The following is a 141,064-nucleotide window of genomic DNA, read 5'->3' on the forward strand; positions in this document are numbered from 1 at the left end:
CACACATCAGCTGCCCTCTCTCTCGCCAAGCTAGCACCACGCGTCGTCCATCTCGTCACCGAACCACCACACTCCAAACACCCACAGCACCCCAAACTCACCAAATCAGTCACCAAAAACAGCACCACCTCCAACAACCAACGAAAGCAGCTGTAGTAACGAAAAAGAAGACAGCAGAACCAAAAGGCCCTGATCTCTCTCGTCAGTTGTTGGTGAATAACGCCACTATCACGGACAGGTAGAATAGAACGAGAAGGCCAGGTTCTGCTCATCACGCGCCACCAGTCATCGGCTTGTGGCTTCACGTGCCCCAGCTTCTGCACGCTTCAACTCTGTCCCAGCAGCTTCCTGAAGGTAAATTCTGATCTCGCCTTATCTATGACATTAATAAGTTCATGCATATTGTGCAATATTTGAAGTTGAAGGGTTGGAGTCATGACGGAAGTATTCTGGGGGAGAATTTTATTTTATTACAAAAATAAATCATGATCACAATCCTGGTTGGAGTCATGTAACTGTTCTAATTTTTCTAATTGTCAAATGTACATGTGATCACTATCTTTCTTGAACTCTCACACCACTAACCTGACTTCGTGCTTTAATCCTCCTACTCATTTTCTCATCCCATTTGATTATAACTAGAAATGGAGGTAATGAGCAAAATACTCTCCGAGAGCGATGCAAAAAATAAACGAACGGAATTTCCGGCTAAGAGTTTCTCGGTCTTCCCCCTGCTTGATGGTGTCAACTCGGTGGAATTTGTGGCATTTGACATGCTAGAACAACAATGGAGACTTGAGGTCTCCTTCTGCAATGAAGGTAAGTATCCGAAACGTTGGCTAAAGGGCGAATGGGATGACTATGTTCGTCAGAAAGGGCTGGAGAAAGGAGATAAGGTTATCTTGACTGTGCATGAGCAAGAGAATGGCGAAAGAATTTATCGTATTAGAGCTGAAAGAAAGCATTTCGGTTTCTGGTATTCAATGGATGATAAATCGAAGCATGAGGCTGGGTTCAACCCCAATGTTTAGTGTGACAGGCAGTCAGAAACTATCTTTTGGAGCAGTCCCAATTAGGTCAGAATGCAATATGTGTCTGTCTAGAAGAAGTGAAGTCCTAAATAGTCGTGAGAATAACTGTCCCTAGGGATTTGTTGCCTGCTGTTTGCGTGGGTGTTGTGTCCTTTGTCTTTTCCCTCTCTTTTTTTGTTCTTTTTCTTATTTTTTTGTTCCTTTTCTTTTCCCTCTTATTGTTATGCTTAGACATGTGCTTTGTGTCTGTTGAAGATGTTACCAGTTCCTACATCTCTGGTCAGGCTTGTTCTACTGCCTTTGTGGACATCCCCATGAAGGATGATTCTTGTATCTTCTAATTTTTATTTATAAGAAAAAAATCACTTCCCCCAACTCTTAGGGTCCGTTTATTCGGCATATATTTAATGATATTTTCTCATTGCTTATCAAAATTTATAAAAATAAAAATAAAATTAAGTAACATTTTATGTAACCCACAGTTATAAACTTAGGTTAAAATTCACGTGAATGTGATTTGATATAAAATCTAACTGGCTTTTGGCTTTTGGCTTCTTATAAAAAAGAACAAGAAAAGGAGAGAAAAGAGAGTACAACCGAAGAGAGAGAGGAATAAACATCTCAAATGGAATAAAATCTAGCATTGACTTGGTCCACCATGATTCACAGGTTATGCTCCTTTGACAAGTGAAAGAGACATGCATGTCAATTACATGCCAAAGCAAATGAAATGTTCAGAACATTAATAAACAGATATGTTCTTTCTTTTTTCTCGCAGGTAAAGAACATGAATTTGATGTAAATTGTGAGTTTTGATGCATGTTTTACTGCGATGGAATTATTGAAATTAGATTGATGCCTTGTCAAAACTACTAATCTCAAATTAGATAAATAAGTAATCATTAAAAGATCAGTAGTCTATAAGTTGAATTAAACATAATTTCAGCTATTAAATTTAATAATACCATACAAACTTGAAAGTCTGGATGGCTAAATATTAACATGTCATAGGAAAGCTAAATCTGTCAGAAGAAGGTTCTCTTTAGCACAGCCATTCGTGGGCAAGATCCAGTACCAAAGAATAGAAATGGAAGAGGAAAGCAGATTGTGCGCATCCTTCGAGGTCTGGGATGTGGATTCTATTCATTGCCGTTCAAGTTTGCTTTAATTTGGAATTATTATATCAAAGTTTAGCTTAATGTCTTGGTCTATTAGAGCTTCTCTTATAATTTTTAACAGTCTTCCAGTGCTTATAATAAGAAACTGAAAAAAAAAACCAAAATATTTTATACAAAGATGGAATTACAAGCTAAACAACTAATGGTAGCATATGCCCTTTTCATATAAAAGAAAAAACGGATATGAAAACACAAGAACCCACCGTATACTGGTAAATCAACACTATAAGCACAGGAACTAGTGATTGATGGTGCAAACAACTACAGAGGATACAAGGTGCAAAGCCACTAGGCTTTTTTTACTTAATACCAAGACTAAACACCAAGAAAGAACGGGGAAACATTTCTAGAAGCATTTTTTTATTAGAAATTAACCACACATTTAGCTCACCTTAGGTACGTATTTCCATCTCTATCTTGCAAACTCTTCAACCGGTATCCAGATGCGCATCGTCAGGTTTCTTTCAGCCATGATATGATAACTCCTGACAGCATTTCCCTCCACATGCATTGTCAACTTAACTCTATCTCCTTTCTTCAACCCTTTCTCTCGAGCAAACCTCCTCCATTGTCCAGACATCCAAGGTTTCTTATATCTTCCCACGTTGCGAATGGAGACCTTGAATCCCCATCGCCGGCCTAGCGTGTCCAGTGCAACAAAATTGAAATAATTTTGACCAGCAGGGATGGGGAAGTTCCCTAGGCTTTTCATCGGAAGTTCCATTCGATTATTTGTTGCATCACTCTTGGACACTGATTTTTCCATTGCCACCGCCTCCATTTCTAGTAAATTAAAAGGGCTGAGAAAAAGGTATAAAAGAAGATAAGAAGTGTATTTGCCTAATTATTTGGATTTTTTTAGCAGGGATGGTGGTAATGAAAGTAGAAGAGTTTATGGTCCGTTTATACCACATTTTTTCTTTGCTTTGCTCTGTTAATTTTTTTTTTTTTCTTCAATTGGATAATACTACGTCATCCATGGTACGGACGGGGGACCCACATTAAAGCAGATGAAGATAAGAGTTTCTGGCGAAGAAAATAGAAAAGTAATTATATAATAGAGAGACAAATTATCAAAATAAAAAATCCTGCCTTTTATTTAACTTTTTAAGTAAGAAAGGCTTACGCGGTGCTAAATAAGAAAGAAGCCAGTCGCACGGACTCGCTTCAACTTTTTAAGTTTGTGTTCATTCATTAATATGGAGTTTGGTATTTAAAATATATTAAAATAATAGTTTTTATATTTTATTTTTAATATTAATATATCAAAACTATTAAAAAAATATTAATAGCATTAAGTTGTTAAACTAAACTACAAACAGCTTAAAAAATAATTTGAAAAGTTAATTAAACTCATTGTATGAGAAGGTGTTTGAGATATTTATAAAGGTTATTTTTAAAAATATTTTTTATATAAAATATATTAAAATAATATTTTTATTATTTTTAATATCAATATATTAAATTAAATAAGACAAAATAATAAAAAAATTCTTCCAAGAAAAACAAGAAGCAATCAGTGCCAAGAAAAAAAAAAGTCTTTAATAATTGGGAATTGCGTGTGCCTCAGCAAGTTGCAGAAGCCCACAAAATCTGATGGCGAAAACTACCATGATAATATCATGTACCAATCAAAAGCCAAAAAAGAAGAAGAAGAAACCTCATCTCCACCGCACTCTAGTGCCCTGGAAAGATATCCATGGTGATAGAAGGCAAGCATCTGTTTGGAAGATCCGAGTGTACGATATTCGATCCCTAATAATCCACGCCCCCTCGGGTTCGGTGATAAAGACAAAAGCAAGGTTGAAGATTATGCTCTCACCTGTGTAGAGGTAGTTTGGAATTTTATTTTTATTTTTTTAAAATTATTTTTAATATTAGAAAATTATAATGATTTAAAAACATAAAAAAAAATTTAAAAAATTTTAATTTTCAACTACATTCTCCAACACTATCACAATCTTTATATTTACCGATGAAATTTTTTGTCGATATTTGTACTATTATCTTGTTGGTAATTAATTTACCAACAAAATTACCGGCAAAAATACTCCTTCGATGAATTCTTCATCGGAAATTTTTTATTCGTTGGTAAGCCCGATGGTAATAAAAAAATTATTTTACTAATAAATTTACAGATGAAAAAGACGTGCAAAAAAAATTATACGTTTTTTCCTTCAGTATTTCTCTCGGTAGGTCCGTATGTAATTCTATCGGTAATTATTTAAAAAAATATATTTTACAAAACTATAAAATAATTAAATTAATATAAATTAACACTCTATAATACTCAAAATATTTGTTTTAAAAAAAAACCAACTCAAATAAATTTACAACAAATAAATAACAAGAAAAAATAAATTCTGTATCTATCTCGCAGGTTCATTTGCGAGTGGGGGAAACGGGAGAGAGCCATGTTGATGGGAACTAGCTTTGATGGTTTTGGTCCATTTATACCACATTATTTCGTCGCTTTGCTCTGTTAAATTTTTTTCTTCTTCAGGTATTGGATACCGCGTCATCCATGTAGTGGCGTGGGGGACACACATTAAACTGTTAAAGTAGAAGACAATAGTTTCTGTCGGAGAAAAGGTGAGAATACAACATGATTAAACGGTCCTATTCCTTTTCAATTGATTCCGATTCTAAGGCGTGGTTAACTTCTCCTCTTAGATAAAAAGTAATTATATAATAGAGAGACAAATTATCAAAATTAATATTACCATCAAAACTTATTTATGTGACCTCTACAATTCTTTTTTTAGGATAACAATACAGTTATATTAGAGAGTTGAAACAAATAAAATTAGGGACAGCCTCACCAAAGTCATCAATCCCCAATCTATATATAACCCCTTTCTCCATTGGATACTTTTTAGCAACTGTCTCTAAAAAGCTTTAATTCAATCCTTCTCATCAACAAATATGGTTAATATATTTTAAGGGCAAAAGGAGCCGACAATTCTAAGGGTAATATTCAGTGAACCTCGAAAAAGGGTACGGTTTAAAGCAACTTCAGCACAAATTAATATTTTTGTTTGGCCGGGTTTATTTTGGTGGTTTTAAAATATTTAAAAATTTTAATTTTAATTTTTAAATTAATATTGTTTTAGTATTTACAGAATTAGATAGAGATCGCTTGATGATATAGCATTTACAGAATTTGATCGCAATTCCAATTTTATTCATAATTATATTTTACCTGATATTATTGTAGATAGTTTAATGAAACACTAAAAAATATTTCATATGTGATGGAATTGTAGATAGTTTAATGGAACACTAAAAAATATTTTATATAAAATATTATTTATTTTATGATGTAATAAAAATAGTTAAATCTACAATATTTAAATTAAAAACCATCAATATTAATATATATTTTTAAAAATTATTTTATAACCTCAATTTCAAAAGTATTATTTAACCAAATACATAAAACTACTTTTTGTTCAACCCCAATTTCAACCACAGTTTTAACCAAATATATATTTTTTCAAACCAACCTCAACTAAAAGTACTTTTTATAAAATAATTTTTTTTAAACTACAATCACAATAGAAACCGCAATATCAAACACACCCGTGCTATGTGTCAACATAAAAAAACATTTAAGTGCAAAACAAAATATCTAGACTTTGGTAACATATCTTCTAAAATTTTAATTATAACCATGAATTGATATTTTTATTTAATATTAAGATGGAAAAAAACTGGATCTACCTGGGTTAAACTAATTTGGTAGGAAATACTCGCAGGGATAATCTTGAAAAAAATAAATTGATAAAATAGGTGACGACTTTAAAATTTATTTTAGACGCCCCCAATCTTTTTTAACTATTAAATAACTAGTCCCTTTAATTTTTAAAAATTTAATTTTAGTACTAAACTTCATTTTCTTCATGTTTCCTGGCGGCCATGGGAATAAACAAACTATTATAGTGTATTGTTTTGTTTTTCATTGTGATCCTTATTCTTTTGATTTTTATTTTTTTTGTTAGTTTTTTTATTCTTATCACTTTAACTCTCATATTGAAAATTTGTTATTGCCTTTTAATTTATTTTTTATTTTAATTTTAACCGTCATTCTTTTAATTGGTTTTTATTTTTGGATTTTTTATGTATTTTTTTTATTTCATCCTTCAACATTTTATTTTTCAGGGATAGGCTTCATGATGTTTTCATGTATAATGCTTCCGATTTAATGATTTGGATCACGGTTTGAAAAATTAACAGAGATTGATATTTTTTTGTCTTATTTTTTTCTGATATAATCATTCGATATTTTTTTTTAAATAAATACTTCGTTTTGCATGTTAACCCAACTTTGTCTGAAACAATATTTAAAAAAAATATTTGTTATTATTGCTTGATGTTTTATAAAAAATAGCAAAATAACTTAGAACACCAAACAAACTTTTACTTTTAATCTTGATCATGAGTATACAAATAATTAATTAATTGATTCGTTCATCAAATAAATTGAAAAGAGAAACATTGGTCATATAAAATGTTTTAGGTTTTTAACCATCTAATTAATTATTAGGCTGCAAATTTAGCTAAATTAGGCTTTTAATCCACAATTTGTGTTTACACATTCTCTATTCTTCTCACACTTTCTCCACCAAACTAAAAGAATTCGGTGCCCATTTCAAATAACGCCATCAAGTAAATAAAAGCAACCGGGCATACAAGCTAAAGAGCCATTAATTTCTAGCCATAGAAGTCTCAGTCATGTCTTTTGAGATCATAAGAAGCTAGTCAAAGACCGTAAAAATCAGGTCAAACCAGACTACGCTATATAATTTCTAGTCAACACGCACTCCCTAACCTTCACATTATTTTTTATCTAGCAAAGTGGTACGAATGGAGTTGGTGTGATATCATTTTCGAACTTTCGGTGATTAACAGACCACAACATCGTATTGATCCAGCAAAGCTTCTCGTCGGCTTGGCAACGTCTAGAAGGACCCACCCTTTATTTATAATTCTTGAAATATAATATCTTTAAACGGACCTTTACTCCTGTTAATGAATTTGAATCATGTCCATCTTGTTTTTCTAATTAATTAAATTGAAATTTTTTAGCATAAGATTTTTTTTAATTAATATGAGTGTTCGTGTCAGCTTGTGCGTGCCTTAACTAATCTCACGGACCCTAAAGTTAATAATTATGTAAGCTTTCAATGGCCTTGAAGTTTGTGAAACTCGAACTAATGCCTTTTAGAAAGCAAACTCAAGACCTGATCAATTGAGTTATATCCCTCCAAGTTTTTTAGCATAAGATTATTGTGAGTATATATGAGTTCCAATTTCAAAAACAAAATTTGTTAACTTTAAATAATATTTTAATCTTTTGATTTGAGATAATTATTTAAGAGTATTGAAAAAAATTCATAGAAGAAAATTTAATCTCAATTGACTGCACCTATTGCAATCCAAATAATTTTTTTTTATGTTCATAACTATTTCTTGGAGAATTTTTATTTTTAATTCAATTCTATTTGTCTTTGGATTTTGTTCTATAAAATTAATTGTTAAAGGAACAAATTCATAATCAAAATATGTTGCAGATATTCTTGAGTGGGTTAGACTTACTGATAACAAGACTGTAGATACTCCCGTTGAAGTTAACGTAACTTACTGATAACAAGACTGTAGATAATCTTGTTGAAGTTAACGTCTGATAGTTTGCCTTTGACATATCCTACTTTATATCGTACTATTGTTGGGAGTTTGGTATATCTCACAATTACTCGTTCAGGTATTGCATATGTTGTTCATGTTGTTAGTCAGTTTGTTGATTCTTCTACTACTCTGTTCATTGGGCAGCTATTCTTCGTATTTTACAATATCTTCAGGGTACGGTCTTTCAGAGTCTCTTACTTTTATCAATTTTTTTCTTGGAGTTGCGTGTATACTCCAATACTGATCATGTTAGTGATCCCACAGATCGCAAATCAGTTACTAGTTTCTGCATCTTTTTAGGCGAATCTCTTATCTCTTGGAAGAGCAAGAAACAATCTATTGTTTCTCAATCCTTAACCGAAGCAAAATATCATGCTATGACATCTACTACTAAAAAGATTATTTGGTTAGGCTGGTTACTTGCGGATATGAGAGTTTCACTTTCTCATCCTACTCGTATGTATTGTGATAACCGAAGTTCTATTCAAATTGCTCATTAGTTTTTCATGAACGAATTAAACATATTGAAATTGATTGTCATCTTACTCATCATCATCTCAAGCATGACACAATTACTTTGCTTTTTTTTTTCTTCTTACTTGCAGATTGTAGATTTCTTTACCAAGTCACATTTTATTTCTCGTTTTTGTTTTCTAATTGACAAACTCTCAATGCTTGTAGCTACCGCATCGTGAGTTTAAGGAGGGATGTTAATAATATATTTATCTTGTTTTTTTTATTAAGGGTAGAATAGTATTTTTAGCTTAATCTATTTATAAACTCTTTGTATTTAGGTTAAGGTAAGAACTTTAATACAAATCAATTGAGAAGAATTCTAACCTCCTTCTCTTTTATATTCGTATTTATATTTGTATTAATTGAATTACTTTAACAGAAAATATTGTTATTAAATTTGGTTTGATTTGGCAAATTGATTAAGTAACATACTGACTTAAAGTATAGCCCAGCTCAAGTCAGGTTTATTTAAAAACTGTTTTGAATATTAACCTTTTTAAATTTAACTAGCTGGTAGATTAATCCATGACTTGATTGACTAGTGAAACTCAAATAAAATCTGAATGAATGTTTTTATTTTAATTTTTTAAATAATATTTTTTTAAATTATTTTTTAAATATTATTGTAAAATTAATTCATATCATCAGAATCAATCCAATCCAATCCAAACTCTCAATTAGTTCAGGTACCGAACCGGGAATGAAAAATGTGGACGTGGAAAAAATAGCATATGGCATATAGAATGCATAATTGATGGGATTTGTTTAATCATAACTACAAATTACACTCGCGATGATTTGTTCTTTTCTTTGTGGTGTGAAAAAGAAATGATCATTAGAGAAAAAATCTACATGCTAACACTGAGCCTAGTTGAACATGCTTCGTATCATTAAACAGGACTTCGTCTTTTTTCAGCATATTGTTTAACTTTCCAAGTTTAGTGGGCTACAAAATATAGCTAATAGGTTATTCTTGATTAGACAGATGATAATATAAAATCCTTCCTACTTTTGACTCTTCTTCCCTGATTCATTTATGGTTGTCATCAACTGTCCAAGTCAACAATGGTGCGCATCAATTGATGCCTCTTGTTTTTCTGTTTTTTTACAAGACAAAGGTATGGAGTGCATCCAAACCTAAATATGCATCATACAAGAAATAATATAAAAAATGAAAAAGAGAGCAGAGAAAAGTTGTGAGGCATTTGAGGCATTTATAAAAGAATAAATAAGGTATTTTTTTTCTATTAATAAAGAAATTTCTAGTTGTTTTATTAATTAATAAAGAAAGGATTACTTATTAAAATCTTTTTATACTTGCATAATTCTTGTGTTTATCATTTCTCATTTTGTTCTTTGTTTTGTCGGGTTTGCAGACAAGATCCTAACATCTCGCCAGCAGCGCTGCCTACTACCTTCAACGCCAGCCTCCATCTCCACTTTCCACCATCACCAAACCCTCCCTTCAAACCAATCCCTACGGTAGCCCAGCCGCCACTACCCACTGCTCAGCACCCACACACAAACCACCGTCGCCAACCAGCAGCAGACCCGAACAATTGCATCGCCATTTTCGTCCAAACCCCCATCACCACAGCCCCCATCACCGATCGTAATCATCACGCCGGCAAGAAAACCACAGCCCCCATCGCCATACTCCAAACCTCCACGCTACTCACATCGACTGCCCTCTCTCTCGCCAAGCAATCACAACGAGTCGTCCATCTCATCACCAAACCACCACACACCACTACACAGCAAACACCCACAGCACCCCAAACTCACCAAATCAGTCACCGAAAACAACACCACCTCCAACAACCAAAGACAGCAGCGGTAGTCACGAAAGAGGGAAAGACAGCAGAACCAAAAGGCCCTGATCTCCCTCGTCAGTTGTTGGTGGATAACGCCACTATCACGGACAGGTAGAATAGAACCACCAGTCATCAGCTTGTGGCTTCACGTGCCCCAGCTTCTGCACGCTTCAACGCTGTCCCAGTAGCTTCCTGAAGGTAAATTCTGATCTCGCCTTATCTATGAAGTTTATGCATATTGTGCAATATTTGAAGTTGAAGGGCTGGAGTCATGACGGAAGTATGCTGGGGGAGAATTTTATTTTATTACAAAAATAGATCATGATCACAATCCTGAAATGTTGCGCGATATATGATTAACGAAACACTACATGTAACTGTTCTAATTTTTCTAATTCTCAAATTTACATGTGATCACTATCTTTCTTGAACTCTCACAGCACTAACTTGACTTCCTGCTTTAATCCTCCTACTCATTTGCTCATCCCATTTGATTATAACTAGAAATGGAGGTGATGAACAAAATACTCTCCAGGAGCGATGTAAGCAATAAACGAATGGAATTTCCGGCTAGGAGTCTCTCGGCCTTCCCCATGCCAGATGGTCAGAACTCGGTCCAATTTGTGGCATTTGACATGAACGAACAGCAATGGAGATTTGAGGTCTCCATCCGCAATGAAGGTAGGTATCGGAAACCTTGGCTACAGGGCGAATGGCATGGCTATGTTCCTCAGAAAGGGCTTAGGAAAGGAGATAAGGTTATCTTTACTATGCATGAGGAAGCGAATGGCGAAAGAATTTATCGTATCAGAGCTGAAAGAAAACATTTCGGTTTCTGGTATTCAATTGATGATCAGCAGTAATAGCTCTCCATAAATCGAAGCATGAGACTGGGCTCATGTTAAGTGTGACAGGCAAGGAGAAACTATCATTTGGAGGTGTCCGCAGTTCACTCTGGTTGTGTAATGAGTTAAGTCAAAATACAATATGTATCTGTCTTGAAGAAGGTAAGTCCTAGCTAGTCGTAAGAACTATTGTCCCTATGAATTTGTTGCCTGCAGTCTGCCTTGGTATTCTGTCCTTGTTGTATTTTATTTTATTGTATTGTATTATGCTTAGATAGGTGCTATGAGCTTTGTGTCTTTTAGGGTTGTTACTAGTTCCTCCATCTTTTGTTAGGCTTGTTCTACTGCCTCTGTAGACAGCTCGAACAGGGATGATTCTTGTATCTTTACTTCTAATTATATATATATATATATATATATATATATATATATATATATATATATATATATTAAAAAAAAGGGTCTTGTATATATGCATGCTTTTTAGTTCCCTGGCAATTTCTCATATTTTTGGGTAAAAAAAAAAAGATTTGCTGCTGCTAAATCTATTTTCTTTCCAGTTTTATCTTGTCAAGTATTGGCTTCCGTGTAAGATTTAATCCATCGCAACTTTTAATACCTATATGTTAGAACCATCAATTAATCCTATATGCAATGACTACATAATATGAGAGTAACATATAAAATAGATAATATACTTCTATACGACTCGATCAATATTAAATTTATTTTTATTTATTTATTATTTTTTTCAAGGTTTACATATAACCATCACCCATCATAAGTCTTAAGCCTTTTGATATAATCCAACTCAAATACCAAATTAAATACTCTAAGATTCATGTTTCAATGCTATACACTTAAATCAATAGTAGATATAAAAAGTTAGAAGTAAAGGGTTACCCTAAACACTTTGGCCTTATATCCTTGAAATTATAATATCATGTGCTGTGGCCAAAAAGAGTTTCCTACACTTTTTTGTCAAAGGAACAAAGATTTATGATTTTTTTGTCAATCAACTATTGTATTTGCTTTCTAGCTACTTGTGGTATCGATGGACACATTGGGCATAAGAAAAAGTTGAGCTTCCTCTACTTTCTTTTGTCAGGGAACAAAGATTTGGGGCTGGTTGGACATGTGTTTATGCACCTTTTTTGTGGTTGAAAAAATAAAAAAATTATTAAATCTCACAAATCTTATGGTCATTGAAAATTTATATAATCGTTAATTTTAAAACTTGTAAATTTAGTCGAGATATACACAATCTGATTCGGACAGCCATCCATATATATTAATAAAAAAAATAAAAAATATTCCTGAGAATTTTAATTTATATTAACCATTGATATCTATCATTGTATTGGGAGAGCATGACAGATCATATATGATCAGTTTAGTTTCAGGTTAGTTTTCAGTTTGTCTTTGTGAAACTTTATGAGTCCAAGAGAAAGAAAACATAGATAATTCCCAAACCACTTCCAACACCTTGAATTATTGGGAGAGCATGGCAGATATATGATCACTTTTGGTAAGCAAAAGTCAGCTGTAGCATACTATTGTTATTAAACTTTCCATAAAATGAGTATACAAGAGGAAAGTATTGATATTAAACTTGGTTTTATTTAGCAAATTGATTAAGTAACATCATGTCTCAAAGAATAGCCTAGTTCAAGTTGAATTTATTTAAGAACTGTTTCGAATATTAACCTTTTTTAAAAAATTTATATACTAACATTGAGCCTAATTGAACATGCTTTTGTATTAGTAAAAAATCCTAAGATTTTTTTAAAATAATCTCATTTTATAGTTTTTAAAACAAGTATAGGTAAATTTTATTGACCAAGATCATTTTTGGAGTTGACCCGGATTTGGTTTTATATCTAATGAAAAAATTAAATCGCAAAGATATTAAAATATTTGCAATGAATGTTGTGTTTTTAGTCCTCAAACAAATAGGATACTCCCATGAAGCGTGCAGCTTTGCCAATGCAAATAAATACCCTTTCTTTGTGAAGGATTTTCCAAATTGCCAACGATTTAATTATTTCCTTAATTTCGCATTAAAAATGATTGAAAGGTGAAATCATGCATCGAACGTCAGATTATGAAATCATGCATAAAACGTCAGATTATGAAATCATGCATAGAACGTCAGATTATGAAATCAGCTGACGTACCTTCTGTCTCCCTTGAGTGGTGGCTGTAATAAGATAACAAAAACTGCTTTAATGATTCTTTTGATTTTTCAACATGCTATTGCCACTACTCTTTTGCTTCAGCAGTTCCTGGCTGGCCTGACATTATTGACTTATCGTTTCTCGAAGATTTTATCTCAATTTTATTCACTTAATTCTGCTCTTTTACATTTCTTGGTTCTTGGGTATTTTTCACAAAAATATATAAAAAATATTATTTTATATATTTTTAAATAAAAATAACTTTAAAAAATAATAATTACCGTCATGCCAAATATGATCTAAATCTGCATTTGATGCTCGGAAACATTATTGGCTCGAAATTGGTCGCGTCAATTTTGAAATTGCTAGCTCTATGTAATTTCATGAGAAGATCCCTGGCAATAGTTTGGATTGTCCATGAAAATCTTTATTATCTACATAAAATCAATTCTTTTTATGAACTAGATTTAGCAGCAGAAAATCATTTCTTTTTATACCAAAAAAAATATGAGAAATTGGCAGGAAGCTATTAACCTTTCTTTTCATACGGTTCCTAAGAAACGCCCTCATCCTACGGTTCTAAGGCCATCCAATGAATCCTTCTAAGCCACTAGTTCCGCTACTTCAAATCCCAGTGATTCTTGTGAAGACAGTTTACATGAAGCAACAATAGACCTTCATTAATCGTGAGCATCCTACGTGTATAAATTGAAATAAGGCGTTGTATAGCTTATAGAAAACGGCGCACACACTTGATATCCTCATCTGCATTAGTGAAGGGTCAGCAACTACACCGCGAGCCTCGACACCTTGGTAGTTGTTCTCATTCCAGTAGCAGCCACAATTATACGAACTTAGCAATAGCATCAAGTTCTCCTTTCCTCTGCACCAACTCCAGACCAAGAGCAACACCATTCATCAATAGTTGCATATATCCTTTCCATTACTCTAGAAGTTTCTCTACAGCAGCAATGGTCGTGGAAGGCAATAGCTCTAGCAGAAGCAGCATCCACCAACAACTTCCAGCACAACAAACTCGAAGTCCAGCAGTAGGAACCACCACACTCAATGGCAGCAGAGCCATTCACAGCCTCCACCGTGATCCTCCAATTCCAGCACTTCGTCTTCTCCTATTCCAGCTAAACACAACAACGGCAGCAGCTCCAAGACCAGCAACGACGACAGCTCCAGCAACTACAAGCATCTCCACCGTGAGTCGTCATCCTCACTACAGGGCCACCGGCTAAGCAACACCCCTCGGCCAGGTAATCTTCCTCTCCCTTCCCTATCATGTGTTAATTATTTACTTGCATGCACAACGTGAATTAAAGAATTAACATGGTCATTGAGCCTAACCAGTGAACATGTAATACTGGGGTTGAATCATTTCAGCCCAGCCCATATAGCTGGGCTGGTCTAGCCCACATATATATGTGTGTCTGTATATATATATATATATAAAAGAAGATGCTGTTAGGCCTTCAAAGAGCACAACTTAACAGGTTTGGAATTTGGTTTCTACCCAACTAGCTCAACCCTTAAGATAATCTCGTTTCTTTTCTTTTAGTTTTATACTTGATTTTATTTTAATATCTAACTAAATAAATTTTTAAAAAAAATATTAAAAAATTTAAAAAAATTTAGGGAATATTTTTAAATTTATTTGTGGGTCCACATATATTATTTCCAATCATTTTACTTAATATCAGGATTATAAATTTATACTATAAGATATTGATCTAATATTAAAAATACCTAATTTTCACCAAAATTTCAAAAATTCCAAAAACTTTTAAAAAATTTCTTATTTTAAAAATATATAAAATATATTTTTATTTTATATGCATACGGTCAAGTACCTAAAAAATACAAAAAAATCATATCTCATTAAAAAAATAAAATGTATGGTATGTTTTATTTTTTAGTATGCATTTTGGATTTAGTAACCAGTTTATTGAATCTATGAGAATTTAACCAATATTTCAATAACTTGTATAATTTTAATTCATGATAATTAATGGTCAATATTCTAGTATAAATATTGGATCTACAAGTAGGTTGGTATTTAAATATTAGGAGTTAACCAAAAAATTTTCACTAATTTAATTGAGAGTATTTTTCACCACAATATTTAAATTGTAGAAAACCCTTTCACCTTTCAAAATAGGTAAAACTTGTTATGGTATCTATATAGATTCTCCTTCTAAAAATTTATTTGGACACACAAGCCCATAATAAATTAAAAAAACTAAATTTATTAATTAGAAACCTATCAAAATCTTTAAATTATATTCAAACTACAGTTTATCTTAAAATTAGTGTTTTAACAAATTTATGATAAAATTAGTATACTTTTCTAGCCAACCAAAACTAAATAATTATATGCACGCTTCCACGACCCCTAATGCTATGCACCCACGCGCGACAATCATGTCCATGGCTTTCATGAGATAGAGTGTATTGAGACTAGAAATAGTGAAAAGCGAAGAAAAACATGTGCCATCACTGGTCTAAGTCTAAAGCATGCATCAAAAACAATGTAGAAAGAAATTCTGTTGGTGCCCCCAAATTCCAATATCCGTATAAGCCGAACATGCTTGAACATTTCAAAACCTTAAGACAATTAACTGTTCGTTCTATGTGGCCATTCTTGCATCATCACGCACGTATATGACTGCTTACGCTCTGTTTCATCTTCTCTTCCTTTCGGCCAGTAAGCAAAGGGGGGCCAGGAACTATAAAGAAAAAGAGGGCACCGAAATTAGATCTTCCCGTGCTGAAAAAGTTCCTGCGGATGCAGTGTACGAGGGAGATGCAGTGCTGTGTCATTAAGAAATAATTGGTGTAGAGGAATCCAAGAAAAGCAATGGTTTTTATTGGATATTTTGTGGCTTTACCCCAATCCCAATTTATTCGTGTAACAATTGTAGTTTCTTTGTGCATCTATTCATTGTGGTAATTAATTCATCATTCGAATTCATATTTTCAATCATTGCTTATCGCAATCAGCTAGCAGGAGAAGGCAACACGGATTAAAGTCAGCTCCTCCATCACCCACAAATTCCTTTCCAAAACCGTATTTAGATGATATCACTATTCCCATCATTATTATAAAACAATATATGAAAATTTTTATCGAGATAATAAATTTGTTTTTTTGTTTTTTGTTTTTATCTATGTCAATAAATCAGGATTTTCGTGAAGAATAGTAAGATACATAACGTTCAAATTATAGCTGGTTCATAGCCCATATACTGAAATTCAAACGGCTTCATGATGGCGACATGTCCTCCAGAATACTGCTGCCCCTCCTCCAAATTGAATTGATAATCAAGGGTGTGTTCTGTCAGGCCCTTGCCCTCCCTCCAGCTGCTGCTTCAAGACCCTTTTTACCTCATCGGTATAGAATTTCCTCCTCTCTTTTTTTCCCGAGTTCTCGATCAAAATTTAAGCATCACCAATCAAGCTTTGCTGCTCTCTAAGGAATTAATTAAAACCATCCAATTAAGAGGACCGCCTGCAGGACCGGTACTCGATAAATATGGAGATGATTGACACAAACCATTGGATCGATATGGATGCTGTTTTTTCTTTCTTTCTTTCTTTTTTGGTTTTTTTTTAAGGGAATGATAGTTTCAAAGACACGAGACACTAAGGCTGGCATAACAAGAAAGTCAAGGGCTCGGTATGCTTCCCAAAGCTACAGAGGAAATCAAGAAAGAAGGTCTAAACTTTCGAGAAAGCTTCTTCTAATTTTCCAGAGAGGATTGCATCAACAAAGCCATAATTAGAATACACCACAAATTCACACACACACACAAAAAAAACATAGATAGAGATTTGAGACGGGTAGCAGCAACCTCTAGCTAGAACTTGTAGTATCACAACATAATAAAAAGACTAAAACAGGAGGCAGGATCCACAGCATCACCAGAACCAACATTGCACCAACTGAGCCTCATAATTCACATTGATAAATTAAGTATTGCAACATGACAATGGAATGATGAAGATAACAAGCGAGTTGATGCTGAAACCATATATGCAGATTACCTTTAAAGTCACAAGCACTGATGGACCAGCGTAGGGCTTAAACCAACAGCTCAGAAACGAAATCTATTAGCTACAAAAGTAGAATATTCAACAAGAGGCAGGGCTTTCATTTATCCATACTTACCAGCAGGTTTCTCAAGCATTTTGAATCAACAAAACTCCCTTCATAAGAAAAGGCAACAATATCTGATGCATGTTTGCAACTTGGAGAGGCCCAAATCATAGGCCCTACGTACAGTGTAGAAGCACAGGCACCTTTCTATTACTCCTAACCTCAACATCGCTTGGCCCTTTCGGGACAGTAATTGTAACCTTCCATCACATGGGCTAAGCTGACCATGTTCTTCCTGAAAAGGCACCCGTAGAAATCTCACTTGGCCTCCATTTTAACCTTGAAAATAGTAAGACAGAAAATTGACAGAGTACAGCGAAAGAGATTAGGGTTTCACAAATTCTTAAATTATTGTTAAAATGCAAAGAGAATTTGCATTTGATAGATTATAAATATCAATAATCCTCATACCAATAGAATAGAAAAAGAAAGCTGTTTGAATAATAAATTAAAGTAAATTGGAGAATTAAAAATTTTAAAATAAGAAATTTCTGAAACAACATTTTAATTTCAAACTTAATTTAAGCATAAAAACGATCTGGTTGGAACTTGGACTTATCTATATGGTTCTAGACAGTCTCAGGTAAAAACTTATGTGTCATCAATATCACTCCATTGACAAACGCCGAAGAAGCTCCTGCTCCAGTTTGCAAGGAGCATTCCCAGCTCTTCTCCACATCTTATCAGACCCAAAGCAGTAAACCTCCACCTCCATTGGTCCATATTCATGAACGCGAGACATCCTACCAGAACGTATTGTGCAAAGCCAAGATTTGCACACGCATCTACAAATAGATAAGAGTCTTGGCAGAGAGCCTCAACATGTCAGCAACAATGTTGTTAGGAAGCCGGTAGAAACATGAACCTACAATGGAGTTTTGTGAAAGATCTAGGATTTGATTTGTTCTTCTCTTGTTTTTCATATTCAAATTACTTGTTTGAGAAGATGCAGCTAACATTACAATTACAAATTACACAAAAACAAAAACAGAAGGCTGGTTTACTATTCGAATCTACAATGCCCAGATTTTTGTTTTATTTTAATCCACACACTTTTTTTTTTCAATTCATTCTTATATGACCAAATTAATGAGGTATAATTCAAATTTATAGTAGAAAAAAGAATTTAAATATAGATTATCAAAGTGAAAAACAAGGAATAACCAAGTGGCCAATTACAAATTGGCTCGAAAAAGTTCTTTTTTGTTCCTTATTTTCCTTTGAATTCCTTTTTTAGTCCTTTTGGTGTTTGATATTTTTTTTTTTATCTAAAACTTTATTTTATTAATATTTTTAGTCTCTGAATTTAAGAAATAAAAGATAGAGTTGCTAGAAAACAAGAGAAGAGAGTGTAAGTTATTAGATAATAATGAGAAAAAAATAATAAAAATAAAAATATTTGTGTTAACAAGTTCCTTTCAATGAGAGAAGTTTTTTTAAAGTGTTTTTTTACTTATTTTTCTAGGAAAAATGATTGGGGTTTAGAAAGGTTTTTGTATTTAGGTTTATTTTTTTAATTGATTTGTTTTGCTAATTTAAAGTAAAAATAGATTTATCAAGGTCTTTAGAATATTTCATAAGTACATGAACTTAAATTCTTTTTTATGCATTAATAACAAAATAAGCTGTGTTTGCTTTTGATTTTCAAATAAATACTAAATATCGACACAATTACTTTCAAAGGACTCTAATATTGATGAAGGCAGATTACTTGAATTTGCTTATTATCGATTTTTCCACCATTCTTAATGCAAACAGGATATATGTACTCTTTTAGTAGGTTTAATTAAATCTTTGAGTTGGTTCGGATCATTATATTTTATTTCTTAGCTAAGCAACATGCATGGAGTTGATCTATTTCGTTCGTTGAACGACATCACCAACCGAATCATAGTGCATGCATGCAACTCTCCCCTCTATGCCTTCGAGGTAATAGCAAATCTTTGTTCTCACTTTTAAGAATCAAGTCATATTTTTTCTTTAAAGTCAATGATCATATATATATATATATATATATATATATATATATATATATATATAAACAATCTTTTCCCCTGTTTTTACAACTTTTACTAGGAAATCCTAGCACTATATTTAATGCCCGAAAAAGAAAATTAAGAAAACTTTTCTCATAATACCCTATCCATTCTGCAGTATGTATTAATTTCTTGGTGTGGAAAAAAAAAGCTTGTTTAGTGTGAAAAAAATATTTTTTAAAATATTTTTGAATTGAAAATATATTAAAATTTTTTTTTTAAAAAAATATTTTTACCATCAATATATTAAAACAATTTTAAAATAAAAATAATAATTTAAATATAAAAAAATTCAAAAATGAAATTGTACAGCAATGCCCAACGCCTCAATGCCAAAAAAAAAATAATAATAATAATGGTAATTATTCAATCGTGTGATCCAGGCAGGAAAAATGAAGTCCCCTAGGATTCCAGTTGAGAATAATTCTGGGAATCTTATGTCTCTTTGAATGGCGTGGAGCATATGTCCTTTCTTCGCCAGTGATAAAATTAAACAAGTACTTGGCTTGGTTGATAATGAATGAACACTATATTATTATGTATTGTGCACTGCCTGAATTGCTGATGCATGCTGGGCTCTTTTTTATTTCCATGCCTGGACTTTTAGGTCTGAGAAGATTTGCCTTTATATCATGCAGTTGAGCAACCCTTCTCGTTCTGGTAGTTGAACAGCAACTTAAATATTGAAAAGCAAGCATATATATACGATCTAAAAATTAAAAATTTTATATTATTAAGTTGTCGAGTCAACTCGTGAATCATTAGATTTGACAAAATTAATAGTTTCTGGAGTTCAAATTGAAACCTTACCCCAGATTAATAACCATTTATTTATCTTCTGTAACCACCCAACCTGGTAAACATTAGGATCACTCATGTGAAAATATTTACGGGACGGAGATGACAGTCCAAATAAATAAGCCACCATCTATTTTCAAAAGCAAAGCTGATGAAATTTAATCGAGGGCTTTGGCAATTGAGAGAGTCAATTTCCATAAATGGATTAAAAGAGGAAAAAGTTTTTTTTTTTTTTTCTAAAAAAAGAGGGTTGCTTGTACGAGTGGAGACCTACATGTGAACATGACGCAGATGTTCTCTTCTGTTCTATTATACCCGTGAATGACACAGTGCTGAGAATGGTACTATGGAAGGAGCCACTGTCTATTTTTGTCTGATACACTGCAGCAAGCAGTGTTCTCTGCCTAGTTCTTTTAAGCCATTCTTCTGGCTGCCACTATCTTTGTACTCCAATGGCCTCTAGATCATTTACTTGCCCACTCGTAATTTGTAATTCATCTAAAACAAAATATATTTTTTTCACTAATATTATTGTAATTGATGAATATATGAGCGAGTATCCGTTGAATAAAACAAAATTTTCCAGTAAAATTTAATCCTAAAACCCGGTAAAATTTGTTTTCATTCTATTATTAAATTTGGAGGAGGGTATCCATCATTAAATTTTGCATCATGCATTATTTTATTCCTCTACTTTAATATATAGATTTCATCAAATTAAACATCTTATTCTAAATTTAGTTATTTAAAGATTTGATTATTTACAAGGTAAGACAAAAAATATATTTATAAACACATTTCATAAACAAACACACTCTTCAAGCAACAAGTTTATTGGTTACTGAATTTTAAAAGAGAAAAAAAAGAACTCAGATTGTCTTTTAACAACAAGTAGAGTGGTAGATTATACCAATAAATCTAAACAAAAGCTTTGATTTGATGAAAATGTAAAGGAAGCGCACATGCTTTATAGCAAGTTGCACAGTTGTATTTGAAGAACACAGATATAAACCTAAGATTTGCTCAGAAAGTACACTCGCCTAATGGCCAAATGATTTTGCCCAAAAAATATGAGATAAATTGGACAAAAGAAATCATATTCCAATCAAGATGATGCAAGTGAGAAGGGCTAACTCTAGAGAACGACACTTTGGCAGGAAGCAGATGGTGCTGTTCTGGTGGGCTAGTTCTCCAACGTCTCTCTCTGAAAATGCCAGCCTGTGAGTGGCTTTCATCACTTCAAGAACTCGCCATGTCAACCTAGGTGAAGTTACCATAAGGCTCCTCCTCTTGTTTCATCCTTCCCCCTTTTGCATCGAAGAGAACTTGGAAAAGATACAAAAGAACTTGTCGGTCCCAAGGCCAGTTTAGGGAATTCATATAGATCAACAAGCCATTTTAGGGTAAACTTCAAATGTGCCCCCCAAACTATTAGAATAGTATCGTTCTCATCCTCAGGCAATTTCTTATATCAATATTATCACTAAATAGTAAATAGTGATTCTAATGTGTAGGAGAAAGTTATTATCCTTATTGTATAATTTCTGAGCGAAGTTTTTTTTACAAAGCTTGAAGGATGAGATTGATATAAGAAAATTATTTAGGGTTAAATTGTTACTAGCTACATAGTTGGGGGTTATTATTAAGCTTTGGCCAGCAATATCATTCACTCTTGTCAGAAGCAGAGTTCTTTGGAATTCTTTCTTCGTTCTTGAGGCCAGCAAGCAAACTCCAAAGACAAATCAGAACCTACCTAAAAACTTCACTTAAAAGAGAACCACAAGACCCTACAAGATAATGCAAGAATCTTTAGCTGAACCAGAACCAGGGGATGAAGTAGTGAAACTCAAGCTCTTCCTCAGTTATGGCACTCTCTAAGCTTCCTCTCTCCACTATCTTCTTCTTGTTGTACACTTCGCTTTTTACAATATCACAAGGTAATTGACAGAAACCGCACTTGTTTATCTGCTTTTTCAAGAAACTAAGAACAACCCTTTTGTGGTTCTGATGTTTTTGTGTCAAATTTGCAGCTTTATCATCGAAAATAGCAGTGGCGCAAATCAAGGACCAACAAGATAATGAGCCGTTTGTGGGAATCAACATAGGAGTAGATGTGTCCAATCTAATGTCAGCAACAGAGCTTGTTTCGCTTCTACAATTTCAAAAGGTTACACATATCAGGCTTTTTGATGCCGACCCTGACATGCTCAAGGCCTTGGCTAAAACCAAGATCCGGGTCATTATTAGTGTCCCAAATAATCAGCTTCTTGCTATTGGCTCCTCTAATGCAACAGCAGCTTCTTGGATTGGTAAAAATGTTGTTGCTTATTATCCACAAACTGTAATTTCTGCAATTGCTGTTGGTGATGAAGTTTTTACTACTGTACCCTCTTCAGCCCCTTTGCTTGTGCCAGCTATTGAGTCTCTTTATAGTGCTTTAGTGGCTGCAAACTTGCATAATCTGATCAAGATTTCAACTCCACATTCTGCTTCAATAATTCTTGATCCATTTCCACCTTCCCAGGCTTTTTTTAATCAGAGTTGGAGCTCCGTTATGCAACCTTTGCTTCAGTTTTTATCAAAAACTGGCTCTCCTTTGATGATGAATCTTTATCCTTACTATGTGTTTATGCAAAATAAAGGAGTGGTGCCGCTTGAAAATTCTTTGTTTAAGCCCTTGACGCCGTCTAAAGAAATGGTTGATCCTAATACTTTGTTGCATTACACTAATGTTCTTGATGCTATGGTTGATGCTGCTTATTATTCGATGAAGAATTTTAATTTTACTGATGTTGCGGTTCTTGTTACTGAGAGTGGTTGGCCTTCAAAGGGTGATTCGAAGGAGCCTTATGCTACAATCGACAACGCAGATACTTATAATTCTAATATGATTAAGCATGTTCTTGATCGAAGCGGGACTCCTTTGCACCCAGAAATCACTTCTAGTGTGTACTTATATGAGTTGTTCAATGAGGACTTGAGGTCACCACCGGTATCAGAAGCAAATTGGGGATTGTTTTATGCAAATGCGACGCCAGTTTATTTGCTTCATGTATCTGGAAGTGGGACTTTTTTGGCTAATGATACCACCAACCAAACATATTGTATTGTTATGGATGGTGTTGATTCAAAGACATTGCAAGCAGCATTGGATTGGGCATGTGGACCAGGACAGGCTAATTGCAGTGAGATTCAGCCAGGGGAGAATTGCTACCAGCCTAATAATGTGAAGAACCATGCCTCTTATGCATTTGATAGTTATTACCAGAAGGAAGGAAGGGCTGCTGGGTCCTGTGATTTCAAGGGTGTAGCCATGATCACCACTACTGATCCAAGTGAGTGTTTTATGCTCTTCTTCGCCTTAAACAATCACAGGTCTTTTATGTTGCATTAGATTTTAACAGAATACAGGGTATGATCTTGAATTTTTTCTGTCAATAGTGAGTCATTGAACTGTTGTTCCATATTCAAAATAGAATGTGTGGGTAATGCTTAGACAAACAATGTGGCGGTGGCCTAGTTCAAATCCAGAGCATTTACACGAGGGAGAAGGGAATGCTGTTAATTCAAATAGTATATGTGCAGTCATTTATTAAGTGCCTTAGGGTAATTGAGTGGTCAAAAAGGTCACCTTAAGCTCAAGTATTTAGGATTAAAAGTTCAAAAAGTGCTAATTGCCTGATGCCACACCACTGAAGGAAAGTAAATAGTAGCACCCGCGCCCTCCAATGATAATACTGATGGCAACTAATGAGAACAAATATGACTCCAAGGATAGATGCTGTGTGATTCCAGCCTGACAGAGTCACATGGGTTCTTGAGTGATTGGAGTGTGGAAAGGGCATGGAATAACATTTTGTGCTGAAGCAGCCAAGTCAAAAACAATTTATGATTTCAACTTGCAAACTATACCAAGTGAGCCCCATAGAGTCAGGACAATAACAAAATCTCAAGGCCATGTATAACAAGATTGCTTTTCAAAATAGTTCATCTTTCTTTCATAAATTCTTGCGAAATGAGTCCTGTTTGCGCTATTTTTTTCACCTGTTGGTTTTGAGTGACAGATTATTTTCTCCAAATCTAAGATCCATTTTCTTCCTTGTTGGTAAATGTTGGCAGGTCATGGAAGCTGTATATTTCCTGGAAGGTAACAAACTTCTCCCTTTTACATGGTGGCCTAATTGTTTCACCAGTATATCACACTTTAGTTCCTTTTCTGCATCTTTGCATTCCCTTTATGGTTGTCAAGAGATGGAAAATGCAAAAAGCAAAAAGCAAAACCATTACTTAATTAGAACACCTTGCAGCAATGCCTTACCGATCATCTAACTTTGGATGCAGCAAGAAAATAACGAATAAGACGAGGACGGTGGTGAATACAACCACGCCAAGCAATGCAGCAGGTGGTTCAAGATTAATCAGCTTCAGAAGCAGTAGAATTAGTGCAATGGACAAGGCATTGCAAGCTTTCTTGACTATAATTTTCTCTATTTTGTTACACATTCCTTTTGTGGTGTCTTGAGGTGTAAAAGAAAACAATTTTTTGTAACCTAATAGTGTTTGATTCGTTGATGCTGATTGACTCTTGCTGTGCTAGGCTGTGTTTAGTCCAAGAATCGTTCAAGCAAAGACTCACTTGAGTTGACGGATCAGGTAGGATCCTCTTCGTGAGAAAGTAATGACAATTTTTTGTGGGCTCTTCTATGTAATCAATAAAGGGAGCTAAAAAGTTGATTAGTACAGTATAATTTCTTTAAGCAAGAGAATACAACAGCAAACATGGAGGCCTAAAGAGAGGGCTTGTTTGGGGCCATGATTATGAGCAAGAGAATGAGGGGATCTTCAAGAGATATTCCATGTTTTGAAAATTTAAGCCATTCTTGTCATAAACAGCAACGAAGGATGCTACGCAGAGGATTCTTGAAAATTTACCTCAACACACCAGCCAGATTGCTGGCCCCATCATGTGAAATCCAAGATGCCCAAATGACACAAGAGCAGAGCCTAAAGCACATCATCAGCTCATGAATGCCTTGAGGGTCCCACCTAAGCCCCTTTGTCCCATAGGTCCCACTTGTGTCGTGTGATTTTTTAGCGGTTCCTCCAATGTTTTGTCCACAGAGTTGGACTTTGTTCCAAACTCGAAAGTGCTAACAACTTTCAAAACTTGTAAAAATGCAATTTGTTGCACAAAATCAGATTAAATGAGCTTTTATTAATTTAAAATAATATCCTTTTAATTTTATTTTTTTTAAAAAAATTATTTTGAAAAAAAAAAGAATTTTGATCGGACAATAAGTTAACATGTTAGATAAATTAGGTCATCATTCATTAAAAATTCAATTTCAATTAAGTTTGATCAAGTTTAATAATTATAAAAAAATAATCAATTCCGGATTAACCCAGTAAATACTTTAAAGATTTTGTATGTAACTTTTCATATTAAGATGATATTTTTTTATGTTAATTAAGTTATCTATCCATGTCATCCCCAATATCAATTTATGGATTGTCCAGAATCTACTGATTTAGATAGCTCCGATAGGTGGCTGAGTTTTTCAAGTTGTGAAGAATTTCTATGCTTCAAAATGGCTGCAGTAGTTTTTAGTTTTCTGGTGCAATTGTGTATGAAATGTAGCGAATGATCATCACCATTAGAAAGCATGATCGTCAAACTGAAATAGGTTAAACATGAGAGTCAAACAGAAATGATTCTAGTTCTTCCCGCTGCTTTGAATTTGCTGGAGATGCAGGAGCTTCTAGCCTTAAATAATCATAGAAAATTCCACAAAGTGCATCTCCACCTCTGGCCTGTACTAGAAACATGGAGTTATCTCCATTTAATAATAAAGATGAGGGAATATCAATGCTAAATAGCCGATATAATCCATGAATTCCATGCCGACAAACTGCATTCTCTGCTCCCAAATTCATCACTTGAAAGACCATGTGTTCTTTATCCATATCATTGAGATACACCTGCAAGAATGCTGGAGTTAACATTTTCGAAAATATTTAAGTGTTTTGTGTTTTTTTTTTCCAGTTAACTTCGCAATCTTCACCTGGAGGTCAGAACGGTTTGCTGAGGCGATGGCCAATCTCAGCTTGTAAATCCCATTTTTTATTGAGTTGAGAAGAAATTTAATTGTCCATGTTGATGGAATATACTTATCTGCTACCCTTCTGTCAATGAACAAACATCAGAAAATGCTATTTACTATAAGCTGCAGAGTTTGAAGAGTGGATGTCATTAGTTTTAGAGGTGCAATTGTGAGTTGAACAATGGCCACCAAACCACCATGAAAAAGCATTTTCTTTTATGGTTTATAGAGATAAAAAGAGTCAAGCCTTGTGTCTATTTGTAAAATCTACACTGAATCATGCTGCTGTCAGGAATCATGATTTGAGGTACAATGTTGAAAAGAAGACTCATTCTTCAAGAACTACCATAACATGACTGTGATGATAGGTTTAATAAGAGAAGGAAAAAAACCTGTCTACATGAGCGAAGAACCAATCTTTTTTTGGATCACTGATGCCTATTGTGAAAGTCTGGTCAGATTCAGGATGCACATCTGTGTATCTGTCCCACAATCCATATTGCCTGAACCTGATTTATAGGAGAAAGGATATTGAAAAAGATAAGGTCAGCACAATTCCAAAATGCAAGACCATTTTCAATGTATGTTGACAGATTATCATGACCATAGGGCTTTCTCAGAGATTTAGATCATCAGGTTGAGATAAACGAACTGCTTACTTTTCAGGGCTGTTGACAAATAGCTTGTTCACATACATGGGATTGACATCAGGAACATAGAAACCGATAACTGTACGATCAGGGAAGCCAATTTCCCATATTGTTGGCCCGTCTCTGAGGGGAACATATGTCAAATTTCCAAGTTGTGTTTCTGATCCTGAGGAATTTAGTTATCATAAAACAAGAAAATTGTGCCATCAGGAATTGAGATGCTTTCTTCATATGAGATTTTCTTGTGGTTGAAGTTCTATAATCGACGAATAGGAGTCAAATGAGACTACCTTCAGAGATGGTAACAAGTGTATTGTCTAGGAAGTCACCGATGAAACCAGGAACCCAGCCATGGAATCCATACACCCCAGGAATAACATTCTTGATGGTGAAATTTCCATTTGAATCTGTTTGAACCCAGAATTGATAGTCCTACACGCACATCAATTTGTTCATTTTTCCAGTCTTGAAAGTACTAGAAACTAATGAAATGTGAATCTAAGAAAATAAATTAGAGCTAACCTTGCTTTCTGTTTGCCAGGCTCCTTGAGCTCTTGCAGTTGATAGACCAGCATGTGCATTTTTAGCTGGTATCAGAGACTCGGAAACAAACCTGAGCTTGCATTTTCACGATGATATTAATTGAAGTTCATCCTTTCTGTCTAAAATAAGCTATGCATGCAGCAAATTACCGTACTACTTCATCGAAATTGTAGTCATCATCGTAAAATCCTTACTTTGTTCTGAATGCAAAAACATGCTTCATAAATGGTAGTACACAGCCTCAGTCTCATGTAAATTTACCTTTCTTGGACAAAGAGTCTTCCTGTAGCAGAACCGCGTTCTTTAGCATTAAGGTAGTAAGGCGATGACACAAATTCATATGGCCATGTTGCCTCCTCAAGCAGCCTCTAGAAATGAAAAGAAGATAATAAGCAGATCCTTCAATATGCTTTTGCTATAGAATAGCTACTAAAATTCCACAAGAGGTACAGGGATATTAATCTATTAATTATTGTTTAGGATGAATTGGATTGGTGGTTAATAAAATCCAACCATATGTCGAGTTGTGCACCTGTTTTTTAGCATCAATCCATAAATTGTACGCATCTGAAACATTCGAGGTTGAATTAAGGTACACAAAGAAGGGGCCAAAAACCTTCCTCCATGCCTCACCCTCTTCAAATTGAGCTACTATATCATCTCCGATATAGTGAGTTCCATGAAACATCTGTTGCAGCAAAAGTCCATCAGATTTAAGTTAGCAGTTCAGCAATTGCCAGGTTTGATCTACTTTTCTTGCACATTTTGGCTTCCAAGATGGAAATTATTAATCATTGGGAACTCTCCCACTAACATTCATTACATTGTTTAGCAAAGCTGCATGGTTGTGTAAATATGAGATGTGTTAAGCTGTGATTTCAGAAGGAGAACATACAGCTAGGCAAGTTGGACCAGTATGCACAGTAAGATTTTGCTTAGTAGGACCACCATTTCGAAATTCATGACTAGGGAAGATGACCCAGAATCCAATAACGGGGCCAGAACCAATCCATCCATGGACTCCACCATCTTTATTGTCCATTGAATACTGGTACTTGTCATCAACCTGCATTTTATCACACATTTTGGCAGCTTGATATCAACATAATATCTTGCTGGTGAGGAACGAATAGTCATTCGATCCTAGGGTGTCCTACTTACCTCTCCTTTAAGATCAGGATTAATGGGATTCACCAAAAGAACAGACTCAGGCACAATTAGCTGCTTTCCACTACCTGGAAGTAGATCTTCAGGCATCGGCATTACCCTTTGCTTTTCATCACTGATTGCCATGTAATGAAACCTATTCCAATTTCATAAGAGAGCAAATCAATGCAACAAATACGAAACAATAATTTCAGATTAAAGCCAACAAACCTGCACAAAAATAGGCATTAGCCAGTGAAAAGCATAGGGAACATAGTTTACTTATCGCGTCGCAACTTAAAGACCATCCTTGTCTGAACAAGATCAAAAGCAGGAGATCCTGCCGGACGCTCGTAGATTGCATAGCAGTGGAATCCTGAAACACCACTACTCAATATGTATCTAAAGAATCAAAAAGAAAATTATATTAAAACCAATCCAAGTTCAAGAAAATTAATCTTGAAAGATAAAAAAGAATGCTTAGATGGATAAAAAGACCTTATGTCAATACTGAGAGGCAGTTTGGTGCCTTTATTTGAAGGATCGTAAGTACTCCTAAATGAAATCTCTAACTTGTCATTACTATTATAAATCACACTATATTCAGCTCCATTTACCCTGAAATATACAAGGTGATAAGGATTTTGAATCATTTCAGAGAAAGTATAATTAACAAGAAAATATCATAGCTATTGTTAATTTCCAAGTGATTGTCATACGATTGATATCTGTCCTTTCCTCCTGGCAAGTTCCAGTTCATGTCCCAATATCTGCAAATCATATACTGACAATGTCAAATCTTTAGTTGACTTATCAAGTTACGTTCAAGATTACTGAAACGAGGTCTAGAAGCACTACTTTATGTTCTTCACCTGTGCAAGACTATTAAAAAATGAATTGAAGTGTGAATAACAATGGGAAATTTTTTGAAGGCTACCCTCTATTAGATTCATTTGATTGAAGATCAAGAATGTTATCCATTCCTCCATACTTAATCCCTGTTAAATACCCTTGAGGTTTCAATAGTGTGAGCCTCACCAAATCATTGTCTAGCATCACCTGCACCAAATTAAACACCAATACAATTAGCACCATCAGAGAAAGATGAAGGTGAGTTAAGATTTATGTAACAGTATACTTACGTATGGACCTTGGTTGATCAACCTCACGTTCCCCTTTCCCATTAACCTTCTACTTTCTTTTTGTGACGATCCTTGCTTCTTACGAGTTAGACTGATAATAAACCTAGCTTTGATGATTAATTAAAGTATTAGATTCGTTATTTACTATGATAATTAGTGTATTTCACAATAAAATCAATGTTTATGCTCCTTTATGTCTTGTTAGATTGTCTATGTCTTGAACTATGCAAACTAAGGTTAGCCTTGTTATTATCAGCAAGTTGATTGTTCTTTTATCTTGAAGTCCAATATTAGCTGTATGCTGTTGCTTGACTTCAAGATACATTGTAATATTAGATGGGAACGCCATGCAGTTGTTTCTTGCTTGTTGCAGGGACCGATTGAAGAGAGGATAGGCTGCCTGCTGGCTACTGCCAGACATTTTGTTACATCTAAAGACATGCGCGACGCGGCATGCCAGCATTGACAAGGAAGCAAAGGTTATCAGCCTCATCCGATGCCATCCTCAATGTTGTCGAATTGAGAATTGTTATTTTTTCTTTTGCGCGGAAAATACCGCAATTTAACCCTCTCTGTGTGTTTGTGTCAACTCGAGAAATGAATCTTAAAAAATAAAACCATCAATTAAATTTACTCTCGACATGAGATGTGTATAGATAATTTTAAATTTAAGAAAAAAGTTAGATGAGTCAAACAAGAAATCTAACAAAAAAAAATTATAATTTTTTATCTGATGATCATTATTAGATTAAAAACTGAAATATTTAATCAAAGTGTTCTATAAGCCATGTTTCTTATAAACTTGGTTCCTTAGATCTGGCTAGCTGAGACAGATTCATGTTCAAATTAGGCATAAAATATATTGGTTTAAAATTTTCAAGTTATTTTTAGATTATTTTCTTAATTAAGTTTTGAAATTCTATTTGGTTTGATTTAACTAAATAAAAAGAGATTAACATGATTATTATTATTATTATTATTATTATTATTATTATTATTATTATTTTGTGTTACACACAATATAGTTTTTGAAATATTTTCTTCTAGTCTCAAATATATACATACAGTTAATGATTTCCATACTTTCTGTTCTCAGTTACCTTACATAGCCACTAACCAGAGCTGCCATCAAAGAGAAGGGACTGAACACAGAAGAGAAATAGCTACACAATCATTAGAGAGAGACCCCTTTAGTTTCCTCACAAAGCAGCCTTAAATCCTTGCTTAACAGATCTAACAAACACTTGTCGTCCAAGATTTTTTGCTATAGAGTGTAGAACAAGAGAAAGTTTGCAAGAAACGAGGGAGTGCAGGGCTTCGTGTGCTTCCCTCATTGTCTTCTTCTTTTTTTTTTCGATTATCGTGGGTGTCCAGGCCAGCTTGCGCGTACCTCGACTAATCCCACGGGCCCTGAAGTTAACGACTATGTAAGCCTCCAGTGGCCATCATATGAACAGCTACAGGGTTTGAATCTGAGACCTAAAAGGAAACAAACCCCTTAATCCCAAGCTTTTACCACTAGGCCACCATTTAGATGGTTTCATTGCCTTCTTCTTGTTTCTTGGTAATGATGTCAACTGTGAAGACCCTTATAGATACTTCACTTGGAGAATCACTTATGGTGATATCTACCCTCTGGGTGTTTAGCAACAGGTAAAGTACTGTACTACTAGTTTCTCGTTCTGTTTCCTTTGTAATCTTTTAGTTTCTTTGCTGCTTATTGGATCGGAAAGAACTGTTCTTGATTTTGGGAATGGAAGAGTTTCTCTACCAAGTTTATGAAGTGATGTGGTTAATTTTGTTGAGCTTAATGCTGCAGGGGATCTTGATAAACGGGCAGTTCCCAATTGTTAGTGTTTACAATTACTTAAACATCCATTCCTCATTTCTTGGTGAATTTACTTAGCCAGCAACGTTTATCTCTTTCTTTCCTTTTTTTTTTTTCCATTTTGTTTCTTGATGTTTTCATGGTTCATACTTGAATAAAAAATGTATTAGGTCAAAAATAGATTCAAATCATTTCAAAAAAAAAAAATACGAACTTTCCAAAATATAATTTGGAAACAAATGTGATTTAAAGAATAAAAAAGATTCGGGTCAAAGAATTTTTTAAAAAAAACCTAATTGGTCATTTTTAATCTGAACTACCCAAAAACCCGTAAAAAATTCAGGGAGTCGTCTCTCCAGACCAATTCGCCTAGAAACTAAAAAAGGAGCACAGGATGTGAAGCCTAATAGCCCATCCCAGAGCCCATCTTGACCACAGGTGCAAGTCATGGAAACCGAACCCGGGCAACAGATATAGCCCATCCTGGAGCATAAGGGAAGTAATTGCTGTTTGATATTATATATCTTATGGTAGGATTTTTGGATACTCTTAATTATAAAATTATATATTTTTGTGTGTTTTTATTGGAAAAATATAGATACCATTGCGTGTTACCAAATCTATATTTATTTTATAGTTTGATTAGAAATCTAATAGAGGTAATTTTTTAAAATAATTTTTATTTATAAATTAAAAAATAATAATTTATTTTTAATATCAGCACATAAAAAAATTAAATCCAAACTAAAAACATTTAAAAATATAGTTATGATGAAAAGCTAAATACATCACCTTAGGTCATATTTGACATTGCGTTTCAAAAGTATTTTTGAAAAAAATTAAATTTTTTTTATTTTTTATTTCATTTTAAATTAATATATTTTTAGATTATTTTAATGTATTGATATTAAAAATAATTTTTTAAAAAATAAAAAATATTATTTTAATATATTTTAAAATAAATTAAAGTCAATTTTAATTACACAGCGAAACACGCTCAGTCTAACACTGTCTTTGTTTCTTTTGATGGCTGCTACTCCTTGAAAAACCAACATTTGTTCAGCAGCTTTGATAATGATGGTGTTGATTGAAAAGAAGCTTGATTATTTGTCATAGTCCGCCTATTAATAATAATTAGTTGTCACAATCATTAACATTCAATAAAACATGGAATCCAAGAAGGGATCTATGACACCAAACATTCCTTAAACTCCTTTGTGAAAAGGAAAGGGAACTTTTTTAATATTTTTTTCAAATTAGCATTGCTCTTTCCCCAACTCTCATGAATATATATATATATATATATATATATATATATATATATATATATATATATATTGGCTCTATGACTAGTAGCTAGGTCAATAAACACTTAAGCTCAGTACGTACAATTCCTCTTCCATAATTTGACAATAGGAATACTGATCATGTTTATTCTAGGGGATTAAATATTCTAATTTTTTATTACTTTTAGGTTAGCTCCTTTAATATTTTAATATATCGATTTCTTCACAAAAAAATAATTATACAGGGCTCAATTTTACAAGAATAAAATTTAAGCTTGTTTGGTATTTCTTAGGAGATGAATTGTCTGTTTTTTATTATTCTTTTAAGGAAAATTATTAGCATGGAGGGTAAAATTTACCCTCCAAGCTATATTATTATTATTATTATTATTATTATTATTATTATTATTATTATTATTATTATTATTTTCTCGAGATACAAACCAAATTAATTAAGTTCTTTATTGTTTCTCATGATCATTGTTAAATTATTTTTTCCTTTTCTTTTGCTATTAATATATAATCCTTTAATCTATAAATAGATCAATCATCCTTAAAAATCACCAACTTTTACAGTCTTAAAAATTAGTGCTATAATAATAACTCACTTCATCTTATTTTTTTAAAAAAAATAATGTAAAAACCCCACCAAATTGTTATTTCCTTTGAAAAGATGAAACTGAAAGAAAGGTTTGGCACAAAATCTAGACAAGAATTCTCCAAAATCTTTTTCTATTTTATCATTAATTATGCTTACGAAATCATAAAACACCTGTCCATGCTTGTGGCATCCATCCAAAGAATATTTCCCAATTTGAAACCGTCTTCTGAATTATCCAACCTCTTGTCAGCTTAGTCACATCCCAACATTCATAATTTGTTTCACCATTTGTGTAACAATGAAAAAGAAAAAAAAAAGAAAAAGAAAAAGAAAAACCATTAATTTATGCTTCCCATCATGCCCTCTCTCCACCTCGAGAGAGAAAAAAATATCCCACCATCAATGGTGAAGTTTAAAACCCTATCAAGCTACTATTCTATAAATTAATTCTTGGTATGTGTTTCCTTGAGTTCATGCAAGGCTTAGGTCATGTGCCCATGTTCTTTCACTTTCAAACGTCTGGGTTTTCTAGCTTTGTTTTGTTGTGAAATTTCTTGATGTAACGTTTGGTTTAGGTTATTGGGCGTGGGAATTTGCTCTGGGAATGGTTGCTTGCATGTTTAGTTTGCTATTTTGAGAGGGTTACCTTTTGTTTTATTTGAACGAATATTAAGAAATGATCTCATCAAGAATATTTTTGATTTGCAACTGTACAACCTGCAGCAATAAGAGTGGGAGCTGAGAATAGAGGAGAAAGGGAAGGCGGTAAAAAAAGTTAAGATTTTCAATTAATTACCTTTTGGATACAAGTGTTTTCTCAACTTTTTTTTTCACCCGATGATCATGGAGGCATTCCTTGAACAAAATTATTAACCCAAGTCTCTGAAATTCCTTGCCCAGTTTTTCCTTTCTGTAATCGAAACCCCAGGATGACTAAAATGGCCTAATAAGAAAAAAGCTGCACATAGTGACAAAATTATGCAAATAGTCTCCCTGGTATTTATTCTCTTTTGTATTGCATAGACCAAGCCACTTTTCTCTATCTTTCTTTTTGATGAATCCCAGAGACAATGAAGGTTGAGAGCTCTCCAAATAAAGGGTCTCCATCATCTTCTCTTGACACGGGTGATCATGAGAAACACTGATCAGAGACGATCAGTTGGAGTTAATTTTCGAGAAATAGGCTTGAGATCATCAGCCATAGTTAGGCCTTACGTTCGATCAAAAATGCCTAGGCTTCGCTGGACACCTGATCTTCATCACTGCTTTGTGCATGCAGTTGAAAGGCTCGGTGGAGAGGATCGTAAGTTAGCTCTTAGATTTTGTATATACAAGCACTTCACTTTATTTTATTTTTAATTTATAAATATGATCTTTAGTTTTTTCATGTTTTTTTTTTTATTATGGGGGTTTTGTATAATATTAATCATCATAGGGGCAACTCCAAAGATGGTTCTGCAAATCATGGATGTGGAGGACCTTACCATATCTCACGTAAAGAGCCACCTTCAGGTTGGTTATGATCAAATTTGCTTAGTTTTTTTTTTTTTAAAAAAAAAAACTTTGTTATAACTCTTAATTAAGAGCTTTTAGTAAAAGCTTCGGTATGTTTGTGGCCAGATGTACAGGAGCATGAAGCATGAGCGGATGATCCAAGGTACATAATAAATGTATTAACTATATATTAATGGATCATATTTATGCTTATTTATTCTTTGTAGAGGAGAAAAATTCAAAAGAAATGGCAGTGTTTATCAATGGTATTAATGAGTTTATGTGAAGCTAATGAATATTCATCTTAATTAATTATTTTTCCTAGTTCTGAGAATAATTATATGTACTTTAAATATGTCAGAATGTTATCATCTAAAAGAAGAATTACATTAAAGCTGCAACAGTACGTGATAGACGTTATTCAGTTCCATGCCCAAACACACACTACGTTATTCAGTTCACACACACACCCACTGAAAATAAAATATTTATTTATTGGAGAAATTAGAATCTTCATTGAGTTGAATAGAAGTAGTTGATGATCAATTAGATTTTTATTGTTATTCACTTAATGCAAAAAAAAATTAATTTTAATAAGTTTCTTTAACAATATTATATTATTTATGTGCATTTCTAAATAAAATTCAACAAACTTAAATGAACTCAAATATTTCTTTGTAAAGACATATCCTAAGCGAGTTATCTTTTATAACCTGCCGTAAAATCATAATTAAACCTAATAATTTTAGGCTTATTTCTAATGTTTTTAAGCTGAAAAAACTATTCAAGTTTGAAGCAACTATTTTGAAAAAATACTGATTAAATTTTGATATTTATGGACTGAATAAAATAATAGGCTAATAAAAATAATTTTTTATAGGGGAAAGAATTATGAATACAAACCTAAGCCCAAAATAAATCATCAAAAAATAATTCATTATAACTTAAAAAATTATTTTATAACAAATTCAAATCCAACATGAATCCCAAGAACAATTAGGTGTCTTTTGAGTATAAATTTTATCTTCTCATTTTTTTTAATCCAAGTCGAATAGAGTTTTAAAAAGCTTTTGGGTTTCTCAAAATATTTCAATTAAAAATTATTTTAGATCAAATATTTATTTACCCATAATTTATTTAAATTATACTAATATTCCATGTTAAAAAGCGTATACTATATTGAAGAATAAATTTCAATAAAATTTTAACTTTAAGATGAAGTAGATTTTACTTTTAATTTGAACTCAAATACATCCATTAAAATACCAAATTTTCCCAACATGATTTCCTTGGTGCAGAAGCTGCTATGGAAGCAAAGAAGAATGATAAGGAGCCTAGGATGCATCATTCAAATTATTTCTCACCTACAATGTGCTGCCAGCAGAAACGTTTAAATGGCAAGGGACTGATCAATAACAAGGCACTTCTCTATCAAGGTTGTGGAGCTGTTCATAATCCTGCTAATGGGCTTGCCCTAAAAAATGCTAGCTTGACATCTCAAAGGTTCGTCAATTTCAATCTTTTTCTCCCCAACGTAGTTCTAATAATTATATCAATTAATAATGGTAGTACATTTATTTACAGTCAGGGATCCGAGAATCATGAACACAAAAATTAGATTAATTTGAAGTATGAAATAATAGTAGTAGTCAAAAATCTCACTCATGAGACGTGTTATTCTCTTGCTTTTCTACTCATTACATCTTTTTCTCTGCTATCATGTTGTTTTGTAATGATTTTTTCCTTTTGGTCAGACTTATTGAGAATCAAATACCCATATATATATATATGAGTACTATTTGGGGTATATTTGCAGGAGACAGAAGAAAGGGCAGTGGATTGGAAAGAGAGTGAAAGAACCATTCTTACATGAAGAAATAGCAAGCGAGGAGTGCGAACAGAAACCTGATACTTACATTATCTTCAATGATCTACTCAAGAGCTGCGTTAGAAAAGTAATCTCCCAACTCCTTGTCAAGTATTTATTAATATTTTGTGATATGTTCCAAGCCCTCTCCTAAGAAACTCAATATACATATTGAAATCAATTTCGTAGTACTGAATACGTGCAGTTTATGCTATTTGATATTTCAGGAGACGAATGACCAAGATAAGATGTCAGCAGGAGCCACAGGTTGCAAGAAAAGCCATCAGAGTTTAGAAGAACTGGCTGAGATTGCACAGAGAATAGATGGTGACAGAACGTCTTCATCCCTAAACTCAAATGTTTCCAAGCCCCTTTTGAAGCTTAGCAAAGCAAAGAATAGCTCAGATGTTTCTCTTGAGCTCACTCTTGCTTAAAGTAAGCACATTATGAAGCGCTAATCAACATTTTGGAACCTCTTGAGAAGTCTCTCGACCTGATCATTTTTGTAAGTCCCAGCAGGAACTTGAGGAAATTAATCACCCCAACTTTGTAATTCAAATAGACCCCTGAGAAGTTAGTATATTTGCTAAATAGAGAACAAAAGGAAGGCTGGGGACCTAAAATGTTAAGTCTCTGCATTTGAATGTTCTTCAATGCCAAGTGCTGACGAGCAAATAGCCTGGATGATTAAGTGTTTTTTTTTTTTCCAAATATTAATTACAAGTATGATGGCCATCCCTCTTTAGATTGAATCTTACACATTCGACTACAAACCTCGAGAATTAACTGATAATATTTTTAAGGTGTTTTAATTCGAAATGCTTTTTGAAGTGTGTTAATACTGATAAAACATCAAATTAATTATGTTTTATTTTGTTATATTTTTTTTCTTATAGTTCTAAAATAATTAAGAAAATATTAAAATTTATATATTATCATTTCAAATAAAAAACATTTTAAAAAATACTTTCAATCGTATTATTAAATACATACTTAAATTTCCAGATGTATATGCAATAAATTTAGCAGACAATAAATGGAAAAAGTCAAGAGGTCTTAAATATTTTGTCATGTTATAGAAACGTGGAAAGGAATTATAACTTTTCCTATGCCACACCCAAATTGTCGGCAGTAAAATACTGAACCTATTTATCGGCGATTTATTGCGAATGGGTCATTTTTTGTTCCTATATATAACCACCTCATTCCCTGTACCGAAAAAGATTCTACTGATTGAAAAAAAAAATACTTGGCAATTCTCAAATTAGCCAGCTGGTCATTCCAGTTTTATTTCATTAACAGTTATGCCTACTAGCTGGTCCTGTGCATTAATTAATCAATTAATATTGCTCATCTTTCATTTTATATATATATGGATAATATATTCTTGAAGATTTGCTGATAACTTAACATAAATTCTATGTTAAGATGATTCTCTTACGTTATATTAGAGTTATAAGATAATATATTCATGCAAGTTTCACGTAAAAGCTTCAAAATCAATCGACGAAGTTAAATTGTTTTAGCTCGATCATGGGGCATGATCATTCCGGATGTAAATGATTTCTTCTAATATTATTATCTTCAAAATGATACTTCAGGGAATGTTTTTATTAAACAAATTTCTGGAGAATGCATCAATACGAACGAACATGATGTGATCAATGCATGTGGAAATATGTTTTTCTATAACTTTGGTTCGTCTCTCTTCCTGGTTAGAAGCTGACAAAAAGCATTTCACTTGTGCAGATTATGATTTAGAGATAAGTTCACTTTATATTAGTTTGTGGTCTAATAATATTATTTTGTTTTTTTTGTTTTTGTTTTGTTTTGTTTCTTCTGTAATAACTCAAACGAAATGAATGAATGTTAGTGGTGAATTCTATTGAAAGCTAGCTAGCTAGGTTAATCAATCAAGGATTGATATGGAGAGGTGGCATAGTGTGGGGGCAGTTTTTCACTGAAGGCAGATGGCTCTATTAACTTTATAAGCACGGCGTGTAGATGATTGGATGTGTAGAATTTGCAACATTAATTCTCAACTACACCCTTAATTTCATCAACTAATCATCTCGAAGTTCTACTTCTATATAAATTCTCTACTGGTTTGGTCATTGCATAAGAAAACATCGTCTCAAGCTAGTTAAGCTGTTTCTCCTAATGATGGCTACAAGGCTTATTTTGTCTTTGCTTTTTGCACTTGTTCTTGTCACAGATGCTAGGAAGCTAGCAACGAGCAAGATGGGTGCACTTCATGGGGAAAAGACATCCTACTCTGATTATCTCCCTGGTTATGACTTTGGATCTGGATCTGGTTTTGGTGGTGGAGCTGGTTTGGGTGGTGGAGCTGGAAAGGGAAGGCTTGGTGGTGGGGGAGGGGGTGGGGGAGGAGGAGGGGGAGGAGGGGGAGGTGGTGGAGGTGGTAAAAAAGGTGGAGGGTCTGGCTTCGGCTTTGGAAGTGGATTTGGGTCTGGAAGTGGAGGTGGAGGTGGAGGTGGAGGTGGCGGGGGCGGTGGGGGCGGTGATTCTCAAGGTGGTGGGAAAGGTGGTGGTTACGGTGGTGGATACGGTGGTGGGTTTGGAGGTGCACGGCCTTGACTAACACTCAAATATTATCATCTTGTGTGTGTGCTGCTTATTGACGGGGTCTTGTACGTAGGTTATGGTTTTAATAATAATATGCTAGGGAATGAGCAAAATCTCTCCAACTTAAATAAGGTGATTTCTATTGGGATTTCTTTATCCTACATGATTGATCCTTGAAACCATTGCTTTCCAATGAAATCACTTCAAATGTTGTGGGAATCATCATTTGTGTTTTAATTAATTTATGTTATATTTGTGATTGTATTTTTTTCATTTTCATCGATTATTCATATATGCCGGTTGGTTGATCCCATCTTAGATTACTCTTTATTATATTTTAAATTCTTAATCCATCCATTTTAAAATGCATTTTAAATTTATTAATATATATTATTTTTAGATCTAATTATGAAATTTTGACTTCATTAATATTATCCATAATGTTTTTTCATTAATTTTTTTATCAAATAATTCACTTCTTAACATTTTTTATACCATTCAAAAATCATGATACTTTAACATTTTTTCTTTAACCTTTTCGCACTAGACCAAATACAACCTTAATATATATAAATAACCTGGCTAAAAATATAATAACATTTCATGTGTCACCTTATTAAAATAGAACTTTGAATTTATTATATAATATAAGTTCAAGAAAAAGTTATCATGAGTGAAATGAGTTTTTTAATAAAAATATATAAATATAATTTTTTATTCAATAGTTAAATTGGATTATATATTTTATTAGTTAGATCAATATTTTTAACCATTATTTAGGGTCTATTTGGGAATGCAGTGCAAACTACGTTTCTTTAAATTAAAAAAAATATTTTTTTAAATATTTTTTTAAATATTTTTAGATCATTTGGATGTCCTGATATCAAAATCATTTTTAAAAAATAAAAAAATATTATTTTTATATATTTTTAAATAAAAAATACTTTAAACCGCAACTATTATCACAATCTTAAATACACTCTAATTAAAAAAAAACCTCAAATGAAAATTACTTTAATTAATCATCAATCATTTACTATATATCCATGATACAGTTAAATGTTTGTACAAGTCTTAATTAAAATAAGTCGCAAGAATTTGTACGATGACATGGTGTGGTAAGCAGACTGAAACCCAACTTCTAGATTCGCCATTAACTTCTGGAACCGTGTTCTTACATTTGGCTTTGCACCATCGTGATCAAAAGCAATATTGCATTCATGACTTTTGTTTTCAACTTTTATTTTTCTAAATTTACCAGTTTAATTCTATAGGATCTTCATCCTAGATGGATACTGCCTAGCATCATTCCATCATGAACTTAATTTCTAGTGAATTTATATGAAATTTACGTACAAGCTTGGTGAAAAGTGCAAATTGTGCAATGGATATTGCTTCCTCTGAGAGAGTTGGTGTCACAAAAAACGAATACTATCATGCCACCATGAGTTGTGAAAGCAATATTGTTTCTAGCTAGCTTCTTCTTTTAAAAAAAAAAAAACTAACACAAGCTTGCTTAAAGAAATGGAACATTTATTGAGGAGATGAATTGTAGCAGATGCCTACAGGACACATGAAAGCAATGAACATTTTATAACCATTATTAGCATTTTAAATTACTGATAAAAATATAGCTTAAACATTTACAAAATATTTTATTAGTATTTATCAATTTTTTAGTAATAATTAACATTTTATATCCATTAAAACCGTTGTTGTAAAAAATTATAATAATTCTACTGCTTTTCATTAGAAAATCTATTGGTAATTTAAATGCCAATAAAAATATATATAGTTTAAATTCTAATAAAATATTTTTTTAGTATTTATCAATTTTATAGAATTTTAAGTTGAAGCAAACCATTTTATTATTATTATTATTATTATTATTATTATTATTATTATATAGGTGATTATGATTTTGTATGATACAATAAATCAAGGAAAGTCGAGATGTATATAGGCCGGGGTTTTTTCACTAAACATATCTCATAATATTTAGTTCATCTTAAAACTATTCATTTCAAAATTTTCATAAAATACATATCATTACATCAAATGTGTCTTTTACAAGAATATTTTCTTATCCACATATTACCAATCTGAATACAATAAGTTCACCTTAATAAAAAAAAATGAAAATATTTAGGCATTATTAATTTTAATATTATAGTAAAATAGTTATTCTTTTCTCAATAAACACTTTATTCGATCATAGGCCCAATTCATCCCAGCCCAGCCCATAATAATACCACACCAGCTTCAAACCCCCATCTCTCCTTAGACCCAAGAAGCTAAATTAGATAAAACTGTTGAGTCAAATTTAATTTCTGAATTTTAATTTCTTTGATTTAAGTAATTGCAACTATTTTTTATTAAAAGAAATAGGCCTCTTCCTCTAGGTTTTTTTTTTCTCTCGGTTAATGTTTTTTCAAATCATGTGTTTTCACAATATGTCTTGTTTTTAGAAGATCACATGTGATAAAAAAAACTATTAAAATATCTATTTTTAATTAAAAAATAGTTTGAGTTACTCAAATAAAAAAAATTAAAATTCAAGAGCTAAGTTCATTATTGTTCAAACTTATGATTTAGTTTGTGTTATATAGAAGTGATTTTCAATTGAAAATACATTAAAATTATATTTTTTATATATTTTATTTATTTTTATATCAATATATCAGATTTATCTAAAAACAGGTAAAAACTATTAATTTAATGTTTTTTCAAGAGAAAAGTAGTTTGAGTATATTCTAAAAAACAGGTTTAACTGCAAAATCAAATACACCATTAATCGACTCAAAACACACATCGAGTGAGTCAACATGACTCACCCAGAACGGGCCATGGTAGACACAGTAAAATACAAGCCGGAACGCATGTTGGGCGAGCTAGATGAACTAGCTAGAACGATAAATGTTGTACACCTAGAAATTCAGTTCTTTGTTAGTGACCCTCTTGGACCCTTATGGCCTGGATCAATGCACGAGGGACTGGCTTCACTGGCTCTGTTATTGTAGCTAGTATCAACATCTTCATGCTGCACTTCCACTATCTTATTTGAATGCATCGGTTGAAAGCATCGGAAATGGCTAATGCAGTTTATTGGCGTGCAAGGAAGTCAGAAAACGACTCTGCTGCTAGCTGCGATAATTCAAATGCATGCTTGTTCCTTCCTGTTTCAAAATTTATCCTCCTCGCGTATTCTGTATTCAGTTGGATTGAAGGAGAACGAGGAACGAAGGTGTAGAATGGCAAGTACAGACTTGTAAAATAAAATTGGGTTACTGGGAGTTGCACACTTGTTGAATGTTAATTGGTTGCGCTACTGGGAGTTGCGTAACCAGTTAAAGTATTATATTTCCCCAATTGTGCTACCTTGCAAGAAAGTTTTTCCACGTGCTATTTTGAGTAAGGACCAAGGCAGAGTAACTGCATGTACATAACCTGCAGGTTCTTACTCCCTGATCTTTTAGCAGTGTCCCTGATAAAGCATGGGAGCTCTGTAATGTACACAGCTCCAGTCCACAACTTTTTTCTACTCGAAAATTTGCCAGACGGTAAGAATGGCATAATTCAAACTTTCTAGCCCGTGTTTATAAAACTTCTTCATGTCATTGACCATACAACCTCACAGATATCAGACTGCAGATGAAAACCACCTTGGAATCGCCTAAAATAAACCTCATAGTGCTGAAATTCCATACCCTTGTTTATAATGAACATTTGGAAACAAAAATTATCTCCACAGAACCATAAAGTGGTGGAATTCACACTGGACAAGAAGAACCATGGTGTGATTGCTAGCCAAATTATTTTCAGGTGTTGATTAACAATCACTTGAAACAATATTTGAATATTTCTGGCTGAATCCTTGCAAATTTACATGCCATCGATTATACATCAAACATGCTATGACTCGTTTATTATTATATGGGCATTTCTGCTTAAAAATCATTAAGAAATTGCTAAAATGTAAAGCTGCACTAACATATAATGAGTAACTGGAACCGGAAGCTTCATCGAGATCAAGGGAAAAGAAGAATCTCTGCACTGAAGCTCTTGTATTAGACTCTTGGCCATTGTGGACTTACTACCTGCACAAGCCAAATCAATGTTCCAAATGGTATAATGAGAAAACAATAGCAAAATACAACATATTCAAGGACGTGATTTCTCTGAACCCAACACTCCCTGCTCTCACTTACAGAGCATTCCTTCAACCAATCATCGGTATTTTAACAAAGAGATTAGGCAATGCATCATTACTTGGAATGAATTTGGGGTAGTAATTCTCAAGAAATGTAACTTTGACAGACTAATAACTAAGACATGACTTACAAAAAAATTCATGACTTAAGGTCTATATGTTTCTCCAGGAAGTGAAATTTGTCAAAAACAGGCAGCAGGTTCTGTATGGTGTTCATCAAGAAGGTTTTGTATTAGATCTCTGTTCATTAACTGAAAAATGAAGGCAAAGTATGCTAACCTCAAGTGTGCTGAAAACAAGTCGCATTCGGCTGGCAACAACTGATGGCTCCTCAGCACGTCCTGAAACTGCCATTTGTTCTAGCTGAAGCGTCTTAACTGGAAGCCTTTGGCAAAAAAGAAAGAGAAGGTTGATGTCCAGTCATGCAAAAAAGAAAGAGAAGGTTGAGTCCAGTCATGCAATCTTAAATGCAATTGTTTTTTTAGATGTAGAAATGAAGTGCCAGGTGAAGTAAAGAAGGCATGTCCTTTCCAAACACATGAAACTGAGAAATGACCAGGACTCCAATGTTGAGAGCAAACAATTTGAAACAATAGTGAAAGAAAATTATGTAACTGAAATTGGAAAATTTTGCGGTGAGGTCTTACTCATTCCACACAAACAACCAATAGGGAAACCTCTATATGGGTTAAACCAACAAAAAAAACTAGTTATAACCCAAATTTTACTGGTACTTTGATTGGACTGTCAAGGAAGCACACCAACCATGTAACAAGTTCATGTAAGCTTGATATCAATGAGTCTTAGACAAAATACTAGCAAAACAGATGTGATCAAAGCAGCTCACCATGCCATTCCTCTCATGTAGTAAGCATTTGCTATGACCGCACAAAACCCTTTCCACTGAAGCCGTATGTCATCTGACACTGGAGGCGTAGATGACCATCGAACTATAGTTGGTTGTGGTGTACACAAGATTGTGATAAATATAATGCTCAACCACAGAATACACTCATCAACCTGCAGTTTGAAAAAAAGAAATTGTGATGCCACAAGTTAGCCCATCATCCATTTCCTTATAACTTGTAATCCTAGTAATAGATTTATCTGATCAACAGTAAAACTATCATTGCAAATCACAATAGTCATAGAAATGCAGGTTGCAAAAAGTTTTGTTGGGAACATAAAGATCGTAAACAAAAAATGCAAATAATTCTTCTGGCATCCATTGGTATCTCATAACAACAGAAAGATAGGGCGTGGATTCCTTTTATTAGCAGTCTGTCTTCTTCCTTACAGTATATATTATAAATTCAAACAAATAATTCTTCTGGCATCCATTGGTATCTCATAACAACAGAAAGATAGGGCGTGGATTCCTTTTATTAGCAGTCTGTCTTCTTCCTTACAGTATCTATTATAAATTCAAACAAATGCTGCAACATAAAGACAGCAACGATAAAAACCGCCATATATAATATTGACAGTGCATGTCAAGGATCCTTACTGTGGTGAGAGAAGCATTAACTAAAAAATAGTTCAAAACCTATAATATCCCAGCTAGAAAGAAAGATGCAACACTGAAGCGTATTAGATTCCATGGTGTTGATTCATCCTTAATTTTAAGTATATATTGTCATACATTGAACAGGCCAACAAGGCAGGATTAACTTACCTCCTCAGCAAATATCTTGGACTTCACACTGGTGCTCCCACCATAATTCTGCAATGCTTCGATTTCATCACCAGATTCTCTAATAGCAGTAAGTTCCTTACGTAATCCTTCTTCAGTGCAGCCAACAGCATATGCATTCACTCCAGCACTGATAAATTCCTGACAGGCAGCATCACTCAAACATGTAATTTGGGAATGACAGCAAAAAGAGACCCACATAATGATGGATAAAGATTAAATTGCTGAATATACTTTTAAGTTGTCACCTCCTCCACGGTCAATAACATTCCTGTATCGCCTAAACAAACTGATTGCTATGTTTCGAGAAGAACGATACTCATCATCAGGTGAATTAGAATCATGTGATCGGCACTGTAGCATGTAATGTAACCATTACTGAACGCCCAATCAAACTCAAATCAAAAGAAACCTTCAACCCTGAAGCTTCAATGATACTTACCAGCCACCTATTTGAAGCCAGTCGCTGTAATACATGATGGGTTCTGAATTGGCTGCACCCCTTCCAAGAAATTGTGGAATCATTCGCTACATTACTGCAAGGACCACATACAATTCTAGGAGAAAAGGCAGTCCTCAAAGTATTGACATGGGTAATCTTGCAAAAAGAAGCATCATGATGTGTGTTAACACCCAGATATGCGCTGCACTTGCTAATAATTCCTGATGGATAGATGGTTACCATGGCTAAACCATCATAAATTCACTACCTTCAAAACAGAAGACAAACACTCATATTGTTTAAGACGACAATGAAATTCAGATATAATCATAATCCTTGCTTAGATGATATTAAATCAACACTTAGTCTTTGTGTCCCAAAATTGGTTTCAGGATACTATTTAGCTGAAACACACTGAAAACAATACTATCTCACCCCCCCCCCCCCCCCAAACAAAAAGTCTGGTAAAAACATTCAAGTTTTAACCCTGTTGTTGAAGTTTGAGTTCTCATTTAGACAAAAGAAGCTTCTAATTGATTTCCATAATCCTCTGTGCTTCATCAACTATAAGAGAATTGAAGCTATAGACTTCATGCTTATGCTTAGTAGTTTTTCATTAGCTAATAACTATAAACAAATTCTCATTATGAACATTCATAACCTACAAACACATCAAGTGCCACTTCCATATCACTTTCCTTCTCTAGTACCCTCATGTTTCTAGGCAACCAACCAGAAGTTTAGCAAACAAAAACATGGGTTTCAGTTCCAATAAGATTACAACCATAAAAATCAAGCAAACAAAGACATGGGTTTCAGTTCCAATAAGATTACAACCATAAAAATCAAGCAAACAAAGACATGGGTTTCAGTTCCAATAAGATTACAACCATAAAAATCAAGCAAACAAAGACATGGGTTTTCCTTCTCTAAGGATTATGGCCATAAAAATCCAATCTTTGAACTCCAACGCCATTAAAACACAACAAACTTTAAAAATATAAATAAAGAAGCAACATATCAAAAGAAATGAACTTTACCTTATCTAGATTCAGATAAGCTCATTAGCAGCAATATAGCAAAGAGGGTAATGATGCAATCGACAATTTGATGAAAACTCAAGTGTGGACAGTTGGTTGGTTAATAAAGAGTGAAAGAAAGAAAGAATCTCTTTGAATGATATGGGGAAGTACTTAAGCCACCAATTTATTGAATGGCTATGACAGATTCCAATGATAGCTTGATTCCACCATAATTTTTTTCTGGTTATTGTTGTTAAAATCGCTATATTGGTGACTCTGACTTTTAAAGCTTTGTCCTTTGCTGGGATTTTGCGTGGCAAAGATCGATATTTAAGAACCCGTTTTCTTTTTCTTTATTTTTTAATAATTTTAATATATTAATATTAAAAATAAATTTTAAAAAATAAAAAAATATCATTTCAATATATTTTTAAATAAAAACTATTTAAAAAAAATGATGCTAACAAATTACAAATGAAAAACTACATCATTACTCCTACAATCATCTAACAAAATCATACTCAAATTAGTACTAATAATTTAACTTTGAATATGATAGATATCAACTTAAATGATTTTATTATTAAATAATAAATAATTTAAATATTTAAATAAATATATATAACTCGATGAATAAAAATTTATTATCATATAAATAATAAATAAAATATAAACTATATCCGAAAATATTCATCAAATAAAGTAGTTCTAAAATATATATATCCTACATGGTAAAGCCTCAAAATTGATATTATCCCATATGATCACAAACCGCGTCTAATGCAACATAATTTGTAGAAACTCTCATTCTAGTTTTTCAATGTACAAAACAGGTTGGCTACTAACAAAATCAAGACATTAATCTAATTTCTTGATGTGGAAAACTTGCCTAATTACCCTTGTGATTTTACATCCTAGTTCATGAACACTCTTAGATGTTTTTGCAAATAATACCGAAGGGTTACATATCTATATATATTGATTGGTTAATATTTAGTTTTAGTTCATCTAGTTTCCACAGTAGTTCAATTGCTAGCAAACATGGAAGCTAGAGCTTTAAGAATGTCCATATCTCCTAATAATAATTTTCCTTGTAAGGTTGATTAGCCAATTATAATGCAACATGGAAATGATTTTTTACACGAGTCCCACTCTATTCTGAAATCTTAGTTAAGAATAAGATATAATTTCTAGTTTTTCATAAGCATATTTTTTAAAGCAGCGATTGCAAATGCTAGAAAACATGAACCAATGCTTGTGATTATCAAATTGTAATGCAACATGAAAATGATTTTTATGGTAATTATCAAGGGTGAGACACTGAGACTCAGATTTGGATCCTGTTTTCTTCTCTGTTTCACCGAACACTTGTTGGTATTATGGTTAGGAGTAAAAGAACAAGTTATTCTCTTTTTTCTGGTTTAGTTTCGAAGAGTTTGATCATCTTTCAATATGTCTATCTTAAGCATGAGATACAATACTGAAATTATAGGGAAAATCTTGGAGAACTGACGGATGGGGTTGCCTTGTTCTTGACAACAAATTTCTTGCCACTTGTTTTCAGATTTTGACAGGATTGTGGAGCGTTCGTATATAGAAAGAAGAAATAGAGAATTCTTCTGTAGTCCTAATTGTGTAAAATAAATACCCACAGAACTTGATCTGCAAAGGATATGGCAGATACAAACTTAATTCTACCTGTCAGCATAGCCAGATCCATTTACAAAAACTACACGATCATCCTTAGCCTCCTGCTAAATGCATGCAACTCGACAAGGTCTCACCTTGACTCTTGTTGAAAATGGAAATCAAGCTGGCCTGAGAAATTGAACAAGATACAGCAGCCAAATTTGAACTGTCAATTGGCTTTCCCTGACTTGGTGGAATCCTCTCAAATCTCACCTACCACCCTTATTCCTCTTCTCTTTTCCTCTATATACTGTTAATGATACTAAGTTCTAATAGGTACACATGAATCTGTGGCAACAGGTGCAATGAGTAACAGTTTAACAAACAAAAGATAGTGACAAAACTGAAAACCGTAGCGTATCGTTGGTAATGAAAATTCTTTGAATTTATTTTAAAATTGTTTTGTAAACAGATTTATTTTTTTTCTGTTTTTTAAATCAAGTATGTTCTGTTTCTGTTTCTGTTTCTTTTATTTTTTTTCCAAAAAAATAATTAAACACTATTATTTTATATTTAATTTATTTTTTAGGGTTAAATATGTATTCTCAAATTAATATATATAACTAATTTAAGTTTGATTTTTGAACCTCCTCGAAAATAGACTATTTATACTTATATTAATAAGTTTACAAGAATTTCATTTTTCTTAATCCAAGATTAAATGCTAATAACTATAGGAAAACATTAAAAAACTAACTTCAAATTTAGAAGGAACAAATGAGAGAAATTTATTGTCAAGATATCTAAATAATACAATTTTATTATAAGATAGCTGATATGAAAATATTCTAACCTTAAAAACAAGAAAAAAAACAAAAATAAGATGGGGCTGCTAAGTCGATAGTCCTAAGCACCACTCACTAGCGATGGGGTTGTAGAGATGGCTGTATCTTGATTTGGCAGAGACACCCTCCTCCACCCACTACTACACACACCAGCCAAACATTCTTGCTACAAAAAACATAGTATAATGTCCAACACATATAAGAGTGGCCATATTTTATCTCTCTATCCATCTAGACTCCACTGCATGAGATGCTCTTTTGAGCTCTCCAAGATTTGCTTTCCTTTGAACAACACTCACCACCACCAAGAACAACCATGTAAGCTTCTCTATTTATTGTTCTGTTTTCATGTTCATGACATTTGCTATGCAATTATGCTGTAAAGATTGCATCTTCTCTTTTTATATGTGATTTATTTACAAGGGTTTGAGATTGAATGATGGTGCGTCTTGTGAGTAATGAGTATTTTAATGAGATCTAGAAAACCCATTTTCAATTTTGCATTTGGCTTCTTTTTAGATTGTTGATTGTGTTTTGAGATATTGTTTGGAAATGGGAAGTGAAAGATTTGTCATTTTTGTTTTGATTGCTAGTGTGTTGCCTGGATTGCATGTTTTGGTTTGTTTTGTGTAGGTAATGTCAGTGGCTTGTAAATCATGTCCTAGTTTCCTTGTGTTCTCCTTTCTCAGACACTAACATATTTGTGATCCCTTTTGCTTTGGTTTTAAGTTGCTGGCATCGTTTGTCTCTTTATGTTTATACACATGATAAAAATCCAATCTTTATGATTATACACATGATAAAAATCCAGTCTTTATGTTTATACACATGATAAAAATCCAACCTTTATTCTGTATTTGGCCTGCGCTGATTATGTTCATTTCGGTGTCACCAGTTGTATCAAAAAGTTCATATGATTGTTGTTTTGATTAGATTTACTCTGTTAAGAAGATGAGGGGAGCAGGTTTGTGGCAACTTGGCCTATCAATAACCCGCCGACTTGCTCAGGCTGATAAGAAGGCTGTGGGACGTCGATACTTTGCCTCAGAAGCTGAGCTGAAAAAGACTGTCCTTTATGACTTCCATGTTGCTAATGGTGGCAAGATGGTGCCATTTGCTGGGTGGAGCATGCCCATTCAGTACAAGGACTCCATCATGGAATCGACGGTGAATTGTAGACAGAATGGTAGCCTTTTTGATGTCTCACATATGTGTGGGTTTAGCCTGAAGGGAAAGGACTGTGTTCCTTTCCTAGAGAAACTTGTTATTGCTGATGTTGCTGCGCTTGCACCTGGAACTGGGACTCTAACTGTCTTTACTAATGAGAAAGGAGGAGCAATTGATGATTCAGTGATCACCAAGGTGACGGATGATCACATGTACATAGTTGTGAATGCAGGGTGTAGAGATAAGGATCTTGCTCACATCGAGGCACATATGAAGTCATTCAAGGCAAAGGGTGGAGATGTCTCATGGCACATCCATGATGAGAGATCTCTTCTTGCCCTCCAGGTCAATTTTGTGTTCTTATCTTTGTCTCTCCTTTTGTTTTCTTTTTTTTTCCTCGTTGGATCTTTTATTGTGTCTTGATATTCATGAATTATTGCAAAATTAATTATTTGAATCCAGCTCTCAAGTAATTCGTGACTTTAGTATACAACTAAAGCATGTCTGGCAGGTTGTTGAAATGTGTACCATCCCGCATTATAATAATACCTTTGTGCTTTGGACTACTCTTTCTTCTTCTATTGTTTGCCACTGCCAAACCTTTCCAGGAGCAACAGTGTCCTAATATCATGGCCTTACAGAGTTTCCTCTTTTTTTGTGGTGCAGGGTCCTCTTGCTGCCCCTGTTCTCCAACACCTGACAAAAGAGGATTTGAGCAAGGTATACTTTGGGGAGTTCCGTATTACAGACATCAATGGAGCGCGCTGCTTTATTACTAGGACAGGGTACACTTCGTTTTGGTTTCTCTTACTTTATATGTCCTCAAATATGGAATGCACATCTATGACCATTTATATGTAGCTTTAAGAGCTTAAGAATAGCTCTCTTGTTGACGTTGTGTTTTGAGCGTGCTTAATTTCCCCTATTCTTTATTTTGCAACAAAATGAGTGGAACATGGTAATTGTCTATAACTGTACCCCTTTATTTTGACATCTCGAAGAAGAAATTAGTAAATAATGTCATTTAAACCATGTCTTTCCATGTTTACGTTTTTCTTACTGGACATGATGGATTTCTCCTGCCTCTTTGCTGACATTTTCAGGTACACTGGTGAAGATGGATTTGAAATTTCTGTTCCTTCAGAGAATGCAGTGGATCTTGCCAAAGCAATCCTAGAAAAATCTGAAGGAAAAGTAAGGTTGACAGGGCTTGGTGCTCGGGACAGTCTCCGACTTGAAGCTGGGCTGTGCTTATATGGTAATGACATGGAACAGCACATAACACCAGTAGAGGCAGGACTGAATTGGGCGATAGGGAAGAGAAGGAAGGCAGAAGGCGGCTTTCTGGGTGCTGAAGTAATACTCAAACAACTTGCAGAAGGTCCAAAAGTCAGGCTTGTAGGATTTAGCTCTACTGGTCCACCTCCTAGATCCCACAGTGAGATTCAGGATGAGAAAGGGACTAACATTGGAGAAATTACTAGTGGAGGATTTAGCCCATGCCTCAAGAAAAATATAGCCATGGGGTACGTGAAATCTGGTTTCCACAAGGCAGGCACCAAAGCGAAAATACTGGTACGTGGGAAGGCCTATGATGGAGTTGTCACAAAAAAGCCATTTGTACCAACTAAATATTACAAGCCATCTTAACTCAGGTTTCGTCCTTCAGTTCCTGCATTTTCTAATTGGTTCCTGTTTTGACCTGTTTTCGATGAACTCGATCCACGAAATCTCCCCTATTTCTGTCTCGAAGTTGTTCTCTGTATCTTGTTCATATTTTCATTATTAGTTGACAGGAATGATTGTGTTACATCGTTCCAAATGAGAACAAATTTCATGATAATAAATGAAAACCACATCTACTTTCTTTGTATGTTGCTCATTTCAAGCACCCGTCGCCCCTTTACACTGCTTGGCAAAGAATTTTGTGAGCCTTTCCTGTATATAGGAGGTAGTGGTTTTAGTATGGTGGCTTATAAGCTCTTAGAAAAGCTGTGTCAACTGTCATGTCTTGGTATGTTACTATACACGAGGACCTGCACTGGATAGCTAAAACTAGCTATGCGAATATTTTATCCCCGTGTCTAAGCTGCTGCTGAACACAGCTCCCAAGACATGAAAATCAGCTGTGCAAGCTCATTGCCTCTCGGCTGGTTTCTTCAACTATTTTTAAGCCGATGGCTTGTTTTTCCAAGCATCTCTAAACCTTCAGAAAATCCAAAGCCTTTCTAAGCCTTAACGAAAAGCAAAGTGGCTTTCAAAAGTTGTGAGAATCAACTGTGCGAGTCCAAGGCCATTGTCTCTTGATCAACAAAGCATATATAATAGAATTCCAACGTATTTTAGAGTTTCTGTAATAGACCTTTTCTGGTAAAAGACCTTTGGAATGCCGAAGATCTGCTGACCGATACACATCTGCAGCTACCATGCTTTGGAAAAGATGAGATGGGCGACGGAGTCAGCCCATAATATAAGAAAAGCAAAGCACAGAGCGCTTGCCCCCCAAGATGGTCAAACATATCTGCGGCTACTGTTCAAGAGCTTGATTAAATCCTCAAATTTATTTTTAACCCATGACCATGAACAATTTGTTTATCCACTATTGGTGTTTCCAATAACAACCCCAGGAGGACTTGGCACATCTCATCCTTACAATTTTTATGACGAAAGGTGATACTCATAATCTCAACTAAAGTTTGGTAATGCGGAAAGAGGCTTATTAATTGTATTAAAATGATGATTTTTTATATAATTTTTAAAAAATATTACATAATAAAAATATTAATTTAATATTTTATTTTCAAGTTAAAAATAATTTAAAAAACAATTTGAAATCAACCAATTTTGACTGATTTTCTGTTTGGGCCATATTGGACTGGTTCTTTAAGCCCTGTAAATGGCTTGAAATTAAATTCAAGTCCATTCATTTTAAGTTCCACTGTTCACATCTCATTAAAATAAAAAAGCTGTGACATCTGATTATTCAAAACTTTATACTTTGACATTTCTCTTCTTGGAATGTATAAAAATATTACAGCTTTGAATCAAAGCACACAAAGACCAACCTCTCAATCAACTCGGATATTTCTCCAAATCTTTGGAACTATATTATTCAATTACTTGAGTGCTTGAGAAACATATATTTAACTAGCCGTAAGCATCAGGGACAAGAATATATGAAACTTGTAATCTTTGACAATGCTCTCTTCGAAGTTCGAACTATAGCCACTTGGAACAAATGTAAAATTTAAGAATATCGATTCCCTTTACATTTTAGATATCAAATCTCATGAATTTAGTGGTAATTGTCATCCTTGCGAAGTAAAAGAGAAGTTTCTCATACATAACATCTTGATGAAAAAAATTTAATATCATTTACAAAAGAAATTAAGGGTTAATCTGTACATGTTACTTTGATGTACAGAAAGAATTTTTAAAACAATGTGAATTAGTTATGGACAGAGAGGTCTAATACTATCAAAAAAGTTTGCTAGCAAACTCATCTATGGTGCTTCCATGTACATGAGAAGTAGATGATTTTCTAGCAAGATCTCTAAGTTGTGACAAGCTCCTTCCAAGCTTCAATGCAACAGTCATTTCAAACATTTCTCCATCTTCCCTTTTCTCCGAATCTTTTCCTGGAATTGTGGATTCAATTGATTCCTCCAAAAGTTTAAAGAATCCAGCAGAGTTCCTGTACATCTCAACCACCATACCAACTTGCCATCCATGCTCGAATGTATTGACTGTGCTAGCTAAAGCACCTGCTGTCACTGCCACTATTGCTGCCCATGATCCATGGCCTACAAAGGCAGACCCAGCAGCTGCAATGCCTGTAAGTAATGGGCCTGAGATGGCCATAATTTTGTTTACCTTCAATGCCAAGTTTCCTAGTCTCATATAATCTTCACTATCTTTTCTCTTTATCACTTCAATCACCTCCCCCATTTCCTTTTCAAGATCTTCACTCCACCCGTTCTTCGCTTTTGTTTTGTGCTGCTTCCTTGGGGATTCATGTGGTTTAGGCCACCAGACAGCAGGCTCAAAATTTTCAGGAAACTTTTCAATCATTTTCCCTAATAAAGGAAGAGGGTAAGCTTTATCAAGAGCCAATGTTCTCTCCATTGCGTCCTTCACATCTAATTCGGTAGGATCGCGAAGAGCAAGTGTAGTTTGAATTTGGCAATAAAGTTGCTTGAACAATCTTGTTGCATTTCTTTGCTCTTCTGCGAGCTGTGAAGGTTGGATTTTGTTCATGATGATTAACATCCCTGTAGCTGCTGAAAATAAAAGAGTTGATGATAACTTCAAAGCCAAAAGAGGAGCTCCTGCTGCACCACCTGCCGCAACACCAACCATAGTTGCAGCTGTGAGAGTGATCATATTAATGGAATTCAAGAGAAGTTTGTTCCAATTGTCACGTTGCTCGCCGATGTTTTTGTGCATCTCAACTCTATCAGCAACAGCTTCTAGGATTGCATAAAGCTTGGCTGATGCTGTAGTACTAGTTGTAGACTTGATTGGCTCATACTGATCTAGTCCTGTGTTTTCTGATGGGATTGTACTTGTTAACCCATTTCTTAAATTCAGTTCCTCCACTAACTTTAATGGAGTTTTTGTAGCTGGGAAACGAATCCTTGGAAGTTTAGGGACAGAAATGGCAGCATTGATTCCCTTTGAACAGCTACAAGAAGATGAAGAGAATAGCAAGCCTGAAGCTCTTAAAGAGGCCATATTGTAATATGGGGTTTCTTTGATTTCTTTTGTTCTTTGGTTTCTTTGTATGTAGGAGGAGAGAGTTGATGATGGATGAAAATGGAGGGAGGCCATGGAAGGTATTTATAGCGACCACCATAAGTGGAAAGAAAATGTCATACGGGTTGAATTGACTGTATTATAGCTAGAGTTGACAAACCACCACGTTGGCTGCTGACTGGATCAATTCACCCCTTTAGAATTGTCCTTCTTTGGTCTCAGGTCTGACATTGTAAAACTTCATCTGCAGCGGTTGTATCCTACCTTAGCTTCCTCCGACACCATCACTCATGCAAGATTTTCTTAAGACTTGACTTCCACGAGTAGGGGACCTCTTGTTTCTTAAATCCCATCCATGGAAATATCATTAATTCTTCCGAATTATATAAAGGCAAAATTTATATGGAAGCTGACCGATAACTTTCCAACTCTCGGCTCTGGATATTTCACGAGATGTAATTGTCATGGAAGCACAAGAACACCTGCACGTCCTTGTTGTCCCGGTGGAAAGCCACTGCCCTTCCCTTGTACGTATATGCCCTTAAAAATCACTGAAGCCAAAGACTCATGCGAGATCATACTCTTGAAGGAAATATTAGGTATTGATGAACTTCAAATGGATTTGATCCTTCTCAGCTAGTAGTGGATTGGTTGTTGGGTTAGGTAACTAGCTATATATCACCTACAAAACAGACTCTTTAATACTTAATATAATAAAAGTATTACAGAAGCAAGAAACTTGAGAGTGTAAGCATGGATTTTTAGTACAAGTATATCTGTTGTCATAAGAGTCCTATGCCTTCATACCTGATCATCCTCGCCATTTATAAATATTTTAAAATATTTCATTCATAGTTTTCCTCAAGATTTTCATTAGCATTAAGCCGGCTGTAATGGTACAATGGTTATGTCTCTAGAGATTAGGGTGATCGCTAGCACTAGAAAAGGATATCTTGTGTAGCTGGTGAAAGTGGTGGCCTGAGAGAGTTAAAGAAGATGGTTTATGGGCTAGACAGGATGGTGTGATATGTGTTCGATCCTGACATGGATTCTAAAAATATGTGGGTAGCCAAGCCAAAGAAAGAAAAGATAGGAGAGAAAATTATGTGTGATATTTTAAGCAATTATCTTTATTGTATTTAGTGACATCTATATAACTTTCAAAGTCAATTATATCAATATTACTTGTAATTATGATAAGATTTTATTGATATTTGATCATAAGTCATTTGTTTTAAGTACCATTAAACTTTAATGGTATTTGAAAATGAGTATAGATACATACAATTGTCACTTAAATTAAAAAAAAAAAGAAGAAGAATATCATAAAAAATATAATACTGACAATTATGAAATATTGTATAATGTATATCTATAGTTTAATTTAGTAAGTTTTATAAAGAAATGTATTTAAAAGTTAATTTTGTTATACGAGTTGTAATGTAATTGATTACTTCATATTAATCTAGGAGAAGAGGTTGATAATGCAAGAGAAGAGACCAAATGGAAGTTATTTATAATATTTAATTAAAAAAAATTAATTTTTGTTTTGTTATCAAATAAAATTATTAAGATATTTTAAAAATATTTGAGAGTATTTTTTTAAAATATTAGCAAGTATTCATTTTTTTTTAGTCATCATTAATTTTTTTTGTCATTAATTTTTTGTTTATAATTATACTATTAAATTAACTGAACTGAACTGAGCTTATTGTATCTTCTTGAATTAATGATTTTAGATTTTTCTTGTTAGATTAAAAATGCTATCATTGTTTATATTAAAAAAAAATTAAGACGTAACGCAAGTAACTATTTAATAATAACCTAAAAAACCCATCTGAAAAGTGAAGGTCATGTCTTTTGAATCGAATTCAAAAAATTGACTGCCAGGAAGAGTGGACAATGGCTGCTGACAGGACCGGTTCACCCCTTAATAACATGTATGCTTAAAATTTCTACCATGGCATGGCCAACCCCTAATTTCCACAGCTAGAAATAACATCATATCGCACTCCATTTGATCTCATGATAGAACAACAAAACAGATTTTGTTAGCTTAATTCAACAATTCAATGGAGGTGTTGACAATTTAAAATTTTTTAATGCAAAAATAAAATAAAAAAATATTGGATTAGCAAACAAGTTTTCACTTTGTAGTTTGTACAAAGGAATTGGTATTAGAACGTAATGAAGGATGTGGATTAGCTAGTAATGTAGAAAAAATCTACTTTCAAAATAGTTTGCTAGCAAACTCATCTATGGTGCTTCCATCTATATGAGAAGAAGTTGATTTTCTGGCAAGATCTCTAAGCTGTGACAAGCTTCTTCCAAGCTTCAACGCAACACTCATTTCAGACATTTCTCCATCTTCCCTTTCCTCGAAATCTTTCTCTTGAATTGTGGATTCAATTGATTCCTCCAAAAGAGTAAAGAATCCAGCACTGTTTCTATACATTTCAACCACCATACCAACTTGGCCACCGTGCTCAAATGTATTTACTGTGCTAGCCAATGCACCTGCTGTGACTGCCACGATTGCTGCCCATGATCCATGGCCTACAAAGGCAGACCCAGCAGCTGCAATGCCAGTTAGCAATGGACCTGAGACGGCTAAAATCTTGTTCACCTTCAATGCCAAGTTCCCAAGTCTCATATAATCTTCACTGTCTTTTCTCTTAATCACTTCAATCACCACCCTCATTTCCTCTTCAAGATCCCCACTCCATCCATTCTTTCCTTGTGCTTTCACATGTTTTCTACTGTGAGACTTGTTTGACTTAGGCCACCAAATAGCAGGCTCAAATTTGTCAGGAAACTTTTCAATCATTTTCCCTAGCAAAGGAAGAGGATAAGCTTCATCAAGAGCCAAAACCCTGTCCATTGTATCCTTCACATCTGTATCAGTAGGATCATGAAGAGCTAGTGTGTTTTGTATTTGGCTATAAAGTTGCTTGAACAATCTTGTGGCATTTCTTTGCTCTTCTGCGAGCTGTGAAGGTTGGATTTTGTTCATGATGATTAACATTCCTGTAGCAGCAGAAAATAAAAGAGTTGATGATAACTTCAAAGCCAAAAGTGGAGCTCCTGCTGCGCCACCTGCTGCTACACCAGCCATAGTTGCAGCTGTGAGAGTGATCATATTAATTGAGTTCAAAAGAAGTTTGTTCCAGTTGTCACGTTGCTCGCCAATATTTCCATGCATCTCTACTCGATCACCGACAGCTTCCAAGATCGCATAAAGCTTGGCTGTTGCTGTAGTACTGGTTGTAGAAACGATTGGCTCATATTGATCAAGTCTTGTGTTATTTGCAACATTATTGTTTTCTAACAGGATTGAACCTTTGAACCCATCTTGTAAATTCAAATCCTCAACCGGTTTCAAAGGATTTTTTGGAGCTGAAAAAGGAATTCTTGGAAGTTTAGGGATTGAAATGGCTGCGTGGGTTCTTGTTGAGCAACTACAAGTAGAAGAGAAAAGAAAGCTTGAAGCTTGCAAAGATGACATATTGTATATGGGATTTCTTTGATTTTCTTTGGTTTCTTTAATGTGTTTGTACGTATGAGGAGAGGTCGATGATGAAAATGGAGGAAGACAATGGAAGGTATATATAGCAACCAACAGTGAAGGTCATCTGTGTTGAATTGACTGCATAATAGAGCTGACAACGTCCACCGCAACATTGGCTTGTGGCTGCTGACCGGACCCGTTCACCGCATGGAATATTTGTCTACTTCAAGATTCTTACTCCAGCCTCTGCCTCTGCCTCTGCCTCTGCCTCTACCGGGCCTTAGACTGCAACTTAAATTGATCAATTCTGCTGTTATAATTTATGTTTTCTCAGCTTCTTGTGGCATCATTGCTCATGCAAAATTTTCTTGATTTGGACTAAATATATTAGCTCTTGCTTCAAGTTCTTATTGCCCCTTCCACAAGTTAGTCTCACGATATAAAGAACTACAGAAAACTAGAATATTTTGACCAATGTTTAACAAATTGACCAATGTCTTCTCATTGATTACATCATTTACTTGTTAATTGGGATTAGGATAAAATTAAGAATAAGGGAAATAAAGGAAAAGTTGGGTTACTTTTGAGGTTATGAAGAAAAAAATTGAAATTTTATTTTTTAATCACCGATTTTGCTTAGATGATACTAGCTTTAGACTCAGGCCAGACTATTTTTCAAAATAAAAATAATACTGTAATTAAAGAATAAAATTAAAAAAAATAACTTTTACAAAAATAAAAAAGCCAAGAAAGAAATAAGATATCAAAATTGTAAGACTTATATTCTTAATCCATCAGACCCAAAGTTGGCTAAAAACTAATCTTCCCAGTCTCCCAGACCTTCGCTCTCATTTTTGCATCTAAGCTTTGATGAGAAGGTGAGAAACGATTACAGTGCGAACAAAATCTATAGGTGGAATTAAGGAGTATCGAGGTTTTGAATTTATTTTTTAGAAATTATTATTTTAAGTTTTATAAATATAAGAGTCATTAAAAATTTATATAATTATTAATTTTAAAACTTGTAAAATTAATTAAAATAAGTACAAACTATTCAAATATCCATACTAATTTTTTTAAAAAATGCATAGGTTCGAAAGTAACTCCTTCGGTAACCTTCTTTTTTCGAGTTGTGTTCCATCCACGAAGCAAGAAAAATGCGAACGAAAAAGCAAGCGAAAAAGGAGCTTATGGTTATCCTTAAACCAAGTGAAAAAAGAATGTAGTAACTATGAACAATAAAAAAAAAATGCCTAATTAGATCGGAACTAGTACTTTGGACGAAAGGAAAAATACTGCAATTTAATTAATCTTGTTATTATCAACTTGAATTTGGAAGGTGTTGTGTTATTAATCTTTAAAACTTTTATTTTTTTATATATATTTGACAAGTGGGGTTTTTGATAAATTTCATTTCATACTTGAAATAATTTTATTAAATAGAAATAATTTTCATTTTATAAAATATAATTAATAAATATATATTATTTATTCTTGAAATATTTCATTAAATGGAGATTTGTTTCATTGCGCAAATAACCTTAAGTTAAACCGGCTCCGTGTCCTATCCCTTGCCATCACCAACTTCCAACATTACAGGCTAATTCCACGGTGGTAACCAATAATGGAGACAACCTGTTAGAAATCATGAAAATAATTATGGAGTTGGTTTAGAAACATAAATATATTATTTTAAAGTATTTATTTATTCTATATAGAGATAATAATTTTAGAATACAATTAAGCCTTTTAAATCTTTAAAAAATAAAAAGATAAGATCAAAAAAAAAATAAATGTTTTTTTATGTGTTGTGTTTTTTTGTGTAATAACATGTTTTTATAGACTTGAAACATAATGATAAAACAATATAATTGTTAAGTTTAAGTGTAAGTATTATCTTTTGATGTTATAAATATCCATATAATGGTATTAGAAAACTCACTAAAAGAATCATTTTACCATAACTTAATTTACTATACAATAAAAATCTATATTTATAAACATTAAAAGAAAATATTTCTTACGGACATGAAATATATATATTTTTTAATTATTTATTTACAAACTACACCACCAACACAACCCACTAAAACAAACAAGTTTACCGATTCAGTACTCTTGCAATTTCTTGTAACCTCGCCTCTGTTATCTTTTTCAATCTAAAATGTTTATAAATGATCAGGTATGAAGGCATAGGACTCTTATGACAACAGATATACTAAAAATCGAAGCTTACACTCCAAGTTTCTGGCTTCGGTAATACTTTTATTAAATTAAGTGTTAAAGAGTCTGTTTTGTAGGTGATATATAGCTAGTTACCTAACCCAACAACCAATCCACTACTAGCTGTGAAGGATCAAATCCATTTGAAGTTCATCAATACCTAATATTTCCTTCAAGAGTATGATCTCGCATGAGTCTTTGGCTTCAGTGATTTTTAAGGGCATATACGTACAAGGGAAGGGCAGTGGCTTTCCACCGGGACAACAAGGACGTGGTGTGCTTGTGCTTCCATGACAATTACATCTCGTGAAATATCCAGATCTGCCGAGAGCTGGAAAGTTATCGGTCAGCTTCCATATAAATTTTGCCTTTATATAATTCGGAAGAATTAATGATATTTCCATGGATGGGATTTAAGAAACAAGAGGTCCCCTACTCGTGGAAGTCAAGTCTTAAGAAAATCTTGCATGAGTGATGGTGTTGGAGGAAGCTAAGGTAGGATACAACCGCTGCAGATGAAGTTTTACAATGTCAGACCTGAGACCAAAGAAGGACAATTCTAAAGGGGTGAATTGATCCAGTCAGCAGCCAACGTGGTGGTTTGTCAACTCTATAATACAGTCAATTCACCCGTATGACATTTTCTTTCCACTTATGGTGATTGCTATAAATACCTTCCATGGCCTCCCTCCATTTTCATCCATCATCAACCCTCTCCTCATACATACAAAGAAACCAAAGAACAAAAGAAATCAAAGAAACCCCATATTACAATATGGCCTCTTTAAGAGCTTCAGGCTTGCTATTCTCTTCATCTTCTTGTAGCTGTTCAAAGGGAATCAATGCTGCCATTTCTGTCCCTAAACTTCCAAGGATTCGTTTCCCAGCTACAAAAACTCCATTAAAGTTAGTGGAGGAACTGAATTTAAGAAATGGGTTCACAAGTACAATCCCATCAGAAAACACAGGACTAGATCAGTATGAGCCAATCAAGTCTACAACTAGTACTACAGCATCAGCCAAGCTTTATGCAATCCTAGAAGCTGTTGCTGATAGAGTTGAGATGCACAAAAACATCGGCGAGCAACGTGACAATTGGAACAAACTTCTCTTGAATTCCATTAATATGATCACTCTCACAGCTGCAACTATGGTTGGTGTTGCGGCAGGTGGTGCAGCAGGAGCTCCTCTTTTGGCTTTGAAGTTATCATCAACTCTTTTATTTTCAGCAGCTACAGGGATGTTAATCATCATGAACAAAATCCAACCTTCACAGCTCGCTGAAGAGCAAAGAAATGCAACAAGATTGTTCAAGCAACTTTATTGCCAAATTCAAACTACACTTGCTCTTCGCGATCCTACCGAATTAGATGTGAAGGACGCAATGGAGAGAACATTGGCTCTTGATAAAGCTTACCCTCTTCCTTTGTTAGGGAAAATGATTGAAAAGTTTCCTGAAAATTTTGAGCCTGCTGTCTGGTGGCCTAAACCACATGAATCTCCAAGGAAGCAGCACAAAAAACAAGCGAAGAACGGGTGGAGTGAAGATCTTGAAAAGGAAATGGGGGAGGTGATTGAAGTGATAAAGAGAAAAGATAGTGAAGATTATATGAGACTAGGAAACTTGGCATTGAAGGTAAACAAAATTATGGCCATCTCAGGCCCATTACTTACAGGCATTGCAGCTGCTGGGTCTGCGTTTGTAGGCCATGGATCATGGGCAGCAATAGTGGCAGTGACAGCAGGTGCTTTAGCTAGCACAGTCAATACATTCGAGCATGGATGGCAAGTTGGTATGGTGGTTGAGATGTACAGAAACTCTGCTGGATTCTTTAAACTTTTGGAGGAATCAATTGACTCCACAATTCCAGGAAAAGCTTGGGAGAAAAGGGAAGATGGAGAAATGTTTGAAATGAGTGTTGCATTGAAGCTTGGAAGAAGCTTGTCACAACTTAGAGATCTTGCTAGAAAATCATCTACTTCTCATGTACATGGAAGCACCATAGATGAGTTTGCTAGCAAACTTTTTTGATAGTATTAGACCTCTCTGTCCATAACTAATTCACATTTTTTTAAAAATTCTTTCTGTACATCAAAGTAACATGTACAGATTAACCCTTAATTTCTTTTGTAAATGATATTAAATTTTTTTCATCAAGATGTTATGTATGAGAAACTTCTCTTTTACTTCGCAAGGATGACAATTACCACTAAATTCATGAGATTTGATATCTAAAATGTAAAGGGAATCGATGTTCTTAAATTTTACATTTGTTCCAAGTGGCTGTAGTTCGAAGAGAGTATTGTCAAAGATTACAAGTTTCATATATTATTGTCCCTGATGCTTACGGCTAGTTAAATATATGTTTCTCAAGCACTCAAGTAATTGAATAATATAGTTCCAAAGATTTGGAGAAATATCCGAGTTGATTGAGAGGTTGGTCTTTGTGTGCTTTGATTCAAAGCTGTAATATTTTTATACATTCCAAGAAGAGAAATGTCAAAGTATAAAGTTTTGAATAATCAGATGTCACAGCTTTTTTATTTTAATGAGATGTGAACAGTGGAACTTAAAATGAATGGACTTGAATTTAATTTCAAGCCATTTACAGGGCTTAAAGAACCAGTCCAATATGGCCCAAACAGAAAATCAGTCAAAATTGGTTGATTTCAAATTGTTTTTTAAATTATTTTTAACTTGAAAATAAAATATTAAATTAATATTTTTATTATGTAATATTTTTTTAAAATGATATAAAAAATCATCATTTTAATACAATTAAAAAGCCTCTTTCCACATTACCAAACTTTAGTTGAGATTATGAGTATCACCTTTCGTCATAAAAATTGTAAGGATGAGATGTGCCAAGTCCTCCTGGCGTTGTTATTGGAAACACCAATAGTGGATAAACAAATTGTTCATGGTCATGGGTTAAAAATAAATTTGAGGATTTAATCAAGCTCTTGAACAGTAGCCGCAGATATGTTTGAACATCCTGGGGGGCAGGCGCTCTGTGCTTTGCTTTTCTTATATAATGGGCTGACTCCGTCGCCCATCTCATCTTTCCAAAGCATGGTAGCTGCAGATGTGTATCGGTCAGCAGATCTTCGGCATTCCAAAGGTCTTTTACCAGAAAAGGTCTATTACAGAAACTCTAAAATACGTTGGAATTCTATTATATATGCTTTGTTGATCAAGAGACAATGGCCTTGGACTCGCACAGTTGATTCTCACAACTTTTGAAAGCCACTTTGCTTTTCGTTAAGGCTTAGAAAGGCTTTGGATTTTCTGAAGGTTTAGAGATGCTTGGAAAAACAAGCCATCGGCTTAAAAATAGTTGAAGAAACAAGCCGAGAGGCAATGAGCTTGCACAGCTGATTTTAACGTCTTGGGAGCTGTGTTCAGCAGCAGCTTAGACACGGGGATAAAATATTCGCATAGCTAGTTTTAGCTATCCAGTGCAGGTCCTCGTGTATAGTAACATACCAAGACATGACAGTTGACACAGCTTTTTTAAGAGCTTATAAGCCACCATACTAAAACCACTACCTCCTATATACAGGAAAGGCTCAAAAAATTCTTTGCCAAGCAGTGTAAAGGGGCGACGGGTGCTTGAAATGAGCAACATACAAAGAAAGTAGATGTGGTTTTCATTTATTATCATGAAATTTGTTCTCATTTGGAACGATGTAACACAATCATTCCTGTCAACTAATAATGAAAATATGAACAAGATACAGAGAACAACTTGGAGACAGGAATAGGGGAGATTTCGTGGATCGAGTTCATCGAAAACAGGTCAAAACAGGAACCAATTAGAAAATGCAGGAACTGAAGGACGAAACCTGAGTTAAGATGGCTTGTAATATTTAGTTGGTACAAATGGCTTTTTTGTGACAACTCCATCATAGGCCTTCCCACGTACCAGTATTTTCGCTTTGGTGCCTGCCTTGTGGAAACCAGATTTCACGTACCCCATGGCTATATTTTTCTTGAGGCATGCATGGGCTAAATCCTTCACTAGTAATTTCTCCAATGTTAGTCCCTTTCTCATCCTGAATCTCACTGTGGGATCTAGGAGGTGGACCAGTAGAGCTAAATCCAACAAGATAATTCACATCTTAATAGTTTAATTCAAATAAATTATTTTTATTAAGACATTATTATTTCATTTTTTAAAATAATTCCTAATTATTACAATTCTGATCAGGTAAACTTAACTAGATAATTAAATCATATTTCATTTAGTAATTTTTTTTTGGTTTAAATCAAGTGGATTTATTAGATTAACCTAATTGAGTTTTAACAATTATGATTTCAAATTTTAAGCTTTGAATTCAAATTTATTTAAAAATATATTAAAATATTTATTTAAAAAAAATACTTCAATTTATATATAAATGATTTATCAAAATTTAATATCTTAATCTAATCAAGTCAACACCAATAACTTTTTTAAAAAAAATTTATTTAAAATAATATTATTTTAGGTTTGATTTAGACTGACGTAATTAACCAATAACCTAGATTCTAAACCGAATCATACCCCAAGCTTGGTCTTAAATGGTCATTAAAATTGGTAAAGAAGCTCCACTGTTATAATTTTAACTTGGTCAAAATAGATTTAGTGTGTATAAGAAGAACTCTTCTCATGGATGAGTTCCATCTAGCTTACTTTGTGCTTGCCATTAGAGTAGTGCTATCCCATTTGATGCTTAGATAATTAATTAGTTATAGGTGACTTAAAGAAAAAAAAATTAAAATATTTTTACCCTTAAACTAATAAAAATTTTCTTTATTATGGATACCTAATTTTGATGTAGATAGCTTATTTATTTAAATAATTCCAAAACTACGACCTTCTTCCTAAACCAAATAATCTATCATTTTCGTACAAAGGTGTAACGCAAATTAAATTATGATTCCATCAAAGAATATTTTCTTGATTATTTATTATTCTCTAGAAATCGTCAACTTGATACCCTAATCGGAAAAAAAAAACACACAAAAATTAAATTTTAACATCAAGATGCTGGTAGAGAGACAGACATATGGTTTATCAAAAGAAAAGTCAAATCACAATAATTTTACAATTTCGAGTTAGTGTCCATAAACAAATAGAAGGGTTAGCAAATCATTTTCTTGACCACCTAAAAAGTTTATCATTCAATCCATAATTGATATTGATCTGGTATGATTCAATTAATTTAATTAAAATCTTGTTTTAGTTTTTTTTAAATAGTAATATTGTTTTGACTTAAAAAAAATTATTGAACCAAATTACAAATCATAAATTATGATAACGAAGTTGTGACTCGAACGTTGCACCACCGGTTAATCACCTACTTAGCTTAATAACTATGGTTGTGAATATAGTCAACTCATGTAACTCATGTTGCTATTGGCTTACATATAGACAGAACTGATACTCCAAAACTTAAGTACCACTTGTCACTTTTTTATGTCTTGTTAGATATTTTAGAGCGAGCAGCTGGGCAGGTTAGCAAGAGTGGAGACGAGAGGGAGTTAGGTGAGATTGATTATTAGTATAAAAAGTTGAGTCTTCCTTGCTCAATCTGAGAGGAGAAAGGAAAAACAAAAATGGGGTCAGTAGCAAAGAAGGGACTGCAACAGTATATGTTACAGCTTCAACAACACCCCTTAAGAACTAAGGTCTGTATTTGAAAACAATCTCTCCGTTTTTTTTATGTGTATTCTTGTTTGTTTTGGATTTGGTTTCGATGGGTTGCTTTGATTGAGGAAGAAATCGATGAAAGTTTGAATCTTTTCTAGTTTTTTCTTTTTTCTTGGCTTGATTTTTTATGGGTTACTATGGTTGAGGGAAGAATGTGATGAAAGTTTGGGTCTTTCCAGTTTTCTGAATTTTTAAAAAATGGGAAATTGAGGTCAACTGCCCTCTTTATAATTGCAATTGACCCCTTAAGAACTAAGGTCTGTATTTGAAAACAATCTCTCCGTTTTTTTTATGTGTATTCTTGTTTGTTTTGGATTTGGTTTCGATGGGTTACTTTGATTGAGGAAGAAATCGATGAAAGTTTGAATCTTTTCTAGTTTTTTCTTTTTTCTTGGCTTGATTTTTTATGGGTTACTATGGTTGAGGGAAGAATGTGATGAAAGTTTGGGTCTTTCCAGTTTTCTGAATTTTTAAAAAATGGGAAATTGAGGTCAACTGCCCTCTTTATAATTGCAATTGTTTTGAGTTTGGAAGTGAAAAATTGAGATCTAAATTATTAAATTGTTGACCTTGGTGAATTAGTAATGCGATCTGATGTTGTAAGAAAATTTGTGTAATGCAGGCAATTACAGCAGGGGTGCTGTCAGCTCTCAGTGACATAGTATCACAGAAACTCTCTGGCATTCAGAAACTTCAAATTAAAAGGATTTTGCTCAAAGTGGTACAAGCTAGTTTCTTTCTCATATCATTACCTTCAATATTTTTCCAATGAAACTGATTGAGCCGTGTGAGTTTTATACCATTCAGTTTATTTTTCCCTTTTGATTTTATTATAGAATACATTAACTTCATTGATCGGCAGAACCAGAATCCTTAGCAATTTATGCGTTAGGACTCTGGAGTAAGCAAAATTCTAATTGATAGGAAATAGTAGGAAAGCTGAGAGATTTTGTGGGAAGCTTGGATTATCAGCTTTAGCTCAATGAAGTCAACTTATCTCAGTGTAGTTCAGTTAGTTGTAGACTGGTATACTGTGATAGAGAAATTGCAACTTTGCATTGGTTTCTAAATTGTTTCATCTGTTTCAAAATTGAACCATTTTGACGTTGCTTGGTGAATGTGTATCAAGCTTGATATCAAATAGTCAAGGGCTATTGAAAGCAAAGAAAGGAAATCGTGATTGAAAAATGATGCAGGATGATTTTTAGGGAAAATTATTTGTTTCCTTTGTTACTTTTATTCTTGTTTATTTTAGGAAAATATTTTTCTTCATAGTGTTTTTATCTTTTTCTATTTAGTTTAGGAAATCAAATATTTTGCTTGGTAATTTTATTTTTCCTATTTAGTTTAGGAATACCAAATATATTGTAGCTCTATAATTATTTATTAGGATTTTTTCTACTTCAAGATAGACCTAGGATTGGTATAAATCAAGTTCTTTAGCTTGTATTTCAGCAAACTACTTGAAGAGAAAATATTCAGCAATAAAATTTTGAATGAGTGTTTTTGTGTGGTGATCCTATTCGGCAGGATTAAATTAACTTATTTAACCACTGGTCTACCTTTGGTCACTTTCTGGTATTTATCAGGCATTAGATGCAAATGACAAGCATTTGTGCACAAAGATGATCAAATCTACCTATATTTCAATTGTAGTTGAATTGACCATAACAAAACACAATAGTGATCCTAAGTTACAGCAAATTAATTTGAATCTTTAAATGCTATAAAAAGTTGTAGATATTCCAAGTTGCATGCATGTCAACTTCTGAAATGTTAATTAAAATATGTGTATTTACTGTCCTACCTTTCCTGTTCTCTTACAATCATTCATCTTAACGTGGCTAAATGCAGCTTTTTGGGTTTGGATATCTTGGACCATTCGGCCATTACCTACATATACTACTGGATAAACTTTTCAAGGGAAAGAAGGATACAACAACAGTTGCCAAGAAGGTATACTAACTTGTGACTCCACCTGTAAAATTCCAGATTCTCAGTTTGTCTATTATAAATTAGAACTTTTTGATCATATAACTAGTGTCGTGTTCAAATTTGTTCAACCGTGATTACGTTCTATATACTACTGCAACACCTGATGCCTACATAAATAGTGATGATCATTCAATCAATCACATGCATTTTTCTAGCCTATTAAATTAAAAGCCATTCTAAAACGCTGAATCATTATATCAGGTGGCAGTGGAGCAGTTGACAGCTTCTCCTTGGAACAACTTGGTTTTCATGGTTTATTATGGGATGGTTATTGATGGTAAGTCCGCTGCAATCCTATCTGATGGTTGGCTTTTCTAAGCTTCACTTCCATAAAATCTGTTAAGACATAAAAAAACTACGTTGGTGAAGTTATAAGTCTAGATGCATGGAAAAGAATCTTTAGCAGCAACAAAGGGATTAAAAAATAAATAAATTCCTTGCACTACTACTCCCCAATTACGATCCCAATGTAAGATTTCTTCCATTTCTTCATTTGAAGTACTCTTGCATGACTTTAAAGTCAAAGAACTGTCGAAATTTAAAACGAAGTTAGCTTGGAAGAAGCATGTGTGGGCTCGGTATGAGAAAATTTCACACAGACATTAGGAAATGATGTGCTGATTGATTTGTTTGTTGCATGAGAGAGAACATTATTGATGCTTATCATCTAACAAGAAACATGAAATGCAGGAAGACCCTGGTTGCAGGTGAAAACTAAACTAAAGAAGGAATACCCAGCAGTGCAGTTCACATCATGGACGGTATTGCTCCTTTATGATTACAGTTAAATCAGTTCGGTACATTAAATAACTAGTCTATTAATTGTCATAAAACTTTGATAAATGAAAAAAATGCAGTTCTGGCCTGTTGTTGGGTGGGTAAATCACCAGTACATACCACAGCAATTCCGTGTCATCTTCCACAGCCTTATCGCAGTTGGCTGGTATTCCCTTCATCTCCAACCTACTCATCGCTTAATTTACTTTACTAGATTTTGCGGCAAATGAAATCGGCCTTATCTTTTCCTTCATTTTCAGGGGAATATTTCTGAATCTCCGAGCAAGGTCCATGGCCTTGACCAAAGGCTAACAGAAGAAGAACATCAGAAAACATCAGAAATCACGATATGTCATCATTGATGATATGTCACCATTGATGAATAATGCTTCCAATTGCACGGATATATTATGTCGTGAGCACATTGTTTTCAGCAACCATAAACTCAGCAACATTAGTTCTTATTTATATGCGTGTAACGTGTGATGAATGTTGATTGAAATTTTTATTGGAAATGTTTTCTATTGCTCATGTGTTTTTACTTTACTTGTATTTTATTTTTTGAGTCTCTTTTCTAATAATTTGGTGCATGAGCTTGCACGCCTGTGTGTACTGTGTTTATATTATGATGAGATTTAAAGGATTGTTATTCTCCAAGGGTATTGACCATGCTAATGAAACCTGGCCGGGGCAGGACTTGATTTAAGTCATCTGCAAGAGCAACAGACATCTGCAAGAGCAACAGCAACAGACAAGTTCGAATGAATTTTAAAATTAAACACCTGCATGTGCTTCAGCAATGAAAAATCAAAAGACATCTGCAAGAGCAACAGACAAGTTCGAATGAATTTGAGTTACAAAGAAAAGGGAAGATCAGTAGGCCAGCCAAAGGAATAAAAGAGTCGAGGAAAAGGGACCGATTTTAAATTATGTTTGGTTAGTGTCTCAGAATAAAAGACGAATAAAAGAAACCGATAATAAAAGATATAAATCTATTTGATTAAAGAAAAAAATAAAAACAGAAAAATAAATGTTTTAAAAATAATTTTAGAATGAGTTTCTATTATTTTAAAACAAAAAGAATATGGAAAGTGTCTCTTTGTCTTTAATTGTCTCTATTTTTTTCCTGTTTTAAAATAGTAACCAAACGTTACTTAGCTAGTGAATATCCCAGATGAATCACGGTAGCAACATCACCACCAGCATAAAAAGTTGTTCCGTCTTCGCTGAAAATTTCTATCATTTGGGGTAATTTTTAGAACATAATATTTATCTTTTGTCACCTATTTTATAGTTTATTTAGCTTCTTCTTTTTTGTTATAATAATTGTATTAAATAGAGGAGATTGAATAGAGTACGAGGGCATATCCTAAGTTGGGAGTGGTTGTGTTTTTGTGGGTTGTGGTGGTATTTCGTGTGGGTAGTTTGGTTTTTTTGGGTTATTCAGGGTTAGTCTAGATGTTTTATTATGACTTATAAGTGATTTTGCTTATAGTTGTGGTGTTTGCGATGTTTATAGGGAGGTTAAAGGGTTTTTTTGATAACTATGGCTGAGTTAGTAATAAGTTATGTGATGAGTCGATGTACCAATTTCTAGATGATTTGTATTCATGTTTGGATAATAATCTCTAAATAGCAGCACACATAATAGAAATAAAAGTAGTTAAAATCTAATGGTCTAGTTCAAGATAAACATGAATAATATAACATATCAAAGAACCAAAGTGATCCAATAATTAAATCAAATGCAATTTACAAAGAGGTGATCAAATCTAAAAATTGGCCGGAAGTACTTCGATGAGTAAAAAACTTTCCAAGAATATTGGAATCTAATCTCCACCGTTCAGATTTCTGGGTGAACCTCTATACAAAAATAAATCTAATCCAATGATAAAACTAGATAAACCGAACCGAAAACTATGGCAGCTCGGAATTCTGTTTCCCCTGAAAACTTACAATGACTATATCTCTTAAGTAACACTAAATAAACCAAATCCATTTAGTGAGCTTATAGAGTAGGGTAAGGCTCATAACATATTCAAATTTAAGCAAAGATTTAATGGTGGCTGGAGTATTAATGTTTCCGACAATCCATTCTTTTTTTTTCAGATCTTTTTTATCTTCTTTTGTTTTACGCTACAATTTATTCAGCAAAGTCACGAAAAATAAATACAAGAAAGGTTTTTTTTTTTAAAAAAAAAGAACTAGCTTCTTGTTGTATTCATTTCTTTCCTTAATAACTCGAAATTAGAAGCTATAAAACATTCTTAAAAAAAAATAAAGCCAGAACAAGAACAACTAGGCTACTCCGATGGCTCATTGTTTTTGCTTGTCTCATATCTTTGATTTTAGGCACAGTGGTAGATGTCTATGTCAACTTTCACTTTCCCACTTTCTTTTTCTAACACTTGCAAACAAAATTGAAAAGTATTCTTGAGACAGAAATGGAGTTCCGGTATTGATCATTATCAGCAGCAACATCAACTAATTTTAGCATACAAGGGATCGATTAGGTTGAAGCTTTGTTAACAAATAAATTATAATAAGTTCGATCGTAGGTATTTCATCAATTCATTGACAAAAGTCCCACAAAATCTTATGATTTGTATTTCATTTTTCCTTCTTATAAATACATAAACATTACTTTCTGCATAAAAAAGAGTTGGGGTGCCAACTCAATTCCTTCACCGTGAAGGAAGTGGTTCCTTTTTCTTGCATTAAGCATTTATTTTTGTAATTGTATAATTAAGCAAGAAATAATTTAAAAAGATAAAGTTATTACATTCAATAGAATTCATAACCTGAATCGTGAATTTGTTAGATTAAACCATGAAGCTGGTATATCTAATATGTCATTGTCTTAATATTTTAAAAAATAAAGTTATTAAACTCAGTAGAGTTTATAACTTCAATAGTAAATTTGCTAGGTTAAGCTATGAAGTTGGTATATCTAATATGTTATTGTTTTAATATTTTAAAAAATATTCATCTTGATTTTTTTAAAAAATTAAATCATATTTTTATTAGTTTTTCAAGTTATTTTTAGGTCTGTCAAATCAACTTAATGATATTATAATAATTTTTATGTAATTTAATTTTAATCCGATCAAAACAATAAGTTGAGCCTACAGATTTTAAAACTAAACTAATATGCTAGGCTAAGTTGAAAAACAAATATCAAACAATTCTCTAACAAAAAAATATTTAATTTGCAGCTTAGCGTTATGGTATAAAGTAGTGATCAAACTTAAAAAAAAAAAAGAAAAAGAATTCTTAGATTACAAGTTAAATGCAAGAAACGTTCAAGAAGTATAGTGGGGTGCAAAGAAGAAAAGGAAGGAAACCATTGTAGTGAAGGAAAAAGGACACTCGTTTTTTCATGTTCCAACGGGGAATTCTTACGAGTAAAAAACATGTAATTAAATTGTTTAGTACAAAAATCGCAGGGAGTCCATCACATTTTAACATTTAGTCAAATCACATATCTAAACTATTTTATTCAATTTGATCCTCTTACTTTAAGTTTACACTTTATATTAAATTGATCTATTAATGCTCGTCTATCAGAATTGACCTAGAGCTTGAATCTTTAAGGTGCCCATTCATTGGCTAGCTGATTCAACCAGCAATTCAATTGGATTCAGTTCAACATCATCTATAAATATTTTGTTTTTTTGTTTTTTTTATCAAGAAACATATGATAAGTTGACTTTACTTGGTTTAACCTGGTTCAATACAATTCTTGATTACTTTGATTAGATTTTTTAACCAATCCATCCGTTTCAAGTATTTTTTATTGAGTCAATTGCACAAATAATTCATAACTTTGTCTTAGATCAATTCAAAATAATTTTTTTATTGATTTAATCAATTAATTCAATTCAATTTTAATAACTATAACTCTCTCTCTCTCTCTCTCTCTCTCTATATATATATATATATATATATATATATATATATATATATATATATATAGCACTTAGCCATCAATATGCAAATATTGTGCATGTAGATTTTATATTGAGATTTTCTATTAATGATAAATAAAAATAAATAATTTAATTTGATCTAGAAATAAAAAGTTGATTTAACTAAATATTATTCAAAAGACTTTACTATGAAGTGTTAATGGCTTGAATTTATAATTTTACTTGTGATATTTGCGTAATGTTTTCATCATAGAAATATTATACCTTAAATCTAATAATAAGAAGTAGAAGCCCTAAAATGAAACACTCTCATATTGGAAGGATTTATGTGTCTCGATTCAGAGTAAAGGATTAATTTGACTAAATTTAAAAGATACAAGGACTATATAAATTTCTACCTTCACATATCAAAAAAAAGAAAAGGCATTTCAAAGGAGACTTCAAAATTATTCTCATTAATACTAAGAAATAGAAAACCCACCATCTCTTTCTCCATTCCATTCAATAAAAACCTCTTCTTTTACGTGATCTCTGTAACCTTTCTTTGATCATCATCTTCATTGCTATAAATACCTCGAACCCAAAAAATTCTTGATCCTGGACACCCAAAGATTCGATCTTTTTAAAATTTTACACAAAATACTCAACCTTTGCTAGAAAAGAACTCTAAAAAATGATTCAGCTTTTGTTTACAGTGATATTTTCAGAGATGGCAATGATATTGTTATTTGTTTTCAAGACCCCATTAAGGAAGTTGTTGATAATGAGCTTGGATCGAGTCAAGAGAGGGCGGGGACCAGTCATGGTTAAGACAGTTGCAGGGACAGTGTTTGTGGTTTTAATGTCAAGTGTTTATAGTATGGTGAAGATCCAGAAACGTTGGATCGATGATGGTGGTGCTTTTAATCCTACAGACCAGGTTCTTCTGGCTAAACATCTGCTGGAGGCTACTCTTATGGGTAACAATTCTTGGTTTCTTGAGTTATTTTTGCTTTTATTTTTTTTTGTTTTGTTAAAGCTTTCAGCTTTGTGGGGTTAATGTAATGTGATTGGATTGTGTGCTGAAGATTTGATTTCGTTGATATGTTTGTGATTGGTTTGGTGGGGCTGATAATTTATCTGATTTGATGAGAAAAATTGCTATTTCATTTTGGATTGGAGATATCTTAGATCCATTGTTAGCGCTGAAGAATGATATAACGCTGAAGAATGATACCTAAATTAGAGATTTGTTTTTGAGTTTTGCTTGTGAAATTGAGGTTTCTTTCTTTCTTTCTTCAAATCATGAATGTTGAATGATGTGATGAATGAGGCATTTGATTTGACCATCTTTATTATTAGCTAGGTTTTTTAGAATTTAGAAAGATAGCATTGTATCCTCCATCATTATGGAAGATAAATCATCAAGCAATTAGTGCCGCGGAAGAAAAGAATATCTTGAGTTGCATAACTCCAATGTCTGAATTTTGATTGACCTTTAGCAAATGGAGTCCAAATATTATGTTTTTCCTTGTTAGATCAAGGGAGGACTTTGGATTTGGACCTCTTTGCTCATGATTTTAGGAGAGTGTCCATTAAGTGATTCTTTCTTTATTGTTGTGATCAAGCTCTTAAAGACAGCGTGTGACACTTATTTGATGGAGGAAAATCATTTTGAATGGCATCGATGCCTTTCCATTAAGTGATTCTTTCTTTACTGCTGTGATCAAGCTCTTAAAGACAGCATGTGACACTTATTTGATGAGGAAAATCATTTTGAATGGCATTGATGTCTTCACGTGTTCCTCTGCTTTTTAAGTTATAGATGGTTGAACTCTGCCTTGATGCTATAGTAATGCCATAAGGTGGAAAAAATGTGCTTTTCCTTTACAAGAAAAAAGAAGAAAAGAATGCCGTCACTAGGAAACTTTAAATAAAGAGCAATACATGGTGATTTTTTTCTCATTATAGCACTTCTATATAGTGAAGCAATGATATTGTCGTTAACTTCAGTGCCCGTGGGATTAGTCGAGGTGCAAGCAAGTTGGTCCGGACACCCATGTTAATAAAAAAAAAATGATATCGTACCTTTCTATGCATGTGTCATGCCCTGCAGACCTATGGTTCCCTTGAGATGTCAAACTTAGAACATCCTTAATCATATACCTGTAAAAGTACTTCCAAATATGGCATCTTTTAATACCAATGGAGTTCTCTTCCGCTGTACGAACTTTTTCCCCATTATACGTGCTCTGGTCTATGCATGTGTCATGCCTTGCATACCTATGGTTCCCTTGGGATGTCAAACTTAGAACATCCTGAATCATATATATGCAAAAGTACTTTCAAATATTGCATCTTCTTACACCAATGGAGTTCTCTTCAGCTGTACTAATTTGTTTCCCCATTATACATGCTCTGGTCTATTGTACACTGATTATGGTTATAAATGCAAATAACTATAAGCTGAAGGTGGGTTATATAACTTCCAATATCTATTCATTTCAAAATGCTGTCCCTCAGTTATAATAAAATTCAACATGCTGTTTTTCAACCATAAGTTTTTCATTTCAGAATGCTGTGCTTCAGATGCTTTGCAACACCTTGGTCATAATCCAATTTTGTAACTTCAAGTATCTGTTTTCATTTCTGAACATTTGCTGTTATCAAGCTTTTACACTTGGCGGTTGGCATCATCCCTCTTCTGATTCTTCTCTCTCGCCATTTACTGGCAGTAAATTGTGCGAAGGAAACCTTGTTACGCAAGATGTAATATTCAACATGCTATGAACTTCTGCACAGTCCCAGAATGACTATTACCTTAATTTAAAATGACTGTTATGCCATGCGATCTCTTTCTTGTATTTTTAGAATAGCTTTCCAGTGAACTTGTTCAAGAATCTTCTAGAATGTAGTGTTGGAAACCGTATTTCTGTGAATAATGTTTAAAGGGAGTGGTGCAAGTGCTTTCTCTTGAGAAATATATCTTTTCTGGGCAGCACTTTTAGAAGTGAGTCTTGTCTGTTTCTAAATCATTTATTTTATTGTATTTTATTTTTTGAGTTGATAGACTAGGCAATTTACTTTTGAGAATTCCTTGTTTCTAGAGACCTTTTTCGCACTTCAATTTGTATAAACTTGAGATAACTATGTGCAGGTTCCATCCTTTTTCTTGGACTAATGATAGACCGACTGCACCATTATATTAGAGAACTCCGTGTGAGGAGGAAGACCATGGAGGATGTGAAGAAACAAAATCGAAGTTTTGAGGATGGGAAGGTTGAGGAGACCAAAGCATTAGAAGCAGAGGCATCCACACTGCGAGAAAAACTTAAACAGCTGGAATCTGAATTGAAAATCAAGACAAAGGAGGTAAATACATCAGAAGCCAATGCAGTTGCTCTAAGTAAGCAATCTGAAGGGTTCCTTCTTGAGTATGATCGTTTGCTTGAAGAGAACCAGAACCTAAGGAGCCAGTTGCAATCTCTGGACTTGAGATTTTCACGTTCAACTAGCAAGAAGAATACTTGAGGAACTGAGCCCCGCTTGTCAAATAACCTTTTTATCTTCAGTCTTTTTTTTTCTCATACTATTACTGGGGATTTTCTTGATGGGTTTCATAGTTAGGGTTTAATTGCCATCCATGCATTGTTGTAAGCCTGTAAGTGTGGAGAAAAAGACAAATTGAAAAGCAGAGAAAAGGAGTGTAAAAATAGGTTCTCATTTTGTGTTAAGTTCAATTCAAATGTAGAGCTTGACGCTGAAAAAGAAGGGATGTATTTTGTCAGCAGAAATTCTGGTATGTTTTTTTCCCAACATGGATTTTTGTTAAAGAGAACAAATACTGCTGATATTCTCTTGTTTCTGAATATTTGTCCTGGTGAGTCGGGCTAACTTTTTTTAGGCCAGTGATGAATTGACAAAAGTGAGACTCAAACTTTGATCTGTAATTATGATTTGTGTTTACAATTGATTATGATTAATTTAACCTCAAGGTATTGTTTTTGAAATACTGGAAAAATTATCAGTTCTTAAAATTGAGCGCAGGATCATTTTCACGGAGATCCCTATCAGTGTTTATTACGGCGAGTACCATCAAGCCAAGGAAGATCGGAACTGATAGTGCAGATAAAACAAGCATCTTTTGCTGATGCTATAGGACCTTTAACCTCGTTTGCATATTCAGCAGAAACGGATGCCAGGAGTGTTAATGTGAATGAATAAGCCCACCACGCAACCTTCAATTTTCTCATTGATTTCTTGAAAAGAACTGGCCTACAAGCCTGTTACACAGCATAGAGAATGATAAATTAGATTTGAAGCAAACTTTTCATCACACAGAACAAATATGGTATTGTCACAGCCCTAGTTTTGAACGTAGCTTGCCAGAGGCATGAATTGGAACAAAGAGAGAAAGGACAGCATCTTTGAGGCAGTATCAAAAGCTCTAGAAATGGAGCAAGCTAAACTTGCCGTGCTTGGTGCAGCAAAGAACAAGAAGAATACAGGCCTCAACAGTGCAGGAAAGCTATTCCCACCTGAAAAACGCTGATAAAGTGTAACAAAGAGCACTAAGAAATGTAAGATGCCAAGGGGAAAAAATGCAAATAGCACTTTCTTTCCACCTCATCTGTGATGCTGTCCTTGCAACCACCAAGTTCCCTATTACTGATATCTGGCAAGTCGGATTTGCAAGCGTGGATAGAAACTTCTTCTCTGTTGTAAACCACTGTCCATAGATTTTCATATCAAGCATCACAACAGGAATAGCATAGGAGCAACAAAGAACAAAATAGGGAACAATCTTTGAAACTGATATCAGTGACGATTGAAGCAACAAAAGCCATGAAATCCATGGAGCATACAAGTAGTTAACTCCTATATAGTGAAAGAACTCTTCCGTCACCAAGTTAGAGTGAAAAAACATTTCAGATCACAGATAAGGGAGGGAAATTTGTATTAGATGTGCAAGCCACTATAGCAAAAGAAAATTTGTACGTGCTGCATAAAGTCTTACATTTGGCTTCCTTTGCACAAGTAGCACATAAATGTTATGTGTATTCTTTTGAGGGACTAATGGAAAATAAAAGAAATGAAGCTTCATAGCTGGGAAAAACAAGAGAATTAATGCATTGAAAAGAGCTAATTAGCTAGCTTTTCATGGCGGGCTGTGACAAATGTCAATGGTGTTCCAATTTGCTTATGGGAAAGAGATAGCTTAAAATTTACAATAATAATCACTAATCAATTTATAATAATTAATGGTATAATCAATTTTACTAATCAATTAAACTATTTCAATTCACTCGGACTTGGTTAAATAAGTTCTTAGTTGGAAATAACCTATGTCAATGTCCTTTTCATTACATCAACATTATTTAATTTTTTTTAATATTTTGTTATTGGTATAATAATTTAACAACTGTGATTTGTGAGGAAATATGTATTTTTAAACAACCATGTGCAAGCATTGCCATGTAGAAAACCGAAGTTTATTTCCTTCAAAAAATTTGAACAGCCACATAAAGCACCTTTTCTACCTTCACAGGGCATCAATAATATTTTATGCCTGCTACCATCGCCACAACTACCACTACTGCTAGTCTTCTTCCCACTAATATACGTGAGTTCATTAAGAAAAAAGACAAAGTCATATTCCATGCTAGCCCAAGTTATCTCTGCCCCACTATGGCCAATGTGGCCACTAGCATATGCTAAGTTATAATCCTCACTACAAGGAACAATTTCTTGTTCGTTGCTTCTTACTGTGATCCAAGTATCATCCCATGACCAATTGGGCACTTCTCCATTGCCTTCAGTCAATTGCTTGATTCTTTCAACTGGAGAGACCGAAGGGCTTTCTTGGGACAAATCCCAAGTTGTCTCTAACTCCTCTATCGAGTCCCATAAGACTTGATCCAGTACACATGTTGGAGTGTCCACATTTGTGCTGCTAATAATCTCCTTCAAAGCAGAATTTGGCTCCTCGGTAATGAAATCATGCTTAAGCAGTTCACTGGCTGACCACCTTTCTCCTGGGTCCCTCTTCAGGCACTTGCTCAAAAAGTCCTTGGCTTGCTTAGACATGAAGCTTGGAATCTCTGGCACGTTACCTGAAAACCCAATTTGGTAAAGGGCTGAAACTGGGTCTGAGACATTCACCCATGGAGCTTGTCCGGTAGCCATCTCAACAACGGTGCACCCGACAGACCAGATATCAGCAGGGAACCCTTGGTGCTCCCCACGCGCCACCTCAGGTGCCATGTAAAGCGGAGTGCCTGCAATTGGCGCTGTCGCTTTCAAATCAATATCCCCCGACACCTCATCAACCCTCTTAGCACAACCCAAATCAGCAATTTTTGCCCCATCACCGGTGAGCAAAATATTATGACCCTTAATGTCACAATGCACTATACCATTACAATGAAGGTACTCAAGGCCAAGCAAAATCGTCCGGGCATACAATCTGATCATAGCCTCGTCGAGACAGCCTCCGCCCTCCCGAATCGCATCGATAAGCGTGCCACCGGATATGTACTCCAAGAAAAGATTATAGAACAACTTACCATTCTCGTTAGTAATGTCACACCCCTTGTACACCACAATTTGTGGACACTTCAATGTTGAAAGAATACTTTGCTCTCTTTGGAGAGACTCCGATTTCAATAGCTCAGCTGACTTAACCGCAAAGACTTGACCGGACCGGTTGGCCTTGGCCATCGAGACGGTGGCCGAGGAGCCATGGCCAATGGTTTGGCCTCTAGTCCAGTCCATTTTGGAGAGAAAGGTGGGGGGTCTGACAAAATTTAAAGAATGTGTATTATGCTTGCTGAATTGTTTGCATTGGTAGTTATATTCTATATATATACACACACACAGCACATATGCAAACTGTAGTTTATGCGTCTGGTTTGGTACGTTTGGCTTTAATGCAAGAAACATTGCTTTCTTCATTAAACTTTATTTTAGCATATTTATTTTGTGGCCAATGGGCGGCCGCCGTTTCTCTCTCTCTCTAAACAAGACGCTTCCACGTGTCGAGAAGCGGGTGGGTTGCAAGCTTTGGCCGGCTTTTGAAGCCCAATTGCTTAATCCTGACGCTGAGCTTAGCTTAGCTTAGCTTAGCTACGCATTATGCTTTGTTCACGAGACACCACGTGAGAACGTGCATGATTTGTGGTGATTACATCTTTGTGAAAGAGTGTGGGATCATACAATGGATATGGCACAAACGCACGGGATATTCTATTCTTTAGAGAGGTTGATTGGTCGATAAGAGGTGGTTGGATAAGTGGATTAATTTAAGCTTAATCTCCATTGTTAATTATTGACTAATTTGAAATTGAAGTCTCTCTAATGGTAATAGACAATGAGAAGGTAAACCTCCAATAATGCCATGTTATTGATACATTGAACCTAGCTAGATAAATATTGATTATAAGTTGGAGAGAGTTCATAATTAATTTGCAGTAAAAGTCAATATAATTAGGGTTTTATTTTGTAATGACTCTCTCCACGTTCATGGATCCAATGCTAATTAATTTGGTCAAGGAATATTCTTCCAGCTAGCAATCATTTATGAGCAAAGATAGTGAGCATGGAAGGGAGCTATTATTGGATCAAAATGGTTGCTGTTGAAAATTAATGATTCTCGATGATAATGGTATTGATTTGAGTTTAATGGATGTTTCTCATATATATTAAAATGTGAAGTGTTTTTTTTTTTTTCAAAAAATGGTTTTGGTCACTATAATTTGAATAAGATCTGAGAAAACATTCACCATTATGGTTAGATTAAGAATTTTTTATATGTGATCCAAAAAACACATTAATTATTTCTGTATTCTCTCAAACCCTAATTTTTTCTTAGTTTATATGAACATATTAGAACAATTTATTAATTATTGATTAGCTGGTTATGGTATTTGCTCTTGACATGGTATTTTTTTTTTTTTGTAATTATAGGTGTTCGGATTAATTTACATGCACTTTGATTAATTTTCTGAGATCCTGAAGTTAACGACCAGATAAGTCTCTAGTGATTCTGAGAAAGTTATGGCACTCGAATTGATGATTTCTGAAAAAAAAAACTCAAGATCTGACTAGTTAAACTATATCCTTCAGAATTAAAATCTTTTTTATATAGAAATTTTTAATTGGCTAATGATATTTTTTTTTTACGAGGATATCTTTTTAGGAGGATGACTCCTTGCTTTGTGCACTCTTATGGTATCCATCATACGTTCCTTTCAAGGAACACAAACTGTTAAGTTGCTTTCTTCATGTGCCAACCACCAATCCCTTGGCTTCACTATATCTCTCCCTTTCAGCTCTTATACTTTGGCTTTCGGTAAAGGGTTTGGGACCCATGAGTTGTCTGTGCATGTGTCTAACGTACGTGTTCTTCTCAAAGTAAAGATCAAACTCTTCATTTTAGTTCTGATGATCAATGGATAATGGGTGTAAATTAAAGTTACATAAAGTGGAGTGAAAGATCCTTACACAGCAAGGATACATTCGAGCCTCTTGAAGAGACGTTGTAGCTGTTCAGGATGATGCCATTCATACTTGGAACTCACAAAGTTAGATTTTGATTGCTTTCCTTCACATGCAAGGAAAAACATTTCTTGTGAAGTTCACCAATCATGCATAAAGGTATAAACTCTCACTGGGATTTATTTCCTAGATTAATGGCGAGGGTGAGTTGACATCATTAATCTCGATTTGAATTACATTATGAAAAAAACTCGATAAGTTTAAATCTAATATTTTAACTAGTATTGATATGATATATCTTATCGATATGATTAATTTAATATATCTCTAATACTTGTTATTATCACAAGTATTTTTATTGGAAAAGAAATGGATGAGGCGTGTATTACAAGATTATAACAGAAAAAAACTAGAGGGGATTAAGAGGGGCTGGCTGGCAGAGTGATAGTTGTCGAGAGAGCAACCAACTGTAATAGCAAAGATCACAGGTGCAATTTCTATGTGCTGACAAGTTTTCAGGACAGCCGGCGGCTGTCTTAGTATCATTCCATGCTTTTTGGCGGAAAAAAAAGTGAGAAAAAGCTAGCAAAAGAATAAAATTCCGGCTAGGAGATGAAACAGAAAGCTAATTGTCTGAGCTGTTTAGATATATTCTGTGTATTATGACATAAATGGATCGCAGGCCTCAAGAATCACTAGAGAAGATAAGATGAGTTAACTCGAATTTATTACTTTGTTTTTAAATTTTACTTGAAAACAATGTTATTTTTTTAAAAAAAAAGATAGTTTTATATTTGTAAATAAGAAGAGTTGATATTCTGATTTACTTTTATAAATTAAATTAAATTAAATTCAGAAAACGTGTTATAAGGTACTGAAAACCATATATGGCGACATCCACCTACTATGTTGCTACCTGCCCTTCCAGGAGTGGGATGACATTTTTTATGCTTTCAGGTTTTTCATTACAAAAATCAAGAGTTACATCAATGCCTGTTGTCCGTTGTCGGGTTGTGCCATTGCCTTTTAGCCAGTAGCAACCATTGACCGAGGAATTGAATATCCATGTATTTGTCCAGATCTGGTAGAGCAATTACCTTTGATCATTAAACTTAACATGCATCATCAAAAAAAAAAAAAAAAGATTCTATCAATAATTGACCATAGCAAGGCAGTGCGGTTTCTTTGACAGAGTGATCTTAGTCTTCACTCTTGGACTATCCGATAACTACAGGAAGTGCTTTCGACTGTTAAGAAACATATTTTGCATGCCTGTCTTGTCTTTCTACCTCACTTTCAACCTCACCTGCCAATTTCTTTCGTGCTTAACTACCAAGAAAAGGACCATCAGAACTGGCAGTTGGGGAGGCAGCACGCGTGCGGACACTCAGTGCTTTGGTGACCAGACAATATGTGTACATGAAAAGTGGCATGATTTGGTTGATTGGGAGCAGTAAGCCAGGAAGAGCATTGAAGAACACGTGAGCTCATCCCTATTCTATATAGAAGTTCATGAGACGTGTTTGGTGAGCAAACAACACTCGAATACATGGAAATTCTTGTGACATGTTTAGCGAGCAAGACTCGAATCTTGATGGAGGAAGAGATCGGACATCCGACAAGAACCAGCTGATGGTTCTATACACACCAAACACATGCTGTCTCCACACCAAACCATAGTTACTAAACTAAATTCAGCCCGGTTATTTGATCTAAAAAACTCATAACTTGAGGCTTGACCCAAATTGATATTAACCCAGTCCATAATAACCCATTATCCCAAACCTTATTCCAAGTTGGTCTAGTCTAGACCTGGTCCGACGACCATTCACCGAACACAGGCAAAATGAACATAAACCACTATTCACCAAACACAGGCAAAATGAACATAAACCAAACCCTTTCTTAATACGAAATCAACATGTAATGCAGATGGTTATAATAGCTCTCAAGTGGATTGTTCCATTTTAAGTTCTTGCAATGCCATTATTTAGTGGAGCTATTATCGGTAATGGAGTGGCATTTCCCATAAACTAGACTCACTTTCCATGCCCCCACAAAGCTATATTCATGCTTTAACATCTCTGGTGAAACTAGGAAAAAAAATATAGAAACAATTGTCCTCGAGATGAAAAAAACTAGAAAGATTATGACAAGAGAGAAGACTGGAAGCAAGAGTCTGATACCAACCTAAACCTAACAGATTAAAACTTTCCAAATCAATGTACCTGTAAATCTAAGATATTATAACCATGCCAGAAAAGCATTAGTCATTTCCATGAGCCTGCTGGAAATATATCGATTTAAATTTAACCTCACTGTCCAAGGCCATTTATTCCTTGCCCTCTACGCTTAAGATAGATTATGAAATAACTTGGACAAGAGCTCAGATAACTGCATGGATTAAGGGGGGGAAGGGCACACGGAACTTAAACCCACATTCACTTCATGTCACTCTCTACTGCATCAATCTCTGCTACTAAAACTTGATAGAAGGAGGCAAGCAAGCGAATATCTACAAGAAAAACTACTTATTTAAAGCTGGGGCCAGCACTTTCATATTCGCCAGTGACTCCCTACATTACATATTAGTTGATAAAGGGGAGGAATTTGAGACAAGGACCCCAAAGACAATAACTTTAAGCTGCCTCGGCAAATCCAACTCTAAGCTTTCCAGAATCAAAGACAGTATGGTAGCGTCCCATGAAAACATCTCCCAGTATCCTGGATTGTGAAAGATCATTAAGTGAGATTAAAAGGAACATTATGACCATCTATGAGCATGGATAAGGTGATAAAGCAAGCAAAACTAGTTCTAGAATCCTTAAGAAGGTTTGATTAGAAATAATATACCAAAGAGGTCCACGAGGAGGAGGTATATCCAACGCAGTAAAGCCACTGATGCACTGGGCGGCTGAACCTTGGCCAACCTTGAGAATGTACTGATCATGAAGCAGGAAAGAGGCATCAGTTCTACGAATTAATATACACGTTTGATATATTTAGCACATTTAAGGGGCATTGATTCATGTAATAGTAAGTTGTGTTGCATATTCAATAGGAGCACTTCATGCTCCTATGGAGGAAAGTTGGGCTGTATCCAAATTCTTCCTGAGGCCTTTGTTGGACAATACGCCATTACTACTAGATATAAACTTTTAGACTATAGATATCTATCCAAATATAATTACATTAATATAGTCCTGTTAAAATGTCCATAAAGACTATCATCCTAGCACAAGTGGCAGTTCTTAGAAGAATGTTTGCAACAATGAATCAAAACATCACAATGTTGCAGTCAGTGATACCTCATTATTAAGATGAATAGATGGTTGCATTTCACCAACTTGTGTATTTTAAAATCAGTTAAAAATGCATAATTTCAAGGAAATAGGAAAAAAAAGGGAAATATCCCTCGATAGCATGAACGGTAAGACTGGATTCAGCTGCCATACCTCCTCTGGGGCAAGCTCAAACTCTTTGCCTCCAATGGTGAAGGCAATTCTAGGCATTGAAAGAACACTTCCACAGTCAACAGCTGATTGTCCTGTCAGGTTTGGAACACGTTCACAGAGCTGTGAAATTATCAAAGGCATCAGCAAGAGAAGCATATCCACAAGGCCCAAACAATTATTAGGGAACAATGCATGTATCACACCTGATTGATGAAGTTCAATAATTTTTTGCAGTGGTTAATAGATAAAGTACAAATTCATTTAATTCACCTGATTGGCATAGTCCAATACACGATCTTGTGTCTGGTTCTGCTGAAGCTGGCTTCGCATCCAGAAAACTGCCATTTCACAAGCAGAGCACGTAGCATCACCAAGAACACCAGATGACTTGTCATTGCTCTCGTCCACCACACTCTGAATGCCCATGCTAAGCAAAATCACAAACCTCTAAGTTAACTGCCTATTCACAACACACAGTAAACCTTTCTAGTAACAAAAGCAGCAACATGCATGGAGGCAAGAATTCGCTTCCATGAAATTGGGTTTACGTTCATGAATTTTCTTCTACTTATTAAAAAAAGTAGCAGAAGGGGGTATTATCCAGGAGAAAAAGTTATGCCTCCCAGTAAAATTGTGAAAGCATAAGCATAAGAAGAGAACATCTTTAGAGCCCAACCTTATGCCATGGATTCCATCAAATGTGCAGAGTCCAATTTGAGAGCAGATCTTCTTTGGCTGTACCTGTAAATACATACGAAGGAACACAAACAAATCCATAAAAAGATGCTGACTACACCCATTTTCTCACGTAAGATTTTTTTCAGCCAGGGTTTCAGAAATCAAACATCTGAAATACAAGGCCGGCCAGTATCACCTCGGACAGAAGCAAATCCATAATGACTTCCCCATACTGTGAAACTACAGCCTTGCATTGCTGGCTAACCACTCCAGAGGCTCCAATGGCATGATTTATCATGGTAATTATAGCCTGAAAAAAATAACAGAGACCACCGAAATATTTTATGCACAAGAAAATTGACAGCAGAATCATGGACCTCCATCATAAAAGATTCTCACTTTTCCTATAAATGCTTTGAATCAAAATTTATTATTTTCAAAGTCCATGCCCCAACTTTAGAGTCTTCAAAGCCTATTAGACTGCTAGGTCAAATGACAAAAGTGAACATTGTCAAGATATTCCAGGTACATTGAAAAAATTACAAAAAAAATCACATTAAAAGCCACCATATGAAAGTACAATTCAAAGTCAGAATCCATATCAGAAGTTATATCCAGAGCAGGGGCAAGAAAACACTAGAGAATGAACTCATCTTTAAATCTTCAAACCCACAGGATAAAAAGCATTAATAGCTTTACATTTTCATCCATTCTGTTCTAGGCAATCAACATAACTTCAACCCAATGGCAAAAAATAGGATAGCTAAACAGTTAGCTATCAAATTGTACTGAATAAGATATCAACAAGTACACATCCAACAAGCTGAAGTATTGTTCATACCGTTGGACCTGCCAACAAGGAAGTTCCAGAATCCGCAATTGCAGCACAACCACCAGCACAATACCCTGAATAGCAGTATCCTTAGGTAATCAGACCATATAATGAGAGGTAGTATAAATCATATGCAAGAGAGCACATATATATAACGACAAAAGGATAATTGTCACTGTAGATATATACAATATATCTTATTAACAGAGCTTTGCCCTACTGGTATATGTGAGTTTCTATATAAAAAGTGCAGGTACTGAGAGAGAACATACCAGTTGATTTATCACCAACAATGACATCACCCATGTCGAACTATGAACAGGAATTATGATACAACAAAATGAGAAAAATAATTGAAAAATACAGATGACATATATTTAGAACTCCAAGAAAAGAAAAGGTTACAGCCAACAACCTGCCAGTAGCCTTTCTGTGTCACAGGAACATATGTGTGCTTGCCCTTGTAATGATTTGGGTCCATCCCACCAAATACAATTTCTCCCCCTTCTTCATCATCCGCATTGCGGTTAAGCCAAAAAGAAAATACCGGTTCCTTGATGAGACCCTGTTTAATCATGTTGTCCCTGTTCAAAATGCAATATGTCAACTCAAACACAAACCATAAAAAAGGTTTAGATGATCAGTGAGAACTAAGAGATAAGACAAGTACCAGACTGGAACAGCACCTCCTACTGCAATTTCTTTGAACCCAAGTCCCAAAATACCATCAAACTTGCCCACCAAAAATGTGATACTAGGCTCCTTAGTTGCCTCGATAAATTCCTTAAAATTCAAAAACAGGAGTGAGAACAGACTCATCACACCATGTAATAACATGCAAATAAGTTGCAAGGCACAACATTACCTGATCTTTCACAACCAGGTTACCAACTTCGACAGCATCAATACTGAAGAAACCAGAAATGGATCCACTGCCATACTGAATTTCAGCACTTTTTCCTGCAAAATTCATCATAATAGACTCAGTTTCAAACAAAAAAAAAGAGTAATCACCCCAAATGATAGTTTCCCAGCCAAACAGCTCATGCAACTGCAGAATGACAAGCGATTTAGACTAAAAAATTGTAGCTAGTGCTGCATTGTATGGTTACGGATTACAATGATGGCATCCCTAGTTCCTAGGATTATAATGATAGCATCGCATCCTTAGTCCCTAGCTAATGTTAGCATGTATACACATAGCAGCTCATCATGACAACCACATACCTAAGAAAGTAATTAACATGCAGCATTTCCATATTTCCTACGGACCTAAACATTCTTGATAAAACTTCAATGCACCACATACAAATTAACAGGACAAAATTTCTTCTTATAGAACAAACAGCAAAAAAAAAAAAAAAAATTAATAAATTCTTTGTTATCAAGGAACCAAACCATTCTTCTTGTAGGAACTCGACTTTCCAGAGTTGTACTTGGAATGGAAGTAACATGCAACCTGCATAGCAAAGTGAAACCATTAATCTATTTGATACGCATGTATAACGAACATAAAAAAAATACACATGCATAAACTCACCGACAAATAGCACTTAGATGATGGCACCCACAAATTGGAGCTACCAGTGTCAAAAATCACTGTGAATTTCTGAGGAGGAGTCCCAACACCAATCTCACCATAGTACTGAGCATCAAAATAGTTCTTTAAAGCAACTATATCAGTATCCTCAGATTCTCCAAGATTACCAAGGAGATTATACTTCCTAATAGAAGCTCTCAAAGCCTCTTGGGAATCAAGCCGTGCAGCAATCCGGTTGTTCTTATCAAATTTCACCTTTTTTAATCCAATTCTAAGCAAACCATCATTTGACTCGGATAATACCAAAGCAAATAACAAAAATGAAAGAAGCACAAACCCCCCAGTTGATTTCAAGTTCACTCCCATTTTTACACCTGTAAATTCACATTAACAAAATTTTAAAAAAACAAGAAGTCCAATTCAGAAAACACAATAACCAATATGATCAATCACATTATTCCAAAGTGATTAACATGCCAAATCAAGAAAAAGGCTAATATCAAGTTCAATAATCATAAATCAAAAGTCTAACATAAAGTCATGAAATTTCACTCAGAAACAAGCAGTTCTCCACTGCATGATCTTGGCTCAAGTAAAGCTCAATTCTTTATTCAATGTTTACACTTCTAGAAAACTAATAAAGTAAAAGATCAAAACTTCCAAACCCTTTATGTCTATTCAAGCCTCAACTACACCAAAGCAGAAAATAATCAGCACCTAGCTCTTCATTCCAAAACAAAGACAGAAACTTTTCTGAAACCCACTTCAGTACACAAAAGGAGAAGCAAACTGACTCAAACTAACTCTAATTTAACAGCATAATCCAAATTCCAGCCAGCTTTAATCAAACTTACAAAAAAAAGTTAATCAAAACAAAGAAACAAGTTAAAAATTAACAACCACCACGCAAAAATAAACTAACTTTTTACAAAAAATAATCACAAAAACACATTAATAAAAATAGGTTATCAAGAAAAATTTAAAGATGCTCACAGATTTTGAAAAGCCAAAAAGAAAAAGGAGAAATAGTGTGTGTCACTGAGACCGAACAGGAGCAGAGAGGAGAATATATAGAAACAAGGAGAGAACTGACCTGTCAACTTCTTAGACTCACAAGGGCCCAGCTAAGCTACTTGGTATCTTTCGAAGTGTAAGGTTTAATCTTGGCTGTTGAATGTGTAGAATCTATAGGTTTTAACCATTGATTTTGGATTGTTCTGACTGCTGAACCCTTTTTGGTCTTTGTAATTTGGTTTTATTACATTCTAATCCTTTTATTATGAGCAAGTCTCACTTAAGTCCTTAAACTTTCTATCCCAGAACAATGAGAGGAACTGTTGAGTATGCTTGCTGCAGTACTCCTTATGTTATTTTTGTTTTCTTGTTTTAAGCTTATGATTGGTCCACTAATAAAGATTATAATATAGTATAATAAGGCTAATTATATAGTATAACTATATAGTATAATTAATTCAAGTTTGTTATATTTTTATAAGCTAGTAATGTCTTATTAATTGATTAGTTATAAGCTAATTATATAAGTTTGACTCAATAACCACTCCAATACAAGATTTCCAAATTAAGTTACTAAATTTAGTTTAAAAATCTTGAATATAATTATCATTAAGATTAGTTCTTATATTTTCTATATGAAGCTGAAAATAGTCGTGTGTTTGAATATATATTATTATCTATTTTTTAAAAAAAAATGATAGATTCTCTTATGCCATATAAGGAAAAAAAAAGTTTTAAAATAAGATTTTATAGTATTATTGCAATATTACCTTCCATTTTCTATTTGGTTTTGCAATAAGGGTATTATAAAATCAACTTTCATGTGCTAAGACTAAAAACTTGTTTATCATTGTGGTAGCGGTTGTTTTTTAAAGTAATTTTTATTTGAAAATGCATTAAAATAATATTTTTTAAAAAAATTATTTTTGACATCAGTATATCAAAATAGTCTAAAAATATCTAAAATAAATTAATTTGAAGCAAAACAAATCAAGTTTTTGCAAAAACTTTTTCAAACTGCAAAAACAAATAAGATCTAAATCTTTTCTAAGTTGAACTTTAATTAAATATTTTATAAATCTTTCATAGCTGAACCAATGCATTAATAAGAAATATTTTTTTTCTTGCATCAGTATATGGTGATTCAAACCCTAAATGATATTACTAAGTAATACCAATATTTATGACTATTATCGGCATATTTGACAGGTTTTTACATGATTAAACAAGGTTGAAAAAAAATTTAAAAGACTTTAATATGGATGGACTATGATGAAGGGATGCCCATAATTCTAAAATCAAAGTCCAAGGACGTTTCTGTATATATCTGGGAAAATGGGGGTCAATTTGTGAGAGTTCGTTAGCTTCAAGGACCAAAATCGCCCTTAAACCATCTAGGAATCCACGTTCCAAACGCACGATATTCTCGTCTTTGCCCTCATTCAAGGGCATAAAACAAGCTAAAATAAAGCATATAACAAGGGATCCATACTTTACTAGATGGTTTTTCACAATCCATATTAGCCGTTGATCGTGAGATGAACGGTGATTAAGGGCATGATGGGATGCTGTCCGACGTGGTGGTTCACGGGATAAAAGAGCGTGGGTACCGTGACGAAGGGTTATGCTGGGTGGCGTTACAAGAGAGAAGCTGACATCTCAGCTAAGCATGCAATTTGGTTGCCTTTACACGCGACACTTTGCTTCCATTTACAAGTCTCTGGCTTGAATCAAGTGACGACAATGGTATGTGGTTTTTCTTTTTATATTTCTTTGAGTTTGATATCATGAATTAACCTTGAATTTCAATATATCTTCTATGCTAAAAATAAATAAATAAAACACATTGGAATAAGCTATAAAATATTTGATGTTATTTCGTATGTATATGATATCTAGTATAATTATCAAACTTTACTTGAAATAATTTTGTTTCTAAATCGAGTTGGAAGTTAGTTTGATCACAACTTGTTAAATCAACTCGGGAGTTAATTGATTTATTTTAATCAATTCCAAGCATTTTTAAAATTTCTATCCATAATAATATTTTTTTAAAAAAATAATATTATATTTTTAAAAAAAATTAAAACGATATTATTTCAAAATAAAAATCCATTTTGATTCATGATCAACCATAAAGTTGATGAGTTAATTCATAATATGATACTAAGACTTGATCAGATAACTATGATATCCATAACCAAACTTTGTTATGCTTTAAAAATTGGGCACGAACAAGAAAAAGTTGATAGATCCAAACCTGAATTTTAACAAACCAATATTGAAATCTTTTTATTAAGCTAGCTTACCATTCTATCAAGATTTCGAGCTAACGTTAATTTCTCCTTAAAATAAATCCATTTAAACACCGGTACTAGAACCTTTCTTACCGTAACTTAGCTTGAAAATGTTATGGTAGTTATTTTTTAAAATATTTTTTATTTAGAAAAATATTAAATAATATTTTTTTTATTTTTAAAAAATTATTTTTAAAATCAAAATATAAAAATAATAAAAATAATCAAAAAATATTAATGTAAAGCACAAAAATAATTATTGTTATTTTCCATTCTTACTGTACGTGTGTGCATACTACATGAATAGGAGACATTTCAATAATTTAACATAAATAAATAAAGAAAAAGGGCCCACTCCTTCGTCAATTAATGCATGAGTACTGAGCATAAGCCATTATGAAGCCAATTAAATTGTTGCCTGCAAGCAAGTCCATTAATTTCAACTCACATGTTCAAGCAATGATCATGCGAGATGGATGGCTAGCTTCAGTGAGTGAAGACTACCTACTTGTTGAGTGCAAGAATTGTTTTGTCTCTCAAGATGGCGAAGGAAGGGAAAATATGTTGTTTTCATGAGCGAACCATTAACAAAAACATCGAGTTCGTCATCCAAAACCGCCAAAAAAAAAAGAAAAAAAAAAGAGCTTTAAATATGTAGTGTGCTTGGTCAGGACAAGCATTCCTTGTTCTTCTTTTTTTTTTTACTCTTTTGGATCGGTAAGAACTAAAACGTGGTGGAAACTGGGAAAATCACATGTAAAATCCAACCATCTTGTGAGCTTCTTGTTTCGAGTTTTACTTAGGCTATTTGTTTCTTACCATGATGGTGTATCTATATTTTAATGAATCCTACTGCTAGAAGATGATCTTCTCAATCCAACCAGGCATACGAGCTCTCAAGTTCTAGGTGAGGAAGTTGATATTTCAGTGTCGGGGTGTGTGTAAGAACTCACAATCTGTAAAGCAAGCCTCTTGACACGTTAGGAGACCTTTGGATGGATAAGAAAGCCTATGTCGTTTTTTAAAGCATTTTTTATTTAAAAATATATTGAAATAATATTTTTAATTTTTAAAAAATTTGATATCAATATATTAAAATAAAACAAAAATATAAAAAAAATAATTTTAATCTTTCTTAAAAACAATCTTACCCAAACTCCATTTAAAACTTTGTATGTGTGTGCTATAAAGGGGGATACACGTCATCCGACCAGATATTGATTGGGATTAATGATTAAACCATTATAGGTATTTAATACGACAACGTAGATCATATGAGTGAGAGCTCTGTTAAGATACACGTGTACCTCAAATACATCAACAGAGATGCTTTAAATTTTAAACCCAAAGGCCCAACCCAATAAGTTGGCCTTTTTTGGGCCGTGGTTATTTAGTGAAGTAATTGGGCCGTCCAATTGGGAATCAAACCAATGCCTTAAGCTTTATATCAATTAGTCCTTCAAATCCAATTGGTATGGGCTGTCAATGCGTGCATTATGGCATCGATGGATCTTTTGAGAAGGCCTGCATATTGCCCCATAAGGAAAAAAAAAAGAAAAAAAAGCAGTAAAATGTTTCAACGACAGCATGCATCAACGAGCCTTCTCCTCTACCACCGTTGATATTTGCTTGAAAATTAAGTTCAACTCTAGCATGCATCTTTGGTCTCTTTGCTAGATGAAGCATTAAGAATTACAATGAAGTTCATATATGCATCTTGATCCGTCTGAGATATTATCTTAGTTTATACTTCCATAATTAATATGTCATGCAGAAAACTAAAGTTTGGAGCACGTAGGGTGAGGATCCCGACACTATTAAGTGAGGAATTAAGTGAGGATTTGATCTAAACATATTATATAAATAATTTAACAAATGTTTTTATAAATAATCAAAACTTATTTAGATTTAAAAAAATATCTGGTCGCGTCAAATAATATTAACATTTAAAAACTGCAATAGCAAGAAATCCAATTATTGGATCAGTTTTAAAATTTTTCGTCTAATCCTATGAGCATCTTTCTAATATGCAACCACAACATCATCATTGATTGGATCTTTGAATCTTTTAGAATTAAGTCTTAGGGCTAGGCTTTTATTTAGGCTAATTTTGTGTTTTTTATTTATGTTTAATTTCCTTTTTACTTTTATATTTCTAGTTATTTTCTAGTAAGTGTAGAGTTTTTTTCCAACATATTTAAAGGTTTTATAAACCTTTTAAAAAAATATTTTAAAAAATAAATTGTGAATTCTTCACTCATATTTGCAATCCCCGTTTGTTGTGCTATAGTCTTTAGTTTTTGTATGCATCAATATGTCATTTTTTCTTCTAGAAAAACAATATTCAATACAACAACTAGATTTAGGTGGATCCAAACTATCTAGGGGCATCCTAATAATATTGTTGTTCATTATTGTAGTATACGTTATCGTTATCATAATATGATTGATTTGATTCACGAATCTTCATAAATAAATGTTATTGATTTGATTTATATAAACTAGTTACACGTGGCAATTCCTTTCTATCTACCACATTAATTAGATGAATGATCTTTCTTTTTGAGATGCATGAACAAGTTTTTTTTTTTTTAAGATCTCTATTAAGGACATCGTGCTTAAATCTTTCATGAAAAAAAAAATCCATTTTCAAATCTAATACTTGATGTGGGGGCATGAGGCCCATGATCTTAATTATAGCAAACTGTGTAGTCCAACTTGCATTTATGATGAAAATAGTAAGGGCACAAATTAACTATTAATAGTTGAAAATATTATTTTAAAATAAAAAGTATTTTAAAACGCAACAAAAATCATTATATATATATATATATATATATATATATATATATATATATATAAAGAAATTCCAAAAAGTTATTTCTGTGCAAATCACAAATCACTCATGCAAGTCATAGGCTCATAGCTAGGTTCCCATGAACGGTTGGTAAAGTTAAGAAGAGAGAATGGTCCTTCCATGTACGGTGGATTGATTGATGAGGTACGGTTGCGACCCGCCATGCTCGACCTTCAATTATCCACATGAACATGACATGATGTCAATGAAAAAATAAAAATAAAAAAAAGAAAGGGGGGCTAATTTGCACGGAAAGTCAACAAAGGTTTCCTAGATTGTCCAATGAAATTAGCCCCTACCTTCACCACTCTCCACGAAACTTACCAAATCCCCATTTCTTTCTTTATTGGTCCAAATTTGACCTTAGAAGATAGCTTTCACGATCCAATTTTGATTCATTCATTTATCACCCCACATGGTGTTGTAGTTGCCTAGAAGTCTCCTCAAAGTCCACTCTTGCAGGCAAGCTAGGGTTCCTTCCACCTTACACTCTAACATTTGACGTGTCAAACAGTTGTACACAGACGACTAGCCGTAGTTCTTGACTGTTTAAATCACCAAAATGTTTTGTATTCTACAAAACTTATTCGTCGGTTTCTTGACTTGTAATTTATTTCTTTAATTAGCTCACTTGCAAACGTTAATTATTGAATGTTAACAAGTCATTGGGATATGAAAACTAGAAAGAAAGTAAATGAGCTAGGTTTGAGGTTGAGAGATAAGAAAAATATATATAAATTTTAAATAACTTATCTCTTTTATAAAAAATATGCTATTTTTATTTTAATTTATTGTTCTTGTGACCATAACCAAATACCACGATTGATAAACCATTAAGGAGTTGGAAAATATATGTTGATCGTGTTTGTTTTATATATATGTTGATCATTTTTAAAACCGAACAATTTGAAACAAAATATTAAAGCATGAAATAATAATAACAAAAGGAATGGAAATATATCTTGTGTGTACTTCAATTTCTATCCTTTCGACCCCCAACAAGGAAAAAAAAAAGAAACTATGAACATCTGAACCTCATTTTCATCCCTCGGAAGAAGGGAAGAAAGAGAAAAGGAACTATTGATAACAACAAAGTAATTAACTATTCATAAAAAACAAAAAAATTGATAAGAGATATGTCTAATTAATTTCTGTGGCTTGTGTTGTTCGTGGCGTTGCTGTTATTGTTGTTGGTGGTGGTGTTGCTGTTAGCACCACCAATGATGGAGCTGATGGCAGCTGCAAGTGCTGCAGTGAAGTTAGGATCGGCCGTGATGGCGGCAGTGGCAGCACTCAATGTGTCCTGAGATAGGGAAGGTTGTTGTCCTGAGTGCAACAAGTGGGGTTGAGCTTGGTGGCCTAATTGTGGAGTCCCAATTTCCTGAGACAATTGGAGGCCAGAGAATTTCGATTGGTTGTACAAGGCTTGACCAAAAACCTGAGGCAATTGTGGTGTTGTGACTGAGGAAAAATTCTGGGGCTGGCCTGGAAAAGGGACTTGGAATTGTGGAGGAGGTCTTTGGAACTGGTGAGGGTTTGGATTATGAGTGAGGTCTAATGTTACAGTAGGGAATGGAGCTGAAGCTGAAATAGTTGCCATATTTGATGAGCCAGCTGGGAGTATTGCTCTTGCTAGCAAATTTGGGTTCATAATGCCATCTGCACTTGACATTGATCCTGATAGTAACATGCTTGCGGCTGCTGCTGTTGTTGATGCCATTGCCATTGCAGCTGGAGGTAGAGGGTGATTGTGATTGCCTTCATAAGTTGTGATCAAGATTGTTCTATCCTCCGCGCAACGTTGAACCTGAAATCAATCACCAACATAAAATACACTAGTCTTAGATAAAATCTTGATTGGATTATCGACAATTCCTCAAATCATCCCTAACTTAGATTGAAAACGAGGATCAAGAAATGGGCTAAAACATACTTGTTTTCGAACTGGACAGCCCACTGCCATGGTGCACCGATAATAAGCCCGTGGACACGGGTTTCCTTTGGCCATCTTCTGGCCGTATTTCCGCCATTGGCAGCCATCAGTAATCTGGAATCGGTCAAACCAAATTAGTTCCACTCCAATTTGTTGAAAGTTATATGAAGATTTGAACAAGTCTTAGCTAGTTACATACCATGGGAGCTTCCGATCGTGCACGAACCGATACACGGGCTTTTCTCATCGTCGCCTCGGTCGATTGCTCTATAGCCTTATTAGCAGGACTGGCAGGATCCGTTTTCTGAACCTTCCATGCTTGTGATTCAGATTCAGGACTCTCTTCCCTGCCAATTCTTTTTCCATCTCGGAAGCTAGAATTTTCTTGATCATATGGAAGTTTACCATTGTTTTTCGGGGATGCAACTTCAATATGGTTTTGAGGTGTTCCAGAACGAGTCCTCTCATCGGACGATGAATTGGATAGTTCATCAGTCTCAGCTGAAGGGCCTAGATCCATGAATTGTCTGGGCACTACTACGTCCTCATGTTTCTTTTCCTCAGAAGATTTTCCATGAACATTCTGAACACATCAAAAACAAATCATTTAACCTAACTGGACCAAGTTAAAATGGTACAGTAAAATCATCATCATCATCGCCATCATGTCAAGGATGCTTGGAACTGTTAATTGTTTTGAGAGAAAATTAATTACCTGTTGCTCTTTATTGCTTTCTTTTCCATGATTTTGTTGTTGATGTTGCTGCATTAGTGCTGCAAAATGCATCTGTAAAGCACTGTAACTGGTGGTTACTTGACCAAGCATGTCTTTTAACCTTTGATTTTCTGTATTCATTTGTTGCAGCTCCATATGTAATTGTGCCAACTTCTACATGTAAAAAAATATATATAAAGATTAAATAAATCCTTAAATGGGAAATCTTAAAAAAAAAAATTGACCATCGATTTGGATTGTGTTTAAACTTATAATTACCTCGTTGTTCTTTGATCTCTTATCATCAACATCAGATGAAACACCATCATCCACAGTTGATTGATCACTTCTAGAGTTAGCAGTAAGAAGGTGCAACCCAGTCTATATTTAGAAACAAAAAAAAAAATCAATATCTCTATTTATAGAAAAACTATATAAGCCATAATAATTCAAAAAAAGAAAAAACAGATTTATTTTCTTACATTTACATCAAGAGCAGTCCTGGTAGACCTTGGAGCAAGTTCAGCAATGGAATTCTCCTTCTTGACAATAACACTTGTGGTCTTAGAATCATCGTCACCAACCTTATCTATCTTTTCTTTAAAGAAATCTACTTCGTGAGCAGCAGAAGGTGGTTGCTCATCTTGGCCAGCAGAAAGACTACCTGGAAACTGAAACATATTATTGTTCCTAGAATGATCCATGTTATGATCACTAATGAAGTCTCTTTTGATCTTCAAAAAAGAGCCAACTGGGCTGTTGTTGTTGCTGCTAGAGAAGACAGAAACAGGATCAGAAGCGAGGGTAAGACCCCATCCCTTGTCCATAAATGAAAGAAAGAAAACAAGAAGAAATGCTAGGAAAGAAGAGAGTTTTTCTTGAGAGAAAGAGGGAGAGAGGTGTCTGTGTGTACGTGTTAATTATGTGTGCAAAGTCTTTGAAGTCTTTAGCCGCTGCAATGAGCTCGGCTATAAAAAGGGTTTGAAGGGCGGACCAAAAAGAGAGAGATTTTTTATTATTATTATTATTTGGATTGAAAATGGATATATTTAGAAGAAATTGGAGGGATTTCTTGAGTGGTGGCGTCAGGTGATGCGTCAGGAATCCCTAGCTGGCAATATTGGTCCAGTCTTATACTGCTGCCGATACAAGAAATTTAGACTTTAGAGACTTGCAAAAAATGGGTTGTCGATGGATATCCATATAGAGTAAGTGGATAGTCCATTACCATGGCAATCTTCATAGAGCTTCATTAGTCATATAATAGCGAAGCTGTACTTTTTCTTCTTTTTTTTCCTTTTTTTTTCCTTTTCTCTCTTTTTTTTAATTTCAATATCATATTTTTTTAGTTTCATTCTCAAATTTTTTTTAATAATGATCCGAGTTACTTTAGAATCAATCAAACTAATTTAAATTTGAACTAATCAATAAAGAGTCGAGTTAAACGTTTAAACATTTTTTTTTTATCAATTTTTTTTTTTAACCATTCAATTACTTTGCCTTGGGATCGATCAAGTCAAAAAAGTCACGTTAAGGCAACTATCACATGATTTAATTTTAGACTCAAACTTAGCAATAAGTTGGGTTGGGAGGTTTTTTATGTCAATTTTATCTTTTTTTAAAAACAAAATTTCATTCTCTAATTTTTTTCATTGATCAACTAGAATGCATTTAGTTTTGTACATTTTAATTTTAAACATAAGCTAAACAATAAGTTAAATAAGGAGATTTCAAGATTGAATCGCTCTAATGATTTTAAAAAAATATTAAATAATCTTTTATATCCTAAATAATCTTTGTAACGTTGCGTTGAAAAAATATTGATCCAACCCGTAGAGTGTGAACTTATAAACTAATAATTATCTAGAACATAAACTAAAGAATTCAAATATCTTCAACAACAATAACAAATGGAATTTTCCAAGGGGAAAAAATCAAATATGGGTCCGGATATTAAAATGGGTATACGGGTTGAAAACAACAAAAATTGATGAAATGTTGACCAGATTTGTAAAGTAAGACAAGAAAAAGAAAAAGGTAGTGGTGGTGGTGTTGAGGGTGGGGTATGTGGGTTTCGTCTACCTTTCTTCAAGAAAGAGTTTTGACTCTTTCATAAAATCAAATCAACGAAGAAAAAAGAAAAACAAAACCCTAAGAAAAAAAAAAAAAAAACTTGTCAATCCCACCGTCCCTTATCGTGCGGCGCGTTCCACGTGATGAAATTCAATAAACCAATTAAATTGTTTTTTTTTCATATTTATTTATTAAAAGTAAGAGAGAAGCACGTCAACGAAATTGACGGCCAGGCTAGGTTATGACTGGAGACCGGACGGGACAGTTGCTTAGTCTATAGATGGGTCCCTCTATTACATAAGCCCCCCACGTTTCAGATCTGCTCCCCGGTAACCATGTTGACTGTTTACTGGTGGGACCCAGTCACTTGCTCTTTTTACACATCTAGATTTTGTAGTTGCCTGCCTTGCGCTAATAAACCCTTGAGGAGACTGCCCAAGTAACCACCGGAAAATTAGGTAATCTGTGGTTACGATTTAATTACAAAATTAAAAAGACAGAGAAAGTGGAGATATGTGTTTATTTTTATATTTTATATTTTAAAAATATATAAATTTATTTTTAAATTATCATAAAAATATATTTTTATATCTTTATAATTTCTTCAATCAAATACGTTTTTATCTCACTACCTAAAATTAATAAACACTCTTTTGGATGGAATTTTACTTTTTATTCATTTTGCAATCAATCGCTGATTTTTTATAATTAATTGATTTTTTTCTCAATAAAGTTATAGTATTATTATTAATTATTTGTTTTGATTAATATGAGTATTCGGGGCAGCTTACGCGTATCTCGACTAATTCTGCGGGTCTTGAAGTCAACGACTATGTAAGTCTTTAGTGATTCTGAGGTTTGTGAGACTCGAATAATGATTTTTAAAAAGTAAATATAAGATCTGACCAGTTGATTTACACCCCTTAGGATTAAGTTATAATATTATTATTTGAATAGCTAGCAGCCATTAACTTAGAGGTGTTATTTCCCTGTGCAAATAATTAATGTCAACCAAATCAATAATAAATTATCATGATATGGTTTATATAGTGAGTCAAGTTAATACGTGTACATATATACATATTCAACTAATTTTTCTGAGATTAATGTATATATAATATAGTAACGTTTTGACATTGTCACATCAGAGATAAAAACAATAGCAGAACTTATGCTCCTTTCCTTTTCGAATCGAGGAGCCATTTTTCTTAGCCAACTCCATGTTCTGACATCCCTTTTTAACGTTTTAATTTTTTTGTTCTTGCTTGAATGTCATGGTATTTCATAATTCACCGATGCTAGACCTATCAAGGGTTTAATCTTGTTTCCAGCTACTAGCCTCAAATCTTGACCATACAAGAATTAATTACTGCACGAATTTCTGTCTTTGTTGAAACTTTGCTTGCAATTATATCACATATTTTATATATTTCCTTTGTTTTTTAGTTAAGTAAAAGATTTAATAATTCTCAAAGCATGGAGTTTTTTTTTTTTGGTTGTGTGTGGCTTTGAAACTCCATCGTTGACAACCAATACCAATAAAATGAAGCAAACACGTATCTAAAAAAATAAAAGAAAGAAAAGAAAATCAATCTGCATGACATTAGGTGGATATTACTTTGGCCTGTTCATATTTCTTGACTTATTAGTTAACCCAAACTTTCCCTTCTTTCTGCTGCACACGAATTTTCAACATCCAGTGATGTTCTATTAATTTCTTCTTCGTGGAGTATATTAATCAAAAAATAGTTATTTAAAAAACAACTTCTGAAATGTTAAATGGTTATTTACAAGAAAATAAAATGATTGGGTTTCAAATAAGATAAAAAGACAGAAATAAATAAGATAATTACTAATATATTATATAGCTAAAATTAATTTCGTTATACTTTGGCCTAGCTATTAATCTTGCCCGTGAGGTTAAGTCAAGACAAAAAGGTTATGGCTACCTAGCTCATGGCTGGCTTGCCACGTACACATCCTGGCAATTACCCAAAACATCTAGAGTTTTCCAGAGGAAAAAAAACCCTTCAAGCTCACACCTTCAAAACATTACCAAGAATGGGAAAACGGTGGCCAACAATTGACCAATATTGCATTAATTTCGACATCAAAAATCATAGTTTCTCTCCAAGTTTTCCAACGTAACCAAACTCGTGAATTGGACTTGGAATAGAAATCGTTCGAACAGTGGAAAAGTTTCTCCTAATTGCATGCATGTACGATCAATCGATCGAGAACATTGTTTTATATAGAAAATAGTTGTTTCTGTTCAAACCTACGGCGCCCAAAGAAAAGAAAGAGGAAAGGGGTTCGAAAATCAATAAAGATTCCATTCAAAGACATGTCATGTAGAGTAGAATTGTCCTGTGGGCTAATAAGATTTTAATTGATATTTGAAAGTGCGATAATGATTATTTTTTAAAATATATTTTTATTTATTAATATATTAAATAATATATTTTTTATTTTTAAAAAATTATTTTTAATATTAGTATATTAAAATAATTTTAAAAGATATTTTTTAAAATGTAAAAACAAATAGTCATTTTCTTATGCCTAGTGGATAGAATATATGTGAACGAGGTATACAGTGCCTAATTACGAACGTGCACGAAGGAAAATGCTGACCACCGAACCCAACGACTTGCATGGAGACAAATATTAAATTATTCTTCGAGACAAATATGTATAAAGACTTGTATTAGTAACAGATTCTGAACGCGGTGTTCACCGTGTTTAAAAATTTTTTTTTTTATTAAAATTTAATATAATTTATATATTTTAAATTGTTTTGATGTATTAATATTAAAAATAATTTTTAAAAAATAAAAAAACATCATTAACATGTATTTTAGAACGTAAAGTTATTTAAAAAGTAATCGTTACTACACTGCCAAACACGCAAGACCAAATCCTTTTTTTTTTTAACTTTCATTGATTTTTTTTTCCTTGGTTTCATTCCTTTTCGATACTAAGTGTGCTTTTAGATATTACTCAATACAATATAATTCCCTTTTTAATTTCCTTTTCTTATTTTAGGCACTACTACGTTCGATACCATTGAAAATTAAAATCGGTCAAATTAATTTATTTTCCTATTAATTAATATAAACTTAGCTGAATATTCCATGGAGACTTAAAAAAAAATAGAAGTAGGTTAAAAAAGGTGTTTGAGGTTATATTAATTATGCCCCCATGCTGCGGAAGCTATGAAAAATGTTTCAGCCAAAATTCATATAGTTTTTATACCATTTTAATTTTTTCTAAACCAAGTATTAATGCTTAATTTTTTATTTATTAAAATTGAATTTAGAAATTTTCAATCCCAATCATCAAATCAAAAAGTAATGAAAAATTTAAAATATATAATCTATCAAATTTAAATTTTTAACCACTCTCAATTTTCAAAATAGATACTTGATTTCATAATTTATTTTTTAAAAAATTAATTAAAATACAATAAGAGTACTTCAAGTAATAGTTAATTTAAATTCTATATTATCATAAATTCTTGAACAACATGAAGGGATTTAGGCCTTATTTGTTTGACGGAAAGTGATTTTCTAGAAATTACTTTCCAAATTTTCTTGTGTTTGTTTGTGATTAGAAAAGTTGGTTAACTATTTGCTGATTATATCAAATTTCATAGAATCTTTTATAAAACCGGTATATACGGGTTTCCTAACGACCCTAAACCAAATAATTAGGTGGCAACTCCCCTAACCATCGACACAGCGCCACCACGGGCGACACTTTATAAACAAACATAGCCTAAATTGAAGTTATTTTTTTTATGTAAAATATCTATTATTCTAAATTATGTTCCACGATAAAGAATTTATTTAACATCCCATTAGAAGCATCAATGTATTGTGATTACCGAGTCATGAATTTGGAAAGATTGAATGGCTTGAATCTTAATCAACTAATTTTGTCTTTGCTTAGAACTTTATTTTGATTCACTGTTTTCGTTGTCGTTAATTAGTAGTATTTTCTTTTGATGTGTTTTACATTATTCACATGAGAAATGCATAATTTGTTGAAGTCAACTGACGCAGGCAACTTAATTTCCTCTTTTGATTTTCAACCATCCAAACCCAAGACTTTCATGGTCTTCCATTGCAGCTATTTAAACGAGAATCACTCTGTTCTTGTGGTACCCTTGTAGTCTGTTTCCTCCATGAATGTTGGCTTTTCATTAATTGGGTAACTTAATTTTATCTTCTCTCATTTTATTATTAAAGAATAGTCCTGGAGTGCGATAATTTTTAATTTTAGAAATTTTTTGAAAGTATATTTATCTGGGTTTAAATGTTTTTTTAATAATTTTGATGTATTAATGTCAAAAATAAAAAACAATCTGAAAAAATTATTTTAATAAATTAATATAAAATAAATTGATTATATCAAATTATTTGAATATATTGACTTCCTACCTAGTTATATAAAACAAGCTTATCATATAGATAAAAAAAGCATGCGTATGTGACAATTAATTAATTGGTTGGTAAATCACTTCAACATTAATATCTTAAGAAGCTTTCAAACTAGTCACATCACAATAATACAAGAGTGGTTATAAATATTAGGGTTTGTAGTCATCGCATAGTTAGTAAAGTTTCGAACATTGAGATCAATATGTATTTATTTTCTTAATGTATTACATCAATGATAGAGATGCGTTGTTAAAATTATTTATTAAAAAAATTAATTTCAATTAATATATAAAATTATCCATTAATATTATCTATTAATGAATAAAAATAACACGCACACGAATAGAGATAAGAATGACCATGCATGCCCAAAATTCAAAAACTCCAAGGATGTGAATAAATTATGATAAAAATGTCAAAACCCCACCTAATTAAACAATTACAGAGTTTCAAAACTCTTGAGGGAAACAAAATCAAAATAGAAGAAAATGACAAAGTTGACTGAATTTTACGTTGACCATGTTGATCCTACCTCACGTGGCTTCCTAACCTGATTAAGAAATTTGGTGAGTGGTTAGGTTTTGAAAGTAATACATGGACTAATTAATTAGAGCCATAAGCTAAACGGCATCAATAAATAAATAAATTAGACACTAAGTTGGCGTATTGCCACAAGCAACAGAGCAATTCTATGCACAGATACTTTTCGCACCATTTTGAATATATATACTGTTCTTTATTAATTTTTGGTTTCCATTTCTCAATAATAAATGCATTTCAAACATTTGGAACTTTTTTTCCTTTCCAATTTCTATGTTTTATGCTGAGAATTGATCCATGGCTTGCTCTCTTTTTGTTCAAATTCCGGCACTTACCATTCCAACATTAATTTAACGGGGTTTTCGGGTTGATTTCATGTCCATGATGGAGGAGGAATTGACCAGAACTAAAAAGAAAAATAAAAAAAAATAAATTGTTAATTAAGGTTTCATAAAATATTTTACATAATCCCTAGCAAATAATGTACTCGTATGTATACTGGTTGGTTTAATGAAGTATTTGTTTAATATGGTAATATTGAGCTGATAAATAATAAGTTAATTAAGTACAAAATAGATGTTTATAACTCTTTTCAAACTATGGTTTTGAAAATTCAGCACACTTAAAACCTTATTATAAAACTGAAATTTGATATTTTTCAAAACCATGGTTTTATATGCAAATTATAGTTATGAAAACACAATTAATCTCAAATGAAGCAAGAGTGTATAGTGCAGTGGAATGCTCATCCATCCATAAATAAAAAAAGATGCGAGTTAATTTTTCTATATAATTTATATTAATTTATTATAAGGTCATATAATTGATTAATTTTAAACTATGAAATAATTATCATCAATCATAAAATGAGTAACCACACGGGAGAATGGAAAATAGAAAAGAAAATTTAGTGAGCAAGCCCCACTAAAACAACACGCAAGCACGTGTATATATATGTTGCAAGCCCTGTATTTCTCCTCCTCATACATCATTTACCAAATGTTTTTAGGTGTTAAGTTTGATTATTAAAAATGAGAGTTTGGGAATGAGAATCGACATGGAATAGAAATGAAGGAATCAAAATGATATTTTAATTTTAATACTATTTTGAAATCAAAATAAAATTTTAAATCTCAAATAACTTGTTTTTAAAATAAAAAGAAATAATAATTATAAAATATTTTTATTAACAATAATGATAATAAAAATAATAAAATGAGTGTTGTGATAGTGATAGAATATCACCATATATCGAGATAGTCGTAATATTATTGTAATAACAATAATATATATTTTTAAAATAATCGTATCACCATATATAGAAGGTGATGAATAATTTTTTTATTCATCATAGAAAATTGAAGGGAACAATAAAAGAGTGGTGATATAACAACAACAACACCATCACTATTTCCATGAATGAAATAAATTAATTTTTTAAAAAATAAATTTAATTCTATTTTTTTTGTTTTTGTTTTGATTCTCTCTTTTCTTAGATCGAGGAACGAACGAGAGAAATTATATTCCTATTTCTTTCTCGAACAAGAACCAAACGCATCTTGTATTCTTGCCGACAAAAAACCTCACTACTTCTTTATTCGGATCGACACCCTTTTTACCTTTTCAATGTCTTTTGTTTTGTTATGTTTTTAACTTTCTTTCTTTCATTTGTTTACATTGTTCAGACAGATTTCTCTTAACTTCAAACGCCTTTAAGACCGACAAGATGGATGACACACGTCTTTTGACAATTAACACTGCCAAATTGCGGGTGCTTTCTTCCTCCCTTCTATGATATCATTCAAAACAGAAAGCAGCCCATCACTCTTCTTACTCTTCTTGGTAAAAAAACACCAATTTTGCTCCTCATTTTGGTCGTCTCCTGCTTGTCTTTTCCACAAATCGTTCACACACACAAAAAAAAAAAAAGGACCCAAGATTTTTTATACCTAACTAGCTATTCTGATGTTTCATGCATGGTTGCCTAGTGTTGGGATTGATTCATATTGAGGCGTAGTGGCAGGGTTTTATTTTATTTTATTTTTATGATCAGTCGCTAGCGATCTAGCTAGCTAGTTGGCAGTAATTAAGTGAGAAAAGCTGTCATCACATCAGGGTGATTCTTTCTTGAGGAATAAATTAATGGTACGATAAACTAGCTAGCTACCAAAACATGATCATCAAGATTAATTAATTTTAAGGATTTAAAGTTTTCTAATGCCACTCGAAGATATCATATATAATTATATTACTTAAGGGAACACCATCGTGTAGTGAGAATAGAAAGGACAAGTTGTTGGAAACTATATATGTAGTGTGGATATATTTTAGAGAGCAATCAATTTCAATATCTTAATTTGACTACATCATTGGAAGTGGACAACTTTTTCTTCTCCTTTGATGTGAAATTGTAGAAAAGGAAATTGCTAATGAAGTCTTTAATTTCTTGTTGAGGTTCTAGCCGACTTAGGGTTCATTTGGCATGCCAGAGCAATCATTTTTTTGGTTAAATTTTAATTTTTTTTATTATAAAATAATTTTTTTATGTTTTTAGATTGTTTTAGTGTGCTGATGTTAAAAATATTTTTTTAAAAAAATTATTTTAATATATTTTTAAATAAAAAATATTTTAAAAAATAATCTCTACTACTATTTCAAACACCTTCTTATTAAGTAATTACATTTTTATTGCGGTGGAAAACTTGAGGCAACTATGAAGAAAGAAATTTAGGGTTATTTTTTTTTAGCTTAAAGAATTTTATATATTGGTTTTGCAAATTGTTATTAGCCATTCTATATAATTTGATCCTGACATTATGATTTATCTTTGGATGTTCCTCGGCTTTTACAACTTTTTAGTATTACTCTCTTTTTGAATAGGAGCTTGTAACTAGTTTTTGTAATTTTTTTTTATTAATATGAATGTTTGGGCCAGCTTGTATGTATCTTAATTAATTCCACAAGTCTCGAAGTTAATGACTATGTAAGTGAGGTTTGTGGGACTTAAACGGATAATTTCTAAAAAACAAATCTAAAATTTAATCAGTTAAGTTACACCCTTCAGAATTACAAATTATTATAATCTTATTATGGTACTTAGAGGGTGCTTGACAGTATGGCAGCGGTTGCTTTTCAAATAACCTTTTGTGCTGAAATGCATGTCAATGATTTGTTTTATTTTTCAAAAATTATTTTTAATATCAACACATTAAAACGATCCAAAATATATAAATTATAATAAATTTTAATAAAAAAATTAAAATTTTAGAAACACGGGAGCTTCTAAATGTTATTAGTCGTTCTTCGTATTAATCTTTAGCCCGTGAGATTAATAGATAACTGATCGAAAAATATGTGTGCTATTTTTCCTTCATGTCCTTTTCCATCTCTGACATTACACTCAACAAGAATATCTAGTTTAAAATCATGCACAAATCCCCAATAAAATGGTATCAGAATCGAAGTCTGCGCTAACACAGTCTGATATTAATCCAATAGATTCAATCGTACCAATTTGCACGGGTTGTTTTTTCATATAATTGTTTTTTCAATCACTTTAACTCTACACTCTACAAGGTATGATAATACAAGTTATTTTAATAGTCAGTAGGGGTCCAATGTGACTGGTTTCTATATAAGCAACCCATGTTTATGAAATTTGACCACTTGTTACTTGTAAGACCATCCTACTCAAATTCTTTGTCAAATAAAAAACTTAATTATCAAATTCTTATCCAAATATAGTGTAAAAACTAGATCATTGTCGATGCAAGGCTGCAAATCAAATTAATTTTCTTCCTGTAAAAAAAATATCTAGATGTTACAAGCATGTTTTCTACTAGAAAAAATTTAAACCGTATAGAAGTAGATTTGATGTGATCCGATCAACTTGAAAAACTCAAAGACAACCCAAAAAATTATTAAAAGCATAGTAACTAAAAATTTCAAGACATGCCTTTTTTTTTAAAAAAAAAATATTGAGACGAAAACATATTAGATTGACTTGAATTAATTTGCCAAATTCACGATCCAAATCATGAAATCAAGATAATCCCAAAGAAAGCAATTAAAACCCAAAATGAAACCTAATTCCCAAATAAACCAATGTTGAAAGATGAAATTAAAAAAAATAAATTAAAAAAAGTGACAAAAAACAACTCGAGTTAACTCGGGTTAACCTATCAAAGCTGCAATCCAGGTTATGTGACTAAAATAACTCTATAGAAAGTAAATTGTAACAAATTATAAAGCTTAATTCTCAATCAATTCAATGTTAAATGATAAAATTAAAAAGAAATATCAATAAAAGAGATACAAAAACCCGAGTCAACTCGGGTTAACCAACTAAACCCGTTACCTAGATAATGAGACCAGAATAACTTTATAAAAAGAAAAAATTTAAAATATAAAGCTCAATTCCAAATTAATCAAATGTTAAAGGATGAAATTGAAAAAATAATTAAATTAAAAAAAACATCGAGTTTACCCGCGAATCGGAATAAGCAATCCTAATGTTGAATAATGAAATTAAAAATGATAAAAAAAAAATACGAGTTAACTCATTAAACTTGTGACTCGGGTAATGAAACTAGAATAACTTTATGGAAAACAAAACAAAGAAAAGTTATGAAGCCTAATTCCAAAATAACCAAATATTAAATAATAAAATTGAAAAAAAAACATAACATAAAAAGAGTTAACTAGCAAGACCCGTGGCTCAGGTGATAAGATTAGGCTAACTTAATAAAAAGTAAACAAAAAAATGACCTAAATTAACATGGGTTGACCTGTCAAACTCGTAACCAAGATTATGAGATTGTGATAAACTCATAGAAATCAAATGAAACAAATTATGAAGCTCTAATTTTAATTAACTCATTTTTAAAGGTTAAATTTGAAAAAAACTCAATTTAAAAATAAGACATAATAAAATAACCTAAGTCTACCTGAGATAATTAACCCGTAAAACTTGTGGTCCAAGTTATAAAACGATAATAACCTTATAGAAAGTAAATCAAAATAAATTATGAAGTTTAATTTATAATTAACTCAAAATTAAAGGATAAAAAAAAAATTTCAATTAAAAAAATAAATTCAAGCCATCAATTCGATAACACAAATTTACTTCAACAATCTAAATTTTTTCTATTACTCAAAAGCTCCATCACTCTAAAACCTTGTATTGCAATCACTACAATCACGAACGTCTAAGCTACATTAATCATAATTTAAAGGTAATTAGTTAATTATCCGATTCTCATGATTTTATCGAAATGAAAATGCAAGAACATTTAAACCCCACCAACGCTCCTCCATCATGGAATTGGCAAGAATTCTTTGATAAGTTGAAAATCCTTTCACCAAACAAGAACAAAAAAATAAAATTAAGGTCGACTGGGAAGTCATGTTCATCTGATTAATTGTCGGCCATCTACACTAACTCAAAAGAAGTAACTTGGATGCACGACATTAAAGGCTACGTTTTGGTCCCTGAAAATTGAAGAACTACTTTTCCATGGGCAATTTCGGTGGGGACTTCGACGCAAGAAAGTTCCGTTTTCTCTTCCTCTTCCTGTAGCTAGGTGTAGCAGATTCTAAGAATATAATGATACCTTTCAGACTATTTCATGGGATTTGGTCTGAAATTCAGGACCTCCTTCTGATATATATAATCTTGGTCAAGTTCTTTGAGTCTTAAGCCATGTGTACATGGCCGGTTTTTTCAATGAATGAGAGCATATTTCCAAACCAAGCAACCACTTCAAGCCATGCACCCGTGCACCCTTCGTGTATTCGTGTTCACAACGAAGACGCACTCGTCTTTCTTCTTCTTCTTCTTCTTTTTTTTCTTGTTTTTTTTCAACATTTCTACCCTTAATGGTTCAGAAATTGTCAACAAAGTATTTTCATACATATTTGGCGATGGACTTTGTTTGAATGTTAGCAATATGTCTCAATTTTTCTTCCCCGTCATTTCTATCCTTAATGGCTAAGAGATTTCCAACAACGTCTTTGCATACATATTCGGGCATAGACTGTCGGAATTGTATAATTTTTGAAGTAAGAAAGCACATATTCTAGTTGAAGTTATTCACAACTCAGAAATCAGTTTTTTTTTTCTAATAAAATTAATAAAAATTTAATTAGAGCCAAAACTGACACCAACTTTATGGGGGTGTTTTTTTTTTCTTATTTTTTTGGATAAAAAATAAGTTATTCTCATCAAAATTATGAAACCGTTGAAAATATTATTTCTCATTTGAGTTTTAAATAAATCAAGCACATACCTCATTGATTGCGAAGAAAATGCACTCCAATTAATCATGTTAACAATAACGTATACTGAACCACGAACCCTTGTCAACCTAACTGCCTACTCGTGACCCACATCACATAATTATGGATCCCAAATGCATGTACTATGGAAGTGATTATTTTGAAAAATGTTTTTTTATTTAGATAATATATATTGTTTTTATTTTTTTTAATTTATTTTTAACATTAACATATTAAAATAATTCGAAAACATAAAAAAATAATTTGAAATAAAATGAATTTTAAATGTTTTTTAAAGTACTTTTAAAATGAAAAAATAAACAGCATGTAGAGAATGTGGAGATGATTCATTTGAAAAACGTGGCAACCATATTTATGAGTCTTTTTGACCATGGATGAACATCCGGTGACTCTTCAGCTTAATTTATGTGACTGGAGGCTCTTTTCAATTAGTTGCCTTAATTGATTAGATTAGACCACAGGTAGTTTGGTTGCTGACTGCTAGCTTTATGCCTCAAGTTGGATTATAATTTTCTTGCAGCCTTAGCTGTTAAAGCAAATTGGACAGGCAATGACCACATGAATATGTTTCTAAGACAAGTGTAATTTCGTGATTGGTGTTGGTGGGTTTCATAAAATTATGTTAAAAAGAATAAAATTAACTCAATTCAAATACATGAATAAATTAAGGATAAATTGAATAAGTAATGCTAATAATAATAATGATAATTAATAACTAAAAAATTAAGTGATCACACAAGAAGTGCCAAACCTAAATCTCAGCCTCTTAAATTAATTAGAGTTTTTAACTTTTCTTCTAGAAGTTGGGAAGATCACGTTGTTCTAGTGTTTTTGCAGCCACTATACTTTTCCTCCAAATTGGTATTTTTCAAACTCCGGTGTCGTGTTTATTTTGTCAATAGTTTTACTTTTCAAATAATTATTTTTATTTTGAGATCCAAATTGGAAAACTAATAAGGACGAAATTACATAAAAAGATGAAAATAAGGACTAAATAAGAAACAAATTTATGCTTCTCAAGAAAATAAAAAAACTATATATGAATATGGGAACTGCAAGTTTAGACTGGACCAAAAAAATTAAAGTAGATCACAAATCTAATCTTCCATTGGTGAAGCCCATCATAATACATGCAAAGCCCAAAGGCCCAAGGGTAGAGTTGATATAATCACAATTGTTAGACCCAAGAAAGATGCCAGCCCAGCTAAAAGTTCCTGGTATTAGTGCTATATGGTCAAAAGACTCAGTACAATAATAATAAAAATAAATTACACTAAATTAGTGTTATATGGTATTCTAATAATATTAAACCATAAAAAATGGAAAGTGAAAATATATTTCAGTAAAAAATCCAAGAGGTTGATTTTTTTATTTAAGAAATTAATTTTTAGATTTGAGTTGTGAAAGAATAGCTGGGTTTTATTAGAATATATATATATATACACTTTCGTGACTTTTTTTATTTTTAGAAATAATATTAAAAGAACCAAATTATTGTGTGATGAGTGGATTTTGATTAAGAAACCTGATTGCCATATCAATTTTTCATTTTCTAGCTACATACTCTATAGAGCACATCAAAAGGCTACGTCGGACCAAAATAATAATAATAATAATAATTAGAAGCTAACTTTTAATACCTATGAACATTTTGCATGAACCTAATTTGCATGTTTTTTTATTGGGATTAGAGTGTAGAGTTGGTAAGTTTATTCTTTTACCTATGTAAATTTTATTTTCAAAATAAAATTACAGAGTTTAATTTATTATTCTGAAACTTAGCTGGTACGACTAGTCAATCTAAAATCTTATTAATCTAATTTTAAGGAATATAATTCAACTAATTAGATCATGAATTTGTTATCTAAAAATTACCGGTTCGAGTCCCACAAACTTCAGGGCTACTGAAAAGTTACATGTTTGTTAATTTTAGAGCTCGTGAAATTAATTGAGATACACATAAACTGACCCGAATACTCACGTTAATAATAATAAAAAATCTTATCACACTAGTTTCTAATAAAATGAAACAGACTATGTAGTTGATCCTGGAAATCTTGGTGAGACTAATAATTTTTTTTAAAATCTTTTTTTTGTCCAATACAATTTTAGATAAAAATTAAAATAAAACTATTGACTTGCCCAACTTGTTACCTGACTCTGTTTTAAAACAATGGTTTTAGCCCTGTTGCTTAGCCTCTCACTTTCCCCATTTGGCCATGAAACTCTCACTTCCATGCATCTAGACTCTTGACCAAAATCATCCCACAGAAAATGAACAAATTAAGGAACAGAAGCACTGATCCTTTAGCTCTTCTGTTTATGATTTTTGCTTTCATAGGACACATACTCTTCAATCATTCCCCTGTCTCAAGATTCTCTTCTAAAACCATAAAGCAAAGAACAAGTGAAAACAAAGTAACAAGCAAACATAAAAGAAAAGAAAGGAAAAAGAAAAGGAACAGTCATGACATATATTCTTTTTGACAACTCTTTTTAAGCCTTCCTTCCCTTTACTCATTTCACTGCTATCCTTGACCATATGAACTAGAAATTCAAAGCTTCCAACACATATTTTAATGGCTTACAATCCTTCTTCAAGGTCTTGTTCTTATGATTCTTTTTGTTTCCTATTCATTACATTCGTTCTTCCATATTTTTTCCTCACAAAAGCTCAAGCTGCAAGCCATTGTAGAAACTCATGTGGTACCATTCCAATAAACTACCCTTTTGGCATCGATGATGGCTGTGGCAGTCCATATTACAGGCACATGCTTTTATGCTCCGATTCGGGCATTCTCGAGCTTCGAACGCCTTCCGGGAGATACCAAGTTCGTAGCATAAGCTACTCAGACCCTCACATGATAGTCACCGATCCATTCATGTGGAAGTGTAAAGATGGTCATCACTTTCGTGCAACTAGGGCATTTAGCCTTGATACAAGCACACATTTAACACTCTCCTCTCAAAATGACTACCTCTTCTTCAATTGCAGTGAAGAGAAAGTGATTGTTGAGCCAAAACCTATCTTCTGCGAGAGGTTTCCTGATCGGTGCGACTCGACATGTGATAGTGCTAGTTACCTTTGCAGGCACTTGCCAGGATGTGGTGCTGCATTAGGAGGACGTTCTTGCTGCTCTTACTTCCCAAAAGCGACCGAATCTTTGAGGCTGATGCTGAAGTATTGTGCTAGTTACACTAGTATTTATTGGAGAATTAATGGTGCAAATGCTCCTGATGATCATGTACCTGAGTATGGTATTAGAGTTGATTTTGACATTCCAGTGACTACAGATTGCCTTCAATGTCAAGACATGAAGAAAGGAGGTGGAAGATGTGGATTTGACACACAATCACAGAATTTCCTATGTCTGTGCAATCAGAGATCAAATGTCACAACATATTGCAATGGTATGTTAGTATCCAAGCCTTTTTATCCCACTATTTCAAAACCAAATGTCAGAAATCAAAAGTTATTTTGGTTCTGTTTTACAGATCACGGCAGCAGTAGCCATAGCAAGGCAGGAATAATTGCAGGTGAAGCATTAAAATTTCATTTATCGTTTCAAAATTTTCTTGGCATATTTCAGACATTATATTGAAAGATCAGGCTTACTTAATTTGATGTTTCTTATTGTGTTTTGCAGGGACTGTAACTGGAGTTTCAGCTGCTGGGGCCTTAGGAATTGGTGCTGGTCTATGGTATTGGAAGAAAGTGAGAGCCTCAGCACCAGTAACATGTGGGGTTCAAAGCAATGAGAATAGGCTCTTTTAAGAACAAATCAACAAAAGTGAATACCAATCACTTTCTCTTTTCTAATTTCCCTATTTTTTGAGTTGCCTTTCGCAATTTAATAAGCAACTTAATGGATCTGTTTTCTTTGTTTTAAATTTTATCCTGCACTGTTTATATATGATAGTTTTTGCTTTTGGGTTTCTAAATTAGTGCTACCAGAGTGCTGTTACATTGTCTGTCAACTTTCCTTCTGTTTTTCCCCCCCTATTCGTCAGAGCTAGATAATGCACTAGTGAGCTTAATTGGCATAGTAAATTGATCACAGTTTTAAGTAACATGAACTTAGGTTGATCCTGCTGGAATGAATTAGAAATTGAAAAAAAAAGAAAATGTACTATTATTTATAATTATTAAACCGAAAATGTACTATTATCTATAATTATTAAACCTGACATGATTTTATTCAATATCAAATTTGATTTCGAATCAAATTAAAAATTGATCGGTTAAATTTAGTAAATTTATCCGAGTTAACTCTAAATATTATTTATTATATATAAAAAAAGGTTGTTGAATACACTAAAACCCATAACTCAAGTCTTAAACTGGATATGAGCCGAGTTCATGCCAAACCAAAAACAAAAGTGAAGAAATAATGATTATTATTATAATGATCACAAATTTGCTTTATTGGTGGATTTCACTTGCTTTACATTGACACATTGTATCTTACAAAAAGCTGTTCTGGCAAACATTGACCCTCTGATTAACACCCTAAACTATCCTTGGAACAATACCTCATTGCAGTGGTTTAAAGTCCTTGTTTATAACAGTCAGATCAGATGTGTATATGATACAATTATATATCTCAAAGTGCTAAATTTCTGATACATGCTTCCCAAGAACACTTTACATAGGGGTAAAAGGAAGGTCAAAAAGAAAAAAGAAAAAAGGAAATGGAATTACAGAAGAACGGGCAACAAGTTTGGCAAAATGTTTGAGGGTATCAACATGGTTGACCCCTAACACAGTTTAGAGGACCTGCACCAGATGTTAAAGTAGGAACCAAGGACCCAGGAGCCACCGTAAAGGACTGAGTTTTAGAATAAAGTGGCGCGCAACTTCCATATCCAGATTGTACAAAATAAGCCCCATTCATAAATACATCCTTAGATGATCTCCATTTCCAATTCGTCCAGCCATTCTTGACCTCTCTCTTAGTAACCTGTAATGCAAGAAACATTATCCACATTAAATAAAGATAAGTTGTTCGTATATAGGCTATGATTAAGAATATCTAGTTCTCTCATTTGGGATATAATTAAGAAGATTATCTTGTAAATAATTATACCTGCTTGGAATTACCATTACGAGCTAAAAAGTAGTTTCCTTCACTAAAGATGGTTGGATTAGCACTGCCACCAATTGCGTACATTTGCCACTCATCATATCTATTGTTAGCAACATGAGCATAGCCAAACCTTACCCTGCAATACGATACCCCCGAAATTTATCTTAGATTTGATTGATAAGACTCCTATCAAATTAAACATCAAAAAGAAAAAAGAATGCCCCATAGGAGAAATATTGTTTCTTTTACCTTGGCATCCTCTCAATAAGTCCTGAGCCAAAACGGTTGAAAGCTATAGTTACTTTCATAACTTTATCTGCTGTATATCCATCATTGTGTCCAAGCAACATCACCTGCCAGTGCAGTTCATTTTGTGGACATAATTAGAGACTAAAGTTGGGATGATCTATGTAACCAATGTGGTCATAAGCAAGATAATGAGGCATCAGGTTCGAGTCTCACACCTTTATCAATACTCTAATAAAATTGGAACACATTTATAAAATGAAGTGCAGTCTAAGTACCTTGTCATGCTGGGAGAAGTAATTGTTAGAGATTGTGATGGAGGTTGAAGCATGAATTACATCAATGAGGCCATCGGTGCAACGAGCAAGATAGCAATGGTCAATCCAAACGTTTGAAGATGCAAAGATGGCAATGGCATCTCCATCGGAGCCTCCACGCTTCCCAACGTGCGTAGGAGTGCTAATAACTCTACCAGATTTCCCTGGTTTGCAATCATGAATACTAATCCCATGAATAATAACATGGCTAACACCTTGAATTGTTATGCACGGTCCATATGCAATCTCTACTTTAGCTCCCCTCCCATCTATAGTCTTATAACTATTCATTATAAGCTCATTTTTAAGTGTGATTACCATATCCTTGGCAAAAACGATCCAAAGAGGTTTACTTTGGATAGCACCATACCGCAGCATGCCCGGTTTAGGGTTGACAGGATCATCATTCGGTGTAGTAACGACGTATATCGCCCCATATTTCCCTCCCATCGCGCCTCTGCCAAACCCTACGGCACAATCGGCCAAGGCACGACGATTGTTGGCCCAATTTGATTGGGCACGCCAGCATGAGTCTATAGTGTTCAGAGTTTTCTTAATATTGCTTGGAAGATAGCTTGATAAGGGTTTATAATGTTTGTTATCTAGTGCATAAGCTGGTAGGGTTAAACATAAGTATGGTACAAGATATGCAAGCAATATTAGAGGGGCTGGTGAGGCCATGGCTAGCTAGTTGAGATAATTCGAAGAAGGAATAAATAGAAGGGGATTTTATAGAGCAAGAGAAGGTGGGTCACACGTCTAGAGGCTAAAGACATTGAGTTGTTTGGTAAGAATTAAGTGCTAGACAAACGTGGTTGCACGAGCTCTATCTGGTTGACTTGTCTATCTCAAAGAAGAAGAAAGCCAAGAATAAAAAGATGGTTGACATCGCAAGTCTGCTCTGAAATTATAAAGAAAACTTGGAAATCCACTACATCATTCAAGTGTACAATGGATTTGGCAAGATGCAGAAGAATATTTGTCTGAACAAACAATTTAGAGCCATTTAAAATTAAAGTGATTTATATGATTCAATTAATTGATTTATAATAATAAATCTTGCAATTATCCAAAAATATAGATAAATATATGTTACTATTTGGGAATTAAGAGTTCATGAGATATGTAATGTATGTCTTACACTTTTTTTTAGATGTGAATTAACATTAATAGGAGTCCATTGTTACTCATATAAAATCCAACATTAATTATGGTTGAAATTAATTCACAATGGTTTTTTTGGCTTACATCTTAAAACCCTCACTCTTCATGGAATTTAACTAAAAAATCACAAAATCTCACCATTTCGAGTTCTGATTCTACAAGGTAATGGGCTCTTCAGCTTTCATTTTTCTTTAATTTTTTAATACCCACTTTTCCCTGACTCCGTTTTAATTTTTGGCATGCAAGATAAATGCGTTGTAATTATGGTATTTGATTTGGTTTTAGTGTTCATCAGTGGTGCTCGCATAAGTTTTATATTTAAATGAAGAATAAACTTGAGAGTAATATAAAACTATTAATTAGAATTTAATTAACAATTTTAAATTTTTGAATTAAAATAATTATTAGACACCATCCAATTTTATTATATTTGAATTGATAAAAAATACACTGCAACTTAAGATCTCAACCCTTTTACTTATTCAAGATTATCACTTCATGGAATCGAAATCAAAATTATAAAAACTTTAGACTTGATTTGAGTTTTTGACTATTATATATGGGAATAGTAATTGACCTGCAAAACAAATTTTTTATTATAATAAAGGATTTTTTATGTTTAAGTTAGTAAATATAAAAAAGATAAAATATATGTGTGAAGAGAGAACATATGACAGGGAGAACAATGTTGCATGTGAAACATGAGAGTAATAAAATCAGGTGAGTTTATCTCAACCTTTTACTTGATGATCTATGATATTTAAGAATACTTTAAGTCATATAAGCTTACTTGTTGGAAGAGAGAAATGTTGAGAAATATCTAACTTCCTAAAAAATAGGGTCATTAGTTGTTGTACCACACTTACCATTGAAGGATATACCAATTCTTGAGAGTAATTCATTGGTAGAAGGGTGGCCAAACTATGAGAATTGCAGAGTCAAGCTTAGAAATAGTCTTTGGTGGAAAGGTTAGCCCGAGATAGTTTACGAAAGATAGTTATTAGTCAGAGAGGGTGACCATTATAGGTTATAAGTGCTAGCGTAGGAGTTATGATTAGGAATATCCAATAGTGAAAAGGTTGGTTTGAAACATTTTATTGACGAGATAGGTTGGCCATTGCGCAGGATTTGATTGGGCTGAGGTGGGACTGACCTTTACTCCATTTCTCCTTCTCTTCTTCATATTTTTTGGGTTCTAAAGCTAGAGAGGGGTCGGTTGGGATTAGCTTAGAGAGGCTTCAATTGGGTTTGGCCAGGGTTGGAGAGGATTTAATGCAAATCCTATGAATATAAAGATAAAAAACTCACAGCCAAATCAATTATTTTCAAAAAATCTAAAATTATGTTGCGTTGAGCTTGAGATAACGATAATTTATACTGAGATATTAAAACTATAAATAACAAAAGACGAAGGTAGTAAAGACAATGGAGATAGAACAACAAAAACAAAAACAAAAATGAAAACAAAATAATGTTGACCTCTAAGTTGAGTTTTAAAACTATAATAATAACTATTTTTATATTATTTTGACCTGCATCAACCAAGGTTAACCCTCTCGACTTGTGACCCAGGCTTTATACCGGATCAACCTCGAGTTAGGTTTTAAAATTTTGTTAATAATTACTTTTGTTGTAACCCATTTTTGGGTCCCCCACAAAATATATATATATAAAAATATGTATAGCCAAAGGAGGTTAAGAAAAAATAACAAGAGGCAGAAGCGCTCAGAAAATTGTCGGAAAATTGTTCAATGAGGTTAAAAATACAAAGATTGGATTTTTGACAGTATATTATTGAAGGAGGAGAGCCCTGTTGAGAAGGAAAATTTGGATTGGAGGAGAAAAGCCCAAATTTGGATGTTTTTGGATTTAATTGGATTTTTAATTGATTTTATAGGGGATTTGATTGCAAGAAAAATTGATTTTTAAGTCAATTTGGGCTTTAATTGGAAGAAATTTAAGTTCTGGGGCCAAAATATATTTTTTAGGAATTTATTAAGGCAAATCAGGGGCTTAATTGCATAAATATTGAAGTTTAAGGGCCAATTAGGGACTTAATTGAAGAAATCCGAAACCAGGGACCAAATTGAAGAAGGCGCGTAAGTATAGGGGCTGGAATTAATTGATTCAGGGGCCTAATTGAAGAAATTAGAAGTTATTTGATCAATTAAGGGCTCAATTGCATAATTCAGAGGCCAAGGACCAAAGTGAAAAACACGGCCAAATATAGGGACGGGGTTCAAATTCGGCAGGGATGCAATTGAAGGGACAAAAGATGATTGAGGGCTGATTTGGACTTTGGCGCGTTCTGGCGCCACATTTAAATGAAATGGCGCGTTTTCTCCAAAACGACGCCGTTTCATATATAAAAAAAAAAAAGGGGGAAAAGGGCAGAACGGTGTCGTTTTGAACGACACTGTTCATCTTTCTTCTTCCCCCCTAAACATGCAGCGGGGAAGAAAAGGAAAAAGGGTTACCTTTTTGTTTGAATTTTGCCGGCCACTCTCTCGCCTGGAGCCCACCGACCGGGCACAATGGCCGACCACCCACCGCGCACCACCCGCCGAACCTCGGCAGCCGCGCCCAATGGCCGACCGGCCGGCTGTTACCCATGAGAGCCGAAAAAGAGCCACTCACTTGGCTCTATAAATAACACCGACCCAGCTGCAAGAAGGGGGGAGAAAAAACCAGAAGAGGGAGAGGAGAAAACGAAAAAAAACAAAGGAGGAAGGGAGAGGGAAGAGACCCGAAAGAAGAAAAAAGGAGAGAAAACGGGAGGAAAAGGAAACGGAACAACCTCACTCTCTGCCACTGGAAACAGCCGCAGCACCGCCGCCCGTGAGCCACCGGCCTCCGCCACAGCCTCGCCAAGACGCCGCCACCAGCTTCCTCCAGGTAACCCTTTCATTTCCTGCATTTTTTTTCTTTCTCTGCATGCAGAACGAATAGCGTTCTGCATGCAGGGGTGGGGGGAAAATAATTCCCCCCACCCGTTTTGGGTTGCTGGGCCAGGCGGATCCTGGCCCAGCTCTGCCTTCTGGGCCGGGCCTGGCCCAGAAGGCAACATTAGTTTCTTTTTTTTCTTTTTTTGGGCCGAGATCGGCCCAATCCATTTTTTGGGCCGAAATCGGCCCAAACACCTTTGGGCTGAGTCCGGCCCAGCCCAGTTGGTTGGGCCGGACCAGCCCAGCCCCTTTAATATTATATATTATGTATATTATATTTTGTATTATTTATATATATAGATGTATATATATGTAAAAAATTACGTAAATTCTTCAAAAATTATTTCAAAAAATATGTGATTTTTCTGTAATTTTATTATTGTATTTTGATCAATTTTGGTTTGTATTTTTATGTTATAGAAATACAAATTCGGTTTTAAAATACCCGGTTTTCGTCAAAACATCAAAGATTTTCAAAATAAAAATGTTTTTTGCTTTCAAAAATTTCCTAAATATTTTTAAAAAATATTGTTGATTTTTTTGCATTTTTTTTTATCAAAATGGATTAATATTTGGTTATATTTTTATACCGTAAGAATATCAACCCGGTATTAAAGTACCCGATTTGCGTCAAAACAACAAAAAAAATATATACATAATTAAAAATGTTTTTGTTTTAAAATACGGCCTAGTCTCTCCAATATATATATATAAATAGTACAACATCATAATTTTCATACAACAAAGAAAATTTCAAAACGATATATGTATTAGCATGCATTTTGGCTTTAATAACCAGTTTATTCAAGCCATGAGAACTAGGCCAATATTTCAAAAATTCTAAAATTTTTTTTTTGTTTTATTTTCAGATTTTGAGATTATGAATTTATATATAAAAATGTTTTTTTCCTGATATTAAAATATGGTTTTTTGTCATAGACATTAGAACGGTTAAGTTTTACCCGATAAGATAAGGACCTCCTTATTGAGGAGGACTTTTCTTGAACCATAGAAGGGCCAACAACTAGAAAACACAACGAGACCTTGAATTTTATCAGACAAAATAAACAATGCAGCTTACCTTAGGTAGGGCGTATTTGGGGTGCTAATACCTTCCCTTTACGCAACCAGTCCCCGTGCCCGATCTCTGCGACCAGTTAGGGTTCCTAGTGACCAAAATACTAGGTGGCGACTCCCACACCATTTTTTATTGCTAAGAGACAAAGAACTCCTTGTCTCTCCATATTTACCAGATATATCCCCCCATACCCACCTGAGGGTGGACGATCGCCGCGACGTCGCGCACCCCGCGACAGAATGGCGACTCCACTGGGGATCTTGTGGACTAAGCTTTGTTTTTTGTCTGATTTATTTGTGTTTTCATGCGTTATTGTTAATTTACCTTTTCTTGGGTTATTTGCTTATATGCTTTAAATATTTTTACGCAATATTGTTCATGCATTTGTATAGAACTGTCACATGCATCACATATTTTGATTATTGAGAGCACACACAAACTTTAAGTTAAGTGGGGGACTAGCAGCTTACCTTACGACTTTTAGTCAAGGTTTAAGTTTGTGTAAACCCCAACTCTTCGCTGAGTGCTTAGACTGGGAATGGTTGGTACATGTGCCATCTCATTGCCTACAAGCCCCCATATTGCCTCCACGAGGGCAATCACTGGGACAGCAAGAGACCCTTTTTAGAGACTGAATAGCCAACCTACCCTCATCAAGCACAAAAGATTTAGAACTGACTATAGGGTGTATGCTCCACAAAATGCATTTTGCATAAAACAATCTAAACCATAAAGCATTTGGTTTTCAGGTATTTTGAAACGATAAGATGGCCATCATTACCAAATTTTCTACTGTGGAATATGGGCAGAATTCTGAATTGTCACAACTATCAGAAGGAAACTGCTCTAGATATAATGCAAGGAAGCTTCCAGTAGTCAAAGATCTGAATTGCATAGCATATGAGAGGAAGAAAATATTGGGTCATAGTCAGAGCATTGATGAGGCAACATTTTTTGGGAAGTATGGGCGATTGTTAGAAATTGCAAGGATAGAAGTATTGAACCCAGCAATCAAAGCCTTGATTAATTTTTGGGATCCCAATTACAGATGCTTTTCCTTTGGAAATGTGGATTTGTGTCCCACTATAGAGGAGTATGGAATGTTGATGGAGTTTCCCAAACACCTACACCGGGTTTACTTTCCTTTGAGAAATGACAAGGTGATTCCTGAATTGTCGAAATTATTGAAGATTCCACATCTGAGCAGATTTTTAGAGAAGAATGGCAGCAGTTTAAAGTGGAAATTTTTGGAAGTTGAATTAGAAAGGAAAAAAGAACAATACGACTCAGTGCTGGAAAGAGACAGGTTAATCGCTCTGGGGATCTATGGTCTTGTGTTGTTTCCAAGCTTAAAAGGGGTTATAAGTCTAGAAGCTGCTGCTGCATTCGTGGAATATGAAAATACTCATGTCAACCCTACAACTGCCATATTAGCTGAGACTTTGCTGACCCTCAACCATTTTGGAAAGACGGGGAAAGGCGCAGTAAGATGTTGTACTCAGTTATTATACATTTGGATGGTGAGCCATGTTGAAACCAAAAAGCCGATTTTTAATAATTTTTGGTGGTTTAACCAAAAACCCTTGAAGATAGTGGAGGAAGAAGAATGGGGAATCCTGGGTGATCAAGGTTGGATGAAAAAAACTGCAAGAGTTACCTAGTAGCAGCTTTAGTTGGAAGGCCCCCTGGGTTAAATCAGTTGATGTCATAGTAAGTTGTGGACAAAAATGTTGGGTACCTTTAATTGGGATCACAGGTTATGTCAGCTACGCTCCGGCTCTGGTGATAAGACAGTTAGGTGGCATACAACACATCCCAAGAACTGGGGGACTTGCTGAATTTTTCGGGTTTTTTAAGGATCAATCCGCGAGAGAAGTCCTTGAAACCATCAAACAAGATTGGTGTCATTTGACTATGATTCAAAAGGAGTCAGAAAGTTTGAGAGACCCAAGCTCAAGTGAAGGATATGAAAGGTGGAGGAATTTGACCCCGATGGCCGCTCCGAAAAAGCCATGTCCAGAAGATGGGCCTTCACGAATTGAAGAAGGGTCATTGAAAAGAAAAAAGGTCAGTAATGAGGAAGACCTTATGGAGCAATTAGAAAGGCTCCAAATAGAATTGGGAAAGAGCAAGGGAGATAAAGCAGCATTAGAAAGGATGATGATGGAAGGAGATAAAAGCAGAGTGTTTCTAAACGAACAGCTCGAATCCAAGGATGCGAAAATAGGGGTGTTGGAGTTGCAATTGAGCAAAAGAAAGGTTGAAATAGAAGAATCTAAGAAAGAAAAAGGAAAACTGATTTTAGATTGGATGCAAAGCAGCTCTGAATTGGAAGCATTGAAAGCCGACTTCAACGGATATCAAGAGAATGTCGAGGACAAATTCTTGCAGGTTCAAGCGGAGTTGTTGGACCGAATTGAGAAGTATGATGAGTTAAAAAAGAAATACGTGATGAGAGAAAGTCGCCTAGCTGAATTACAAGAGTTCGAAAGAAAGGAGAATGAAGAGGAGGTTTTGAAGGTAGATTTGGCAGCCAAGAAAATGGAAATTAGAACGCTGAAGGTGAAGTTTGACAAAGAACGAGAAAAGGTGAAACAGTTGACCAAAAAGTTGGAAGTTTCAGAAAAACATAAAGAACAGATCGACACCAACAACCATACCTTGAATCGTAACAACATGTTGCTTATAGAGAAGATGGCCAAAGTAGATGAGCAAATGGATGAAGCTGCCATTCACGCACGAATTATTAGAGCCAATGCTCGAAGGGTAGGAAGGGACATTTTTCGTTATCGACGAAGCTTGGCTAAGATGGACGCCTTCTTAGAGAAAATTGAGAATCGAGGTCTCGCTTTCTTACCAGTGGCTAGAGATATGAATGAAGAGGAAGATTGATGTATTTTTATCTTGTACCTTTTTTTCAAGAGATGTATTAGCCAATATTAATGAAAAGGGGCTTTGACCCGTCTTTTGTTGAAAAATATATAAGCCTACCAAAGCAGCAGCTTGAGCAGAAACTACTCCTGATAAGGAATGCGACAAAAAGAGTCAATGCCCATTACACAACAGGAATGTTGGCCATCGATCGTTTTTTTGAAAAAAATTCATATGCATTCATACATTGTTTCTTTATCATACATTCATTTACATTTCTCCATACATCCCAGACCGTGAAACATAGGTCCCACATCCAAAATCCACAACACTCGGTCTCGAGCAAGAATGGAGAACGAAGAGAGAGCTCACTTAGAGTCGCATTATCAGACCGAGTTGGAGTCCGTAAAGAATGAAGTTTCTCGGCTAACCGACTTACTGGAGCAACTTCTAAGAGCTAAGAATGGGGAGGGAACATCAGCACAACAGCTTGAAGGAGCACCAGCAGTTCACATTCCTCAAACATCTCAAAACCAGGGGGCAAACTCGGCCAATGGGCAGCAGTTTGTACCTATTACTCCTATTCTACCAACTCATGCTCCAATCACTGTTGACTTAACAGTGGAAGGAACCCCAGATAATAGGTCTCTCAGTCTGGTGGACCAGAACAAGTTGTTTGCTTTGGAAGAAAGATTAAGGGCAGTTGAGGGTAATGATTGGTTTGACCCTATGCGAGCAGCTGAAGTGTGTCTGGTACCAAACATCGTGGTACCAAAAGATTTCAGGATACCAGAGTTCATTAAGTACACTGGTTTGGAATGCCCAAACACTCACCTTCGTTCCTACTGCAATAAAATGGCAGAAGTGATCCGCGATGATAAGCTGCTAATCTATTTCTTTCAGGATAGCCTCTCAGGGTCCGCTTTGAGTTGGTACATGAGGTTAGATAGTGTCAAGATCAGAAGCTGGAGAGACTTGGTGGAGGCTTTCCTCAAACAGTACAAGTTCAACATGGAAATCGCTCCTGATCGAACAAGTCTAATGGCAATGGAGAAAAGGAGCCAGGAGTCGGTAAGGGCTTATGCGCAAAGATGGAGGGATGAGGCCATGCATGTCCAACCCCCTTTGATAGAAACAGAAATGGTGAGCTTGTTTGCCAATACCTTCAAGGCACCTTATTATGAGCACCTAATGGGTAGTTCCTCTCAACATTTCTATGATGTGGTACGCATAGCTGAGAGGATAGAACAAGGGATTAAAGCTGGGCGAATAGCAATGCCAGTAGAAAAGAAGGGTTTTATTGGAAGAAAGAGGGAAGGTGATATTAACCACTTGGAAGGCGGGTATAGGGGCAAGAAAGTAGATTCCCACAATCCACAAGTACCTACCTCTCAATTCTCACACATGAACTTTAACCAACCTTTTTCCCCCAATCGAACAAATAACCAGTCAAACAACCAAAATCACTACCAAAGACCCTATATAAGATACCCTTCAGAACAACTACCGCCACTACCCATGCCTTTGAAGGACATGTACGCCAAACTATTGAGCATTGGGCACATCGCTCCTATCCCTACACTACCATTACAACCACCATTCCCTATTTGGTACAAGCCCGAGTTGACTTGTGAGTATCATGCGGGTAATCCCGGGCATGGGATTGAAACCTGTTACGCTTTCAAGAAAAGATTGTTGGAGCTTATTAAGATAGGATGGGTATCCTTTGAAGACAAGCCCAACATTAACTCAAACCCGTTGCCTAAACATGCCTCAAGCAGTAGTGGAATAGGCATGATAGAGGTGGGAAATCAATGCAAGATATTGAAGGTGTCTAGGAAAAAGATGTACGACATGCTAGTACGATCAGGATTTCTAGAGGCGAATGTGGGAAGCCATCCAGCGGGAGGTGATTATTGTGAGTTCCATGGAAGAGATGGACACCATATTGAAGATTGCATCGAGTTCCGTGAAAAGATTGCAAAAATGTTAAAAATAGGGCAATTGAGAATCGAACCCATGGAAAGCAGGGGTGAGGTGAGCATGATGGAAGGTCAGGATGAGATGACAGGAGTATGCAGGATTCAACAAACGGCTAATGGGCCCCCAAGGCTAATCTTGGTCAAACCATCCTACACCAAAGGGAATCACAATGCCATGCCTTATAATTATGGTTATACCTCTAACGTTCGAGCCCCTCTTCTTTTGTTCCAGACTGAGATAAGTGGTTTGACTAGGAGTGGTCGTTGCTTTACGCCCGAGGAGTTAAGGAAGGTGAAAGGCAAAGAAGTGGTAGATCTGGACAAAGCACTAGAAGTTAATAAGCCGGTAACGGAAGAGGAGTCGAATGAATTCCTGAAGTTGATCAAGCACAGCGAATATTGCATAGTAGATCAACTAAAGAAGACTCCAGCTAGGATCTCCCTTATGTCCTTGATACTCAGCTCTGAGCCGCATCGAAACGCCTTGCAGAAGGTACTGAATGAAGCATATGTACCCCAAGACATTGAACACAAAACCATGGAGCATCTAGTGGGGAGGATCCATGCAACTAATTACCTATACTTCACGGCTGATGAACTTGATGCTGAAGGTACCGGACATAACAAGCCCTTATACATTACGGTTAGGTGCAAGGACTGCCTCATAGGAAAAGTACTCATTGATAATAGCTCGGCCCTTAACGTGTTGCCAAAACACATTATGGAAGAAATGCCGATCGATGAATCCCATATAAAGCCGAGTACTATGATGGCCAGAGCGTATGATGGCTCACCTAGGCCAATAATTGGGACTTTAGAAGTGGAGTTATATGTGGGACCACAAATGTTCCTGGTAACACTTCAGGTTATGGATATCCACCCTTCCTATAGTATGTTGTTAGGAAGACCTTGGATTCACGCAGCGGGGGCAGTAGCTTCGTCATTGCACCAATTCCTGAAGTATATCATGAACGGGATGTTGGTAACTGTCAAGGCCGAGGAGACAGTATCCATGATAAAGAATATGGCTGTGCCTTTTATCGAAGCAGGTGATTGCAAGGATAACAATATCCATGCCTTTGAGATTGTGAACACTGACTGGGTGCCGGAGAACACATTGTTAAGAAGGCCAAGGATCTCAGAAGCAGCAAGGATGGCAAGTCTATGCTTTTTAGACCACGGGATCCCATTTCAGTATAACCTCATTATCGGGATACCAGGAGGGGTTAGTCCGACAATGATGAAAAATGCTGCTCAAAGATTTGGGTTAGGATATCAACCTAGCCAAGAGGATTATCGGTGGGCTGCTGGTCGAAGAAGGGCAAGAAGGATGGCTAGAATTAAAGGAAGAGAGCCTGAGGAAGAAAAGCTAGAAATCCCTCCTCTTAGCGTGTCATTCCCAAAAGCTGCATACATAATACAACATGGTAAAGAAGCTGAAAGCCTTGATCAAGAGCTGTCAAACATGAGCATAAATACCTTGGGGGAAAACAAGATAGAAGAAGATGACACGAAGACAGTAGCAAGAAAGGGAGATGAAGCACTCCCACAACTAACGGTCTACACCATAGAAGACATCTCCGCCAAGACCTTTGTGCGCAAGTTGGCTCCGGACGAGAAATTTCAGAACTGGGTGATCCAAGAAGCTCCAGTAGTTTTTAAAATGTAAACCCACTTTAGTTGTCTTAACATGCTTTTGTCATTGCTTTGTTTGGTTTTTTATTTTTTCTCTAGTCGACAATCAAGGCTCGATTGTCAGCTAGATTTCGTGTTTGTCATGGAGCCCACCTTTTCTTCAAATAAATTATGAGATCATGCACTTTTCACAAATTGCCTTCTTTTCTTATGCATTTACACCAAACACTTCCCGCTTTCAGGAATCCTGAAAGCGGATCTCCTACAACATCACATACATTTAAGAATAAATGGCCAAACTTGAACGAACATGTGATAGCTATGGAAGAAGAAGAGTTGGATGAAAGCAATATCAGTGAATTCACCAGGCTAGTAGAACAACAGGAACAGACTTGGAAACCTGCTGCAGAGGAACTCGAAACTATCAATGTAGGCAGTGATCAGGTCAAGAAGGAGTTGAAAATAGGTACCCTAATTACTTCTGAGCAAAGGATAAAAATGATCGCCCTATTACAAGAATATTCAGATGTCTTTGCTTGGTCCTATGAAGATATGCCTGGTCTGGATACAAATATTGTAGTACACAAGATACCGTTGGAGGAAGGTTGTAGGCCAGTCAAGCAGAAGCTGAGGAGGGCCCACCCAGATGTTTGGATGAAGGTCAAGACAGAACTCGAGAAGCAATGGGATGCTGGTTTTCTTGAAGTAGTTAGGTATCCACAATGGGTATCTAACATTGTTGTGGTGCCTAAGAAAGAGGGGAAGATTAGAGTGTGCGTGGATTTTCGGAATTTGAATAAAGCTAGTCCCAAGGATGATTTTCCTCTACCACACATAGATGTTTTAGTGGACAACGCTGCCCGGAGTTCTACATATTCCTTTATGGATGGTTTTTCAGGATACAACCAGATAAAAATGGCTCCAGAGGATAAGGCGAAAACAACTTTTATCACACCTTGGGGTACATTCTGCTACAAGGTCATGCCATTTGGATTGAAGAATGCAGGAGCAACCTATCAAAGAGCAATGGTGACTTTGTTCCACGACATGATGCACAAGGAAATTGAGGTGTATGTAGACGACATGATTGCCAAGTCTAAAAGGGGAGAAGATCATGTTGAAGTTTTGAGGAAGTTGTTTGAGAGGTTGAGGAAATATGAACTAAGGCTTAATCCTGCAAAATGTTCATTCGGAGTTAAATCGGGCAAGCTGTTAGGATTTGTGGTAAGTGATAGAGGTATAGAGGTGGATCCAGATAAAGTAAGGGCCATCCAAGCCATGTCATCCCCCAAGACGGAGAAAGAAGTAAGAGGATTCTTGGGAAGGTTAAACTACATTGCTCGGTTTATAGCTCAGCTAACAACAACGTGTGAACCTATATTCTGACTACTAAGGAAAAAGAATCCTGGAACCTGGAATGAGGAGTGTGAGGAGGCATTCAATAAAATCAAGCATTATTTACAAAATCCACCTTTACTGGTTCCTCCGGTATCAGGAAAGCCTTTAGTATTATATCTCACAGTAACTGAAGCAGCCATGGGATGTGTATTAGGACAGCATGATGAAACCGGAAGGAAGGAAAGAGCTATTTATTACTTAAGCAAGAAATTCACTGAATGTGAGTCTAGATACACGGAGATAGAAAGCCTTTGTTGTGCGTTGGTGTGGGCGGCAAAGAGGTTGCGACATTATATGTTATACTATACCACTTGGTTAATTTCAAAAGTGGATCCTCTGAGGTATATTTGTAACAAGCCCTTTCTCTCAAGTCGAATTGCAAGGTGGCAAGTTTTATTGGCAGAATATGACATAGTATATATGACAAGGAAAGCCGTGAAAGGAAGTGCAATCGCGGACCATCTGGCCGATAATGCTGTCGAAGATTACGAACCGTTGGATTTTGACTTCCCTGATGAAGATATATTGTCAATAGAGAAAGAAGAAGAGAAGACAGATTGGTGGACGATGTTTTTTGACGGTGCAGTGAATGTATATGGTAATGGGGCCGGTGCGGTAATAATCTCTCCTGATAAGGAACAGTATCCAGTTTCGGTAAAATTGCATTTCGAGTGCACCAACAATACAGCTGAGTATGAAGCTTGTATCCTCGGTTTAGAAGCGGCATTAGAGTTGAAGATAAAGAAGATAGATGTATATGGAGATTCAATGTTGATTATTTGTCAGGTTAAAGGGGAATGGCAAACCAAGGAGGAAAAGTTGAGGCCGTACCAGGAATACCTATCCATGTTAGCAAAGGAATTTGAAGAAATTAGATTCACCCATCTGGGAAGGGAAGGGAACCATTTTGCGGATGCTTTGGCCACGTTAGCTGCTATGACTACCATTGATCCCAAGTGCAAGGTACAACCGGTACACATTGACATTAGAAACGACCCAGCTCACTGTTGCTTAGTTGAAGGAGAGATGGACGGACAACCTTGGTATTTTGATATCAAGAACCTTGTGCAAAATCATGAATATCCGGTGGGAGCTTCCAAAACAGATAAGAAAACCTTGAGAAGGTTGGCTATAGACTTCTATTTAGATGGAGAGATTTTGTACAAAAGATCATTTGATGGAACCCTGTTAAGGTGTTTGAATGAGGAAGATGCTAGAAAGGCATTACGGGAGGTCCATGAGGGGATTTGCTCAACCCATGCTAGCGGGCATATGATAGCGAGGAAAATCCAAAGGGCTGGCTATTTTTGGATGACACTAGAGAAAGACTGTATCGACTATGTCAGGAAATGTCATAAATGTCAAGTTTACAGTGACAAGGTCAACATGCCGCCAGCTCCGCTATTTAATCTGATATCTCCTTGGCCGTTTGCAATGTGGGGAATCGACGTGATCGGTCCTGTTAACCCAAAAGCTAGCAATGGTCATAGATTCATCCTCGTAGCTATTGACTACTTCACAAAGTGGGTGGAAGCCAGTTCATATGCCCACGTAACACAGAACGTAGTGAAGAGGTTTATAGAGAAGGACTTGATTTGTCGATACGGTCCTCCGGAAAAGATAGTGACAGACAATGCACAGAATTTCAATGGCAAAATGATAGCAGAGCTGTGTGCCAAATGGAAAATCAAGCATTCGAATTCTTCACCATACCGACCAAAGATGAATGGAGCAGTAGAAGCCGCCAACAAGAACATCAAGAAGATTATTCAGAAAATGGTAGTCACATATAGAGATTGGCACGAGATGCTGTCATTTGCTCTTCATGCATACCGCACTACAGTCAGGACCTCGACGGGGACTACCCCATATTCTCTGGTGTACGGTATGGAGGCAGTGATGCCTTTGGAAGTGGAGATCCCGTCGTTAAGAGTGTTGATAGATTCAGAATTAGAGGAGGCCGAGTGGGCCAAAGTGAGATATGAGCAACTGAACTTGATCAGCGAAAAGAGGATAGTTGCAATATGTCATCACCAACTTTACCAGAAACGAATGGCCAAGGCATATGATAAAAAGGTTAGACCGCGGTTGTTTCAAGAAGGGGATCTAGTACTGAAGAAAATATTGTCGTTACCTGGAGACGATCAAAGCAAATGGGCACCGAATTACGAGGGTCCTTACGTAGTAAAGAAGGCATTCTCAGGAGGAGCGCTGAAGTTGGCTAGAATGGATGGAGAAGACCTAGCTCGACCTGTGAATTCTGACTCTGTAAAAAGATATTATGCTTGATGTAGGCTCCTAAATCAATAAAGCAAAGTTTGGCCATTGACTTCTTTCTCTTTTGCATTGATCTCACAACAATCATTTTTGCATTAATCCCAATAGTGCATGTCTTGTTGTTATCACACCTAAAAAGTTTAGCATTGGCTGAACGAATTTCTTCTCCATACAAAAGCCTAGGCTATAATCACACCCCTACACTGGGGGCAATAAGAGATGTTTTCATGAAAATTTTTCCGTGTTTAAAATGTACGGAAGCCTATAGATTTGAAAACCAAGCTAAAACATTTGACAAAAGCATAACAAAGAGGCAATGACAAGTCATACATTTTGGGGAAAAGGATTGCTCGAAGAAAGTCAGAGACAACATGAGAGATGAATCCCGCATACGACTTCAAAAGCAAGCGGCCAAGGAGAACAAGAAGAAGAGGATGGGGCCTATGTTTCAAAACCAGGTACGAATTCATGCATGACATCTAATCATAAATCATTGCATATATGCTTTCTAGATCATTATAGGAGGAGTTCTTAATACATTCCAGCAAGATTGGAGACGAAGAAAGAATCATAGTGGGCGATAGCAAAGAATCACGGTTTCGAACTATAGTGGATTCTGGGACAACAAGAAGAACAAGACAAAGAGAGAAAATGAAAAGTTTTGAACCCTGCCATCAGGAAGAACGACATCGACATCAGCTTTGGTAATAAGGAATCACCAGACGGGATTCCAAGTTGTTTGAGATCGCCAGAAGGGATCTCGTATTTCGATATTTGTCAAAGGAGATTGCCAGAAGGGATCTTGTGTTTTGCTATTTGGAGGTCGCCAGATGGGACCTCGTATTTCTTTTGAATAAAAGGAATCGCCAGATGGGATTCCAAGTTGAAGGAGATCGCCAGAAGGGATCTCGTGTTTCACTATTTGGAGGTCGCCAGATGGGACCTCAGAAAAAGAAAAAAGGAAAAAAAAGAAAGAAAAAAGGGGAATCGCCAGATGGGATTCCAAGTTAAGGGAGATCGCCAGAAGGGATCTCGTGTTTCGCTGTTTGGAGGTCGCCAGATGGGACCTCGTACTTCGTTTAAATAAAAGGAATCGCCAGATGGGATTCCAAGTTAAAAGAGATCGCCAGAAGGGATCTCGTGTTTCACTATTTTGAAGGTCGCCAGATGGGACCTCGTTTTTGAATAAAAGGAATCGCCAGATGGGATTCCAAGTTAAAGGAGATCGCCAGAAGGGATCTCGTGTTTCGCTATTTGAGGTCGCCAGATGGGACCTCGTATTACATGTTGGTTAAAAGGAATCGCCAGATGGGATTCCAAGTTGAATAAAGGAGATCGCCAGAAGGGATCTCGTATTTCACTATTTGGAGGTCGCCAGATGGGACCTCGTAAAAAGAAAAAAAGAAAAAAAAAAGAAAAAAGGGAATCGCCAGATGGGATTCCAAGTTGATTAAAAGAGATCGCCAGAAGGGATCTCGTATTTCGATATTCATCACAGGAGGTCGCCAGATGGGACCTCATATTTCATGTTGGTTACAAGGAATCGCCAGATGGGATTCCAAGTTGATTAAAGGAGATCGCCAGAAGGGATTCCAAGTTGATTAAAGGAGATCGCCAGAAGGGATCTCGTGTTTCGTTACTTGAGGTCGCCAGATGGGACCTCATATTACATGTTGAATAAAAGGAATCGCCAGATGGGATTCCAAGTTGATTAAAGAAGATCGCCAGAAGGGATCTCATGCTTCACTATTTGGAGGTCGCCAGATGGGACCTCGTATTTTCATGTTAGTAAAAAAGAGAAGATAAATAAAGGAATCGTCAGATGGATTCCAAGTTGAGATTGCTATAAAAAAACAAGTATCAGATCATTCAAGCTTCGACCAGATCAGTTCCGGGAGTTTTGTTTGGGGTTTTATCTTTATAAAACTTACTGCGCAAAATCTCTGCTCCGTAAGCATTATAAAGAGGGGGCATCTGTTGTAACCCATTTTTGGGTCCCCCACAAAATATATATATATATATAAAAATATGTATAGCCAAAGGAGGTTAAGAAAAAATAACAAGAGGCAGAAGCGCTCAGAAAATTGTCGGAAAATTGTTCAATGAGGTTAAAAATACAAAGATTGGATTTTTGACAGTATATTATTGAAGGAGGAGAGCCCTGTTGAGAAGGAAAATTTGGATTGGAGGAGAAAAGCCCAAATTTGGATGTTTTTGGATTTAATTGGATTTTTAATTGATTTTATAGGGGATTTGATTGCAAGAAAAATTGATTTTTAAGTCAATTTGGGCTTTAATTGGAAGAAATTTAAGTTCTGGGGCCAAAATATATTTTTTAGGAATTTATTAAGGCAAATCAGGGGCTTAATTGCATAAATATTGAAGTTTAAGGGCCAATTAGGGACTTAATTGAAGAAATCCGAAACCAGGGACCAAATTGAAGAAGGCGCGTAAGTATAGGGGCTGGAATTAATTGATTCAGGGGCCTAATTGAAGAAATTAGAAGTTATTTGATCAATTAAGGGCTCAATTGCATAATTCAGAGGCCAAGGACCAAAGTGAAAAACACGGCCAAATATAGGGACGGGGTTCAAATTCGGCAGGGATGCAATTGAAGGGACAAAAGATGATTGAGGGCTGATTTGGACTTTGGCGCGTTCTGGCGCCACATTTAAATGAAACGGCGCGTTTTCTCCAAAACGACGCCGTTTCATATATATAAAAAAAAAAGGGGGAAAAGGGCAGAACGGTGTCGTTTTGAACGACACTGTTCATCTTTCTTCTTCCCCCCTAAACATGCAGCGGGGAAGAAAAGGAAAAAGGGTTACCTTTTTGTTTGAATTTTGCCGGCCACTCTCTCGCCTGGAGCCCACCGACCGGGCACAATGGCCGACCACCCACCGCGCACCACCCGCCGAACCTCGGCAGCCGCGCCCAATGGCCGACCGGCCGGCTGTTACCCATGAGAGCCGAAAAAGAGCCACTCACTTGGCTCTATAAATAACACCGACCCAGCTGCAAGAAGGGGGGAGAAAAAACCAGAAGAGGGAGAGGAGAAAACGAAAAAAAACAAAGGAGGAAGGGAGAGGGAAGAGACCCGAAAGAAGAAAAAAGGAGAGAAAACGGGAGGAAAAGGAAACGGAACAACCTCACTCTCTGCCACTGGAAACAGCCGCAGCACCGCCGCCCGTGAGCCACCGGCCTCCGCCACAGCCTCGCCAAGACGCCGCCACCAGCTTCCTCCAGGTAACCCTTCTTCTCTTTCATTTCTTGCATTTTTTTTCTTTCTCTGCATGCAGAACGAATAGCGTACAAGTGAGGGTCTAAGACGGATGACACTAGAACTAAAATAGAAGAAAATAAATTAATGTAAGCCACGTACAAGTGAGGGTCTACTTTGATATAATATATACAATGAAGGAAATATATCTCATTAATTTAATGAACCTATGGTGGGAATATAAGGTGAACCATCTAAATGTAAGGTCCATTAAGAAAATAAAAATAATTAGCCATCATTAATAAAGAAAGGAAAAATTATAAGTGATTATTGATTTGTTTAGAAAACTTAATAATTGATTAAGTGGCTTGAATATAGCCCCCATTAACTTGATTAATGTTTTTTTTTAATCAAGTTTGGTGACCACTAACTAATTAAGTTTGATCAAGTGGCGTAGAAACCATTATTAATTATTATAATTAATTATAGATATTTAGCTCATAAATACAATGAATTTGCTTAATTTCAACATGGAAGGACATATTAATTAATCAACATTAGTAAAGAAATGAAAAATTAGAAGTGATTATGGACTAGTTTAGAAATCTCAATAAATTAATTAATTTTTTTAATCAAGTTCGGTGACTATATTAATTAATTAAGTTTGACCAAGTGCTGCAGAGACACCATTATTATATGTAGCTGATAAATACAATGAATTTGTTTAATTTGAACATGAAAGGGCATATGTTTTGACGAAAACATGTTTTGAAGGTGAAAATTATGCTTAAAGTTGCAACAATAAGATATATTATAGAGTTGTACGGTCATTCTCAAGCCTTCTGGATGGTCCAAGCTTTTGATCAAGGACTTGACCGAATTTCTCGAGACATTCGGTCTTGGTTCATATTTGTAGATACAGAAAACCTGTATAATCTCAGACTATAAATTTAAAGGGATAAAATTTTAAAAAATAATTTATATTATTTTTTAACATGTTATTTTAAATGAAAGCAAATTTATATATGCTTATATTACCATGTTAAAGAATTAATTTAACTCAAAAATTTAATTAGCTGTTAGGTGAGGTTTCAATAAATAATTTATATTATTCTTTAACGTAATCAATAATTAATTTGATTTTTTTAAAATAATTTTTAATTTTAATAATACCCAAAATTTATGTGTTATTTAAAATATTCCAGAAATTGTTTTGAGAGTCTGTGTATCTTCTTAGGAAAGGAAAATCTTTTTTCTTTCTATCAAAATCGAAACCATTCTAGAAAATGCCATCGCAATGATGCTTAATAAAAGGTAAAAAGGAAAAAGGAAAAAGAAAAAAGAAAAACTAGAGGAGTAAAAAATCAAAAAAGAAAAAGGGGTTTAAAGCAACTTTTAAGATGACTTTGCATGAATGTGAATATTACTTCACTTGAAGGGAAAAGTGATGTCAGATGGTTCAGAAATCAAGATAAGTTCACATAATTGATTCTCAACTCAATCATTTACCCATTCAATTTTGTTGTGCTAGTTTTTTTTTTTTTTTTCTGTTGAGGTTAAGTTTTTTTATTTTTTATTTTTTTAAATAGAGTACTAGTTTGCTGAAAATATTTAAATCATAAAGAATTTTTTTGTCTTTTATTAAACTCTATATAATGAGTCAACTTTAAAAATTTTTGATTTAATTTCTTGCCATGAATATCAAATTAAATTATATAAGAGTTAATTTGATGCGACTCAATTGATTTAATGATTCTAAAGACAACTCAGATTACTGATACATGGTATGGTTTGGGATTCCATATAAAAAGAGAATTTTTTGTTACAATAGAAGCAGTTAAGGCCGATTTCATGAAAGCGAACAAGTTAAACAAAAATAGAGATAAAAAGACTATTTGATATTATTATTAAACACGACTCAACGAGTCAGCTTTGAAACATTTGGATCCATTAACCTATATGAGAGTTGACTCTAGCTGATCTAGTTAACTTGATGCGTTCAAAGACAACTCAGATAACTGGTAAAAATATTATTTGACTTCAAAAAAATTTCTAGATGATAACTTTTTTCTACGAATATCGAGACAATGACATATTTGATCAACTTAACCTTTGTGGGTTAACTCACAAAACTTGTGATCCGGATCACGGACTTCACTAGTCTTAAAAATTTGATCTTTTAAAACTATTTTTTATTTAATGAAATGATAACACAAATTGATGCTTGCAAAAATTTAACACCAACCATATACCAAGATGTTGGTTTAATACTACAATAACTTTATAGAAAATAAAACAAAATAAATTATAATAACTAATTCAAAATCAATAGTGAAGGATGAAATTAAAAGAAAAAATTTAAAAAATAGAATTTAAAAAAGAAAAATAACATGTTTACACTAGGCGGATCCTGGCCCAGCTCTGCCTTCTGGGCCGGGCTTGGCCCAGAAGGCAACATTAGTTTCTTTTTTTCTTTTTTTGGGCCGAGATCGGCCCAATCCATTTTTTTGGGCCGAAATCGGCCCAAACACCTTTGGGCTGAGTCCGGCCCAGCCCAGTTGGTTGGGCCGGACCAGCCCAGCCCCTTTAATATTATATATTATGTATATTATATTTTGTATTATTTATATATATAGATGTATATATATGTAAAAAATTACGTAAATTCTTCAAAAATTATTTCAAAAAATATGTGATTTTTCTGTAATTTTATTATTGTATTTTGATCAATTTTGGTTTGTATTTTTATGTTATAGAAATACAAATTCGGTTTTAAAATACCCGGTTTTCGTCAAAACATCAAAGATTTTCAAAATAAAAATGTTTTTTGCTTTCAAAAATTTCCTAAATATTTTTAAAAAATATTGTTGATTTTTCTGCATTTTTTTTTTATCAAAATGGATTAATATTTGGTTATATTTTTATACCGTAAGAATATCAACCCGGTATTAAAGTACCCGATTTGCGTCAAAACAACAAAAAAAATATATACATAATTAAAAATGTTTTTGTTTTAAAATACGGCCTAGTCTCTCCAATATATATATATAAATAGTACAACATCATAATTTTCATACAACAAAGAAAATTTCAAAACGATATATGTATTAGCATGCATTTTGGCTTTAATAACCAGTTTATTCAAGCCATGAGAACTAGGCCAATATTTCAAAAATTCTAAAAAAAAATTTTTGTTTTATTTTCAGATTTTGAGATTATGAATTTATATATAAAAATGTTTTTTTCCTGATATTAAAATATGGTTTTTTGTCATAGACATTAGAACGGTTAAGTTTTACCCGATAAGATAAGGACCTCCTTATTGAGGAGGACTTTTCTTGAACCATAGAAGGGCCAACAACTAGAAAACACAACGAGACCTTGAATTTTATCAGACAAAATAAACAATGCAGCTTACCTTAGGTAGGGCGTATTTGGGGTGCTAATACCTTCCCTTTACGCAACCAGTCCCCGTGCCCGATCTCTGCGACCAGTTAGGGTTCCTAGTGACCAAAATACTAGGTGGCGACTCCCACACCATTTTTTATTGCTAAGAGACAAAGAACTCCTTGTCTCTCCATATTTACCAGATATATCCCCCCATACCCACCTGAGGGTGGACGATCGCCGCGACGTCGCGCACCCCGCGACAACTTTTATTTTTATATTGACTGAGTCAATGGTCAACCTGACCTGTGACCTGAATCTTGCTCTAGTTCAACCTCCGAGTCGGGTTGACCCTTCAGACCCATGACTTGGGCCTTATCTTGGATCGTTTTTTAGTTGAGTTTTAAAACTATGATAATAATTATTTTTTATCCTTATATATTTTAGTTGGACAATTTTAAAATTGAGAGTTTTCTACAAAGATATTTTAGTAATAAAAAATAATAGATATTTTCTTTGAAGACATATTCATTTTTATACTTTCTGTTTTAGAAATATATAAATTCATTTCAAAATTATCTTAAAAACATATTTATTTTTATATCTTTGTTTTTATTTCGTTAACTAAATACATTTTTGTCACCATAGTTTTTGTCTATTCTTTCCTGACATAATGACTAAATACTATCAAAGTACATATGATTTTTGTTTTTATAAATGTATAATGCATATATAACTTATATATATCTAGAATTTAAGAGGAAAAAATATAAAGATAAATTATTATAATGCCTTTGAAATATTATGAAACCATAGAAAAAATATAAAAGATCAACTACTACTTATTTATTGGTGTTGATTTTAGTCCTTGCTCTTTTGTATTTTTTTTTAAAAATTAAACTAACATTCTATTTTGTAAAATTAATCTTTAAATTATAAAATCAAAATATTATTAACACATCGGTTATACAAGAGAATACAAACCTAATTAGATTTCAACACATAAAATCATGCCAATAAAACTTGTAGAGATAAAATAAAAATGAATTACGTTCGGTGACCGAAGTGGTATAAATAAAAACTTCAACGACCTAGAAAATAAAAATTCAGCCACAAAAAATGACTTGAAAAATAAAACTTCTTATAATTTAATCTGAAACTTGATTAAATTTAATAGCTCAAGAAGCATGTATTTTTAACCATTACGCGTTTCGTCAGGTTATAAATAAGGCTTTGCTAATAATTTCTTATTTGTTTTTTAAATTTCCATCTTATTGCTGGTCCATGTAATTTGTTACGAAATACTCGATCCATAATTTATTGTGGTAACAAGGTATTAAATAAAATTCTCATTAAAAAAAGAAAAGAAATAACGCTAGGGAAATATATATGCATGTAAACAGCAAGGAGGTTATCCTGGCTTAGAAATTAAATTCCATGTCGACAAGGTTGTCCAACAACACAGCTTAAAGGGCCTGCATCAGATGTTAAAGAAGGAACCATAGTTCCTGGGAAAACTACAAAGGACTGAGCTTTGGAATAGAGTGGAGCACAACTTCCATATCCAGATTGAACAAAGTAAGCACCATTCATAAATACATCCTTGAATGATGACCTCCATTTCCAATTCTTCCAGCCACCATCAGCCTCTCTTTTTGTAACCTATATATACATAAAAAAAAAAGATTTGTGAGTAACTAAATATTAATTGTTGCTTATAGAAGATACATAATTTTTACATGGATTAATTTAGCTGTGTGTTTTGTGTTGTAATATATAGTGTTTTTTACAAGTATTTTTTAATTAAAATACATTAAAATAATTTTTTTATATTTTATTTTTATTTTTGATCATATCAAAACCTTCTAAAAAATATCAATTTGATGCATTTTTAAGATAAAAAATACTTTGAAAAGTAAATTGTAACTAAAAAAACACACTATAGTTAAATCAATAGATTTTAATGTTGGTAAAGTTATGCCTGGTAATATTTTAAGTTAGTTGAGAAAAATATATAAAAAATATAAACATATATGGTTGGAGGGATGAAGATGAAGATATATGAATAAATTTGTTTATGAGATAGTTTTAAAGTAAATTTTTGTTATTTTTTATATGAAAATATTTTTTATTTATACTAATTGTCTCTGCCTCTTCTATTATAAAACAGCAACAACATTACCTAATTGATTGATGCGATAAATCAAGATGGTGTGACAGATCAAGCTTAGTTTCATATAATAATTTCCTTAATATATAAGAATACACACCTCCTTGGCGTAGGAAATATCAGGAGCTATAAAGTAGTTCCCTTCACTAAATATGGTTGAACCAGCACTACCGCCAATGGCATACATTTGCCATTCATCATATCTATTGTTGGCAACATGAGCATAGCCAAACCTTACTCTGCATTAATATTAAAAAATGTTTTTGTTAGATTTAATTCCGTTGATGTCGTGAGATTTTAATGCTAATTCCACTCACCTTGGCATTCTTTCAATGAGTCCAGGGCCAAAATGATTGAAGGCAACTGTTACTTTCATAACTTTATCAGCAGTATATTCATCATTATGTCCAAGCAACATCACCTGTTAGTGCCATATTTGTTGATCAGAGACTACAAGTTAGGCATGTTGAGAGGAATTAATGTTTTCTTCTTACCTTATCATGCTGAGCGAAATAGTTGTTGGATATGGTGACAGCAGTAGAGGCATGGATTACATCAATGAGGCCATCGATGCAACGAGCAAGATAGCAATGGTCAATCCAAATATTAGAAGATGCAAAAATGGAAATGGCATCTCCGTCAGCACCGCGGCGTTGGCCAACATGCGTCGGACTACTCCTGACAAGCCCCCGTTTCCCTGGCTTACAGTCATGAATGCTAATCCCATGTATGATAACATGACTAACACATTCAATTTTT

At 34.1% G+C, this 141,064-nt stretch overlaps 18 protein-coding genes and 1 long non-coding RNA gene across 25 annotated transcripts in view; 9 read left to right on the forward strand and 10 right to left on the reverse strand.

Moving 5' to 3' along the window:
- The first annotated feature begins 9,742 nt into the window (after positions 1-9,742).
- Positions 9,743-11,369, forward strand: LOC133703162 (uncharacterized). Its single transcript, XR_009843836.1, has 2 exons — positions 9,743-10,425; positions 10,732-11,369. It is a non-coding gene; the product is annotated as an uncharacterized LOC133703162 (long non-coding RNA).
- Positions 11,370-21,825: 10,456 nt separating this feature from the next.
- On the forward strand, positions 21,826-24,990 carry LOC133703748 (glucan endo-1,3-beta-glucosidase 1-like). 2 transcript variants are annotated; one of them, XM_062128383.1, is made up of 4 exons: positions 21,839-22,185; positions 22,279-23,583; positions 24,368-24,395; positions 24,590-24,990. In XM_062128383.1, the coding sequence occupies exons 1-4, from the start codon at positions 22,113-22,115 to the stop codon at positions 24,768-24,770; spliced, it is 1,587 nt and encodes a 528-aa protein (XP_061984367.1). In that variant the 5' UTR covers positions 21,839-22,112; the 3' UTR covers positions 24,771-24,990. The 2 variants fall into 2 exon arrangements, with proteins under 2 accessions (XP_061984368.1, XP_061984367.1); XM_062128384.1 differs by lacking the exon at positions 24,590-24,990 and having other exon boundaries at positions 21,826-22,185; positions 24,313-24,395.
- Positions 24,991-25,933: 943 nt separating this feature from the next.
- Positions 25,934-29,872, reverse strand: LOC133703570 (rhamnogalacturonate lyase B-like). Its single transcript, XM_062128168.1, has 15 exons — positions 29,831-29,872; positions 29,626-29,747; positions 29,408-29,458; positions 29,187-29,306; positions 28,971-29,090; positions 28,704-28,845; positions 28,438-28,608; positions 28,075-28,230; positions 27,804-27,910; positions 27,522-27,612; positions 27,290-27,431; positions 27,009-27,165; positions 26,742-26,858; positions 26,311-26,431; positions 25,934-26,227 (listed from the first exon to the last, which is right to left on the reverse strand). Exons 1-15 carry the CDS (start codon positions 29,870-29,872, stop codon positions 25,934-25,936), a joined length of 1,953 nt encoding a protein of 650 aa, XP_061984152.1.
- Positions 29,873-34,676: 4,804 nt separating this feature from the next.
- Positions 34,677-37,340, forward strand: LOC133703571 (protein PHR1-LIKE 3-like). The gene is made up of 6 exons (XM_062128169.1): positions 34,677-34,848; positions 34,981-35,057; positions 35,166-35,202; positions 36,338-36,542; positions 36,856-36,994; positions 37,134-37,340. The coding sequence occupies exons 1-6, from the start codon at positions 34,677-34,679 to the stop codon at positions 37,338-37,340; spliced, it is 837 nt and encodes a 278-aa protein (XP_061984153.1).
- Positions 37,341-39,069: 1,729 nt separating this feature from the next.
- LOC133703572 (glycine-rich protein 5-like) lies at positions 39,070-39,504 on the forward strand. Its single transcript, XM_062128171.1, has one exon. The coding sequence runs from the start codon at positions 39,070-39,072 to the stop codon at positions 39,502-39,504; it is 435 nt and encodes a 144-aa protein (XP_061984155.1).
- Positions 39,505-43,268: 3,764 nt separating this feature from the next.
- LOC133702552 (uncharacterized) lies at positions 43,269-47,145 on the reverse strand. Of its 2 annotated transcripts, XM_062126858.1 has the most exons (7): positions 46,878-47,145; positions 45,838-46,105; positions 45,630-45,749; positions 45,378-45,536; positions 44,550-44,722; positions 43,982-44,087; positions 43,269-43,589 (listed from the first exon to the last, which is right to left on the reverse strand). In XM_062126858.1, exons 2-7 carry the CDS (start codon positions 46,078-46,080, stop codon positions 43,560-43,562), a joined length of 831 nt encoding a protein of 276 aa, XP_061982842.1. In that variant the 5' UTR covers positions 46,081-46,105; positions 46,878-47,145; the 3' UTR covers positions 43,269-43,559. The 2 variants fall into 2 exon arrangements, with proteins under 2 accessions (XP_061982842.1, XP_061982843.1); XM_062126859.1 differs by lacking the exon at positions 46,878-47,145 and having other exon boundaries at positions 45,644-45,749; positions 45,838-45,980.
- Positions 47,146-49,425: 2,280 nt separating this feature from the next.
- Positions 49,426-52,373, forward strand: LOC133703398 (aminomethyltransferase, mitochondrial). Of its 2 annotated transcripts, none has more exons than XM_062127882.1 (4): positions 49,426-49,651; positions 50,285-50,845; positions 51,167-51,285; positions 51,604-52,373. In XM_062127882.1, the coding sequence occupies exons 2-4, from the start codon at positions 50,285-50,287 to the stop codon at positions 52,148-52,150; spliced, it is 1,227 nt and encodes a 408-aa protein (XP_061983866.1). In that variant the 5' UTR covers positions 49,426-49,651; the 3' UTR covers positions 52,151-52,373. The 2 variants fall into 2 exon arrangements, with proteins under 2 accessions (XP_061983866.1, XP_061983865.1); XM_062127881.1 differs by having other exon boundaries at positions 49,430-49,651; positions 50,267-50,845.
- A 1,596-nt stretch (positions 52,374-53,969) lies between these two features.
- Positions 53,970-55,234, reverse strand: LOC133703573 (probable F-box protein At4g22030). The gene has a single exon (XM_062128172.1). The coding sequence runs from the start codon at positions 55,232-55,234 to the stop codon at positions 53,978-53,980; it is 1,257 nt and encodes a 418-aa protein (XP_061984156.1). The 3' UTR covers positions 53,970-53,977.
- Positions 55,235-57,485: 2,251 nt separating this feature from the next.
- LOC133703574 (probable F-box protein At4g22030) lies at positions 57,486-58,760 on the reverse strand. The gene has a single exon (XM_062128173.1). The coding sequence runs from the start codon at positions 58,758-58,760 to the stop codon at positions 57,486-57,488; it is 1,275 nt and encodes a 424-aa protein (XP_061984157.1).
- A 3,001-nt stretch (positions 58,761-61,761) lies between these two features.
- Positions 61,762-63,018, forward strand: LOC133703575 (probable F-box protein At4g22030). The gene has a single exon (XM_062128174.1). The coding sequence runs from the start codon at positions 61,762-61,764 to the stop codon at positions 63,016-63,018; it is 1,257 nt and encodes a 418-aa protein (XP_061984158.1).
- A 3,406-nt stretch (positions 63,019-66,424) lies between these two features.
- On the forward strand, positions 66,425-69,985 carry LOC133702621 (peroxisomal membrane protein PMP22-like). The gene is made up of 7 exons (XM_062126927.1): positions 66,425-66,660; positions 67,305-67,403; positions 68,537-68,638; positions 68,879-68,954; positions 69,368-69,438; positions 69,535-69,620; positions 69,715-69,985. Exons 1-7 carry the CDS (start codon positions 66,589-66,591, stop codon positions 69,764-69,766), a joined length of 558 nt encoding a protein of 185 aa, XP_061982911.1. The 5' UTR covers positions 66,425-66,588; the 3' UTR covers positions 69,767-69,985.
- Positions 69,986-73,821: 3,836 nt separating this feature from the next.
- LOC133702729 (uncharacterized) lies at positions 73,822-77,231 on the forward strand. The gene is made up of 2 exons (XM_062127063.1): positions 73,822-74,342; positions 76,520-77,231. Exons 1-2 carry the CDS (start codon positions 74,057-74,059, stop codon positions 76,891-76,893), a joined length of 660 nt encoding a protein of 219 aa, XP_061983047.1. The 5' UTR covers positions 73,822-74,056; the 3' UTR covers positions 76,894-77,231.
- Positions 77,232-77,432: 201 nt separating this feature from the next.
- On the reverse strand, positions 77,433-78,294 carry LOC133703576 (S-type anion channel SLAH1-like). The gene is given in 3 exon segments (XM_062128175.1): positions 77,433-77,645; positions 77,749-77,964; positions 77,966-78,294. Coding segments are annotated over 3 exon segments (753 nt in total). The 5' UTR covers positions 78,290-78,294.
- Positions 78,295-78,776: 482 nt separating this feature from the next.
- Positions 78,777-80,224, reverse strand: LOC133703092 (mitogen-activated protein kinase kinase kinase 18-like). Its single transcript, XM_062127508.1, has one exon. The coding sequence runs from the start codon at positions 80,134-80,136 to the stop codon at positions 78,778-78,780; it is 1,359 nt and encodes a 452-aa protein (XP_061983492.1). The 5' UTR covers positions 80,137-80,224; the 3' UTR covers position 78,777.
- Positions 80,225-84,244: 4,020 nt separating this feature from the next.
- Positions 84,245-89,474, reverse strand: LOC133703747 (aspartic proteinase-like). Of its 3 annotated transcripts, none has more exons than XM_062128382.1 (14): positions 89,457-89,474; positions 88,364-88,737; positions 88,222-88,282; positions 87,689-87,783; positions 87,494-87,606; positions 87,239-87,407; positions 87,096-87,135; positions 86,833-86,897; positions 86,188-86,301; positions 85,990-86,054; positions 85,584-85,740; positions 85,314-85,433; positions 84,712-84,800; positions 84,245-84,582 (listed from the first exon to the last, which is right to left on the reverse strand). In XM_062128382.1, the coding sequence occupies exons 2-14, from the start codon at positions 88,727-88,729 to the stop codon at positions 84,498-84,500; spliced, it is 1,539 nt and encodes a 512-aa protein (XP_061984366.1). In that variant the 5' UTR covers positions 88,730-88,737; positions 89,457-89,474; the 3' UTR covers positions 84,245-84,497. The 3 variants fall into 3 exon arrangements, with proteins under 3 accessions (XP_061984366.1, XP_061984365.1, XP_061984364.1); XM_062128381.1 differs by lacking the exon at positions 89,457-89,474 and adding an exon at positions 89,357-89,446; XM_062128380.1 differs by lacking the exon at positions 89,457-89,474 and adding an exon at positions 88,896-88,920.
- Positions 89,475-95,481: 6,007 nt separating this feature from the next.
- On the reverse strand, positions 95,482-98,157 carry LOC133702986 (probable WRKY transcription factor 31). 2 transcript variants are annotated; one of them, XM_062127360.1, is made up of 6 exons: positions 97,662-98,157; positions 97,459-97,560; positions 97,180-97,350; positions 96,664-97,047; positions 96,465-96,578; positions 95,482-96,338 (listed from the first exon to the last, which is right to left on the reverse strand). In XM_062127360.1, exons 1-6 carry the CDS (start codon positions 98,004-98,006, stop codon positions 95,676-95,678), a joined length of 1,779 nt encoding a protein of 592 aa, XP_061983344.1. In that variant the 5' UTR covers positions 98,007-98,157; the 3' UTR covers positions 95,482-95,675. The 2 variants fall into 2 exon arrangements, with proteins under 2 accessions (XP_061983344.1, XP_061983343.1); XM_062127359.1 differs by having other exon boundaries at positions 97,180-97,353; positions 97,662-98,155.
- A 14,820-nt stretch (positions 98,158-112,977) lies between these two features.
- LOC133703275 (uncharacterized) lies at positions 112,978-114,470 on the forward strand. The gene is made up of 3 exons (XM_062127738.1): positions 112,978-113,939; positions 114,024-114,065; positions 114,176-114,470. Exons 1-3 carry the CDS (start codon positions 113,108-113,110, stop codon positions 114,301-114,303), a joined length of 1,002 nt encoding a protein of 333 aa, XP_061983722.1. The 5' UTR covers positions 112,978-113,107; the 3' UTR covers positions 114,304-114,470.
- A 439-nt stretch (positions 114,471-114,909) lies between these two features.
- LOC133703941 (probable pectate lyase 16) lies at positions 114,910-116,863 on the reverse strand. The gene is made up of 4 exons (XM_062128688.1): positions 116,140-116,863; positions 115,865-115,968; positions 115,616-115,751; positions 114,910-115,489 (listed from the first exon to the last, which is right to left on the reverse strand). Exons 1-4 carry the CDS (start codon positions 116,857-116,859, stop codon positions 115,271-115,273), a joined length of 1,179 nt encoding a protein of 392 aa, XP_061984672.1. The 5' UTR covers positions 116,860-116,863; the 3' UTR covers positions 114,910-115,270.
- Positions 116,864-139,505: 22,642 nt separating this feature from the next.
- Positions 139,506-141,064, reverse strand: part of LOC133702514 (probable pectate lyase 16) — a 2,019-nt gene continuing 460 nt past the window's right edge. Inside the window, exons 1-4 of the mRNA XM_062126809.1 lie at positions 140,800-141,064; positions 140,623-140,726; positions 140,406-140,544; positions 139,506-139,797 (exon numbers count right to left, since the gene is read on the reverse strand). The exon at positions 140,800-141,064 is cut by the window's right edge and continues 460 nt beyond it. Of these exons, the coding sequence (XP_061982793.1) occupies positions 139,564-139,797; positions 140,406-140,544; positions 140,623-140,726; positions 140,800-141,064 (742 nt within the window). The 3' untranslated portion in view covers positions 139,506-139,563. The remainder of the gene's footprint in view (positions 139,798-140,405; positions 140,545-140,622; positions 140,727-140,799) is intronic.

This window comes from Populus nigra, chromosome 9 (genome assembly GCF_951802175.1).
Source record: "Populus nigra chromosome 9, ddPopNigr1.1, whole genome shotgun sequence".
Taxonomy (NCBI): Eukaryota; Viridiplantae; Streptophyta; class Magnoliopsida; order Malpighiales; family Salicaceae; genus Populus; species Populus nigra.

Coding starts and splice junctions, on each gene's coding strand:
- LOC133703748 (XM_062128383.1), top strand. CDS start 22,113: ATGGCACTCTCTAAGCTTCCTCTCTCCACTATCTTCTTCTTGTTGTAC. Junction 23,584..24,367: donor GATCACCACTACTGATCCAA/GTGAGTGTTTTA, acceptor AAATGTTGGCAG/GTCATGGAAGCTGTATATTT. Junction 24,396..24,589: donor AGCTGTATATTTCCTGGAAG/GTAACAAACTTC, acceptor CTTTGGATGCAG/CAAGAAAATAACGAATAAGA.
- LOC133703570 (XM_062128168.1), bottom strand. CDS start 29,872: ATGGGAAAGGGGAACGTGAGGTTGATCAACCAAGGTCCATAC. Junction 28,609..28,703: donor ATCCTGATCTTAAAGGAGAG/GTAAGTAGGACA, acceptor GATAAAATGCAG/GTTGATGACAAGTACCAGTA. Junction 26,432..26,741: donor TTCTTCGCTCATGTAGACAG/GTTTTTTTCCTT, acceptor GTTCATTGACAG/AAGGGTAGCAGATAAGTATA.
- LOC133703571 (XM_062128169.1), top strand. CDS start 34,677: ATGAGAAACACTGATCAGAGACGATCAGTTGGAGTTAATTTTCGAGAA. Junction 34,849..34,980: donor AAGGCTCGGTGGAGAGGATC/GTAAGTTAGCTC, acceptor TAATCATCATAG/GGGCAACTCCAAAGATGGTT. Junction 36,995..37,133: donor TCAAGAGCTGCGTTAGAAAA/GTAATCTCCCAA, acceptor TTGATATTTCAG/GAGACGAATGACCAAGATAA.
- LOC133703572 (XM_062128171.1), top strand. CDS start 39,070: ATGGCTACAAGGCTTATTTTGTCTTTGCTTTTTGCACTTGTTCTTGTC.
- LOC133702552 (XM_062126858.1), bottom strand. CDS start 46,080: ATGGTAACCATCTATCCATCAGGAATTATTAGCAAGTGCAGCGCATAT. Junction 44,723..45,377: donor CCAAGATATTTGCTGAGGAG/GTAAGTTAATCC, acceptor TTCAAACTGCAG/GTTGATGAGTGTATTCTGTG. Junction 44,088..44,549: donor TACATGAGAGGAATGGCATG/GTGAGCTGCTTT, acceptor TTTTTGCCAAAG/GCTTCCAGTTAAGACGCTTC.
- LOC133703398 (XM_062127882.1), top strand. CDS start 50,285: ATGAGGGGAGCAGGTTTGTGGCAACTTGGCCTATCAATAACCCGCCGA. Junction 50,846..51,166: donor GATCTCTTCTTGCCCTCCAG/GTCAATTTTGTG, acceptor TTTGTGGTGCAG/GGTCCTCTTGCTGCCCCTGT. Junction 51,286..51,603: donor TGCTTTATTACTAGGACAGG/GTACACTTCGTT, acceptor TGACATTTTCAG/GTACACTGGTGAAGATGGAT.
- LOC133703573 (XM_062128172.1), bottom strand. CDS start 55,234: ATGGCCTCTTTAAGAGCTTCAGGCTTGCTATTCTCTTCATCTTCTTGT.
- LOC133703574 (XM_062128173.1), bottom strand. CDS start 58,760: ATGTCATCTTTGCAAGCTTCAAGCTTTCTTTTCTCTTCTACTTGTAGT.
- LOC133703575 (XM_062128174.1), top strand. CDS start 61,762: ATGGCCTCTTTAAGAGCTTCAGGCTTGCTATTCTCTTCATCTTCTTGT.
- LOC133702621 (XM_062126927.1), top strand. CDS start 66,589: ATGGGGTCAGTAGCAAAGAAGGGACTGCAACAGTATATGTTACAGCTT. Junction 68,955..69,367: donor TTATGGGATGGTTATTGATG/GTAAGTCCGCTG, acceptor CATGAAATGCAG/GAAGACCCTGGTTGCAGGTG. Junction 69,439..69,534: donor TGCAGTTCACATCATGGACG/GTATTGCTCCTT, acceptor AAAAAAATGCAG/TTCTGGCCTGTTGTTGGGTG.
- LOC133702729 (XM_062127063.1), top strand. CDS start 74,057: ATGATTCAGCTTTTGTTTACAGTGATATTTTCAGAGATGGCAATGATA. Junction 74,343..76,519: donor GCTGGAGGCTACTCTTATGG/GTAACAATTCTT, acceptor AACTATGTGCAG/GTTCCATCCTTTTTCTTGGA.
- LOC133703092 (XM_062127508.1), bottom strand. CDS start 80,136: ATGGACTGGACTAGAGGCCAAACCATTGGCCATGGCTCCTCGGCCACC.
- LOC133703747 (XM_062128380.1), bottom strand. Junction 87,408..87,493: donor GGAGGTGCTGTTCCAGTCTG/GTACTTGTCTTA, acceptor CATTTTGAACAG/GGACAACATGATTAAACAGG. Junction 84,801..85,313: donor TTGAGCTTGCCCCAGAGGAG/GTATGGCAGCTG, acceptor CTTCATGATCAG/TACATTCTCAAGGTTGGCCA.
- LOC133702986 (XM_062127359.1), bottom strand. CDS start 98,006: ATGGACAAGGGATGGGGTCTTACCCTCGCTTCTGATCCTGTTTCTGTC. Junction 97,354..97,458: donor AGAGATCAAAGAACAACGAG/GTAATTATAAGT, acceptor TTTTACATGTAG/AAGTTGGCACAATTACATAT. Junction 97,048..97,179: donor AAAGCAATAAAGAGCAACAG/GTAATTAATTTT, acceptor TGATGTGTTCAG/AATGTTCATGGAAAATCTTC.
- LOC133703275 (XM_062127738.1), top strand. CDS start 113,108: ATGGCTTACAATCCTTCTTCAAGGTCTTGTTCTTATGATTCTTTTTGT. Junction 113,940..114,023: donor TGTCACAACATATTGCAATG/GTATGTTAGTAT, acceptor TCTGTTTTACAG/ATCACGGCAGCAGTAGCCAT. Junction 114,066..114,175: donor CAAGGCAGGAATAATTGCAG/GTGAAGCATTAA, acceptor TGTGTTTTGCAG/GGACTGTAACTGGAGTTTCA.
- LOC133703941 (XM_062128688.1), bottom strand. CDS start 116,859: ATGGCCTCACCAGCCCCTCTAATATTGCTTGCATATCTTGTACCATAC. Junction 115,969..116,139: donor ACTTCTCCCAGCATGACAAG/GTACTTAGACTG, acceptor CTGCACTGGCAG/GTGATGTTGCTTGGACACAA. Junction 115,490..115,615: donor GTAATGGTAATTCCAAGCAG/GTATAATTATTT, acceptor CTTGCATTACAG/GTTACTAAGAGAGAGGTCAA.